This window comes from Haemaphysalis longicornis, unplaced genomic scaffold (assembly GCF_048455015.1).
Source record: "Haemaphysalis longicornis isolate Haplotype H1 unplaced genomic scaffold, Haemaphysalis longicornis Haplotype H1 scaffold_6, whole genome shotgun sequence".
In the NCBI taxonomy this organism is placed as follows: domain Eukaryota; kingdom Metazoa; phylum Arthropoda; class Arachnida; order Ixodida; family Ixodidae; genus Haemaphysalis; species Haemaphysalis longicornis.
Window position 1 is genome coordinate 111,473,368 of NW_027526407.1, and position 120,332 is coordinate 111,593,699.

Sequence of the window (120,332 nt, forward strand, 5' to 3'; positions counted from 1 at the left end):
TTGTGTCGTGTAAAGGAGCCAGATTAAAACAGCACTAAGCAAAAGTACGTAACCTAACCCGGAGTCCTTTAATGCTTTTACAAAGCAATGAAGGTCTCTAGATACAGTATAATGCTTCGGGGTAAACTCTCCGGCATTTGTCCGTCGCTGTGGGTCCATCGTGTTGTGTGCGCCGTCAGTATCACGGCTCATGCGTGGTCAAGCACATACCTGAAAAACAAAAAGCTTTTGCTATTTGGCTTCCGAAGCGGGAATCGTTACAACGCGGCCAGGGGCTTAGCTGATGACAGGTGCTAATTGTAGGCGTTGTATTCAGGTTTTCATAATCGCTTGCAGATTTTGCCGCAAGCGGAAACAGCAACACCATTTCCGGTGGCGCTTATGCTCACGCGGGAGGGACAAACAAAAAATTGCAACGCCCACACCTCGACGACTCGAAATATGTAGCAGGGCGATAATAGACAAATACTTTCGTATGCCCACACCGCCCCGCGGACATAACCCTGGAGCGTGGGCGGGGGAGAAGGGGGAAAGGTTCGAACATCCCTGGATTTTTTTTCCAAGCAGCGCGTCAGCGAGCGACGCTCAGTGTTTCCTTCAGCGGGACTCTGCCTTCCCACAAGCCGCAACGCCCATTACAAAAAAAAAAAAAAAAAAAAAAAATTACGGCCCTGCACGGCACCAGCTAATGTTCGTTATTTCTTTTAACCCTTTCAGCACTCGATGTTTTATTTCGAACAAAAGGTATTTCTGTGAGTATTTTTTTTTCTAACATTTGGACCATACGAGCTGACAGACAAAATACTGACCTTGTGCAGCAAGTAATTAGCCAGTTACATGCGTGACATGTAATTAAAGGTTTCTTTTCAGGGAGAAAATTCTTTGTTGCTTGTTTTCTTACGTTTTAAAAAGCGCTGAACCCACGTACAAAAAATTAAACTTGTAGTGCAAGTATTTTTAAAAAAAGACTTACAGCCATGTCATAAAACTAGGACTTCGGTCCTTCGGGTCACCCCGACGTCAGTATGATCCTCATGCAACTCCTTCCTCCTCCTAGCCCTTAGCTCAAGAAAAAAATGAAACGAATAATTGTGACATCTATCGCAAGAGGCATTATTGAAGAATTATTTCCCAGAAAACTAGCTGTTTTGGTTTCGTTCTGGGTGGACTAGGAGATTTTTTCTTAAAGTTGAAAGTTCAAAGTTTATTGCGACAACATCGACAGGAATGACTAGTACAGCTGTCAAAGGTAATTTTCGGTAATGTAAAAAAAAAAAAAAACGAAAAAAACCCCCACCAGGTCTGAAAGGGTTAATGCGAAAGCAACAAATGGCCCATTACGTGAAAATGCAGCATTTCCCATCGGCGCTAAACATGGTTCTAAAAACAGCGCACAGAAGAAAACAACCTAAAAGTAAAAATACGAAAATCGGCTGAATTCGGCATACGAACCCGGGCAAAGGCGAGCGCAACACACGTCCTTGCACCATAGCCGACAATTTTTTAAAATGAGATCCTGAGTTAAAAACGCGAACTATATACATGAATTGAGGCCTACAGAAGTAATCGGAGCAAGCTAACTACAAAAGTAGCAAAGCACATTTAAGGGCCAAACGTGTGTGCATAGAGAAGCGTGTTTCCACACGCGTTTTCCCTCTCCCGTAAGCGGTCAGGCAGCGGTCAGGAACACGCACAAAGGCTACAGGAGGGTTCTGCAGAAAGAAAAAAATAGCAATGGCTTAGCTCGGCTATGCCAGGATATACGTAGCGTGAGCTAAGGTTCAGCTGGTTATTCTTAGCTTTCCTGGTTGTCTAGGATTAGCTGATTATCATGCTTACTGCTGCTAAAACGATTTCAAATCCAATCCAATCCAATCCAATCCAGTCCAGTCCAGTCCAGTCCAGTCCAGTCCAGTCCAGTCCAGTCCAGTCCAGTCACTGCTCTTTTCGCATGCGCAGCACGGCTCTCCAGGAGCCACGCGAAACGGCTATCAAGCGGCTCCGGCACACCGTCAGTCTTGGCTACTGCGCAACGGAGGCGCACAGCTGGGCACGCGCCGGCGCCAGTGCGTCTGCCGTGGCTATGACGTCACTCTTTTGGAATGCGCAGACCGGTCAATGTGCAGACCCAATTCTCTACACACCCGTACTCCAATTGGATTAAATTTCCAATCCAATCCAATTTAATCCAATACAGTCTAATTTAATCTTATCCAATCCAATCCAATCCAATGCTCCTCGCGCTTGCGCAGCACGGCCCTTCAAGGTCCACGCGAAACTGCTCAACCTCGGCCAGTGTAGCTTACGCTACAAAAACGCTTGCGGAAACGCGTCTCCCTACGCAGACGTGTTTGGTCCTTTATGCTAATATAAAATATGTAGGGTTGTTTGTTTTCGGGTTTTATATTTTTTAGAAATCGAGGGGTAAAAATCGGGGGCTATTTTTTAAACTGATAAACAGGGAGAAATCTGTTTTTTTTGGTAAACCCATCCCTTAATTACGGTTTTTTCGGGTTAAATATTCGGGTGCACTAAGTGATAGAATCAGTTTACTTTAGAAAGTATCACAAGCTTCTTAACTCTAACGCGCTAAAATTGGCGTTTGTTAGAAGCTGCTAACCTGTGGAACATCGGGGTTTTAGCTTTCCGAAATTTGGTATGAATCAGTGATGGCGACAATAAAGACCATTCAGAACTGCTAAGAAGTGAAATATTTCATTAAAAAAAAAAAAGCTGGTCATCGATGTTTTACACATCTTCGTTTATGCACATTATCATCTGCATGCGCAATATGTCAGTCCCCATAGGAGACCTACCTGTCCGGTCGCTCAACGTATCTCAGCTAGGAGAAAGTTCTCTCGACTCTCGACATCACAGCGTCCATTAGCTAGGCACAACAATGTCCGTTGCAGTATTTGCCAGCATGGGGTAGCGATCGCCAGAGTCATGCCAATACTCAAAGAGTTCGAAAGCTGTGTTTGTGGGGCTCGCTTCCAGCAAGTTCTGGTTGAGAAGGGCGGAGCCACGGTTGTGACGGTGGCGCCTTTGCAAGGGTCCATTCGGGAAGAAATCTGGCTTAACGCGATTCCTCTGAAACACGTTCGGGGTGTAAGAGTCGGGTAAAATCAGGTTTGACCCGAAAACGGACAACCCTAAAAATATGTGCGGCCTACAAGGAACAAGAATGATGGAACGGGAAGACGAAGAGGTCGTCCGAGGGGCGGACATCAAGAAGAGGAAGAAGAGGCTGAAAAGAAATGAAGATAACCGGAATGTTGTTTGCACACTTCGTGAGCTCGACGTTACAAATGACTACAGGGGATGTCTCATAATTAACTCAGAGTGTCTTCCCAATCCCACCAGTGGGCGTATAATATCCATACGGGAGTAACCATACCTTACGTGCTCGAATGAACTGTGTAAGTGCTGTGAACAAAAGTTATTTCAACCATTTACCCCTACCCTTGTTCGCATATCCTACCTCCTTGCTAGAATAAACTCATCCATCCACTCATTCGTTTTAAAGGGGCAATTTCATTACGTCCCGTGCGGAATACTGTCTCAGGAGAATGATCGCATTCGCTAAAGTTTTGATTTGATTTGATTGTGGGGTTTAACGCGCCGACGCAACGCAGGCGATGAGGCGCGCCGTAGTGGAGGGCTCCGGATTAATTTTGACCACCTGGGGATCTTTAACGTGCGCCGAAATCTCGTACACACGGGCGTTTTTGCTTTTCGCCTCCATCAGAAAAGCGGCCGCCGCGGCCGGGAATCGAACCCGCGACCTTGTGCTCAGCAGCGCAACGCCTTAGCCACTGAGCCACCGCGGCGGGTGCACTCGCTAAAGTTGTCTTCACTACAAAGCACAGGCGCGTTGCTAGAAAGACAACCACCCACGGACACTAAAAGCGGTATTGTTTGTGATCATGAAGGCATTAAGGCGTTTGTTAGGGGGGTTTAACGCTCCGAAGCTACACTTGAGCCTTGAGGCGCGCTGTAGTGAATGGCTCCGGATTAATTTTGACCACCTGGGGATCTTTAACGTGCACCGAAATCTTGAACACACGGGCGTTTTCGCTTTGCGCCTCCATCAGAAAAGCAAGCGGCCACCGAGGCCGGGATCGAAACCGCGGATAGGCGTTGGGGCACACAATGATGTAATGCAATAGCTAATGTTAGTAATGCAATAGGAAAATAGGTTTCCTCACAAGACGCAACCTTTTGTCCTTCAATCATCTTTTCGCGGGCACCAGTGTTTTGTTCGTCCAGACGTGAGCGCCGTGCTCCGAGTATCTTATATATGATATCGCAAGGACGCGAACATTAAACACAGGGACCGAAGACACGCATGCATCGTTTGGATACCGATAACTCCTAGGGGCGTATTTCCACTGCACAAAGTTCGATGACATAGAAAGGGCAATAAACTCGGCAGCTGGGTGGCTCAGTTGGCGAGGCTTTGCTAGAGCTGCGGAAAGAAAAAAGCGGGGGTTCAATTCCCGAAAAACGGTATTAATGCGGGCTTGTTGGTACATACTAAAAGTTCGACAACAACGCCAAGACGGGACGAAGACAAGGCGAGACGAGACTGGGTGCCCGTCCGGCCACGGCGTCGTCTTTTTGTACAAAAGCGGTGCGGCTAACAGCGTTCAACTTCAAGGACGTACATTTACAGTCAGCAATAAAGAAAAAAAAAAGCAATAAAAAAGCTGAGAATTTTAGTCCAAATGACGAGAACTATAGATGACGAGAGTTAAAAATTTATGAGCGAGAAATGTTGTCATTTCCTGAAAGGGGAGTAATCTTACGGTAACATGTGTTCAGAAGGGGCCTTCTTCGATGCATACTGCAATGATTTTAACCAATAAGCACGTTGAAATGTTGTGAAACAAATCAAGTTGAGAAAAACATGTGCCCCGGGTGGGATCCTGCAGCCCACAAACCTCGGATTACACGTCCAGCTCCCGTGGTGGCTATGATGGCGGTATTCCCCTTCAGTTTCTGAGTTTCTGTGCATTTATGCGCGGGTGAGTGTATGCACCATCAGCGCTTGCTCGCTATAAATCCTCTCTCTCTCTCTCTCTCTCTCTCTCTCTCTCTCTCTCTGGACGCTTGTTGTTTGGGCGGCGCTAGCTACCACCCAATCTGACGCGTAATCCGCACGTTGAAGTCTTCAATCATACTCCTGGCGCATGTTCTGCACTTCATTTAACATTTAAAAATCCTTATCTTGAAATTAAAGACGTTGTTTCGCTCGAAAGAATAACTTTGATAATTGCTTACAATTGGCTGAGCTACTGGGGGGTTACTGGAATTACTTGGAATAATTAGTAGTGCGGGTACGGCGAGTAGTCTGTTGGCATGCATGCGCGTGTGTTTGTGCGTGCGTGCCTACTTGCTCCTCTTCTTACGCCTAACGGCTGTTGTTATGGCGTATTTGAGGAGCACGAGATTGTGATGAAAGGGCAGCAAACCAGCCATGCCTTTGAAACCGGGACTAGTAAGGCCATGATAGAGTGCTTCGCAGTGGCAGAGAACGAGAGGCTGCTTCCAAGCTCGGATTGTTTATCACCCACACACGGTTAGAGGCAGACAGGTGTATACATGATGAATCATTCGACGTGCCGCCAGGAGTGAAAGTTTTGTGAAGTATTCGCGTTGACATTTTGGGCCACTCATCAGAAAACACCGTGGAGCACCGCGGAGTCTGTTGAAACGACCCAGAATACAAGAACTGGGTCCATTTATATCCCAAGAATAACGCGCATATAGTTTAAGGTACTGCGAACACCAGTACCTTGATAGACCGATAGACCATACTGAAGTCACAGAAAGCTCTGAAAATACAAAAGCGAGGCTTGTTACCGTCTCGGTATCAGAAAGCTTGCGTGCCCTGTTGCGAAATTATCCCCTCAAGAAATCCGACGACACCTTTATTTTGTTTCATTCAGGCTCAAATAAATATTCCACTAAAACAACAACAATTGGACGGATATTGTCGCGTGCTATAAACACGCAGTTGCTGGGCCGGAGTACTCGAAGGTGACGACCAGGTCACTAGAAGCAGCCGGAGCCTTTTTGGGAGAGCTCGAGCACACGGTTCCATGCGCGAGCGCCAGAGCTCTGAATGATGATGATGAGAGAGCACGCGCACTCAACCACTTTTTCGTCCTCACAGTCGTATCAATATGTCCCTCAGCGCACAGAGAGAGAGAGAGAGAATAAACGTTTATTTAAATCAACAGGGGGGGATTGTACTGAAGCTTGAAGGAGGCGTCCTCAGTACAGGATGCCTTGAGCGCGGGCAGCATCGACAGCCCTTTGAGCCAGCCGAAGCTGGTCGTCCAGGCTGGTGCTCGCCAAGGCGCTCTCCCAAAGCTCGACAGTGGAAAGTTGCAGGTTGGGAGGAATCAGTGGAGATTGGTCACATCCTCCGACCATATGGCGTAGCGTTCCGGGTTCTCCGCAAAATCGGCAAAGCGGGGGGGGGGCCGCAGCGTCAGTAGAGAGTTTTAGAATACCGTGCGTACTTCTTTATTAAACGGGCTCATGAACTGAAACCCTTCCCGTTCCACCGAGGTATAACGGGTAAATTACACAGTACATTGAAAATGGATGTTCGGATTTAAAATTTAAAAAAAAAATGTAAAAAGGTAATTAAACAAGATAATCACGCAGAAAATGACTCACTACAGAACGCAGTTAAATACAAAATATCTAAAAGTTATTATCGCGTTTTTGCCGCTGACTTTGTTTCTGCGTGTGTGTGAAATTGTGACAAAATATTTGAGGGTTAGTATTGTTGAATATTGGCGTTAATTAGTATTCTCATTTCTTCTAAAATTTTTGATGTTTTTGTAAGTTTTATTAGCTCTGGTTTCATTCTTACGAGATAAGCGTGACAGCTTGCGTACCGGTGTCAGGCTGGGCATGTGCGCATTGGTTCCGGTATAGGGTGGCTTAGTTTTGCTGACGGGCGGCGCCCGCCTCGCCGTGACGGCGCATGCGTTCCGGTGAGGGCTGGCCTCCTCGCCGTTACCACGCGCGCATGCGCACTCGGGTCCTGGTACTCACGGTACGCGCGGCGAGAGAACACTCTCTAATAGTGGAGAGTTACAGCAGAGCTGCAGTGAACTAGAATAGTTCACGATAGTAGAGCGGAGAGCCGGTCCCGGTACGGTCCCCGGTACGCAACCGGTACAACTGCGTGTGCGCAGCTGCAAAAAACTCGTACTGGGTACCACACCGGTACCGCTGGAGGCTGGTGCGCCGCATGGTCGGGCAGCGTCGCTGACGGCGGTATCGTGGCACATACCTTATTTACTCGCATAATGATCGCACTCACGTAATGACCGCACCCCTTAAGTTTGTCGTCAAAGTTCGATTTTTTTTTATTTCCGGAGCAATGAACGCACCCTGAACTAGCTGCAGTAATATGTCGCACGTGTGCCAAGTCTAACTGATGATGGTCGTGCGTACCGCTGTTTACTTCCCTTTCAAAGCGGACATGGCTACGTTATTGCGGCAGTTTTGCCGATATTATAGCGATATCGGCAAGTCTCCGATATTGGCGATATTAGCGATATCGGCAAGCACGCGTTCAATATTGATGAGGAAGAAACTCTCACTAAATGCAGATAATACACTCATAATACAAGAAACAAACGCGCTCAGGTTGCTACTTCGGCAGCCATGTCTGTTTTGATGTTCCACACTGTGACAGCGGCAGCCACTTGTTGGTCGAACTGTTGTCACCTCGCAGCAAACTCGTTCCGGCGCGTTCCGTAATTCATAAAAACACTACATTTTGAGTCACTTTGCAACGTGGCTGGCGGGGATCCGTGGAGTTTTTATTACGTTTTTATTGATTATGTTTATTATGTTCATGAGACCTATCATAAAAAAATTTGACCCACAACTTGCTTGCGTTTTCTGTGCTCAAAAATTTTTCGCGAAAAATTTACCCCGCGTAATGAACGCACCCTTCAAATTTGCCTCATTTTTTTTCTTTTAAAAATTGCGACCATTACGCGAGTAAATACGGTACTGCCGCAGCGGTGTTCTCTGTTTGCTGCGGCGACTAGTGAGTGCTGCGCTGCTGGGATTGGTGGGGCGCGTGCTGCGACCTGCGCGTGCCCAGACGTTGCGTAGCGACGTGCCACTTTCCTTTGTGTTTTGATTCAATTCTGACTCTTGCAAAATTCAGCCATGCCGCGTTTTCTGTGCGCTGCCTTTGGGGGTCGGCCGCTTCCTTGCTAGATGAGCCATTTTATGCTGGCGCATTAGAATGAATATACTCCCGAATTTCGTCACACAAGCATCCTTTTAAAGCGACCGCTTTCTTGGTGGGACCGACAGCGTCTCGTCGAATAGCAAATAAGATAAGATAAGATCTGATAAGCTCTGATAAGATCTCTGGACACCGGGCTTACATTGTGCCAAAACGGCTACTTGATAAATCGTAAATAAGGAACGGTTCGAGGTAAGAGAATACGCCCGTCGACAATGAAGAAAAGGTACAATACTACAATACAGTGTATACCTTTATCTTATAAACTACGTATCTTACAAACCACATCTAAATCGTTTGTACAAACCACATCTAAATCGTATGCATCTACTTAGCATGCGAAATAGCGTCGCATGCCGGGTTCGTTCTTTTTGCCAACTTCATTGATCAATCCAACTTAGTCCTCCTAAACGACCCCCAGACCCCCACTCGCCAAGGTACAAGCACAGCCAGAGACACTACCCCCGATCTTTCACTGCTGGCTGGCTCGCTAGATGTGGCATGGACAAACACAAATGTAAGCCTCGGCTCCGATCACAATATAATCAAACTCACTGTGCGGGGGAACTCCTTCAGGGCCAAGACAGGGACAGTCAAGATAATCAACTGGGACAAGTTCAGAGAAGACCAACTCAAAACATCATTCCCAGAGAGGCAAACCTACGAGCAGTGGGCCGTGGAACAAGTAGAGCACATGAAAAAGCATACCCAATCTATTGTCACGACGCACCAGACTCCCTGTGTAGACGCCCGTCTACTCCACCTGTGGGAAGCGAGGCGATGTCTCACAAAAAGATGGAAAAGACAGAGACATAACCGCAAACTCCGCAAAAAAATCAACGAAATCAACAAGGCGGCAGCGGAATACGCCTCCACTCTGTGCAGAGATAACTGGCTCCAGCTGTGCGACGGCCTCCAAGGCACTCTGTCCACTAAGAGAACATGGCAGCTACTGAGGCATCTAATCGATCCACTCACGAGTAAGGGCGAGATCAACCGCAGCATGGTTCGCACGCTTAACAACTACGGAGGCGACACCGAGAAGCTAACGCAGGACCTCCGAGACAGGTACCTCAAAACGGAACCTGGAGAAGAACTCCGACCCTATTCTGGCAAGCCCAACGAAGAGCTCGATCGACCTATTTTCCTCCATGAACTCCGTGCAGCAATAGCCGAGAGCAGGAAGTCCAGTGCCCCGGGACCGGATGCCATCACCTACAGACTACTAAATAACCTTGGAGACGACTCCTTAATAAATCTGTTGGAACATCTCAACACTGTTTGGGAGACGGGACAGCTCCCCGCTCAATGGAAAACGGCCGAGATAAGATTCATACCCAAACCTGGAAAATCTCCCCACATAGATAATTTAAGGCCAATATCCCTGACCTCCTGTGTTGGAAAAGTCATGGAGCGGATTGTGCTCGGCCGCCTTCAGAAACATTTGGACGACACAGAGCAAATGCCCACGACAATGTTTGGGTTCCGAAAACATCTAGGAACCCAGGACGTACTCCTTCAACTCAAGGAGGAGGTACTCAAGCAAGCTACGCGCCACTCCCCCCGGGCCATCCTGGCCCTCGATCTCAAGGGCGCGTTTGACAACGTGACTCACGCAAGTATATTGAGGAACCTCAATGCTACGGACTGCGGAACGCGGACGTATGAGTACATCCGCAACTTCCTCTCGGACCGCACTGCCGCACTCAGGATAGGAGATGCCACATCCGACCCGATAAAGCTAGGAGCTAGAGGCACGCCCCAGGGATCTGTGCTGTCACCGTTGTTATTTAATGTTGCCTTGCTTGACCTCCCCAGAAGACTCGACGCCATAGATAACCTTGGGCATGCTCTCTATGCTGACGATATCACCGTCTGGACGGGAACCGGGTCCCTCGGCGATATTCAGGACACACTCCAGAGGGCAACGGACGTCATAAATCAATATGCCAAGGCTTGTGGCCTCCAGTGTGCGCCACAAAAGTCCGAGCTCCTTGTTGTCCGCCCGAAAGCCAAGAAGAACATCAAGGAAGACATCCAAGTCCAACTAGAGGGACATGCGATAATTCCTAGTCCCAGCATTAAAATCCTAGGAGTTCACCTACAAGCAGACACCAAGAGTGACATCTCCCTAAAAAAACTGAAGCAAACTACCGATCAAATAATGCACATGATTAGGAGGGTGTCAACAAGGAAGAGAGGAATGAAAGAGGCGGATACCCTGCGTTTGGTCGAGGCATTCGTCATTTCAAGGATAACCTACATCACGCCGTACCTCTTACTAAACAAAAGCGACATAAATCTCCTCAATATACTCATACAGAAGTCAGTCAAGCATGCCATAGGACTACCCATGAGCGCGTCCACAGACAAGCTGCTCAGGATGGGCATACACAACACCGCAGAAGAATTGATCATCTATCGCAGAAGAAGGTCATCTATCAAGTCAAAAGGCCAGACTCAGCCGAACTAAAGATGGACGAAAAATCCTCCTCAACATAGGGTGGGCGGCCCTCGACGCGATCCCGCAGGTACAGATACCAACCTCCTGGCGCCAGTCTTTAATTATTCACCCACTGCCAAGAAACATGCACCCCACCCATCACGAGGCGAGAAGAGCAGCGAGAGCTCGAGCGCTCAACACGAGCTTTGGAAAAGACCCCGGAGTCGTATACACGGACGCCTCCCGTTGTAGAGGCAAGCCATACGCAACAATAGTGGTATCGACCAAGAACAGTCTCCTGGTAAGCGCAACAGTCAAGACCACGGACATCACTGAAGCGGAGGAGATGGCAATTGCTCTGGCCCTCACACAGACGCCGGCACAAACAATTGTCACCGACTCGCAGCAAGCATATCGGAACTACCAATCAGGATGGGTGTCACCAGTTACCCTTAGATTGCTGCAGAACAAAATAGCAAATAGAAAAATCAAATTGGTGTGGACGCCTGCTCACGCCTCCATGGAGGGTAACGAGTTTGCCCACCAACAAGCCTGCGCACTCACACCCCAGGCTACGGAGGAAGGCGTGGAGTACTGCCCGCTTATCACTTTCAGAGAAGTCACGCAGCACTACCGGCTAGAAAGACAGACACTCCCTCCACCTCATCCTAGCCTCTCTAAGGAGCAGCAGACAGTCTTTCGCCTCATTCAATCTGGATCCTTCCCCCACCCAACAAGGCTACACCTCATGTTCCCGGAACAGTACTCGGCCGAATGCAAATTTTGTAAAAAACCAGGATCACTCCGCCACATAATTGGGGAGTGCGACTTCAGCTCAGAAAATCCACCCCTCCTCCATCCCCCCACCCCCTCTTTTAGAGAGCAATGGGAGATTTTGATGTCCAGCTCCTCACTCGCGACCCAGCTAGCGCTGGTCGACCGGGCGCAGGCGGCCATGACATCATATGGGCTCCAGTGAATAAGGAACCACTCCCAATTTAGACGCTCAATAAATGTATTCTCTCTCTCTCTCTCTTCGTTCTTCGTTTGCGATTTAGGTCTTTGAAGCGTTAACGATGGATTGGACGCACTTTCGACGACGTTGGACGCACTTTTACCGAAGGTTTCGACGCACTTTTGACGCAGTTTCGATGTGAGAAAGAATTCGCGCTCCTCTTAGCCTTTTTTAGTTTTTAAGAGCGCTTTCTTAAGAGCATATTTTAAATCGTTTACAAAGATGATAATTTGCACAATTTCTGCTTTTACGTTGCTCAGATAGATAAGAGCATATTTTAAATCGTTTCCAAAGATGATAATTTGCACAATTTCTGCTTTTACGTTGCTCAGATAGATAAGAGCATATTTTAAATCGTTTACAAAGATGATAATTTGCACAATTTCTGCTTTTACGTTGCTCAGATAGATAAGAGCATATTTTAAATCGTTTTCAAAGATGATAATTTGCACAATTTCTGCTTTTACCTTGCTCAGATAGATAAGAGCATATTTTAAATCGTTTTCAAAGATGATAATTTGCATAATGTCTGCTTTTACGTTGCTCAGATAGATAAGAGCATATTTTAAATCGTTTTCAAAGATGATAATTTGCACAATTTCTGCTTTTACGTTGCTCAGATAGATAAGAGCATATTTTAAATCGTTTTCAAAGATGATAATTTGCATAATGTCTGCTTTTACGTTGCTCAGATAGATAAGAGCATATTTTAAATCGTTTTCAAAGATGATAATTTGCACAATTTCTGCTTTTACGTTGCTCAGATAGATAAGAGCATATTTTAAATCGTTTCCAAAGATGATAATTTGCACAATTTCTGCTTTTACGTTGCTCAGATAGATAAGAGCATATTTTAAATCGTTTACAAAGATGATAATTTGCACAATTTCTGCTTTTACGTTGCTCAGATAGATAAGAGCATATTTTAAATCGTTTTCAAAGATGATAATTTGCACAATTTCTGCTTTTACGTTGCTCAGATAGATAAGAGCTGATTTTAAATCGTTTACAAAGATGATAATTTGCACAATGTCTGCATTTACGCTGCTCAGATAGATAACTTTAGTAGTTCTTCGTAGCAAGTAGTGCTTATAAAAACGTGAGAATAATTAGTCGTAAAGGTACTGTCCTGGAAAGCCGAACATGTGAGGGTGTCTTTACGGTCTGAGCAAAGAACGGGAGTGCTACCGCAGTCGGGATTCGTCACGTAATGCTATACGTCGCTAAAAGGTGAAAGAAACAAATGAGAAAGAGATGGGTGAATCCTTGCGTTATTTGTTGATCGCCATCCCTTCAACTAAATAGTCTGGCCCCTCTGTCTGCTGCGTATGTATCTTTTCTTTAGTTCAATAGAGTTTAAACTTCAAAATCACGCGAAGCGCATTTCTGTCGACAGACGGACGTCAAGAAAGCTAATCAATGTGGAATCTTTGCATTTAATAAAGAATAGTCTGCGTGACGCGTCTCTTCACAGGTGTAAAATCACAACAGGAATACTGCAAAACCCAACAAGAATGTCTGTCGTACGACAAAAACTTCCTTGCAACAACAGAGGTCCTGTTGTAACGACAAAGTCATCTGTTGTTACGACAAAGCCATCTCTTGTTGCGACACACATTTGTGTCGTACCGACAAAATCAATATTCTCAACGACAAACATTCCTGCAGTCACAGCAGAACTGCCTTTTACTACTCTTCACAATGGGCAGTATCAAACCATGTGCAACTACTGATGGAACACCAGGATCACGACAAGACAGGAATTTGGTACGACTGAACCTTAGAATTAGGACAGATACGAACGACACACGAGAGAACGCCGGAATCACGACACGAAAAAAATACAAGACGACAGTACGACCGGCGAAAATGCGTCAAACTACAGAATTTTTTTGCCGTCTTTTTCGACTGTGCACGCTATGTACTTGATCCAGCTTAATGACCAACGCCGCTGGATAAGCCCTGCACTTTGCATGGAACCAATGCGGGGGACAACGTGACGGATGTACGTGCACCGAGCGACTTGTCATTGTGATGTCACATTCGTGTCAGAGCCTCTACACCGGGAACATTCCACAGTCATAATCAGAGGCTCGCTTACACAATGGCTACACCTATAGACAGTTCCAGTCGAACTGAAAGAGAGTCGATGCATGCATCGCCCGCGTCGTGTCTCTTAACCGTACTGAACGCAAAGCAAGTTTCGAGGGTACCATTTCGGCGTTCGCATTCAGGCATCTTGGTTTAGGTGGAGCAGCCACACCCGAACGCTAATTGCTGCTGTAGTTCTTAGCAAATACCTGCGTGAATACATGCTTAAAACTACGTTTACAGCACGCATTAGTTTAGTTGAAATAATGACGGTTAACGCACCCGCGTGACGGTGACTTAACACCGGTATGATGCGCGCGTTAACGCTTCACTGCTAGCTACGTATTGATTCCACTCAGAACGCAGGGAAATTGTGGCTCTAATAGAGCAGTCACCAGTGCGTCTGTACGCTTGACATGCATACCGGACGTGACCAGAAACAAACGGTACGCATTGCGTAAAAAATCGCTACTGAGTGCGCCGTTGAAGTGCATCTACTAGTTCGCGTGTTCCAACGGGTCTAATGCCCTGTCTCTTGTACAGCCATGACCAAAGATTACGGACCAGGAAAATGGCAATTTTAGCTTATTTATTTTCCAGTAGCAGCCCAAAAACTGCGTTATGCATGTGAAATGTCTTATAATTACTAGAGTATTGCAAAAGTACCACACATAATATCGCGGACTGCCGTGCCACGGAGAAACAGCCCAAAATTGTTGCTTGCGTCGTCCGTGAACTTTTGCTCTTGACGGTACATATGCAACGAATGCTGGCGGTAGCGACACTTTAACGAGACAATCGCGGCTCGCAGGCTGTCACGTTTCGCCGCCCACATGCGGTGAGGTAACCTGATTCTCGCTATAGCGCCTAGATGATACCAGTATATTCTAGGCACTATACTCTGGCTAGAGGGCTACTGACGTGCTTCTCGAAAATTGCGATTGCAGGCGATATTTCCAAGAATATCACAAGATGATTCCAAAAACACCAATTTTATCGCACAATTTCGACAGTTAGGCGCGATAACAAGCAAATGACAAAACTGGTGGGGCCGCCCAATAAATTCCGTGCGTAGCACCAGTGACATCACCGATACGGGCCCTCGCGACTGGCCCTTCCTAGAAAGAAAAAAAACAGATGTGCGAGCTCACAGTATAGTGTAGGAGGTCCCTGAATCTCTGCTGTTTTGCTTTGCTTGGACGCTGGAACGCGCTTAACACACAAATTGACGCTTCGCCACGTTTTGAAAATGATGTCGTTCCTGGTGTCATTTCCACCAAAATGGCTGGAAACGTAAAATTTTTGTCGTTATTTATAATTTAGTTTGTTGAAAACAATATGCTGTGCTGCCGGATGTGAGTCGGGCTAGTTACAAAAGACTGGTTGTTCAAACTAAATAATAAAAAGAGAGAGATGTACTTTCCCATAAGTATTCTTTTTCGAGCGTTGACTACCAACACAGGCCGTCAAATGAGCGAGTAGGGAAAGACGTGCGCCGGTGGAATCGCGTGTGTGAAAAGCGAAGTGACGAGCGGCGTTGATGTTCTTTACTGACTAGTTTCATTCGCTTCTTCATTGGTTAGTCTCGTAATTATTCCCCATGCAATATATTCTGCGTAATTATCCTTCATAGAGCACGGGATGTAAAACCCACTTTAAGCAATGCTTGGAGGAGGAAGAACTGAGTATACAGAGAAAATAAAACTTTATTTAGTTGCCGCATGAGAAATCAGCGTTAGTTTGTCATTCGAAGGAGCCAACGGAAAAAGAAGATTATATGTAATTAGGGCTGGGTGATTGATCAATTAACTTTCGGAAATGCCTCACTGTGTTGTTGCCTTTAGTCTACGTAATAATGTACCCCTCCGAAGGCTGCCAGTTTCTATGGGTAGAAACAACATTGGCGTCCAACACTGTGTTCAACACTAAGGAATATATGCTTGGTTTGGTGTTCTAAGAGTATGTTTCGCGCGAAGCCTTTTCATTCCTCTCTTTTTGTGGGCACCGTAAGAGCCGCCATTTTGGTAGGTTCCATGTGAGGAAATGCAAAAGCTGTAAGCTTTTGCGAAAACGATGTATCCTCCTTCGATTCTCCTCCTGCATTCTCCTCCTGCAACAAACACATTTCGCTCGTCGCATGTGGCTGATGGCTATGCTGTCGGGAATGGCATGGAAAACGCAATGTATGTTGCCAATGGTCTAATAACATTTCTATCTACACCTTCAAGATCCCAATGCATGGATGCCTAGTCTTCCATACCATAAAATTTTATGTATTTTATGTATCAGTCTTGCAGCTCCTTCAAATTTTTTTCATAATGTGCCACCGCGTGGGTTAAACCAAGTGTGAAGAAGAAGCTGAAGGTTTTCACACGAAGGTTGAAGCTGAAGGTCTTTTTAAGCTGTGAAGAACAATCTTTTTCCGTGAATTCATCTTTCGTAGGTCGCATTTTTTAAGGTTCAACTTATAAGGAAGTGGGGACCATGAAAGTGGCGGTAGAAAATGCGTAGAAGAAAGTGTCTCTGGGATGCGGCTCTGAAGCCGCCCATCGTCCGCCAACAGCGGGCGACTGCTCTTGTTGGAACTCCGTTCACGCTCCGCCGACACAAGGTCACCAGCAGCATTTATCAGCAACCGGGTCTGATCAGCGTAGCTTGAGCTTTCCTCGACCGCCGCTCCGCTGTGCTCCGTGGCGTTTCCTCATTTCTAAACTTAAACCTCGCGCGCACCGTTGCGTCGTAACAGGCAACTACGTACGCCATCGGCCGCCCCCCAACAGCGACGATCATTTTCGGCACCGAGAATTGCCGTCTGAACTCTCGCTTTTTCCCGCTGAAGAAGCCATCGAAAGCGAAGCGAAGTCCTCGACGTGCTCTCGGGTTTTTCCCCGTTGCAGAAGACGCGCTCGCGTCGTCTGCTCTGGAGCAGACGAACTCGCGCGCGTACGTGCCCTTGACGTCACTTCCGGCCGCCCCGGGGGTTGGCGCGTAGCGTGACGTCACGACCCCATTTCGCGCCGGTCTCCTCCTCGAAAAGGACAACGGGGCGAGGAGGTTCGCGAAGGAGCGTCCCGTTCGACATGGCTTCTCGGTTCATGTCGCGTCCGGCGCCTCGTTCGGAAACATCGTCGCCTGCGCTCCGCAGCAGACGACAACAGCAGCAGTGAGCAAGCAGCAGACGACGAGGTACTTGTGAACGAACGCAGACGATTCCGACCGATCGTCTGCTCGCGGAGACTCGAAGCAGACGACACACTCCTCTTGCGCCATGACGCTGACCGAGGCGCTCTGCGTGCTCCTAGAGTTCGTGCTCCTCAACGTGCAGTGCCTGTGGATCGCGTTCCGGGAGGTGGTTCATTGGCCGACGCCGGTGAAATCTGTGGACGGCAAGGTCGTTCTGATCACAGGATCCGGCCATGGCGTCGGTCGGGAGCTGGCGCTACGCTTCGCCCGGCTAGGAGCGCGGCTCGTCCTGGTCGACATTGACAAGGTGAGAAAGAAATGTATTCGGCCGACCGACCCAGACCCGGTTCCTTTTTCAAGAGGGGAAAACAACAAAAAAAGAGCCAGGAAGAGGCGTGTGAAGACGCATGCGCGAACGTTTCGCGTCACTGGTGTGGTTCGCCTCGCTGCGCGTGGTTGCGCTCGCGTGTTTTTTCTTGTTGTTTACAATCACCTGTATAAGTATTTTATATAAGTACACTCAGGTGATGGCCATCGTTGTAACGAAGCTTTGATGTTGTTGCCGTTTGTAGACTAACGTGAGGAGGCTGGGTGAGCAGGGCGGTAAATCTAGGAAGAGAGTCGTCTGCTAGCAACGTTGTTCGCATAACGGTATCATGAAACGAACGTACAGCGGCAGCGATGTAACGCAAAGGGTCAGCGCTGACCTCTCACCATCTCCTCTACCTCCTCCCAAAATACCTACGTCATAGAAGCTAAGTAACTGAAAATTTCACTAATGCAACGGAAGTAAAAAAAAAAAAAAAACCCGTGCAAGACAAGTGCAACAAAAACCATTCGTGCAGTGCCGAACACAGCTTAACAAAATGTAAGCAGTTATCACAGTGTTCGAAAAGCCAACAAGGAAGAAATGATTGGTGGAAAAGGCGGCTGATGTTGTACGGCCAAATATTGTGGTAATATAATTAAAAAAGAAACAAAACAAGGCAGGAACACGCCAGAACGAGCTTAACACGTAAAACACATATCCTGGCATAAATGCGCATTTAAAAGATAAAATGGAGCGATTACCTCTAAAATTCGGTGTGCAACGAAGGGACTCGACTAACTAAAAACAGAAGCGGCTGAAAATATTTTCGGGAGACCTTCGCAGTGGACATTTTTCATTGAAGCTTTCTCTCTCTCACACACAAACAGGCTGATGATGATGACGATGATGATGATGATGATGATGATGATGATGATGCGGATTTCAAGCTGCAACCAGTGTGCTGCCTCTCAAGTACCCAACCTGTTGGCAAGGCCGCAGGTTAACACAAAGTGCAGTCGCCAAAGGCAGAGTAGATTACACGAAAAGCGCTGCTTCGTAGCTTTCAGGTGACTCTCAGATTTTCACCGGCCTCGCAGAACTCAACTGATTGTAAGGAAACCTATGAGGCAGTGTATGGCGACGCCGGCTGGGCCTCTGTTCAAACCCCTGGGAACACGAAGAAAAATATCTTTTGAGGAGATGCTTACAAACTGGGATGTCAATAAATGGGCAAGTAGAGTGCACAGGTATCGTTAGACTAAGAACGTGGACACTCACCAGGACAAGACAGCTGACGGCAAAGTATACAAAACCAGGGGAGCAAACGGCCTATCTGAGGCAGTGAAAAGGAAAATTGAGGAAGCGAATACCTTTAGGTGGGCGGAAAGGACGGAAACAAAAGTCATTGGGAGCCTATAAAGCGGGCGAACGGAAGATGGCGAAATGAAATTTTTACGATAATGCTAAACCGACGGCATTCCTCCTTCAGGTATACGTCTGAACCTGCTGGTACTGGACAAGGGCATATGTGATCAAATAATGGCCACGTAATGAGGCTTGTGTATTCCGCGGAGAAAGTCACGGAAACAATCGATCACTTAGTAATGGAATGCAGTGTGTCTATCCAGCACGAAATGAAGGGAAAGTACGCCTTTTTGACGCACTGGGTTTCACCGTTGAGCGAAGCATTAACTGGCCTGCACTGAACATTACCAATAGGCTACTAGAGTACTGGCACAGAAAAAAAAAAGCAGGGAATGGGCGATCAAGGGCCTTCACAGGATAGTTAGCCTCAGCACGTAATAGCAATCATAGTTTGAAAAAAAAATAGGCAGCAAAGTAGGTAATACCCCTGTCACACAGCAAACCTAATGTCATTCAAACTGAATGACATTAGCTGTAAATGACATTCGGCTCGGCCGTGCGGGTCTACACGGCGGAACAAATGTCATTTGATTGTGATAGCAGTGATGATTAGCGAGCTCGCAAAACCGCAAAATTACATTTCAAGTGCATTTAAAATGTTTTCACGCGTACTATTTTTTAAAAACGTAACAAAGAAATATTTGTAAAATAAAAACCAAAAAAAAACCCCACCGATTTAGGTGACATCAGTAGACATCACAAGCTGAGACAAGTCTGCAAAAAATCCGGATTAGGGTAGCGCGCTCATTGGGGACGAGTTTTTCTTTTGTTTAGTACTTGTTTGTCTTTCTTTATTTGAACAACAATAGAAAGAAGAAAATATAAGTTTACTGACAGTTTTTAGAAACAGTATTCTTTGGTTTGTTACTGAATTTTCCTGTAGGGATGCGCTACTGCTGTCGAGGCTACTCATTTGGCCACTAACTGAGGTCTAACTGAAGTTCGGGACTTCAGTTAGCCGCTAAATGTCATTCGCCTCAAATGTCATTCGGTATTCTCGTGTAGCACCGAACTAATGACATTTAGAGCGAATGACATTTGCTGTAAATGTCATTAGATCTGCCGTGTGACAGGGGTAGCGTTACGGCAGCGTTCAACCGACTCCCTGACGATATTTTTAGTATAAATTCAAGATACAACCTAAATAGTTCTTGAAAAATAAACACCAGGTACCTTTATGTACACTTCGAATGCCTGGACATTTTGTTCTCCTATTTTGCTCTTCATTTGCCATGTATTTTCTTAGTTTCATCGGTTTCTGCAACTGTCAGGCTCTCCCATTCAAGCCATACGTCGCTTCGGCAGTTCAAACTGTTTGTCCTGTTGCAATAACGAACTAAACGATCTCATCATCATCATCAGGTAGCATTTGCCATCGCAGCAATTCTAAGGGGAAGCCTTTAGTCATCATCGTCGTCGTCGTGGTTCGACAGTGCCAAAGAAAACAGCCCGAGCATTATAACTTGCCTGTTAAGTAGACTGGCACTGACCTGAAGTTGATGATCCAAACTGCTTCGCATTGCTTTGGCGGGTTGTTTGAAATGGTTCTACATGAACTCTGTTTCGAGCGGAAGTTTTCGGGCCAACGTGAACGTTTCCGTGAGGCAGTCATTTCGTTCGAGTTCGACATCGAAGGGCTACATAGATTTTCTTGGGGAAACGGTTATTTCGTTTCGCACTTGACAAACCGTCACCGCACAAACCTTGCTTCCCATCAAGATCTCAGCGCGTACATCTACAGCCATAGAAAAATGAAACTCGATCACAAAAAATATGAATTAGAACACACAAATGGCGTGATTTTTTTTCATGGAAGTCAAATCAACGCGTGGCCTAATTACAGCCACAAAGTTGAAAAATGTGGCTTTCGAGCAGTCATGGACACGTTACTGGTAAAAAGTATACAGTTACAGTTACCTGAACCAAAAGTAACCCTGTTACAGTTACAGTTAAAGTTTCCAAAAGTAACTTGTTACAGTTAGACTTATTGTGAAAAAGTAACGTCGTTACTTTTCCGTTACTGCGTGTAACTCTAAGTATGTGGGTAGTTAAAATTGCGCGAGGTAAAATCCCCTACGAAGGGTACGTAAAAGGGGGCGAACTCAAGCCCAACACAAACCATCGTTGTGCACGCCTTATTTTGTTGCACCAACTGTTGTATTGATGAACGCCTCGGGGAATTGATTTCAAAACTCTTTGTAGCTTAGGTTGAGTTGTTTCTCAAAGTTAGCATCCGAGAGGTTCTCTCTTTTCGGGGGTCCATTTTTCAGTTTCTTTCTTTTTCTTGTTTCTGCTGCACTCAAGACGAATCGAAAGTTAAAAAAGATCACTTTTAGGACCTACGTCCGACCTCGGTTTTTTGCAGGCAAGATAATCGTCTTGGCAGGTGTGTTGTGGAAAGATGAAAGATAGTCAGGATGAGGGAAAGAAGAAAGTCTAAATAAATTTAAAGTACGAACTGTACGTCGGCCTTTAACGAGTGCTGAACTGGTTTAACTGGTGGAAATTTTTTATATAAAGAACGGAAGTAACTAACGGTATTTCGAGTTGCAGTTACTGCGTAGAAAGTAACAGTGTTACAGTTACAAGTTACCGCAAAACGCGTTACTAGTAACTAGTTACTGCCCAAGACTGCTTTCGAGATATACCAGTAGCACGCCATTATTGGGATTCCATGAACAGTAGTTTTTTTAATTTTGCGTGTTCTGGCTGATATTTTCGAGTTCGCACTTCATTATTCCATGCCTGTGCCTACGTTTTAAGCTAGCGCTCGCAGGCGGTGAACGCTTCAGTGCATGATCACAATACATGTGAGGACGGCTTTGAAATTCTTGCATGCTGTGGGGCTTTCAATACATGGACGTGGGAGATGTAGGAAGCTTCCTGAGTTGCATGAAAAATATCCGATAGGAGCATGCCCGCGCGGTTTAAGCCGGACAACCAAAGCTGAAGACATCTGTCGTAGAGAATCTCAGCTTTTACACGGAATGTGCCCAATATCTTGACTTGACACTACCTTAAACCATTCGAAGAAATACCGGCCACCTTTACTTCCTTTTCCAAACAAATTATCTTCTGTGGGAAACTGCGAGAATTTCATTACGTGAGACCGAACACGAAACAGTGACGAGTGACGCTTATCTACATGCAGTGACACTGAACTACACGAACTGCACTGAACAGTGTTTCGGTGTTTCCGAAATCAAGCAAGCGGATTTTGTTCAGAACGTCGATTGTCATTTGCACGTCGTTCAGGACGTTCAGAGCACAACTCGAAACATTTCAGGAAAACTGCCGCGAGTGCTGTAATTAGTCTGTGTGAAACAAAATTAAAGCGAAGCTGTGGCGACGCTTCCATGCGTGCATGTATACGGAATAATTACGGGGTCGGTGTTCCAGCGTCAGAAGTTTATCTAGAATTTCGATTTTTTTTTATGTGGTTGTCAAAATCCTTTTGCAAGGGTGGTGCTTGGAGGCTGTGGAGGGGTTCTGTGTAAATTCCAGGGCAGGTGCTCGTGGTTGTGGAATATTTTTGGGGGGTGGCGAAGTCCTTCTGGGGGTTGGGGGAGGGGAGGGGTGTTAGTGGGTGTGTATAAATACCTGTTCCAGCACCCTGACCAGTGGCCAGGTAGCGTGTAACACTTTACATAGCTAGGACAGCGATGGAACGCACGGAGCCAAATATTTCAATCCAAGAGGGCGCATCATATGTCCAAATATCCTCGTAATTCTTCAGTCGATGAGCCTATTGCAATGCGTGCCAACCTTGGGGTGAAAATACGTCTCAGCGGGTTCCCCATTCGAACCTCATTGTTCTTCGTCCGCATCTACAAAAGCTACATTTGTCTATGTACTTTCCGCATCAGCGCGCGTTTTGCGCAGTAATCTGGTCCCAGAAGAGGGAACGAGGCAGTGGCATGACGCGCTTTATTCCGAACTCCATCCCCCCACCACTCCTTCAAGGAAACATTGTCTTAATCGCTTCCTATATGGCCCAAGACCACGAACTCATGCACGCTCGTCTCTTGTCCTTCATTGCGTCGCACGAGGGAAAGGGCAGTGTTATGCGCCCCTGATTTAACCCTAAGGGGAGGGATTCGTTAATGAAACAAAAGTGGAGTTAGGGAGCGGTAAGTTTTTGCCCTTCCCACAGAACGAGTGGTTGGTTGATATTGACGATTATCAAACTCAATTACTGCCACCGATCGCCGCGTTATTGTGTCCGAGCTCAAGCTAGGAGAAGTACACGGGTACCGAAAGTAGAAGCACAGGATTTGAATTGGTATAGACATTCTCCGTTACGAGGAAGGGTTACTATAGAAATGAACCATATGTGCATAGATGGCGAGTCATTCTTTCTAGGTGCTACATATGTCTGACGTATACATCCCAGAGCGGTACCGGGATATTTGAGCATTTGGGAGGCTTGCAAGGGATCGGAAGAGATTGGATGGCGTGACGTTTCAGCAAGCATTTCAATAAAGAAACAAACACGTCACGTACATTGCTCTTCATCGTCGGTCCAGAGGTTTATCCGGAATTTCGATTTGGGGGGAAGGCGGGGGGGGGGGGGCGGTTGGCGTCGAAATCCTCCGGGAGGGGGCTGTTGGGGGGGGGGGGGCGTTTAAATCCTTCTGGGGTATGTTAGAGGGGGTTGGGGGGTGCGTATAACTCCCTTCATCGGTCTTTAGTGCCTGTTGCAATAAAATCGACTACTGAGCACACAAGACACACAAAAGCTACAAAATAACCCAAACCTGCTCAACTTCATTTCGAAGGTGGGCATCAAAGAATACTCGAAACTGATCACTTCACCCTCCTTACTTACATTGTGAACTAATTTAAAATTACAAGGATTGCATTTGTTAAGAAGAAGAAAATCCCGTCGTGGTCGACCACGCTTAGCGGCTTCAAGTCTACGAAGCGGCATTCCTGACAAGCCAACGTCTACTTTCGGGCAAAACGAATGCGCAAAGCAATCATCGACCTTGAACATCGCCGCTACGTTTTTATTACTTAGCTCGTGTCGAGAATTCGTCGCGTGTGTTTCCTTAACCGCATTCGATGTGTACATTGAGAAGCGACGTTACGCAATTGCTGCATGGATTGTGGGGTATTTTACCGGGGGACGCTTACGTATACGTGCGTCGTTTGGAAATAGCCTTTGTTTGCATACGTGATACTGCCGAGTTACGCACGAAAGCGACGTCAGTCGATAGATTCAGCGCACGTACTAGAATCACTTGAAGGCAGATAGGAACGGTCCCAAAAACAAAAGTCGGGAAAAAAAGAAAATATTCTTGCGCGTTATTGCTAAATGAAATGTTTTCTTAATTCGTACTTTGTGTAGTTCCGTTCACTCTCGCCTTCTCAATAAGGAAAGTGGGGCAGTTTTCTGCTCACAGTGGACGCAGCAGCGGGCAGATTTGCATTCGTTAAATGCCATTCGCGTTTGAGCATTTTTTTTTTTGCACGGCTGTTTTCTTTTTTCGCCGTCATCTATAGGCATTCGCTGGGTTGCATAAATTAGTTGGCAGACGAGCGCGTGAGGTGTTTCCGAAGGCAGCCCAGTTGTGGTGGTAATTTTGACTGCTTTAGAAAATGGCTGCCAAGTGCCCCTTGGCAGGCGGAGGCACGTTATGGCTTCGAAACTGTCTCTGACATTTATATTGTTTTACATTGGTCTTCGTGGCGGAACCGAAGACAACAACGGCAGTGGAAAAATAGTTATTTTGACGACATACTCTTGGAGCGTTGAAGAGGACTACAGCAGTGGTTATAATTACTGGTTAGCAGTTAGCTTCTCAGTCAGCATTGAATGTCGACGAAGACATGGATAACGTTACCGATGATTGTTTAGTGTCTACCTACCAACTGACCTTCACCTATGCAATCCGCATTATCAGGGTGTAACTTCGGTAGCCCTAAAGTCGACGCCCATCTTCAATCTGCAGTTATCTCGGGACTATCCAGGTCTATGGACAACAAAACATCAGGCCAGCACGTTCACTGGGGGGCGGCGGTGCTGAGATAATTCAAGATGTTGTGACCGCTATACAGTCGAATCCACTTATAACGATACCGCTTATAACGATATATCGGATATAACGATGGACAACGATTGCACCGACCAATTTTGTATGCTTTCTATGGTAAAATAACCCGCTTATTACGATGCTCCCGAGCCGCGATATCGGATATAGCGATTGAATCCGCTTACCGCGCGCGCCGAAAATGCGAGCTGCCGCCGGCGCTGGCGCCGGCTTTTCGGCGCCGACAGCACGCGACGCGCCTTGCATCCCGTCCACCCCTCAGAAAACGAGTCGACTGCGCCAAGCGAGAGGAGGAGCAGCTTTTCTTCCCGACTCCCCTCCCGGAGCCGCTGCTTTGGCCTCATCCGCGCGTCCGGCCGAACCAACGTTCGGCTGGTTCGGCCAGTTCGGCCAGGCCTCTCAAGCTTGGACGTTCCCTGTCTTCCCTATAGGCGGCGTAAAAATCGACGCCCCACGTGACCAACCTAAAGCGCTGTTTTCGACCATCAAGCCCACCAGACGGCGCAGGCAAAATGTTACTTTTGGTATAGAATACAAAATATTCATTCCGTGACTCAAAGAGCCCACACAGTTCGCTTACAATGTGTTATTTAAAAATACTATTAACAAGTTCCGCATCAAACATCCGTTGAGCAAAAATGTACGCAACTTTTTACGAACAGCCGACTGGTGCACCACCTCGTTTCTGAATTCGCAACCACAAAGCCGCCAATTCAAATTGAAACCGCTGCAACGGCCGACCGTTTCAATGTGCGCGGAGCACCGGTTTCGTGACTGTTATTGCTGTTATGTGCTTTTGCGTCCATCAGTTGTTGAGAGGACTGGCAAAACACGGGAATTGAGTGCTTGTGGAGTGACAAATGTGGGAAATTCCGCATCGGAAGGCAGCTGTCGAGGCCAGAATATTCGATTCTTCCAACAGAAGGTGAGTGTTATGCACTCCGCTAGAAAGACGGTGCAAAGGAAACCGTTGTCGCCGTCAATACTTCATTTGTGCCCTTCGTTCGAAATCTTAGCGCAAGTGAACGAGTTGTTATGGCAAAAAAAAAAAATGTTGTCACGAAAGCGACGTACAATTGCAGCGATCGAAATGAAATGATGTCCTGGCCTCTGTAAACTTGCGGATGTCAATAAACGATTTGTTCTCACTTGCTGCTCACTGTGGTCTGTGCCAGTCGAGGCCATCTGGTCACCTGGCGTAACATCACTTCACTAGCGCGGCGCAAGTAAACACGCGACCAGCGTGCCAGCCAGGAGCCAGCAGGAGCAGCCACGGCCGGACTCGACGCCCCTTTCGCGCGCGGGAGGAGGAGAGTCGAGTCCGGCCGTGGAGCAGCGAGCCGGCGGCCGCCGTGCGAGGGCAGCCATGTTATTAAGGAGCTCAAGCGGCCTGTGCAAAAAGCATCCGCCATGTTTACAAAGCCGTGTTTACAGCGCCATCAAGCGGGCGTACTGGGTAGTTCACGACGCCGCCACTACGCTTTTTCTGGCACTACAGGCAAAGCTAGACCTTTGCTTCTCTAAAATCCTCCCTGTTCTGTGGTTCGGCTTGCACTGCTCGCAGCTCGGAAGTTTCCCTCGCCTTTTCTGCGCGCCGAACTGAGTGCTTTTTTTTCTCCGCATCTGCCTTCGTTCAACGTTTCACCAGTTTCACTGCGGAGTCGGACTGAACGTTCGGACGCCATGGCCAATTCACCTGCGGCGCTTCCTTCGCAAAGTTGCGCGCCGTCGCAGCAGAAAAGAAAGCACACGGCAATCACTCTAGAAGTGAAGAAGATAATTTTGAAAGACCACGCAAATGGCCAAAAAGTGTCCGCCCTCGTGGCCAAGTACGGGCTCTCACAATCAACCGTCTCCACAATCATCCGTTTTCGAGAGCAATTAGATGCTCTCGAAGAAGATGTGCGTCAGCTTCGCGTGAAGCAGTCAAAGCTGACTGACTATGGCTTTTCTGCAAACGAGTAGTTGCACTACCTCACTTGCATGCTAATAAAATGTTTTGATCTCTCTTGTGGCTTTTTTTTTTCTCGACCCGCTTATAACGATTATCGGTTATAACGATGGGATTTTCTTGGCACTTGGATATCGTTATAAGTGGACTAGACTGTACTCGGGGAATGCTTTCTCGGAAAGCCGAAAGAATCGTTGACATCGCTTCGGACACTTGACCCGGACCGCGCGGATAACGAAACGACGCTTGGCTTTCGTAGCACAGTACATACGCTGGCTGATAAGATTATGTGCACTCGACATCATCGCAAGGCGCATTGGAAACATCGTACGAACACATACCGCCTGATGCCGAGTTTTCTGCGTAACTTCAGCTGTGATTTAATGGTAGGAAGGTTAGATTTCCGCGAAACACATTGATGATCATTCATGGTCATTGGGGGTTTGTTTCTTGAGTGTTTTTTCTAGCTTTTGCGTAATAATATATGTTTAGCCGAAACCAATTAACTTCGAAAAATATTATTTTCTTATTTAATAATTTTTAATTATAATGAATAAGAAATACAGTAAACCTCCGTTACAAGGAAAGCAATTTATTCAAACGGTTTCGTGTTTCCCATAGCAGTGTGTTGAGAACAAATCATGATCACTTTTAACAGAGTATCGCTGATAACGTAGTCAATTTTCTCTACGGAGCACCTCGTTATAACGACTGTTTGCTCTATGTCCGACGCAAGATTGCATCACGACGCAAGTCTGGCATCAAGTAAGAAAGAATCGCAGCGTTCGTGCGTACGTCACAGATTCCGGGCCGTAATTGTCATTATAATGACCTGCAGTCAGAATAATAAGTGGGTTTTCAATTTCGCTCATATCGAGGTACAGCTGTGTGTGAGCAGATACTACGGTATTGTAACGTACGATGCGGCCTTTGGACAGCGGTATTTTGATCGCCGTTGCGAATGGAGAGGCAATATTAGCGGTATTATTGCGAAAGAAACAACTGAACCCCTTCCTCGCCGCGAATCACGTGACTCCACTTCAAGCCTACAAGTTGACGGGTCAGGCGGGCCCGGCATCATAAGCCCTTAGCAGGGCCTCACGAGCGATACCGGCTATGAAAATCCTCCACCAAAGGCCGCCCTGAACGCAAGATCCGTCTGGTTCAGGCACGTGCACATTCATGTGATGTCGTGGCCCACGCGACAGCCTGAGAACGACAGGGTACCGTGGGAGTACTGGTTTCGGCCTGCTCATCCCCTAGTCCCATATCGGGACTTCACACTCCACTTGAAGATGGGCAACGCTGCCCTGCTACGCACCCGTCACTCACCAACGACCAGGAGCATAAACTTACGATTTTGTAAATGAAGGGGCGAATGAGCGACTGAGCGAGTTGGCGTTGTTTCGTGCGTACTCGAGCTAACTCGCGCTACTCTTGCAAACGAACACTTTCGCCCAACATGAACGTGTCAAGCTCACCGTCTATGGCTCCACTTGCCAGCACTTACTGACAGCGAGTGGCCACAAAGCAATGTTCTTTATTTCACATAAATATGTGGAGTCAGATTCGCTCCTTTTGAACACAGCGTTGCGTAGCGACCTCACACGAGGGATATTTCTTTCACACTAACTTATTCATTCTTTCAGTTCAACCGGCTTTGTTCAATTAACTGATACTTCATACATAGTCGAGCCAGGATGTATCGACATTAAAGGGTATTGGCAGGTAGAGTGACATAGTTTTAAGTGCAGGGCACTTTATGGGCTCACCTTGTCGTCTTAGCTCGCTAACGGTCGATGCGACTGCCGGAATCAGGCGGCGCAGCGAGATAACGGACCCAAGTAGAGGCTTCTGTACCGGGGTCAGGGAGTCAGGCTGAGGTTTCGAAAACCACGCGGTTTAAATAGTCATAAGCATTCGAAACTCGCGAACCGCTGGCCCTTGTCATACACCTCCCCATCGTTTAGCGCAAAGAAAACTGCAAATACATTACAGGCAAAATCTGTCGATATAACCGGGAGCCCACGCGTTCCTTTAGATGGGAACGCTCGTTGGGTTTGTTGTTACGATAGTAAGCGAAACGATGCGGCCGCGCAAGAAAGAAATGGCGCATTCGAAATGACGCAGAAAGGCTCCAGCCGCGCAAGAAAAGAATGGCGCATTCGAAATGACGCAGAAAGGCTCCAGCCGCGCAAGAAAGAAATGGCGCGTTCAAAATGCCGCAGAAAGGCTCCAGCCGCGCAAGAAAGAAATGGTGCATTCGAAATGCAGCAGAAAGGCTCCAGCCGCGCAAGAAAAAAATTACGCGTTCTAAATGACGCAAAACAGCTCCAGCATATGAAATTAAAGCAAGTGCCAAAAGAACAGAACTCCCGCTGGCGCAGTTTCAGGCAGGGGGTGCGCGAGCATTGCGAAGGCGGGAAATTTGAAATGCAGCAGTGAGCGGATAACGGCGGTGCAGCCCATTATGGCGAATCACTGCTCTGCACTTCCGACAGCTTTCACATTGAGTGGAACGGCTTTAATTTTTTTTTGTAGTGGAAACGCACTTGACGGCTCGCTGAAGGTGCCTTTCCCGCGCTGTGCTCGGGAGGTTCCAGTTACCTAAGCCGCCGGATGTGCGACGTGTGACTTATCGTGTTCCAGGCCTGCGGCGCCGTGCCATCGGGGACCGGGGGGGCTTCACCATTTCTCTTCGCTTAACAAAGGCACTTGATTTCCAGCAACCGATCGTTGTGTACGGTGTTCTCTTCGCTCGATCGTCAGCCGACGAGGCAGTTTTGATTGTGATGTTTGATATGATTGTGGTTGTTATACTAGGCTAGCATTCAGACGTCTTTGTAGCATGCTGTAGGTAGCAACGTGTTCATGCGCGCTGTGTACTTTCACTCGTTATGTGTTACCCCTCCTTCATGGGACCGCATGCTGACTTGCAGTATGAATGAATGAATGAATGAATGAATGAATGAATGAATGAATGAATGATTGATTGATTGATTGATTGATTGATTGATTGATTGTAGGATTTAACGTGCCGACGCATCGCAGGCGATGAGGCGCGCCGTAGTGGAGGGCTCCGGATTAATTTCAACCACCTGGGGATCTTTAACGTGCGCCGAAATCTCGTACACACGGGCGTTTTTGCTTTTCGCCTCCATCAGAAAAGCGACCGCCGCGGCAGGGAATCGAACCCGCGACCTCGTGCTCAGCAGCGCAACGCCATACCCAGAATGAATGACTGAATGAACGAATGAATGAATTATATGTTCATAAGTTCATTCCAAGCATGTCGTAGAAGACATTCGTAATAAAGAAACAAGTGCGCGCTCTTATTTCTCTTTTTGTTGCCCAATTCATGACCCATACATAGACTATGTGGTTGTTCACGACCAATCACGCTGCTGCATGCGCGTTCAATTGTCCTCCTTAGTAAGCTGCAGTAGTGTGAACACTGACCAGCCGTTCGATAGATCGCTTTTCGAAACAGCGAACGTTTGGCGATTGGAGTTGTCTCTCTTTCCAAGCTTCCGACAACACCCTGCGTCGACCTTCGCCTGTTGCCTGCGTCGCAGGCGCGTACAGCAGCAAGGAGGCAGTGGAGGTGGAAAAGGAAACACGAGAAGAGAGCGGAAGGCCGGGCTGTTGTCCGACCAAGAATGGTCAGGCGGGGGCGTTTGGGGTCAACATACGGCCACGACGGTTCGGCGGACGCCGCTTTGTGATGCTAATCACCGCTCTCTAAACGGGCGGGTTTTAAAACGACACCAGCGATTAGCAGGGACGGGCGGGGAAGATGTTTGCATCGGGTCAGAACACGTGTCTCCTGGTCGCCGCCGCCGGAGTTCTGCGCACGGCAGCGGAAACGGTGGATTGTGTCGCCGTCCGTTAAGGGAAGGTGACGGCCCGGAACGGTTGAGGGCCGATCGTGTCGCGGAGGACGAGAGCGTTCGCTTCCTATTCTCCGCGAGAGGGTCGCCGGACACCGCGAGGATACAATCGGCGGAAGAAGAAGAAATGTGATCTGGGGCGGTATTCTCGAGTTTTGTCCCTTTTGCGTCCCTCTCAAAAGTGTCCCTTTTGGCGAGACCTGATTGTCTGAAAGCAAACAACCGAAAATGACGTAACGCAAGCGCGGCAAACCTACTGTCAACGTCTACTGCTTAGCCGGAAGTACGTCACGATGAAAGGGACGCAAAAGGGACGTTTTTGAAAGGGACAGTTACGAGAATACCGCCCCTGATTGCAGGGTTTTACGCGCCGACGCAGCGCAGGCGATCAGGAGCGCCGTAGTGGAGGACTCCAGGTTAATTTCGACCACCTGGGGACCTTAAACGTGCTCCGGATTCTCGTACACACGGGCGTGTTTGCTTTTCGCCTACATCGGAAAAAAGAAGAAATCAAAATAGAATGAAGGACAGAACGGCGGGAAAAGGAAAGGGAGAGCAGCAGTAAGCCTCTTTAAAATTGCCAGCTTTAAAAAAATGAGGCACAGGACTTCATTCGGCATCGCCTCTTGGCACACTAGCGCAGGTCGAGTGCGTGGAACAAATGCACGCACGGTCATTTCAACGAAAGGGAAGTTGCGCTGATTTTTAACACCGGAGCTGTTCCAGAGCTGGGCTTGGCGACACTCTGTTTTGATATCATGTCACGCTCCCTCCGGGCAGGTTTCTCCGCCCCGAAAACAACCGGTGTTCACTGTAGAAAAAAATCATAAAAAAATAAAGGAGAGCCTAGGGCCTCTATATTACGAGCAAAGCCCCTTAAGGGCTGGGGCTGTTGCGTCTGCTGTCGTCGTCGTCGTCGTCTCATGTAGTCACGGTACTAAACCACCGGGAAACTCTTTTAGTACGTCTCGCGCTAGGACGTAACGGGTACTAAAAAAACACCGGGACACTCGCTCACGCCTCGCGCTGGAGCGCGTAGAGAGTTTTGTGCTTTAAAGGTAAACTTTTATAGCAAAGCTGTATACCTATACCCCGCAAACGCTTTCATCTCCGTTGGCAAAAACGCCAAGGCACCAATAATACACTTGTACACTGCATGCTTCACCCCTTCCCAGGTTTCACGTTAGTGGAGATGGCCCAAGATTTTTTATGCATAAGACGGATGATATTGCCCCTGGACAAATGTCTTTTGAGCAATTCATTTGTGTTCAGATCTGAAGGTGAGTGTAATGAGATCGATGTAAGCTTGGTTCTTGTAAGGTGGCTTTTCCACATCACCTGTTGCGCAGTGAAGCATGGCCCTCTACGGAGGGAATATGATTGCAGAAAATGGCTCCAACTCTTGTGTTATCTAAAGTATCCCAAAACAAATTACACGAAAATTAGCTTCTTAGACGACTCTAACAATGTGCCTAGTTTTATTAACTTGTTATAAGTAGTTCACAGTGAAATTGTATACGTGGCAGAATTTCTTGCTGCTGTCAGTACATGGCCATTTGCCGAGGGAGTATGGGTACAGAAAACGACTGTGACTGTTCTTTTTACCAGAACTGTCCAGCAATAAATAACGTGACAATTACCCGCTAAAACGACTCTAACATTACGCACGAGAAAACGACGAGGCTAAACAGAATCTTCGTAAAGACAATCACCAGATTGGCTGTTTGGGCAGATTTTAAACTGGGTGGAATTCGGTTTAACTTTTAATGGGCGTTGAACCTCTGTTGGCCGCAGTGTGTAGTACTTCCCGATGCCTCCCGTTTCTTCATAGAGGTGTGTGCATAGATGTGTATACATTTCCGTATAGATTTTTGTATCATTTCTTGTATAAATTGTGCGTTGAGGCTTTAGGACCCCTTATTTATTTAGGTGTTTCAATATAGCTAAGCAAATAAAGAACAACCCCGCTCTTACGTTCCCCAGTGCTGCGTTTTCCCGGCTGCTGCGTTGTTTCTGTCTAGTCCCGGCGCAGCTCACATAGAGTCCCATGTATTAAAATCCTCGCTGTTACGTCGTGGCTCAGAGTACGTTCCCGGATCATTCGACGCAATCTGGCACTCCTAACCCGCCTGGGAACCATGCGCGGACCGCCATTTTGAAGGTTGACGAGCCTTGGCCAGGCTTGGCTACAGAACTGACTGCATGAAGCCGCACGCGGGTGCGATTCATCACCACTAGATGGACCTATGTTACTTTATGCTATCACTATCATCACTGCGCTTACAACGGAAGTTTCACTTCGGAATGCCGTAAGTGCGTGTTTGCCATAAAGCACCACTATAGTGCCTAGAATATACTCCAGTATATTCTAGGCACTATAGCACCACCGCAAGAATAGGCTCCGTGCGCTGGTGTTTCGAGCGCGACCGCCGCGCCACCGAACAGCGGCGCCGTCAAACACTCTTAATAAAAAAGGTCGTAAAAAGGTAGTAACGGCCGTATTTACTAACTCCTTACGAACCTTACTACCCCGCGGTTTTGTACGTAGGCTCTGGCACTAACAACTGTATGGTTAGTAAATTAACTGAGTGTAGGAAGTAGTATGACTAGATTAAGGTCGTGCTTATGACTAGGTTGTGCATGGCCAGTTAGTAAACGCATGTAGCTCAGAAAAGTGCTATCGCTGGGACTTTACTAGTTGGGGTAGTGGTGCTTACTGCCTGCTTCGGTTAGTCATTCTGACAAGTGCTACATTTACTACCTCCAGTTACTAAGTACCTAGTGTATACTGGGACAAGTAACTTGTTAGTATTCCATTAGTGAATGCTCCGACCTTTTTTTTAAGAGTGAAAATCGGATGTTGGTCAGCCCGCGGAGGAGTGGCTGTACGGGGCATAGATTCCGCAGTCGTTGTGAAAACGTCGAGCTAGTAGAGCGTATTTCGGTGTATTGTTAGGTCTAAGGCTCCCGCAACATTTTTAAAAAAGGTCGCAAGCATGCTGCCGTAAAAATAGTTTATCTCAGTTCTCTTGAAATGAAGCGGAAAGGCGACATCGATGAATCCGCGCAGTGCGACGCGCAATGTAAACAACGCCGATCGACTTCTGGCCATAAACGTTCGTTTTTGCTGTCTGTGTGAATGCGGTTTATACTCGGGGATCTTGTTTCTGTGCACGCCCGCCATCAGTTTGAGGGGGACCTGCGGCAGCCGGTGCCCGGCGAAACTTGCATAGGCAACGCGCACTTCGTCGGGCACAAAAACAGCGTTCCAGCATACACCCCCGCAATCTTCCTTGCATGCTACGGAATATGAGTTGAAGTAAGGGATGACACGAAGCTGCAGCAGGGATTTCACAGGAAACATGCGCGTCAATCATCTCGAAGGAGTGAAATCTGTCGTTTTTTTCTTTTTTGACAAGGCCTACCCCGGCATTTTAGTGTTACGAGTTGCGTACGCTTTAGCAATCTGTATGGTTTATTCCTCTTCTGTATTACTGTGCTCATCGCTGCTTACCCCTTCCGACGTGTACACGCGGAGATTCTGCCCGTGCGGCTTCGGCAGCTACTTTGACGTAGATATCGCGGCCGACTCCGTATACGATCGACTGACATTTCGTTGTCTCAAACAGAGGGAACACTGGCGTTAAACTTGATACCGGTGCTAAGATTGGGCAGTAGCAGCCCGGTGCTCACAGTCATGAGTTGACGAACATAGCAACTGCATCAGCATGTTTACACGAGCCGTGGCAACCGGCCTTGCGCATGCAGCTTGCCCCGCCTACTTCGCGTAGATTCAATGAATTCTTGATAAAGGGCAGTGATGCCCGAGTGGCGTGTTTAAAAAAGCAGACACAGCCGTTCACTGTACCCGCATTAAACTAAAAGTCGTAGCTCAGGGCCCAATCCCATTGCTGGAAACATCTGACGGCTCCGTTGCGCTCGCAAAGTCCTCCCGCACGTAGTAAACATCGTTTGCGGCGTGTTGCTGTTGACCACGTTTTGCTATTTTCTTAAAAAAAGAAAACGTGCCAATATTCCTATCTCTCTTAAACCGTTAAAACGTGCGCGCTGGTTGAGCATTGGTTCATAGCAGCGTAGCACGTGCAGTAGGGGAAGCGCGGTAGCGATGTCAACAACATCCGATCAATGCCTCTTTAGTTGTTGAGGCGCCGGTGCCCGCGCTTTCATTGCTCTCGTCGTCACCGTGCGCTTCAAGCTTTGAGAGCACCGTTGAACTTGCAACCGCGAACTTTGTCGTGCCTTGATGGCGTCGCGAAGACGGGGGGAGGCATTTGCCCTTCACGAAAAACCTTGACGTACTAAGTGCAGCAAACAAGCAGCCAGCGCGGAAGAGAGTCGACATGGCTAGAGACCTTGCATTGCCACCCGTGGTGTTTACCAGCGGTCGCAAAAAACGGCAATCCTACATTCTCCAGTTTTTTTAAGGTTCGAAAGCCAATGTTGCAGAAATACATGGTTGCAAGTCAAAGCTACACTATTTCCCTTCATTTTCGAAGGTTTCCTCACTGCTGTGTTTTCCTGGTTCTTACGTTTTCTTTTCCCGGTCCGGCGAAAAGCGCATGAATGGGGCTCCACTGTATATGTTAGTTTAGTCGCTTTGTTTAACGGCGCACGATTCTCTATAGTAAACATACTGGATGGCGCAAAATTATTTCGTCTGTCCAAATTAAGCGTTTCCGAGGCGTGTATCGCGAAAGCAACTTTGTACCTGCTCGGGAAATACCACGTGTGCGCGCGCTAGCGCTGCATACTAAATTGGGTATGTCGCCACGAGAAACCGTGTGACAACAGCTCAGAGGCGCGCCGTGGAGTTACAGCGAATCGGATGTGTCATTTGTTTTTACTATGTTTATAGCGAAGTTACGAATGCTTAACAGCACAAGTAAAACGTGTCGGCAGTGTTGACGTCGCCAGCAGCCATCCGTATGTGTGGTTACGTCGGCGAGTGAGTGGCACAGTAGCGGCCGTGAGGGCAAAAATCGCCCCAAGCGGTTAAGCCTTGGCACGCGGCACGACTGTTTATCCTGCGTACTCAATCACCTTGGTACGTGGTGCGTCATCGAAGCGCTTGCTTGATTTTTTATAGTTAGTGTGCAGAACTATTTTTACAACATTCCGGAATTGTTGAAAAATGTTCGAAACTTCGTTCAAAACTTCGAAATGTTCGAAATGTTCGAAATCGCACTGCCTTGGCTGTGCGCAGTGCGATTGGTTCGCCTAGAAGAATAGGAGACTATAACGGCGTGCTATTATTGAATTTGGAATACCCGCCAACCTACACTACACTTTTTTTCTTGCAAACGTTGCTTACATACCAGCACATGAACAACCATCAAGAAGCACCGAGTGCGCTCTCATAAGCACTGCCCGGCTAGCTCAGTCGGTAGAGCATGAGACTCTTAATCTCAGGGTCGTGGGTTCGAGCCCCACGTTGGGCGTCATTTTTTTTAACTTTTTTTCCCCGGTGTGTGTGATTCGGGATTTCTCTAGACATGTCGAATGTTTTACAATTCCCGAAGGAGATGAAAAATCTTGAGTTTGAGCGCGACTTTGGGCGTTTGTTTTTGCTTTTTTTTCGGTGCGTGTTATTCTTGATTTCCCGAGACATCTCGAATATTTTACAATTCGTGAAGGAGATGGCATGACAAGAGAGGCAAGTCCTAGCTCTGCGACATGGTCGTACTCAATGTAGCTGTGCACAGAACTCGCGGCCTTTACAATGAAAATCGCCCATGATGATGCAGGGCCTCAAATTTAAGGGGAACGCAGCACAACTCAAGGGTTTGTTTCATTTTGAGTGACAATAAAATGTGATAGGGAACCTAGAGGAGAGAGAGAGAGAGAGAGAGAGAGAGAGAGAGAGAGAGAGAGAGAGAGAGAGAGAGAGAGAGAGAGAGAGAGAGAGAGAGAGAGAGAGAGAGAGAGAGAGGGAGGGAGGGAGATGGCTGGCTGGATGGATGGATGGATGGATGGAAAGAAAAAAAGAGAGAAAGTAGGAAGAAATATAGAGAGAATAGCACTAGCCTTTTTCCTCTAATGAAACAAACTCCCGTACATAGCCTTATGCCCGTTCGTGTCATGCTGCTCTTGAACATGTAAGACTGAGCGTATTAATTACGAAAGTTTGCTGTAGGCTTGATGAGCTTGTCTCTCAGTGCTTTGAGCATGTGATCGCTCGTCTTGCTGCTCCAGGCTCAAGGCTCACAGAGAGGTAGAAAAAGGAAGATTAGCCGTCAGGCACAGATGCTTCACCCGCCATCTTAGACCAATGAATCGTGCCATTGTATATATGTGGAAATACGAACTCCCGAGAGCCTTACAGCGATCACAGATGGGAACGAGAGAGGGTTCTGCATCGGAACAGAGTTTTCGGGTTTGGATAACACCGTACGTAGCTAGCTCTCAAAAAGAAAACGAAAGCAATATACACGTTTGCGTCATGTGAGAGACTGCCACGCCTGAATACCAAGGGCGCGAATTTTTTCGGCATACTTCGGACAACTGGGATGCATTGCGAGGAAAACAGATAAAAAGATGGCGACTCGCCAACCAGTTACCTGGACTCTTTTGTGTGATTGACGGCCGCAAAAAAAAAAAAAAAAAAAAAAAAAGCTGCCAATAAACACAATTGTGCAATTGTACTGCTGTTCCTCTTCTGATTCCTCATACCGGTTGAACGCTAGCATACTGTCAGCATGCTCATTACTCTGGTTCTGGTATTTAACTGATGACGTCACCGCTGACGTTACGCAGCAGGGATTTTGAAAACTCACAATAGCAGTGATTTTTGTTTGTTTGCATGTGTATGTATGTGTGTGCGTGCGTGTCAGTTGCCGCGTTTACATATGAATGCGACAAGTGGCGCGTCGCATCGCGTCGCATCAGCTTTCTAGCGCATCGCGTCGATGTAAACGGGGCTGATGCCCTAGGAGAGCACGTCGCATTAATGCGCCAGACAGGGGTGGATTGAGACGCGTAAGTCGACTTTCGAAGGGCATGTAAACGTGAGCGCATCGCATTGCGAATTATATCGACAACAACAGTACGAAATGCAAGCGAAGCTTTGCATGTAAAAACAACTCAATAGGGTGTGAGGCGCCAAACAATGCTAGTCGAAAAAAAAAAAAACGCGAACCAGCCGCGCCAAGCACCGCAAGCGCCAGAAACGCTGCTTTGATTTCGATGTGCGACACCGTAGCCCCGGATACATGGACCTGACGAGGGAGGGTCGAGTCGACTGGCGGGTTCAGCTACCTGAGCTCCATTCAAAGAGTCGAGGCGAGGGGGCCGGAGGATTGCCGGAGAAGGAGCTACCGTATTTTTACGATTCTAGCGCGCACCTTCTTTGGCTAAAAGTGAGCCTTAAAATTTCTGTGCGCGTTACAATCCGCGGTCTCAAAACTGAATGAGGTTTTAAATCGGCCAGCAACATTGCCATAGGCACGAGGTCCTCCCAAACTCTAACTCAATCCAATAAAAAAATCCGTCAATATCACGTGAGTGAATTTCGGCGCACTCATTCCTGAATGACATACCTTGGTCAGCGGTTGCACATTTTTCTACTATTGCAATTAGCCCGTCACACATAGAATTATGAAGGTCAAGACACTTGAAATCGCAAACAGCTTCAATTTTTCCCACTATAGTTTTATTCCCTGCAAGAGCTGGATAAGCAAGTTTACGAAGCGCAATTTATTTTTGGCTGCCACAGTTGCACGCGCAAAATAACATCTGCTTCTTCTAGGTAAGTAGTGTAATTTATTTTACACCTGCGTGGTAAAGCCGACGTCCAATTATTTTTTCGGATTTTCCTGCGCGAACCTACCCGCGCGGTACAATCGGTGGCGCGTTATAATCGTGCAAATACGGTATTCAGCTCCCCACGGCCCATCGACTCAGCCCGACGAGCGCGTCAACCCACCCCCTGCCTGCGAGTCGAACGGACCCGCCACGGCCGCTTTTCGACTCACCGCGTCCGCTTATACATGAGTGCGTCGAGTCCAAAGAACCTGTTTATTTCAACTCAACGCGCCCTCGTCGGGTCAATGTAAATGGGCCTCGTATGGCGCCGCCATCGCACCCGGGGCAATGAGATACATGTAAACGCGGCTAGTGTGCGTGTACGGGTGTGAAAACAACAACCTTCGCGGCCGGTATACGGAGCTGATCGAGCTATAAAATTGCGATTATAACTCCTTTTGAACAGCAAGACTATGTGCGTTGTTCTTGTGGCTCCTTTAAGCGCAAAACTACCAATTAAGTCCCACGGCGTCAGGCACCCGTACGGCGTACGTATGTAGGACGTGTTTGTTCTATTCCGTCGGTTGTTTTCAGTTCATGCTTGCCTCGGCGCAACAATGTATATTAAATGATGTAGAGGACCACGGAATAGCCGCTGGCTGACTGTGTACAGTGGCTAAGTTCTGCATTTTAACCGCTCTCTGCCAAATACTGCTTTCTAAACGTTTGCTGGCGGTTAATTTTGTGATATTGCTCACAACTAGCCATCGTACGTCAAAAAACGCGCTCCGCAAAATCTCTTATTGTTGATGGTGGTCTCTAGCAACAGCAACAACATCCATGGCCAAGTGCATATGAGGATGTGTTTATATAAGGTGAGAACATGCAAAAGGCATTTGTATATGTGCTCTCAATTATCGTTTGACAGACCCATTCTATATTTTTTTCGTGTTGGGAATCAAATGTAGGACATGCTAAAAACATGAAGAACATTCCGTCTTCCTCGGGTTAAATAAAAAAAGAAAAAAAAATTCTATTGGTGTTCAAAGGAAGGGGAGATATCGTGGAGCATTGGACAAATATTTCCCCGCCAGGTTCTTCTCATATCTACGCTATCTTCACGGATCATAGCGAGAGAATCTTGAAAGACCGCAACCTAAAAAAAAAAGAACAACTAAAAAGAAAACCAAAAACAAAACCTGTTTTTCTGTGTAGACCGATAGTAGATCCCGATTACGGCCATGCAATCATGGCGCCCGGCTAGCTCAGTCGGTAGAGCATGAGACTCTTAATCTCAGGGTCGTGGGTTCGAGCCCCACGTTGGGCGTGTTTTTTTTTTTTACTTTTGTACTGCTTTTACCTGTTTCTCTTAAATGCAATGTACGACCTGCAAGGTATGCGATATGGTGTTAGAACAAAGACCGTCTGATGAGTACCTAGAAAGCGCGCTTGTACGGGCGCGGCCACGAGGTAACACAGAGCGCTCCGAAGGGCGCCGCGGGAATCTTGCGGCGCATGCGCAATCACTGCCGGAGGCGGAGATGGCTTCGCGCCGCTTGCGCAGCATGCACGGTGTAATATGCTAGTTTCGAGTGGAACATCGCGTGATATAAGACCAAGGTGTCTGAAGGATTTCTTTGGGTATATAGGTCAGGCAGAAATGTGGTTCGGCCCCATAAATTAGGAGGTGCGGGAATGCAAAAAAGAACTTTGCTTCAATATAAGTACGCTAGTGCTCCAGTTTGGTGACGCCCACGTGCGCCACTTTTTTTATCTCTATCGCACGTCGTCCCGGCTGGGTCATAATTATTGGTCCACCGTCTTAATTTAAGTCGACATTTGCGAAAATATTGAGCAGACATCCTGTTCAACATACGTGGATGGCCAGTGAAGTTGAGGGGTAACTAGGTGCTCGTTCTATACTCCCTGTCTGCTTCCGGTTCGTGATAAAACTGCGGCTGAGCTGCCGGCCGGCAGTGTCCACGTGATCGGCGGGTGATTGTGCACGTGTTCGCGGCGTGGCCTCGAAGCTTTCGCGTTGCAGATGTTCACGTCGACTTATCCTTGCAGTCCAATGGGAGGCAGACGAGCAGTGGGAGGGGGCGCTGGGTAGCTCGGATCCAGGGATCCAAATCTCCCAGGTGAACCGAGGCCCCGCTGTCGCCGTCCGGTTCATGCCACCGACCACCCCGCCCTCTTAACTGCCTTGTACAATAAAGTTTCTCTCTCTCTCTCTCTCTCTCTCTCTCTCTCTCTCTCTCTCTCTCTCTCTCTCTCTCTCTCTCTCTCTCTCTCTCTCTCTCTCTCTCTCTCTCTCCTTTGACCCTGAATGTCGCGTTCGCTCGCTTGTTCAGTAGTGTTTTTCTGCTATTCGGCGACACGTGAGCTCCGATCGACGAAAGGCTAATGGCGTCGCTATAAAAGAAAGAAAAAAGCAAAACTAATTTCACCCAGTGTGAATTCTCCTGAAACAACAAAACTGTGGGTTGTCTTTACGGAGATTTAGTTTAGCTTCCGCTTCTTTTTTGTGCGTAATGTTAGAGTCCTCTTGGCGGCTAATTTTCCCGTCATTTGTTTCCGGATAGTAAAGGTAAAGGAAGTCACAGCTGCTTTCTGCAACCGTACTTCCCTCCGTACACGGTCATTCATGTACAGCAGACCGTAATTGTGTAACGTTTAGAACTTCACTGTGAACTAGTTACAAGTAAATGACACTCGCTATAATGGTAGAGTCGCATTTGAGGCCATTTGCCGTATAATTAGTTTCAGGATATTGTCGATAACACAAGAGTTAGAGCCTTTTTGTGTAGTCCTGCTCCCTCCCTAGATTGCCATGCTTCACTGCGCAACAGGCAATGTGAAAAAGCCAACCTACAAAGCGCAAGCTTACATCGATCTTCTTAACGTCGGCTCCACCTCTAAACAAAAATGCTTTGCCGGGAAGACATTTTTTAAGAGGCAATATAAGCCGTCTTATATGAGAATTTGAGGGCATGCCCTTTTTATGTTTTTTTTTCTGAACGTTTTCTATACTGGGAACCGGTTTTTGCGGCGCGAGAAACCTTTAAACAGCTCCGCTCTTAAAAGGTGTGAGAGTGTTGAGAACTGGGCCGGGTGGTGTGTATTTATAGGGATACAACAGCACGAACTAATACGACATAATAAACAAGGCGACAACACAGCGCTCGTGTTGTAGTCTTGTTCACTGTGTCTTCAGTGGAGGTCTACTTCATCATCATCATCATCATCATCATCATCACCACCACCACCATCATCATCATCATCATCATCATCATCATAACCGCCGCCACCATTATCATCATCATCATCATCATCATCATAACCACCACCATCGTCATCACCACCAGTCTATCTACGGCCACTGCAGGGCAAAGGCCTCTCCCACATATCTCCAATTACCCCTGTCCTGTGCTAACTGCGACCAATTTGTCCCCGCAAACTCCTTGATGTCATCTGCCCATCTAACTTTCTGCCGCCCTCTGCCCTGCTTGCCCTCTCTAGGGATCCACTCTGTTGCCCTTGGGTTAATGGATACTCCAATTAACCCAAGGTCTACTTATGTTCGGGTAAATGCCGCGGGCACCCTCGTCGCGTGGAATGCTACGCATGGCTTGCTTGTCAAGTGCCCGCAGATGCAGCCCGAGTGACACATTCAGCGCCAGCGTCCACCACAGTTCAACGCCGTGCGTAACGCGCCAAGCTAGAATTGAAGTGTGCCACTTACACACCCATACAAATAAATATAACGAATGTCGGATTTATCATTTTTGACGGCGCCGAACTACTCCAGGGAAACTACGTAGCTTTTTTCAATCGAATCTGTATTATAAGAGAAGTCCTGGACTGAATGGGCACATAAAACACCAAGATCTGTTTCTGGAGAGAGCTTCAGGCCCGCTGGCGTCGAGCCAATGAAGGCGTCGAGGAAGCGCGACGCGGAACAACCGCCAGCGCGTTTAGCCGAACATTCACAATGTCGCGAAGAAAGAAGGGTCGTCCGATCAGGTGGCCTTGGCCAGGAAGGTCTTGGGCGGGACAAAAATAGACAAACGGTGTTGGCAATAGAGGTCTGAACAGGTAGGTATGCAGGCGGCAGAGTTGGTCGAAGAGGGAGAAGGGGCCTGTGTATATTTGAAACTTGGCTCGCGAAGTGGCTGCTGCATCTCGTCTCCTGGGCGCCAGTTGTCGCGTGGAAAGGGGAGGTGTACGATAAGATAAGCGTATTTGGAGGGTGTTTAAAAACGATGGCCAAGGTTCTGTGTGCGCGTATAATCAACTGAAACGATTAAAGGCCGTTGTGGCTGTTTATTACGTCGAATAAGGCTGTACCGGCTGGGTATCGGCGGACAGAGAATGCAGATGGTCAGGCGACATGCACAAATAATCGAAAAAGCGACACAAACGCGCGGCAGTTTAGCAGCAGAGACCAAGGCGAGGGCTCCAAGGTCGCTGAACCCCGGACGATTGAGGCTGTGAGCACCGATGACTGTCACTGCTTGGAACACATCGAAATGAGGTACCGAAATGGCGGTTTTAGGCTGTCGTTGTGGTAGACATATGGAATTTCTAAATAAGTTATCCGCTAGGGTTCCAAGAAGAGCATAGTGTTCCATGAGGAGAAAAGCAGGGCGCCGCGGTGTCCAACAATGCACATTTGAGTAACGCAACTCTGTTCCGTACGCATGTCTGTGCCAGACACATTGTGGTAGACTGCTACTGTGCTGGTGGATCAACCGGATGACAACACGAAGTATACAGTGTACAATCACTCGATTTGCATGTTACCGGTCAGCAGAGACGATGGGAGTTTGACTTCCTAAACTGCTTCACGCACGCGCGCACAGCATAAAATATTCTTTGTTCAAATACTTTCCTTTTAACGGTGTAAGTCAAGAGCTTTTGTTTACCATAAACCGGAGTAAGAAAAAAACAACAACAACCAAAAAGCGGCTTAGCATACACCATGGTGTAGCGGGGAATTTCCAGTTATTATATATTGACATAAATTTAAAGTTCTAAATTTCAGAATGACAGATTTTGCCAAGTGTTAAGCAATTAAATAAAACGAAGAAAATGTTATAACTGCCACCCGCGTACTTACTGCTCAGAATTGACGTCAACCAGTGGCTGTACAGTACAGGTAAACCTAGATCTAACGAACCCCTATGTAATGAATTCCTGTATTTAACGAAGTTTTTCAATTCCTCATTGCTGCCCCCATGTGTTTAAAGGAGCCATGAAGAGAAAATACAACTTCGTGTTTGTTTTGAAAGAACTAGGATTCAGTATCTCACTCAGCTCCATTACAGCCCCAAAAGATGTTTCATTAACGAAAAAAAGCGTATTTAAAAACTTTCAAATTTTGCGCCACAGTGACGTGTTATGAGCAAGAATGACCTCGTACGGGCCAACAATAAAACATAATTTTCAGTGCGTTAACTGCACGTTAGCATTCAAGTGATGCGGTCAAATGGAACCAGAGGCCCCATTACAGCCGTCCAGTCATGTGTCGTCGCGACAGGTCAGTTAAGCGGCCGCCAATCGCACAAACAAGGTTCCGTGACGTCATAGAAAAGTTGCGGGAAATTGGCTAAGGGGTCGCGACTGCTTCACACGTTTTCTTTAATATCTCCGTTATTTGTTCGGAGATTGCGATGATATTGGTATCATTGTTATCGGCACTAAGCAGGCTTTCTAATAAACCCAACTTGTATTTTGTCTTCATGGCTCCTTTAAGACCTCTACGCAAGGAAACGCCGCGGTGGTCAACCCTGATGTAACGAAGTCGGTGAGCTGATCGGTCATTGTTTTTTGCACATTTACTTAAAAATCGACCGGAGAAATGAACTGATTTAATAAATACTAGCTCTAGAGTAAGGAACCAACAGCAATGAAAACGTTTCGAATCGCCTAAACACGAAATTCGCCATGATGATGATGGTGATGAACAAAGGGGCTAGCACCATCCCGTGGCTAACGTAGCAGTCACTTCTGGTTCTGCTTGTGTACCGTGACACCACGCCAGCTAGCAAGAGTAACTACCCATAATATTGTTTTTTCGCCCCCAGCGCAAACTACCGTGCGTTTCCACGTGTGAGTGTGGTGTCGGCTCCGGACTTAGGTTTCCTGTCGGCGTGTAGTCGTGCGTCTCCACTTCTGTCTGTGGTATCGGTTCATCGGTGATGAATGCTGCTGCTAAAAAACAAAAAAAAATTGTATCTTTTCAAGAAAAGCGCACAATTTCAAATGCCGTCTGCGCTGGCGAGAAAGAAGGATGTTGCCGTCTGGCATAGCGCCCTCTCAACAATATTGAGTGCGGTAAAGAGCATCATGTTCGCAAAAAGGCACCCTTTCAGCATAACTTTGGTTCTTCTAAGGCGTCAAGGCACCGAAAAGTGTCAAAAGGTAAAAGTCACACTTAAGTTACGTTCGTTAACACCGGAGTAAGTGACCTGGCTTCTTTGGAGTGCCGTGTAGTGTCTGAGCTCGTGCGAAAGCACCAGGCGTAACTCACGCAGTTTTTCACCGTGAAATGAACCCAGGAAGGGTGGGTTCACCTTCGCCGATTTCTCGCATTTTAGCTCCGTTTCAGCTTCGTTCCCTCGAGCCTTCACTCGAAACCTGCATGTAACATTTTGTCGACTTCGTTACATCCAGGTTTAACTGTATACAATACACGAAATATTAATTCGACACGATGTTAAATTGATATGAAATTTATGAAGTGCTTTCAAACCGACTACCGGATTGATGCTTTTACAAAGTAAACCAGCGGCAAAGATTCATGCACCTGCTGGCACGCCGCCTTCTCGTTTTTAAATTATAGACACGCTGGTAGCCCGGCAAACTGCCCGGCAGGTTGGATTGCCGGCAAGAAAGAAAAAAAAACCTCCTCGCCCATAGACTATTGACGGCTATTAATGCAAAAGAAAAAACCCGCCCGCATCTTCCCACGGGGGGAACTCGAGTAAATGCGTCGCAGAGTGATGGGGGTATCGCGTGAATGTTGCGTAATTGGGTATGGTTTGGGAATGCTTAATTGTTATTTCGTCGTTATTATTCTTATTTATTGAATGAAGGAGAAGCGAAGGCAAGGAGTGTAAAGTTAAAGTCTATCTTTATTGCTTGGTGCCGTCAAGCAAAGCGTCAAGTCAAGCGAAACCCAAGCAAAGACGCCCTTGACTGAATTCCGAACGCGCGCTCCGCCGCTTATATACACACCGCCCGCGTTCGAGGGAGAGGAGTACGGGGGAGAGACGCGCATGCGCACACTTCCGTACACAAGCGCGCGAACTTTCCACGCACCCACCACGCCGTTATCACGTGCACATGCCCTGCCGCCGTTACTGTTGAGCGCGACGCAGCGCACGGGTAGCTACGACGCATGCGCGCACAGACGCGCTCCCCCCGCACCGCCGCAGCTGTTGTTGAGAGCGACGGAGCGCACGGGGTACATGCGCTCCTCCCGCACTGCCGCACCTGTTGTTGAGAGCGAGGAGGGTACGGGGGAGAGACGCGCACCTGCGCCTCGACGCGACGCGCATGTGCAGTGAGCGTGTGGACGGCGCCGACAACATCGACGAGTGACATCGCGAGCCTAAGAAATGCTCCGCATTTAAAAGAAGCGTCAGATACGGTGTACAAAAAGGGCGCCTCGATTTACGCGCGTCCGTCTAAAACGTGAATTCGCCCTATTCTGCGATTCTTGGGACACGCGGCCCGCCGGACATGCATTCGGGCCGCCGCGCGGGGACAACGCAGAACAGGCGCTGATTTTACGCGCGATACAGGGGGCAATCTCGTCACGGTAAATACATCGTCAACGCCGGGGTTGCTCTTGGCCGTTTTCCAGGTCTCCCAGACGCAGCTTAGCCAACGACTGGGCAAACAACAAGGCGGATTGGTGCAGCTGAGGAATCTTGAAATGTCGTGCAGCGTTTTATAACAAAGATGCGTGGCTTCTTTGCGCTTAATTCCAGAAAGCTCGAGTACATCAGTGGTCGGGTATTAGCAAAGCCTTTTCAAGCGGAGGCATGTCTTATATACGTATGTTTTTAGACAGTCCTGAATACTAAAATTGTGAGCCCAGTGACTGTGTTGGTCATGTCCGTAATGTGAAACAGCTATTCTCAGTTACCAGCAAAATCTACATACCACACGGCTCCTACTCGAGCACCCCATTTGTTTAAAAACAAACAAACACAAACAAACAAACAAACAAACAAACAAAATAACAAACAAACAAACAAACAAAAAACGCACTGAGATCCACATCCGTGCTACACGGGAAGTGCCCGGAAGAATCGTGCTACTCTTCTTTAACGCACCATTAGCAGGATCCAGCAAATTTAGTACCACGTCAAATTCGTTCCGGTAAACTAACTTAATATATTACTGGTAAATGCCTCGCTACTAATTTTTGCGAATAAAAATTTCCCTCTTCTATTTCAAGCTTGTCAACAAAAAGCATTGAACGTTCGGAAAGGAGTGCACGTCGCCCGATGACACGCCACATCTTCGAATGTTAAAATTTTGTGGCGTTTAACGTGTCCAAGCAACACTTGGGCTACGAGACGCGCCGTATAGTGGAGGGCTCCGGATTAGTTTAGACCACCTGGGGAACTTTAAGGTGCGCTGAAATCTCGACACGCGGGCGTTTTTGCTTTCCGCCTCCATCGGAAAAGCAGCCGCCTCCGCGAGGGTTCCATGCAGATGCCCTCGACATCGCGCATTGCGTAGGTAATCCCCTGCTGACCACAACTCAATGCAAGTTCATCAAACGTGGCATAGGCACGCACAAAAATAGCAGCATTCGCACAGTGTAGCTGTTTCCCAGTCTGCGCGGCCGACCAGACTGTACGCACATGAGTGATTTCTCGTGGGCCCACTTCAGCGATGCGCCTAATGCAACGCGTACATTTGTAGTTCTTCACCCGTGGCGTCTACTTCAGCTTACTGCTGCGAAGGTAACAATGGCGAGCTTCCTCTTTCCGCAGCGCTGTCAATCAATCAATCAATCAATCAATCAATCAATCAATCAATCAATCAATCAATCAATCAATCAATCAATCAATCAATCAATCAATCAATCAATCAATCAATCAATCAATCAATCAATCAATCAATCAATTCAAACCGTACAAAAAAGCGATTTTTTCTTGCACTCTAAGAAGTCCCGGCAGGTCACATTCGCTACAACGATCCAGAAGGACCAAGCGAAGTGACCAGGCGGGAAAATTCGGAAGCTAAACATTCCATTTGACTAAAACATGGCTTCTATGCGGGAATAGCGTAATGCAGTTCACCATGCAAGCCTTGAGACGCTTCGAAGAAGCCTCCAGCTTGCATACAAATGGTGGAAGGTGACTTTGTAGAACGCCTTAATATTTTTATGCCGCTAGTCGTCAAAGGTTGCCGTACGAATGGTTACACCCGACGGCTGCCATCTCCCTGAACCGTTGCAAAACCGTTGCTTAAACGTGACACTGCACCTTTTTCTTGATTAGCAGTTCATTCAGGAATATTACAACAAATAGTCACAATATCATAGTAATTTACTATGAACTACCGTATATCATCTAATAATAAAGTTATATCCCAAGAAGGTATCGAAGTGTTTTTGGATGTTAATCTTTGACGTGCTTGCCCAACCGCTATGTTGTATTGTTTACCTTTTCCTGTATTTTGCTGTTTGTTTACCTAATGCCTCGACACAGCCATTCCATCTTGAGTGCAGTACTTTCTGTTCTTCAGCTTTTAACGGAGGACTTGCTGGGTTTCTGTCGCTACTTCCATTCTTTATACTTTAGGTTAGTTTTGGCAGCGAAGCGTTTTTTATCTCCACGTTTGCCTTTCGGTGCCTGTGTTCTAATATGTCTTAGTCGCTTGCTTTTATCCTGCGTGTTATCTTCGCGCTTGGCTTTTGGTTTCTGTGTTCGTATATCTCTTAATGGCTTGCTTTTGTCCTGCGTTGGAGGAGATTTTTCTGTGCGAAACCAAATTGTGCCCTGGAGCACTTGCCCTGCACACTACTTTTTCTCTCGAAGTTCAAGCGTTGGGTGTGAGTCCTCATTTGCCGCGAAGATACAAGCTTTTACGCAGACATTTCTTTGACCTTTTCGCCGGGTCACAAGCTTCTTGCCGTATGACCAAGAAACGGTAAGGTCTCACAAGCCAGTGGCCACTGAGCTAATACCAAGCGAATTGCATGCGGCAATTTCACCGTTTACATCTAGTTTAAAGTTGCATCTAGATAAAGGTGATTTTAAATAATTGTTTATAGAATAAATCATGTTAATTATAGAATAAACCAGGCAAGAAACCAATACCTCAGCTTTCCCTACGCAACTGCCGTTTATTTCAGCGCTGGTAGAGCTGCACTTGGCGTTAGTACTAACATGGTAGAGAGATCAACCACACTGCTCCCGCATTCATTTTGTAAAATGAGTCCAAGGCAATTTTACAGAAGTATCACTGGCAGAAGCGCCGCTCTAAACGCACCGACAGCTCGCCGCTTTTTGTGCTCGACAGACCACGGCCTTCACAGTCTGCTTACTCTTTCGCGCTTCGCAAAGTCGGCGCCGGGTCAGTCAACAACGGACCACCGACCGACAGGCGGTCTATATTTTCCCACTGGAAAGAAATCCTGCATCATAACCAGGGGCGTTCATTGCTATCCAGACGGGTCTAAAATAGTCTGCCAAAGCCCGCGCATCGCGCTCGAGAGCTGTGCAGGCTTGTCTCTTGTCCTCGCGGCTATTTCCGCGTATTCCCCAGAAACTTGACCTTTGGTGCCCGAGGGACGTTTGAATCCGAACGCTCACGCGCGTCTGAGCGCAAATCGAGCACGTTCGACAAACTTTTCCTCCTGGAACAGACGTACGAGCGAGCGGCTCCTTTTCAAGAGTACAAGATAACCGACGACGTGGACCTTACTGTCGTCTGCGAGTCCTCAAGGGTCGCACGCGAGGAGCACGGCGCTCACGGATAGCTGCAGACGACGAAACAGACACCGTCGTCTGCTTCTCCAAGGCTTCAAACGGATGGGGGAAGAGAAGGCGGTCTTGACGACACCAGCGAAACGGTGCCACGGGGTCGCCGGCGCGTATGAGAGCCGTGCACTTTCACTGGTTGCAGGCGCACGCAGCGCTCACGAAGTTCGTTGACCCCTTCCGCTGCGAGACGGGCCCCTTACGGCTCGTTTGCAAGCTCTGACTGAGAGGGGGCTGGGAGCCGTATGTTAGTAACCTTGACAGTGACCGTTACGTGCCCGCTTCGTGACGCGTCAGCTGGAGCGTGTGATTGCGCGCCGACGATTCATGCGTGAGCGCGTGGCTTGTCGTCGTTTAGTTTCACCAGCAGGGACTTCTCCGTCTGGAGTGAAATGAGCGCGCGTCTTCTCCCGTACTTGTCGCAGGAAACGGGGCGAGTGGGGCACGTCTTGTGAGAGCAGCGGCAGCGACCGAAGCCGTTTATGGTGTAGTTTAAGTGGCGTCACAGCTACACTGTGTTTTTTTTCCCACCAACGCGCGTGCGAGCCACTTGACGTTTTTCGGCATTCAGTTGTCGTACTTTTGGATTGTCTTGGCTTGACGTTGTTCTTAACCGTTCGCCTTAGCTCCTGGAAAAATGCACAATGAGAGAGAGATAGAGATAGAGAGAGAGTTCAGAGAGAGAGAGAGAGTTCCGAGAGAGAGAGAGAGAGAGAGAGAGAGAGAGAGAGAGAGAGAGAGAGAGAGAGAGAGAGAGAGAGAGTAGATTTTATTGCGCTTTAGAGGTTTCATGATGGAATGTAACAACGCAATAAACGACGAGGGACACAGAAGAAAATTCACAAGACGGGCACTTGCTATGCCTTCAGTGTGGGCATTGAAGACCTCTTCTATTCTTTTCCTCATGATAGCCTCATGCAGGCAGTAAAAACCTGCATTACTGAGAATAATGATGAACAGGCCTTCCGATCCAAAAGCGGTATTTCCATTGAAGCTTTTTTGGAGCTACTTGGCCTCTACCTGCGATCCACTTTCACAGGTTAGCAACACAGACATTGGGAGGAGCGTGGCACCGGTTTTGCGCGAAAACTTTCTGAGTTTGGTTGGGAATAAAATTGAAAGTTGTCTGCCCGGACTTCAGAAAAAGATATTTAGATATGTGGACCATTTTTTTTTATTTTCATGGACGTGGCAGATTACAGCAAGAAACTCGCTGAGGTTCTAAAAGTTTTTAAGGCGAATGGTTCCGGGCTGAACTTCACGGTTGAAGTTCCCAAGGAGCATTGCCTACAATACCTTGACCTCAGCTTAAGGTTTAAGGAGGATCATGTATGTTTTGGGTACAGTCCCACATCATCGAAGCCACCCCTAGACCAGAGATCCGCCCATTTCAAGAGTGTTAAGAACGGCACAATGATGAACACGCTCCGGTCAGCTTTAACAAAGCCGTGCGGGCATGAGATTGGGGTCAGCTTTGCAGCGCAGGTTAATAGGCTTAAAGCAGCCGGGTGCCACGAGAATGCTGTTGCGCAAATCTGTGAAAGGCCAATGAAATTTCTCAAACGCAAACTGGACCATGAGCAAAAACAAGACAAAAAAAGGAGAAAGCAGTCAATCCATACGTGCACCGCTTATCACATGGTTTAAAGAATGTAGCAGGAAGATACGGGGTAAATGTCGCATTATCAGCCCCACTCAGGCTTAGCCGTGTTTGCCCGGACATGCAGAGAAACAGAGATAACAAACCGAGAAAATCAAAAAGAGGCTGCAGCATCAATCACGATGATAAGTTTGTGCCCTGTCGTACGGGTGTTGTGTACCGGTTGCACCTCGATTGCGGAAAAGTGTATATTAGGCAATCGGGTGGATGTGTCAACACGCGCTTGCGGGAACATTTGAATAACCTAACAAAGGACACCTATTCCCACTTATCAGCGCACTGTCGAGGATGTGGCTGCAAGCGGTGTTTTGATGAATGCGACATTTTGTTAACGCGTAAAGACCAGCTGACACGAGAAGTTGTTGAAGCTTATCGTATCAATAAGAGGCGAACGGGATATGTAAGCCAGCCTTCTCTGACGCTGTACGAGGAGGAAAAAGCTTTTTTGGATGCCAGTTATCTCTGTGAGCGGTTATCAGTCCTTTACGCGGTTTTATCAGAGGTTTCGAATTTTGTTTGTTTTCACCACATCAGATTGTACGTGTCGGTTACAAATTTGTGTTCCTTTCCAATAAAATAGTAGTTGCGAGTCAGCGCCCGTCTTGTGAATTTTCTTCTGTGTCCCTAGTCGTTTATTGCGCTGTTACATTCCATCATGAATACGTGCCAACTCACCCACTTTACATTTTGTTTGTAGGGGGCTTCTATAGTCCAGCTGTCCTTCATTGCTCATGGTCCGTTCAGGTCTGTTTACCAGAGCATAGAGGAAAGAATGCACGAGAGTAATTTGAGGCCAGGTGTGCGCTACTCACCACTTCGGCCATTGCTTGCAAAAGGGTGTTTCTTGACACAGACGCACGTATGCGAGTGGCGGCATATTCGGCTACAGAAGACAGCTAACTTACTCCAGTAATCATTTTTGTTGGTGTTATGTTGATAGGTAAACAGAAATGGCAGCTTAAAACAATCCGTACGATGGGCTAGTGGAACCACTTCATGATGAATACTTGTAAAAAAGAGATGCTCGAAGTGATGGTTACGGAATGAAATGCAGACGGTGCCATGTCTGCGTTTCGTTGCTATATTCGTCTTTTCTCACAGCTTTTAATGGGTGCCATTAGTGCTGACAGCGTACTGCCCGGTGATGCATTATGAAGCAGTTTAAGCCACTGGCACGGTTATGATCGAGAAGGATGGAATTCCCCGGACATTTTATTGGTTGTGTAACGTGACCTAAGGGGTATTGAATTGGGCATTACCCAAATTACAGAAACCACTGGAATGTAATCTTGTCACTGGTAGCAGATGGCGTTGTTATAAGTGAGCTCATAGCTTCAGAATGTCGTCAGTCGCCAACATGGCTTCTATAGGTCCTGTGGCTTCTACTATATGGCAATGCGCGGCTAGTTGCGAGGCCTAGTTTATTGATGTATCTGCACGAAGGAACATGTTTAAACAATTCGTCTGTTTGAATGATAAAATCCGCACACTGCTACCGTCGAGAGCAGTGCGTTTTGCCAAATGCCTACAGACAGCTGTAGGTGAAGGTACGCCAAGGCTCACACGAAATGACCGTAACAGACATCTGTAATTATTCACGGTTTATTTTACTTCAGGACTCTGTTGGACCCGCTGAACATTTTCTCCTGCTTATAACGTTAGATATAGCAGCAGAAACCAAGCCATGACTGGCACTAACTTCCAGTTGCCTCTCGACATAATAAACAAAGGCAGCACCATGGCTGCCCTTCTGCCTTCGACAACATACAATACCATTTGAGGATTCCTTGGTCCACGGTCAAAAACTTTTGTGAGAGATAAGAACAGACATATTCATTGTTTACATAACTACGTACCAGGGGCATGTGATAAAAATTTTGGTGATCGTCCGCAGCAAACGCAGGTCGAATATAGCGTCGACGAAGCTCGCCAGAGCACATTTACTATACCACTCGCTCTGTGTGAGAACAGAAGCTTTCTTTCTTTCTTTCTTTTTTTTTGGGAGGGGGGGGTTGTTTCGCCCATGATCACCTGCCCTTGAGACGTTAACGTTACAATTACGTGATCGTTATCTCTCGAAAGCCGTTCGATGGGGGTACCCGAGTCTTCGGCATTCAGGGGCGCAATACACGTAGGAAGATGCGGCACTTGTTACGAAGCTCCACCTCCGTGTGGTAGCCAACCCGTTCCGCTTACTATTTTCGGTTTCCCGCGCGGCCGACCCGACGACTCCCTCCCACTCGTCCCAACTGCCGTAAGCACTGTACAGAGCGCCACGCGTATACGCGGCCTTTCTTTGTACGAGCCGCGTTATCGCCATCGAGGGAGGCCCGATCTAAGTGGGTCGTGCGTCCAGCGTGCACGTGACTCCCGAGTGAGAGTGCTTCCTCCTTCCTCCTGCTGCATAGGCCTAAAGGCCCGCGCTTTCTTTCATGGCCACCCCTCCAGCCATTCCACCAGACTGCCGCGTTCCTTTAAGCGGCCTTTGTTGTTTTGTCTTCCTGTTTCTTTCTCCTGTGTTGGTCTCCTTGCACTCGAAATTTGCCTTTGTTATTTTAGTTGTGATTTAGTTATTCGAATACCTACAGGGCCCAATTTTGGACATTAAAGTAGCGGGTTGCAAAAACATAAAACATGACACAGGGGATGGAAACATTCATTAAAGAAAGCAATCAATTGAAAGACTGAAGGCATTCAGTATTTACGGGGTCCTACGAACACGAGTGAAACAAGTCCGACACGAAAAGAAACGGGAACACAAAAAAAGACATTCCTTAAAACACAAAAAAATTGGGATCAAGCATTTTAGAATGACGGTTGCGGTGTGGACACAATATGTAGAGTGTTTCATCAATCTGTAGGTTTTTTAGAAGAAAGAATTTTATTGGCACTTATTCAACATCGGCATTCGCCAACTTTAAAGGAGTGCTGACACGAAACTTCAAAGCTGATATATATATATATATATATATATATATATATATATATATATATATATATATATATATATATATATATATATATATATATATATATATATATATATATATATATATATATATATATATAGCGCATTAGAATAACAAATGAGGGGCTCGTTGAATAAAGACAGAAATAAGGGTTGGCAGTCCAGACAACCTAGGAAAGCAGAGGGGAACCACACCCACGGGCCATTACATACTCCAAATCGCAGGCCATACACCCCTCAAAACATCTATCCACTACCGCTCAAGCTATTCCACGCAACATCCGAGCTCTCATCCACATCAAACCGCTTCCCCGTCACATGCACCCCGTATTCCATGCCAACTGCCGAGCAGCTCGTGCAAGTCATCATGCAAAACTACACCCCCCTGACAAACACACCATGTACGTAGATGCAGCCAAATACCCACATAAACCGGCCTATGCCCTCGCGGTTACCGGACCTGACATCAACGTCCCGACACACACTGCCACCATCTCCACCTCATGTGCAACTACGGCGGAGGAAGCGGCCATTGCCCTTGCGCTCTCCCAGAGCCCCACCCCAATCACCGTCCTATCAGACGCGCAGCAGGCCATCCGGCACTTCTACAAAGGCTGTATATCCCCCGTAGCCCTCACAATTCTTCTCCAAAGCCCCCCGACCGACCCCGTGCAAATAGTGTGGACCCCGGCCCACACCGGCATAGGTGCTAACGAGGCAGCGAATGCACACGCTCGAGCTCTTACTTCCCGGGCCGCTGTTTCTCGTACACCTACACACGGGCCTCCCGAGACCGAGACCTCCGAGTCTCTCCTCAGTTGCAAGGAAATTACCCTTCATTACCGCCTCCTCCGCCCTACTCTCCCACCCCCACAGCCACATCTATCCCTCGAGGCTGCCCACAAGTGGCGGATACTACAAACGCACACGTTCCCTCATCGTACTCAACTAGTACATATGCATCCGCATAATTCCACACGCCCCACTGCCCCAAGTGCGGTCAGCTGGATACTCTGTATCACTCTCTTTGCGAATGTCCTGCTGACCCATACTCCCCCATCCCCTCCTCATCCCACTGGGAGCAGGCCCTGGGCAGCTCCGAGGAGTCCAGCCAAGTGCTGGTCACCTCCCGAGCTCTGGCGGTCGCGGCGGACCTCTGGTCTTCCGCCACCCTCCCTCGGTAACCCGGTTTTTTAAATAAAGTTTTGTTCACTCTCTCTCAGGAGCGACTTCCTGTCATAGCGGCCGCCTCGGTGTTCGTTTTGTCGAAAAAGAAACTGGCGCAAATAAACTAGGCCGAAATAATTGATTGATTGTAGGGTTTAACGCGCCGACGCAACGCAGGCGATGAGGCGCGCCGTAGTAGAGGGCTCCGGATTAATTTTGACCCCCTGCGGATCTTTGACGTGCTCCGAAATCTCGTACACACGGGCGTTTTTGCTTTCTGCCTCCATCAGAAAAGTGGCTGCCGCGGCCGGGAATCGAACCCGCGTCCTCGTGCTCAGCAGCGCAACGCCTTAGCCACTGAGCCACCGCAGCGGGTAACTAGGATGAAATAATTATTTACGCTGCCACCGACCGTTTAATGGCCCATTCTATGATTAGTTGGCTAGTAGGCACCCATAACAGCGAAAAAAAAAAACATTACGAAAATTCGTGTCAGTACACGACTGACACGAATTGGATCCCGTGTCAGTACAAGGATCCCATCTGGATCCCGTGTCAGTACAGGGATACACGGGAGGATACTCTATTGGGATGTTTAATGTACTGTCGGGAGAAAAAGTCAGGATTCCACGCGAGCAGCTTCTGAAAAGCAGCGCGTCTCCTTCACATGAGTGTGGGGCCTCTGAACTCTAACACTGTTTAAACTGTACATTTTAATTGTGCACCTGTTCGTTTTCTTGTCCAAGCAGAAGCGCACTTTTTTCCCGCACTTTTTCGCGCACTTTTTTCCCCACTTTTTTCTTGTGTTTGTTTCTCCACTGTGCATCCTTCCTCTCTCTAAAGCTCTAATTGCTGATTTTTTCCCGTTGCTTCTGTCGGTAGTGTTTCTCCCGTTAATTTTAAATACTGACCTTTTTGTCTTTTTCTGGTACAGCTGGCCGCCTTGCCAGTGTCAGATTAGTGTGCATTTGTGTTGAATGGAGGTGACCGAATGTTTCTACTTCGAATATTTCTCCAGTAGTGCTTGCTATGAATTCGAATGACAACAGAGTTTTACCGTTCGAGCTATACTAAGTTTAAAAGGGATAGAGCAATGAAAGTTGGCTCTGCCGCACAACACTCACTTCAGTGCAATGCAGGCCGCGTGGCGTGCATGGGTTGGTTTTTCTGTATGACACCGAAGCTGTGCAGAAAAACCGAACACGTGCAAGCCTTGCGCAAAACAAGTGTATGTTAGCCGAAGTGGAAAATGTATAAGCCAATAAGAAGTTCCTTCTCAATGTAGTGGTACGAGAGAAGAATCAAGAAAATACTTTTTGGTTTGCAGTAATGTCATGTCATACACTGGCATACCTAGCCACTTTTCAATGACTGAAGGGGCCAGTCAAATATAACTGAACTCAAAGCATGTTGAAAAACTCGGAATTTTTCATGGCAATGTGGGTTAAATTTTTGCTCTACTCGTTTGCCACCTTGTCTTATTCTCTTATGTTAAATTTTTGGTGTCATTTTTGTATCAAGCACTAGTACACGAACGCTGAGATGTGTTTTGTCCTGACTGCCAAAGTTGCCTCGCTTTTGGTAGCAACGTTTTAGAATACGTACAACAAATATATTGTTATCTATAAATATTCGATTCGAAATACTTTATGGCAATATGTGGCATATTATTCTTTTGCTGTTTTGCCACCTCGTCTTAATTTTTTATGTTGACTTTTTATTGCCATTTTTGTATCAAGCACTCACACACGAACACTGAGATGTGTTGTATTTTGAGTGCCTAAGTTGCGGCGATTTTTTGGTAGCAAGCTTTTTGAATACCTAAACACACTAAAGCAAATATATTGGTATCCGGAAATACTCCGTGTGAAGTTAGTTCTTGCAGTTCGTATTCGGTTTCTTGTACCGAATTTTAGGACACCTTTATTGTATACCACTAGAGTGTGGTCCTACTTATCACGTCTTAATTATGTCTAGACAAGAGCATTGTCGGCGGAATCCTTGGGATTTCTTGGTGGCTTTTTAGAGGGTACAGACGGTGTAGTGATGCGTTATGCGCACACAGGCGCGCTTACACGCACAATCCACGAAGTACAGGTGAGAAAACGAGGTTTTGTTTAGCTCGGGGCGGAGAGGTTCACCATCAGAAACAAATAACGATAAAAGAACGAAGACGTTCACGGTTGGCTTGAAGCAGATTTTCTGCAGCTGCATGCGCGCTGCAGTAACAAACACAGTCAGTGATCACGCCGGCGCTCGCGCGTCACGTGTGCCCGGACGTGTACGCCAGTGACGTGTGTAGTGTGTGCGGGTAACATCGCGCAACTCTGGCCCACATCCTGTGGGACTGTGCAGTGCACCCCGTGGAAGCTGCCGACCTCTACGGCCGGCTGCCGGACCCCCATAACGAGTGCCGTATATTCGACGGACCTGGCCGCACAAACTCTAGCCGTCCAGCAGCTCGAGGCTGCTCTCGCCAGGCAGAAGCGGAGCGAGTCGCAGACGGGGGGGAAAGGGACGAACTCCCGAGCACCTTTCGCGCACCGCTCACGCCGACGCCGGCGGGGCCTATCCCGAAGACGTCGTGAACGTGGGTGGGATGTGGAGGCTCTGCGCATCCCGACCTCCCACTCCCTGCTGGCCATAAATAAAGTCTCTCTCTCTCACTCTCTAGTAAAAAGACATGAAACAGAAGGCCAACCTTTTTCAAAGAAAGAGGGCTCTGAGATATTTGAACGCTTTTCTAAAGAGATTTATAGGCGTAGTTTAAGCCCTGTGGGCAGAGATCTGTCTCATTTAAACCGGGTGGTGTACGAGTGGGTTGTAAGAGCGGCAATGGCTCGTACTTGACGTGTGTTGAGACGATCGAGCTTTGTGACTTTTGATTTGAGTGTGCTGTTGGGGGAAGGGGGGGGGGGGGTCCTGCTCGTAATGCGGTGATGAAAATGGTTACTTAAGCAACAGTTTTAAATCTGGCACGTAACAGTTTCATGATGCCTTGGTATTGTGCTGCAAAAAGAAAAGTAACCTGGTGGAGTACACCTCGATGCATTAGAGTGGACGTGACCATGTATGCGCAATCACAGTTTGGCTATTTGTAATTATGTACCATTTTTCTGCGAGGTATAGTTCGAAATGATTACGTCTCCTTTGAAGGTTTTGATTTGAATCTGTAATTATGTCACCTTTTTCTCGAAGTATCGTTCTAAATGATCCCGTTTTATCTGAAGATTGAGATTTGACTAATGATGTGTCATTTTCCTGCAAAGTGTATAGTTCCAAATGATCACGTATTTTCTAAATACTGAAATTCTAATCTCACTGTCTCTGTTCATTGTCTAGATGCATAAGTTAATGCGAAGCGGGCTGGCCAGAATAACAGTACAATTTAATCACACGTGTGACACCAGTAAAAGTCGCCGTTTTGATTTATGGTCGGAACATCACATTTTCCGATTAAAAATGGCTCAGGTTCAACTTTTTAAAACGTAAATACCGTGTACGAAATCAAAGACTATGCACATAGTTTTGTGACAGTTTGCTTTTACTCGAGATTTCGCACCCTGCCATCTAGCTGCATCTACTGCATCATTGGACTTATGCTTTCACTAGCACTGAAGGGCACGCACAGGCTGCCGAGCCAGTGCGCCGTTGATGGTGAGACTGAGGGACCAAGCGCCGGCGAAGCAACCTTTAAACCCTTGCCTAGTTACGCGGTTCTCTTGCTCGAAATCGCATGCCCATGCGGTCGAGCCAGTGCAGAGCGATCCAGCGAAGGCGAAGCAGCCGTTTCACCATCGCCTAGTAACGTTGTACAGCAGCGGCAAGGCTTAGCGCTTGCATCCCTGCGGCTGAAGGTCATTGCGACGCGATGAATGACATTGAAAGATGTAGCGTAGTAGAGCGTTTGCTCTAAAACAAAAACAGCTGTGGTCTAACCTAGGAATATTTAGGGGCGAAGTCCCTTAGGGGCTGGGGCTGGTGGCGTCTCCTGTCGTCGTCGTCGTTCGTCTCATGTAGTGACGGTACTAAGACACCGGTAAACCTGTTCACGCCTCGTGCTAGAACGTGACGCGTACTAAAAAACACCCGGAGACTCGTTTACGCCTCACGCTGGAGAACTTCGTAACGCGCACAGAAAAAAAAACAAAAACACCAGAACACTCATTTACGCCTCGCGCTAGAGAACTTCGTGCTTCAAAGACAAGAGAGTTTTACAGCAAAGCTGTATACCTCTATCCCCCCCCCCCAACGATTTCATCTCCGTTGGCAAAAACGTCAAGGCGCCGAGGATACTTATACACTGCATGCTTCGCCACTCCCCAGGTTTCACGTTAGTGAAGATGACCCTGGAGTGTTAGTCCTCGCATGTGTGACGTTGATCCCAATGATCTGTTCGTGTTCGCGGGTCTTGTGTCGAGCCTAACCTTTCGTTACGCCCACGCGTGCCCACCGCAGGAGAACAACGAGTTCGTGGCGAACGAGGTGAAGCAGGAGATCGGCAGCGCGCCGCACTCGTACCAGTGCGACGTGTCGGACGAGAAGCAGGTGCGGCAGCTGGCGCGCAGGGTGGCCGACGAGGTGGGGCCCGTCGCGGTGCTGGTCAACAACGCCGCCGTCACCCAGTGCCAGCCGCTGCTCACGCTCAAGCCCGACCAGATACGGCGCACCCTGGACGTCAACCTGCTCTCCCACTTCTGGGTATGCACGCTGTGCACTCCTTTAATCCCACATGATTCACCGTTCCTTTCGGCAATAACACTTACTGACTCCATATTCAGACTAGTTGGTCGAAAATAGCCCGCCTACTTTATGCAAAAGCATGAGATAACCCTTCGATGCCCAAAACTTTAGTTTGTTGCTTAGGAATGTGCAAATGTTTATGATCTAAAAGAACCTCCCACATCACAAATATGAAGTAGGAAAAAAATTTGGTTCATTAGTACGGACACTGGGACCCACTGGGCACTGAGAAACACTTGGCACTGGCTGCTTTGATATCAGTTGAACAAGAATGCTACATTGATTAGCACGACTTATGCTCCAAGTGCAGACAATAACGTAAACTTTGCATTGGTATAATTTGTATTAAAAACGTAATCGCACAATTTCGCTTACCTGTCACTAGCCCATTGAGCCCCCGGGCTCGATGCGAGTTGCCACGCATAAACAAGACTTTTTTTAGCACACAGGAGTACGTGCTGCCATCTCTTTTTTTTATTTTTGAAGGCCCGGCAACCTTTGTCTGCCAACAGGTGGTTTTATATATCGAAACTAAACCGTCCGAGAGAAAAAAAAATAGTTTGAGTTGTTACTCCTGAGCAGCATTGGGAATCAAAGGGTTTTAACTCTCTAGGTTGCAAGTACAGCGTCCCTGGCACATTGACGGCACAGAAAATGGCCGGTAGATGGCACATGAATTGACCAACAGCTCAAAGAATACAAGACAGGGTCATTGAGTTGAAAAGAAAGCTGGGTAAATTTGAGTCTCCGTAGGAATCGAAACATGGACTTCGAGAATGGGGGATTGGCACACCGCCGGTGCCACCTTATTACGGTGGGTCAACAGCTGTCTAAAGGGGGACGTTGTGAATGCGTTCTGGCTTTCGGCGTAAAAAATGTCTGTTTGAGGCATTTTTTGAGAGGCCTGCGGGAGTAATTGGAGTGTTGTAATGACTGAAGTAGCCGTTAGGGGAGGGCCAAGCAAGTTCCCGCTAAATGTCTTCTTTGCTTGGCGATTCCAACACGGCTTGGTGCTGAGTAATCGTAACCGAGACGAGGAGAAAAAGACTGCGAAACATATGTAAAAACACGGCTGTAAGGAATGGGCTCAAAGAAGAGGGCACAGCATTCTAATCTTCATTTAGTCCCCTCGACAGCCTTGAAATTAACTTCCTCTGTGATACCCTTAAATTCTAGGGCTTCCGGAAGCCGAATATTCTCTTCATGTAGATTTGGATGGATATCCTCACATTCTAACACTATGTGCCGCATAGTTTCTGTTTCTTTTCCGCAGACCACGCATACCCCATCACTTTGTGAATACTTCCCCACAAAACTCTTAGTTCGCAGGCAACCTGCTCTAGCCTCAAAAAAGCAAAGCACTGCCCTGGGAATTATCGTAGAAATTTTCCTTTTTGATGTTCAATTTCTCAGCCCTGTACATCTCTAACGACGTTTTAGCTTTCATTTTTTCCCTCCTTTTATTCGTTTCAATCTGCCTTGCCTCTTTTTTGGTTATACAACCAACGCCATCTGATGTCCAAGCGTGCAGACTGTGATTCCGTGAAGTTCACCTAGCTGTGTTCCTATTAGCCGCAGGTCAGCCCCTGTACGCCTCACAAGCGGAATTCGCGGAGGATGCTCGACCGCTCCAAGCATTTCGCACTTTGCCGCAGCAACAAAAAAGGCCGCTTTGCCGCACGAGCAGCGCCGCATTTGCGAATTCGCAGGGGGAATCGCGCCGTGTGGAATGGTATTCTATTTTATAACTTGACACCAGCTGACAATTCAGTTCGATAAATTTCGCTAAGCTTCATTTTACCAACTAAAAATGAACCGAAATGTGCCAATTAAAGGTGGTTTGTACTCTATTTTGCGTTGCCCTGATATGAGCGCACAGCATCCACGTTTATTTTGTTGTTTCAAGGAAGCAACTGACGAATTTCGAATCAAAGGCCATAAAGGTAGTGTCACCTATTGACGTTTTTCGTTGCGAAATAGTGTCACAGTTCTACTGGAGAGCACTCTTTTCTCTTTCGTCGAGGTCTCTTTCCATTCGGAAGCCAAAATGTGCACGCTGTTGGGCATGCGAATATAGTGGCCACTTGCGTGGCGGGGATTCTGGGTTGTATTGAAGTGGTTTAGCCATGGTTTATAAGTTCTCAGGCATCGTCTGATCATGTTTTGGTATTGAGAATGGTGCCCATTATTAAATATCCTATTCAAGATGCATATCAAAGTGGTGAGACGTATTAGCTTGAGGATCAAAAAACGTTTCGAATAGGGTGTATTCACAGGGCTTTGGACCGCGCGCGCCACGACGCCATACGTGCGTTTGCAACCGGTCGCGCAGGCAGCACGGTTAACGACGCGAAACGTGGTTTGCGGCGTGGTGTTGGCAAGAACGTTCGGTTGGATGGTGTTTCTTCTGCGTTATTATTGGGTTTGCGAATGCCTTGTCGTAACGACTAGCTAGCATTGTTTTCGCTTCCAAATTCCGGACTGCGCTGTCCACGTCTCCTACAACCGCATACGCAGAGCAGGCCGGACGACGAAAGCAAGCGCGCCGGGTATTTTTTTAGATGCGAAGCAGCTTATGGTCGCGCCTGTTCCCTTCACCGTTGTGCGGCGTCCACACCCCCACTGCGCATGCGCATCCTCCTCCTCCTCCTCTCCTCTTCTTGCCTCATCTCCTCTCCTCTCCGAAGCTCCTCTCCTCTCCGGGATTGCGCAATGAATGGAAACACCTGCGGCTCTGCGCGTGATAATGCGAAGCAGCTTAGGGTTAGAGATGCGATGGTAGCCGCTGCATACTCCGCTGGGGGCGCCACTGTAGCTCCGCGGTATAAATGACAACCAATGGGAACTTGAGTCGACCCCATGGCTGCTTCGGATACTACTCAGGGTTCCCCTACGGGAAGATGGTGAAATTTTTTTTCTTTTGCTCTGCGCGGAGCCAGGCGCAGAGCCGAGCAAAGACCGCTAATGTCAATGTAGGCCATCCCCAACCTTAGAAGCGTCCAGTAAGTTTGCGTAGCCGTTACGGCATCTAAGAACCCAACACATCTGTCTAGACTTTGCTTCACGGCACATACCCGCTCACAACACCACCAAAAAATTCAAAGCACCGATGCAAACACGGCAAAAACAACGGGAGGCTGCGTAGTCCAATGCACCGGCTCATTTCACTAAAGAGGGGAGCGCCGAGTCGTGGCGCCACCCGTCCAGCTGCCCGGTCCCTATAGAATGCGACTTTGGGGAAGACCACGTGCTACTAGATCACTAAAGCTTGACTTTGGTCTAGTGGGGCACGCACGACACCTTAGGAAACAACGAGAAAAACTCGGACACAGAGAGGGCAAACAGACACGTTACCAGGTTTCGATGCGATTCCAAACCGCGTTGCCCGGCTAGCTCAGTCGGTAGAGCATGAGACTCTTAATCTCAGGGTCGTGGGTTCGAGCCCCACGTTGGGCGCTGTTTTTTCTTATTACTGCTCCACTTTTACCTGCTTTGATAAAAAGTCATGTGAATATCTGTGAGGTACGCGAGAAGATTGCTGGACGAAATAGCGTATAGATAACTAAATAACAGCGTCCTGTCTGTTCGCCCTCTCCGTGTTCGAGTTTTTCGCGCTGTTTCCTAAGGTGCCATAATAGATCGCACATACAAGGATGTTCACTTTCAATACCTCGCGCATTAGAACGCCTGGCGCTGCGAAGACACGCGGAGCCTCGGGAGTTTTCGCTAGCGGGCATAAAAAATGCACAGAACGTTAGCCATATGAGCTTTGCTTAAAAATGTTCGAATCTTCCTTGGGCTGACTAAGAACAGCACGGGACACGGCAACGATTCCCAAGGAGATAACAGAGGCATTGAAAAATTATTTTCCCGCCAGATTCTTTATAATCGAGGCTATCTGCATAGGGCTTAGTCAAGGTATCTGAAAAAATCGCAGCGAAAAGATAACTAACGAAAGAGCTGTGGTCCTCCACTGTTGACCGATACCAAGTTTTGATACGCTTCCCGACTGCGTCACCCGGCTAGCTCAATCGGTAGAGCATGTGACTCTTAATCTCAGGGTCGTGGATTCGAGCCCCACCTTGGGCGTTGTTTTTTAAGTGCAGAGCACTTTAGGCGCTCGCCTTGTCGTCGTAGTCGATTCGCGGCCGCGGTGGCCGCGCTTCTGATGGAGGCGAAAAGCAACAACGCCCGGGTGTATGAGATTTCGGCGCACGTTAAAGATCCTCAGGTGGTTAAAAGAAAATCCGGAGCCCTTCACTACGGTGCGCCTCATCGCCTGCGTTGCGTCGGCGCGTTAAACGCTACAACCAACCAACCTTGTCGTCGTAGCTCGCACGCTGGACCCAAGTAGAGCAACAGGGTGTTCCGTTGTAGCGCTGTCGTCGTGGCGTACCCCAGAGGCTTCGAAAGCCAAGCGGTTTATATAGTCATAAGCGTTCGAAACTCGTGAACCGCTGGCGCATCTCATAGATCTCCCCTTTGTTTAGCGCAAAGAAAACTGTAGGTACATTTAGGCAAAATATACGTAATTAACCGGCAGTGCACGCATTTATTTAGTTAGGAACGCTGGTTGAGTTGGTTTTTACGATATTAAGGGAAAAAGCGGCCGCGCAAGAAAAAAATGGCGGGTTCGAAATGACGCAGAAAAGCTCCAGCCGCGCAAGAAAGAAATTACACGTTCGAAATGACGCAAGACAGCTCCAGCATGCGAAATTAAAGCAAGTACAAAAAGAACAGAACTCCCGCTGGCGCAGTTTCAGGCAGGGGACGCGCGAGCACTGCAAAGGCGGGAAATCTGAATTGCCTGGGGTGGTAGCAGTGAGCAGATAACGGTGCTATTGGCCATTATGGCGAATCACTGCTCTGCACTTGCGACAGCTTTCACATTGAGTGGAACGGCTTTAATTCTTTGTTACTGCTCCACTGTCACCTGCTTTGATAAAAAGTCAGGCGAATACCTCTGAGGCACGCGATACGATTGCAGGATGAAATCGCGTATAGATAACTGCCTACAGAAAGCATAGATTTCGCAAGTATGCCGGCTCTCCATGCTAGGGTCAAGTGGAACGCCGCGTGATATACGTTAGATATCTCTAGAACACTTATTCTGATGTAGGGTCTGCCAAAAATGCCGTTTGCCCCCATACTCCAGGGCTATGTGAAAGTAAAAAAAAACACAATAAAAAAAAACCACCCTTCAAGGATACTTAACCGGCATTCCTCCCCTGCCACGAGCGGTGAGGTATTTCTCAACAAGCTCCTAGCAAACGCCGCCTACACCCTGCACATAATCCGAAAATGGCTCTCACCCAACCTGCCCCTCAAATGTACATTTTGCAATGCCCTCACGTATATCGACCTCAACCATCTCTTTCGAGATTGCTCCTTCTTCTCGCAACATCGCTCAGACATCATCACATCTTTCCACGCGCCCGCAAGCACTCCAGAAGACTATTACACTATTGAGAAACCACTGCTGCACAAAATAGGGCTGTTTGCCGTCAAAAGTGGCCTAGCACGGGCAGTGTAGCCGGGTTGACTCGGGTCCCGGCAGGCTGCCACGTCCCTGTAAAAGACACAGCATTCCCCTCCCCTACTCCCCTTCCTCTTCCCTAAACCGGCATTTGGTTGATTGATTGATTGATTGTGGGGTTTAACGCACCGACGCAACGCAGGCGATGAGGCGCGCCGTAGTGGAGGGCTCCGGATAAATTTTGACCACCTGGGGATCTTTATCGTGCGCCGAAATCTCGTACACACGGGCGTTTTTGCTTTTCGCCTCCATCAGAAAAGCGGCCGCCGCAGCCGGGAATCGAACCCGCGACCTCTAAACCGGCATTTGGACCTCCTTACCAATAAAGGTGCTACTACTACTACTCACCTTTTTGTAATTACGTAGTTCACAGTGACGTTCTGAATAGTGCGAGATTCCCGTCTGGTGCCACCAATGCAGCTGGGCTGGTCTTCCGTCTTCACAGAACCGGAAGGCCTCTAAATGTTTTTGATACATCCCCGAATCGGCCGTCTCGCACAGAACACAGCACAGTAGTGTTTGCTCGTCGCACATTCACACTTACAAATTTTTGAAGCTTAAAGGTGAAATGTTTCCACGAAAGCTTGAATGCTTCATTGCGTCGCTTTATAGGTTTCCACGACAGCTTGCATACGTCATAGCGTCGATTTCCACGTTTATACAAAAGCTTGCATACTTCATAGAGTCGCTTTCCATGTTTCCACGAAAATAAGCTTGCATACTTCATAACGTAGCTTCATCCTGGCCACTGCGCACGTTGTTTCCACCGATGTTTGTGACAGCCGCCACAGCCACGCGACCAATGTTTCAGATAAATGTCCTAAATCTTCAGTCTTGTGCAGGACGGACGCCGGTCTTTCATTGCGATCTTGGTAACTGGGGGTTCTAGTCGGCCACATTAAATGATTCGGAGTTTTGCCAAAACTAACGTTAGAACCAATTTCATCGCAGTGGGGCACGCAGTAGGGGCTATATTAAAATTGATCGCATACCGATTTACATTAGCATGCAGCACTCTTGGTACTGAAAAGTGTGCTGAGCCGAGCAAGTACCCTCCAACTTTTCCCAGTGTTTCTGTGTTCAAAGTAACACAAAAACACTATTTTCACTCAGGAGGAATAACTACAACGGGACGGAGTGCTCCTCCTTGTTGTCCTACTCCTGGTTGTCATCCTCCTGGTTGTTCCTCCGGGTTTTCATTGTTTCTTCGCGCTTCGTTTCACCATGAACCCTTAGCAACTCGCCCAGCTTTCTTTGTTACTATTTTCACTCTTGTTCGTTGCATGGAAGTTTCCCGACTTTGCACAGAGCCTCGGAGAACACTCCCCCACTCCCTTAGGCCCCCAAAAATAACTTTTAGGCAATCCTGCGTTCAATCGACAGGGCTTAGAAGAATCCCCGAAGGTGGAGTAAGTTTCTATGAGTGAAAATTTGACATCCACGTGAAATGCAGCCGTACGGGCACTGAAAATGTTATGCAGCTTTCTCTGAAACTTCGCGGTTGAAGAAAAATTCGTCCTGGTCCGGGATACTGTGGTCGTTTTTTCATCACCGCTCACCCCTAGTGAAGGTGCGAGACGTGCAATATATGGCACTTTGTGGAACGTTGCCGGAATGGGACAGGAAACACTGTTACAGTCGGCATTTTTTGCGACGAAAATGTCCGAAGAGGCACAGGTCTATTCGACTCCTTCCTTTTGGCGGTGACAATAATTTTTCCTGTTTTTCATTGCAGATGATCCAGGAGTTCCTGCCTGGAATGCTTGCCCAGAAGGAAGGCCACATCGTTGCAATATCATCAATTGCCGGATACTTGGGAACAGGGTACCTAACAGATTACTGGTGAGTGTGAGTAATATACGCAATGACCGTACCGTTGACTGGCACCGTAAAAGTTTCGGGATTGCACTGCCTGAGACGTACCACACGTTCAGAAGGAATTTTTGTCTCCAAAAAGTTTCCGAACATTGCTTGCACTTGGTAAAAGGGAAGCTAAAAATAAGTACATGTCTGGCAAGATACGATCCTTTTTAACGTATAAGCTATGGATATTTGCAGTTAAAAAATAAAGGACGCTCCCACTAACGCATAAGACTTGAAGGTGGTGAAGCTGTACGCAACCTTAGCTACTTTTACGACATTTTAAGTCCACGATTTCAGGCGATTTTCTTCTTCGCTGCTGCAATCATAGAGTTTCATACTAATATATACTAGAGGTAAATCTGGCGCCACTGTCTAGGGGAGCCGCGCTTCAGCGAGCGTGCCGTCATGTACCGGGCAGGCACGTTCCACTTGTCCTTGGCATGGCTCCTAAATAGGCTGAAAAGTTGCCTCTGGCTAAAAAAAAGCAACAATATTACTGCGGAAAATTAATCGAATTTGTTCTGTTATTATAAAATAAAGCTCCCGAAAGATTTATTTGTCAGGGATTATTTAGAAGCTTCCTGGAAGATTAACGAAAAAAAATGTTACCCCTTTTGGCTTCAAGACGAAAAAGAAGCCATGTAGCTAACCAAGCCAAGGAGGCGAGGAACGTCGCTAGCGCGCAATGGCGCCGCCCACGGCGGCCTGCGAATGCAGCGCCAGATTTCCCTCTAGTATATATTAGTATGAAACTCTATGGCTGCAATGACCTTTACTCCATCATCGTTGCTATAAGTGTGAGCTTCATTTATTTTTTAGAACTCATAATCATTGGATATCACCTTGGAGGGGCATGCGCTATGACGTGTCTTTCTTTTTCTGAGCATGAGTTGCCACGATTACTGCGAACGCTGGAGTTTTTTGGTCAATCTTGCCAAATCTTCTGAAGTGGGTATGCTTGACTTGCACACGTGCGCCGGGGACGCTGGGCGGTCGCCGAGAGACACGCGCTCACGGACGCTGGGTGTTTTCTTGGTATTTGTAACTGCGGACACGAAAAATTACATTTGCTAAACAGCTTCGCTGTTAAAAACCGAGGTACGCCTGTCTTATTGCAGTTTTTGTTTTAGCTAACACCACTTGCCAGGACAGCTTTAACTACATTGTTAGACAAAGCACTGGGAGCAAAACGTACTGCCAGTAAAGTATGGCACATTTCGGAATTCCCTAAAGTGCTTGTCTTGTAGTGACGATGCTACACCACTGATTGGCTCACTGGTGACTACAGTATAGCGTTGTGCATAAAATGCCAGTCACTGGATGCAAAATGAAAATGTAAGCGTTTTGAACACGACAGTGTTTTATTCCGTGCTTCAGGAAGATTTCATATACGTCATATCCGTCACGGAAGCGACGCCAGTACAACGAATCAAGCGGTCTGTAAAGGGTGCACCCCTGCACACAGGGTCTTTTTGCGGGGAAGCAACCTTTTGTATTAAAGAGCACGTTAAACTTCGGGTTGTTCATTGTCGGGTTGTATATTTTGACATGAAAGGGTTTTATGCCGGGGTACACCAAGATTTCACTTACGTCATATCCGTCACAAAAATGACGCCAGTACACCTTTGCCGAAGCGACACGCCAGCAGGACGTCGCTCGCGAAGCACACCCACAAGACAGCCACCAACCCGCAAAACATGCTCAGCTGCAGATTTCACTGCACATTTCACTTTCGTGTTTTACAGATTCCTATGACAGAGGAATCAACCACAGTTTTATAAGACTTTTTTTGTGTGCTGAAAAAGTTTTTCAGTAACCCTTGTTTTGTGCGGAACATTTTCACTTTTAGGTTTCCTTAGCTGCGCTGAGAGAAAGGTAAAAAAAAAGGTCACAGAAATCATTGTTGCCCGGCATAAGCTTTCCGAGCTATCTTTGGTGTAGTTAGAAAGAAAAGCATTCAGTGATATTTTTATCAAAGAATGGTATGCATACCAGTGAGCAACAAAAAATTTGTCTGTGCGTCCGCATGTATGTAAAAGGAATTTCTCCATTTCCTGTTCCCTTTTAGGTACCCTATGCTGTCGCGCTGTGACATGAGCCAAACAGCATTGCATAGTACTCATGTGTGTTGCTGCTGCACGGATTTCCCACGTCTACTGCTTATGCATACAGTATACACCCTTTTGAGGAAGACTGCATCAATGTCATCAGAATATGCGTCTTGCCAGTGTTTCTTTCAGAAATAAACTATCGTGTAATTTTTTGAAGGGTGTAGCTCTTCATTGTGAATTAGTATAGATTAAATAAGGTACTCTACTCAAAGGTTGCTGGAACGCTGACTCAGAGAAGTCAGCTTTTCATAAGTCAATAAAGTATGGCTGCAAGTCGAACATGCGAAAAGAATGGAAAAAAAGGCAATGAATAAAAATTGGATATTTATTGCAATGAGTGCGAGCGCACGCCGCTGTTTTATGAATGCCCTTTTGTGTTTTGGGGCGCTGATCATCGCACGCGGGATATTGTTGAGGCAGCTGAAATGCCGAAATGCAGAACTAGGACAGTGATTGCGTCAGCATGACCTCCATATCTCCGACCACGAAGGGGCTGGCCTTATTTATTTATTTATTTATTGATATGATTTATTCATTCACACAATACCTACAGCCCCTGAGGCATTACAGAGGCCGTATAATACACTGTGGGTGTTTTTCTTATACTGCCGGCATTTCTTTCTATATATATATATATATATATATATGTCTTGCTAGGAAAATAAATGTCGCTTCAAAGTTAGCGCCTGTCCTCGTCCACCACGTTCTTTGAAATATTTGCGCTTAACTGTGGTGGCGTTTACAAGTTCCCACATTTTTACCTGTTACTTTGTTGTGCATGCATGTCCTTGGCAAACTAGCCGTCTGCTTCAAACCGTTGCAGCGCTTCCAAGTTCGCAGTACGGGGCCTGATGTGTGCGCTGGAGGAGGAACTCTATCAGCTGGGTCTTTTGGACAAGATCAAGCTCACCACGGTTTCCCCAATGGCCATTGACACCGGCATGTTCAAGGAGCCGAAGTCGAGGTGCGTGCAGGATGGTAGCAGGACGCTTTCTAGCACTGCCTTGTCGTCATTAGCCAAGCTGTACTGTACCATCAGGGAAGAATTATGAAATGAGTTCTCCTACTTCAAACACCTTAAAGGTGCCATGCTGAAAAAAATAAAGTTTGTTGTATTCGAAAAGTTTCATGTTTTGTAGCGCCGGCAGCGCTTGTCCGGAAGAAAACAATGCTTTATTCAGGGCGAAATTAATCAATTTAGGTTAAAATTTTCATTCTCCCGCCAAATCGTGTGTTTTAACGACGTCTGCAATGACACCGTAAGAACGGGCCTTCAAGCTAAACTTGGCGTGAAGCGGAGACTTGTTTACAGTCAGTCAACCTAGATGGTGCCACCATACCGCAGCGGGCTGTTTTCTGCCTTTGCTTTGTTTTTGATCGTGTTTGTACGTGGATTGTATTTGTTCAGGGGGAAAGTAATCGTGTCGTGAAACATGGTGCTCGATCGACAAATATGGTCCCGTAAGACGCCGTCGCTTGCGTCAATCGGCCAGTGTCGTCTGAGACAACCCCAAAGAGACGCAGTTCTGTGCAGCTAAACAAGCATAGTGCGCGCAGTACCAACAGCAGTACGCATCAGTACTTCTATGTTTACATGTGCTTTTGTAACGTCCATTGTTTATCCCACCATTCTGACTGTTATAAAATGAATGTGCCCTAAATTTAAGCGCAAATAGCTCGTTCGGCAAGCTTATACCCTCTGCCTAATTTGCGTTTGCTTTTGCCGGCCTCAGCCAATCGCGCAGCTGGGCGCGTATGACATCATAGGTTCTGTTGCAGGAAATGAGCTAGTGGGTCGCATGGCAATTCCTTTTTTTCCTAATTATATAGCTTATTTGAGTGAAGTTTACGTTAAGAATGGTGTCAGGATGATTCTAACGAGGCGATCTTTCGAATGCACCAAACTTGTGTTTTGTCTGCATGGCCCCTTTAAGCAGAATGCAGAGTTGCGTAGCGTATTCAAATACACTGCACATCTCTCAAGGGATAGCTGTCGGTCTACACCTGACAGTCATCAGCGGGTAAAAAAAATCTGTGCGCGACCAAAGTGCGCTGAGAAATGAGAGATAGACTGATAAACGAAGTTCAATTAAAAGAAAAAAAAAGTGATATACAGAGAGATAGCTTTACTTTGGGCAGGATGACTATAAGTCAAGTGGGGAAAGTGGGAATAGAAGGTAGGGTGTTTGTGGCATGGGAGACTTGATTGTGGACAGTTCTAACAAAGACATGTGGGACCCTTGAGTAGGCGGGATAGGCCGTGTGGGGTCAAGAGAGTAAACTCAGGACTCTAAACTGCGCACGAAAGCAGAATCGTTTGAAAAAGTGTCGCTGATTAGGTGCCTTGAAGGAGATAATTAGTCTGATACAACAACCGCTACTGTGTATTCGAGACAATAGATACGTTGAGCTTTCGTTCTGCCGCGTATTTGCTGCTATCAGCGATAAAAAGTACCATCCATATCTGTGTTGTACGTTAGCGGATAAAAAAAACGCTTGTTACCAAGTGATAACTGCACAGTCCTCGCCGCAGGCATACTTTCTACGAATTTAGATGAAAAAGTGTTTTATGCAACCCCCTCTTAGTGCCAAAGCCAGTCACAACACTTGGCTGAAAGGGTTGAGATCGTCGAATGAAAAGTTTACTGTGGGACTACTTATTTACGCATGTTTACAGTCGTGTGGTCGGCACAGTCGCATACTAAAGAACATATAGAATGCTTCGCTGATTGTGAAATATTGGTTATATACATCAGGAATAAAAAATGTGTTCGAAGGGTCAGTGAAGTACCTTTGATGCTCTGCCAGTAAAAAAAGCATGGCAGATAATCTCCTTTTTCTGGCATCACTCTGCCTCATGTTCACGTGAGAGTAACGAATCCTCACTCTAGTAATAGAGCACAAAATCGCTTTGGCGCCCTATGTCCTGCATTGCTGGGGTAGGAGGGACACGAATTAGGCGTGGGATGGAAGGCACTGAGCGCTTGGATAAGAATCAAGCGTAGATAACTATTCGCGTTGAGAGAATTCGTCGCCAGCCTTCTGCTTAGGCAGGCGATGATCTGGAGTCCTCGGTTAGCTGATCTTGGGCGCACCTAGCGGGCAAGCCAATTGTCATAGTACCTACATGACGTGAGATGGTATTGAGGCTTTGGTAAATAGCTTTAGAATGACTGTTTCTCCTGATGAATTTAACATTAAGCAGGAGAAACTTTCCAGGCGCTACAATAACTAAAATTTGACACGTCTTTAAAGCTAAGCTCCGCATTCTCGGGATCCTACGCAGATAGCCTAGAGATTTGCAAATTGTTATGGCTTTACGTGAATACTGTGGTCGGTTAGAATTCTATCGACGATTACTTGTGACGTTCTGTCACCCATATTTGAGCAGCCATATTTTCTTGACTTAAGAAGTACCGCATACTGCGCAAGTACCGCGGCTGGGCGCATATTCGCAAGCTGTGGTTTGCGAGGCAGGTAGCATTGGTTCTAAAAAGTATTAAAGCCCTGGATTTGCTCGACTCATCGCTTCGCATGACTCCTCCGAAAGCAACTCTGACCTAGTGGACGTATATGTTGGGCGCAGGTTCCCGTGGTTTGCGCCCATCCTGCAAGCAAAAGCTGTGGCGGACAGGACCTTGGACGCCATTCTACGGGAAGAGATCGAAGTGGTCATTCCTCACAGGCTTCTCTTTCTTCACAGGTTAATCTCGTAAGTTTGCGCCGGTTTTTAAACAGGTACCGTTTCTGTGTGCTGGTTTGACTATGACCTCTATATACCCGGCCCACATCAGATGCAGCAAACAGCCATGAGGTCAGGTGGCCGAGTTGGGTGGAGGGAACAACTATAATTATGGAAATGGAATATTGTTTCTTTTCTCGCTCACCGGCGGCCTCTGCATTCGGTCTGTACAAAAGCTACTACCTCGTAAATTTTAACTTTGCATAAATTCTTAACTATCTGAACCGCTGGCTACACAATAACTAGTAAATTGGTTGGCCACAAACTTGGTTACCCATTTACGTGTAGGTTATATTGTAGATGACGACCTGCAACACTCCACCAGAGACGATAAGAAAATGGTATTATCCAAAAAACGCCCCAACCCCAATGTGCCTGTTGTCATCGCCCACTATCACAGCCGATCTCAACCATCTCATCTGGCACTGCGTTAAATTTCCTCGCTTCCGTACACTCGCTCCTCCTTACCACGACACCACAACTAACATTCGCCCCACATCACAGTCACACATTACCATCTGGGACATTATCATTTATTCCACGAAAAGCGTTCTAGTACAGACAAAGTATCCGTGGTCTACATGATTTATAAATCATGCCTTTTCAGGACGACCTCCATGCGGACTGGACCCTCCATTCCCTTCTTCCCTCTCTCTCTCAGCCGGTCATAAGCCTTTACTTCCATTACAGCATGCAACAACAACTTTTAGGCAAGTGAACGTGACATCACCGTTATTGAACGATGTCTAGGTGTCTTGTCGTTTGCTCAAAACTAGGAATGGAAGGCGAAGTTAGCTTCTTATTGCACTTAGGGAGTGGTATTTTGTGCATGCCAGTTCGGTAGTCATAGAGGAGTGCCTCGCATTACGTCTGAAGTGAGCTCGTTCTTTTGTTATTCAGGAAATCTTGTCTTTATTTTTGTGCACTTGTGTACTGCAGTTCTTGGGCACGCCGCGCTTGAAAGTGCCTCACAGCTGTCGATACTATTTAACTAGCCATCTCTTGCAACTTCTGATCTAGTAATGGCGAGATCATATGAAACTAGTTACTGAGTTTTTAAAGCAGGTGCACTTGGCGAACAGAGGAGAACAGTTACGGAGCGCACCTGGCTAAACAGTCTCTTTTTATTTTTACCCTAACGGTCGAATCTCTACCGCTCATGGGCAGTTAACTGTTCTCATGCCTGGATGAAAACCCCGCTGAAGTAGGCGAGAGTATTTAATAATTTAGTGTATTAAAATATTTTTAGGGAATCGTCGTCTGCTAGGAAACCTGCGTAGCAATCGATTACTTGTCTTGGAAGCTGGGTTGTAGGACTATATTTCCACAAGTAGGTTGTGAAACAAACTGCCATGCGACATTGACAAATGGTTTGAGGTTCTCGTCCCGCAAAATGGGGACCACTTGTTTTTCCGCTAACCACTCTTGGGTCTTAAAACTTTCCTACGTACACTGTCTTTGACACACAGCAAGACACGTAATCAAACAGGTTTGGTCTGCATGCACTAAATGTTTTCGCTAGTATACATAAATAAGAACTAAATGTACCCATTCTGGTGAAATATGCTTAATTCTGATGCGCCAGAACCTAGGTTCACCCCTTGGAACACACTCCTGGTGTAAAGAGAATTTGATAAATGCTACTCCGTTAGTTGCGGGCGTACGGACCTTAACTCGCTTGCCATTATGTGAAAAAGAACGGCTGAGGTGGGTCGAAGTACAGCAGGGTTCTCCGTCCCTTATCGCTGCACAGATCACGATCGAGTTTATCGCACCTGCGTCAGAGTAAGCGCACAACAGCAAATCTAGACGAAGCTAGCTTTGGTGGCATTAGGTTCAGAAAAGCCAACGCAAGGGAATGCAGGTTGCTGCAATTTCCCAGAATCTACATCTGTTTCGGTATTTTGAGTGTATCCTTCAAGAATTATGAAAGCAATCTGCTGATGAAAAAGGCGTTAAGATGGCCTTAAAGTACATCAAGAAAAAGACGGCCAGTGTGAGGAGGCTGTTTCACTATCGTTGTATGCAAACACATTAATCTTTCTACTGCAAGTGCCAGAGGTCGGTCACTTCCTTATCAAGGGCGTATTCTTTTGTCGAGGTTCCTCTAATTTATATTGCTACTCTAAACAACAAAGCTTCTGGTTAAGGGAGACTAACCTGTTAACATTCCTACGGGGATGGCTACTTCATGACATAGGGAATTAAGAACCATCGTGCACCAATACTTCTCTACGTTCACAACGGCCTAGTTTGTTTATCTTAGAGATATGTCACTTCTGCACTGAAATAAAAAATAATACTCTTGCTGCTGGTGATGGTGATGATTACTAGTGATATCCCCTTTGCAGCGGGGTGATGACGTGTTATCTCACTAAAAAAATAATATACCTAGGTTTTATACTCTTTGTTTATAACTAGCGCTGCTCTCAGGACAGGCACAAAAAACGTATTAGGCACAAAATACTTATTTTTTCTGTTACAGGTGGTAGCTGTTGTAGGCAATATTCCTCTCTCTGCTTTTGGTCCACCCTCATTCTAATCTTCTTTTCGTCGCCTCTACAGCCTTGAAGTTAACTCCCTCTGCCGCTACCCTTAACGGGGCCCGGAAACACTCACCATCGACTATCGACTACTAGGAATGTATTTTGGGGTAAAGTCCCAGCAATCTCCTCCCGCAAGAATCATGAAAATCCGTTCACTATCACCGGAACTACGCGCGATGAGAAATTGCGCATAATCTTACCCTCTCAACTCGACAATGCGACGGAAGCTGCGTGCTCTCTCCGGGAGAGGGGAGCGGCTCGCAGCGTTCTTTCACGCGGCCTTCGATATATCACAGGCCGGGCAGTTTTCTCCTTTTCTCCGCAACCTCGAGGGGTCTATTTCCGGTCTGGTGGCACAAAAAAGCAGGCATGGCTACCTGCTCGCAAGCTGGTGCTCGAGCTCGTTGAGCGTCATTGAAGCAATAAACGTTTCTTGTCGAGTGGTCTAGTTGAAAGGAAAGTATTGAGCTCGTCACTCAATCTGCGCGCACTCAAAACACAAAATAAACGGCGAAACTGTGCGTACAGGTTCAGGCATAGAAGAAGTTCGTACATGGCGCCTACGACGGCGGATCGTCACAGGAAATGCGAGAAATAAGCCGCGAAGTTGACCAGTGACATCCAATGAACAGCCATGGCCTCAATTACGTCGTTTAGGCCATGCCAGGGGTGCATAATGAGGAGAACTAAAGAGAGCGCGCTTGGTTTTTTCCGCGTCTTTCACAGCGATTTACGCGCTCACCGCTTCATGTGCACGTGTGATATTTGGCTCAGGTATTCCTGGCAGTGTAAGCTAAACGCCGCGCAGGTTTATTTGCACTGCTCAAAGAGTGTTGCAGGGTCCCTGGAAGCAGAGTATTTAACTCATGTAGATTTGGATGGATACCCTCGCATTCTAACACTGTGTGCCGCATAGTTTCTGTTTGGCTTACGCAGACCACGCATACCCCATTATTTTGTGCTAGCTCTCTAAACAGCTAGCGCCATCAAGTGAAAACTGGATAAACCGAATTACGTTTCTGTTTTATTTTTGATCTCAGTGAAGAAGTGATACATTTCTAAAAGAAGCAAACTAGGCCGTTGGGAACATTTCTATGATTTTGCAAAACTTTTCATATCGGTGCACGGTGCTTTTTAAGCCGTTTGTCATAACGCAGTGTCTAGACTGCCGTCCGATGGTACTCTAGGTGATCGTTGCAAGCATGGCTAGAGTGCCGTCCGACGACATTCGATATTTAACACTAGGCTAGCCCCACCCAAAGAGTCTGTCGTTCTAGTGTAGAGGATCCGTCTTACCTTATTGACCCCCGAGTCGGTGGTTCGACACCGGCTCTTGCCGCGGTTGTTTTTTTTTCATTATTTATTTGAAGTGTAATTTTTGTGCCTTAGGTTAGTTTTGGTGTTTTAAATGATTTCTTTGTGTGCGTTAGTTTAGCTTATGTTATGTTTAGGTTAGGTTGCCTAGCTTTATGTTATCTAGAGCGATGTACTGCCAGACGCGGCAATTTTGTAATAAAACGCCGGTGGACGTCGATATAGCGGAGTGCCTATAAAACCGTCGGACGGCACTCTAGAAACAGCGTTGTCATAAATTAGGAAGTCCCGTAGGGATGTGATCAGGTGTGTCCCCCTTAACCATCACAGTGGGTATGTTTCCTTTCTCAGTGTCAAATAGGGGTTCTTTCCCGGGGAGTGTTTCCCTGAAGCTCGATTCGAAGTTTAACCCTCTCCTCGGGCTTACCTTTCGCAGTTTGTTCCCGCCAAAGGCGACGAAGTTGATGCAGCGGTTCATGGGATGCACCGTCGCGCCTCACAGCGCGAGCCCCGCCTCGTCAAACGTTGCAGCCCCGTCACCCTTCGGATGAGACCGTCACGTCTCCCACCATGCTCGCACTCCCTGCGAGTAATGGGGGAAGCCGTCGGACATATCTCATTGTTTTGTTTGATGATTGTTTGTTTGCTTGTTTTGGCACTTGGAACTACGGCAAACCGACCTCGCCCAGCATTTCCGTTGTGGAAAAACTCGCGCGTGAAGTGGGACTGTGTTTGCCAGGCTAGTATGCATTTTTAGAAATTTTGTTAAAACTCAAGAGAGGGTCGGGGAGGATACTGGACTTTGGTGCACAATGCAAGAGCTCAGGGTTGTCCAGTGCGTTTACCACAAGAGGACGCGAACCGCGTACCGATAACAGTTACCTCCCTGGAGCCTAAAACGAGCACTTCACGCTTTGGGATGAGCATTCCGTTACGATCGTTTGGAACGAAAATCGAGTGCCATCGCCCAATGAAATTTGTCGCTGGCACCGAGGAAGCTTTCCCGAAAAACATTTTACACATTTTGAAGTCGCTCCTCTTGGCAGCAACCATTTTATTATTGGACTTTGCTAGCTGTGTTATAATGGCTACAGTCTGCGAATGACCTAACTGCGTATGTCAGACAGTTCAGAAAATGGTCGAATGTATTCTCGTTTAATGCTTTAAATGGATTTAAGTTAGTGGTCAATGTTTACATTTGGATAGAGAACATCGATGTTTGCCTTGGAGGCATTAGATTCTACGGCCTTTTGCTAGATATCCCACAGGGCCCTTTTATGCGTATAGACCACTTCGTTTAGTGTGTTGTGGACGCGTGGACAGATTTTGGGGAGGAATTGCCTATGAATGCTTGTGTCTTATAAACAAAGCGAAATTGTTTTCCTGCGAAGTATCGATTTCATGCCCCCTCAATTGATACAGATTCTAGGAACAAAGGTTGTGAATAGGCCGTTAGGTCTAAACGATTGCGCAATAATGAGCGCTAGTGGTGGTTAAACTGCCAGCACACATCAGCAACTTATTTGGTGTCAATCAGTGTATAACACACGCCACAGAGAAAAACATGCCTTCATTAATTCCGCCTGACAACAACGAATAGGTTAAGAAAACACAAGGATATTTTCGACTATAGATTTCGGAATCCTCTCAGGTTTCGCTGTATTTAATGCTCTGGTGAGACATTACTTACGGCGTCGGCAGCGCTTGCAATGTTTCGAGTGAATGTCATCGTTGAGGAAATTTATTCATGTTGTTTTTATCTTGCTTTAGTTGTGGCCCCACGAAGCGTGTCTGCTGTAAATAATTTTGCTAATACTGGGTGTGTTTGCAGTGTTGTATTCATTTTAAATGCACACTTTACGAAAAAAGAATTCCCGAGTTACTGCCTTGAAATTGAATTCGGGGAATATATGGCGGAGTGTAGCTTCCTCGCACGTTTCGTACTAGTCGTCAGGACGCCCGTGATGGCCGGTTATGTTTAAATTTATAATTTTTTGAAACAATGACGAAATGGATGCAGCTTAATGCGCCGTAGTTGGTTTTAGGATGAACGAGACAAAAGCCATTTTCAAGAAAACGTTTTTCGGGCTCAAGAAAAGCGAAATAAAATGCGAAAATAAAAATATCCTCGTTTGTGTCTGTTTTTCGAGCACATCGATACGCACCCAAGTTCAATAGAGAGCTGTGTCAGCTGGCAGAAAAGCATTGTTTGCAATGAAGGTGCGATGGTAAGTATGGCAAGTGCGAGACTTCCATTGTGAATCTTAGGTGAAAAGGTCACAAGATGCTATAAAACGACGTCCCAATACATGCCAAAGCTTAGCGCTCAAAACTCCCAGGCGAGAAGTTGACGCGTGCCGCAAAAGAAAAGAGAAAACTGCCGCTCGAAAAGAGTTGTGTACCGGCACGCATGCCTTCTCGCGCACAGGCACGCGCAATCGTACAAACACGCGCACACGCGCACACATACAGGTTTACCCACTTAAGAGAGAGGGAGAGAAATAAACGTTTATTTGCTGAAAATACTAGCCAGGACTTGATCCTTGCCGGTCCGAGGTGGTAGGTCTCCTCAGTCCAGGAAACCTCTGGCAGTGGCTGCCGTCTTCGCCCGGTTCACCAGATTCTTCTGGTTCTCCGGATCTTCGCAGACGAGCAGTGCCTCCCACTTTTCAGCGATGTCGTGGTCACCGGTGGTATGGGCGCTTGCAATATCTTGTGGTGCGGCAGTCAGAGTTGTTGAGGATGCTCGGCTATCCACAGGTGCGTCTGGACGGCGGTCTTCGGTGTCGGGTATGTCGCAGTAAGGGCAGAGATATGAAAATTGCTTGGGGTAGATGCGGTTCATGATTATTCCGTGTGTGTACGTGTTTGTTTGGAGCCGACGAAAGATTACGCTCTCCTCCTTGGTGAAGAACAAAAATTTTAAAGGAGAAAATACTAGCTTTGTAGAAAATTTCGGATACAGTAAAAGCTCGTTAGTTCGAACTCGGTTAATGCGAACTTCCGGTTAATTCGAACTCACGCCCTGGTCTTGGCACAGCCCTGCATATTTCAATGGGCGGAAAACTCCCGATAATTCGAACGCGTCGGTATCCAGAATGGTTCATTCGAACTACGATCCCCTGGTTTCCATCGCTCCTCGCAAAAGTCAGCCCAGAGAGCCCAGAGTGATTACAATGTGTTGCAAATCCAAACTAAACCAAATTTACGAGAGATGCAACACAACAAAACAGAAAAGCAACAGAGTGGCGCGCGCTACGCTCCTGGAACAGCTTATTTTACATTTACAAAGGGTGCCGCGTCACCGGCGCCAGTGCACCGGCGCATGTCATTATTATTTATGAAACATTATTTACTAAATCACCTGTCACAAACGTGTAGTTGCGCCCAATTCGGGATAACGAGTCCAAAGGTGGCGCGATTCTTGTTCTGCCGACGCAGTGTGGCGCGATTTCCGTTCATTTTAGCGCCCGCCCGCTGATTCGAACTCCGCTTAATTCGATGAATGTTTTGGTCCCCTTCGAGTTCGAATTAACGAGCTGTTACTGTATTGCCTTGTCTGTAATGCGCTCTGGTTAATTCGTAAATGAGCTAAACGGAAATAATGGGCGTTTTACGCAGCGAAAATATAGCATCGGGACTTACTACGATTGGAAGTGTTCGAACAAGGCCCCCCGCGGTGGCTCAGTGGCTAAGGCGTTCTGCTGCTGAGCACGAGGTCGCCGGTTCGATTCCCGGCCGAGGCGGCCGCTTTTCTGATGGAGGCGAAAAGCAAGAACGCCCGTGTGTTCGAGATTTCGGCGCACGTTAAAGATACCCAGGTGGTCAAAATTAATCCGGAGCCCTCCACTATGGTGCGCCTCATCGCCTGCGTTGCGTCAGCGCGTTAAACCCTAATATCAATCAATCAATCAATCAATCAATCAATCAATCAATCAATCAATCAATCAATCAATCAAGTGTTCGAAGAAGTACTGTATTTAGTATTATCCACCAGCTGTTTAAATAGACTTGGTAAATTCAATCAACCAACTGTTGTAGCGCACCTTCCTAAGATAGCTACTTTGATTTGATTGATTGTAGGGTTGAACGCGCCGACACCACGCAGGCGATGAGGCGCACCATAGTGGAGGGCTCCGGATTAATTTTGACCACCTGGGTATCTTTAACGCGCGCCGAAATCTCGAACACACGGGCGTTCTTGCTTTTCGCCTCCATCAGAAAAGCGGCCGCCGTGGCCGGGAATCGAACCGGCGACCTTGTGCTCAGCAGTGGGATAGCTACTTTCGTGATAGCTACTCTACACTATGCGGCCATGACACCTCATGCGTGCGCGTACATTTTCGAGTTTGCTCGATTGTTTTGTCCAGGTATATTTACCGTTTGTTCCGCGTTTCTAGATTCCTACGCCTGGGAACTTGGTAAAAACTTTCCTGTTGCCTAATCTGATCACTAAAAAGAAGTTTTAAGGACGCCGCACTATCCTGTTTTATTTGTTAGCAGTGGAGAACTTTTTCTCGCAGACAAATGGTGTGGCTCCGCAGTCCAGGAGCTCAGGTGACCATCTTTCAGTCTCCTGGGAGAGCAGAGCTACCGCTCAATGAATCACCTGGCTCAACTCAATTATGCACTTACAGGCGCTATTTTCCTCAAAACAAGTTTTCGAATGCAGAGAAAGTTTCCAATTCCTAGCAACACATCAGCTCTGACTTCATTTGTGACGCATAATCAGTGCGTCAACTATACATTCTAGCATCAAAATAGGGCTGCTGAATACCAGCAAAAGCACGAACTTAATTTTGCAAAACAGCTTTTTTCGCGGCTGCTTTCTTGACAAAGGAAACAGAGTTTTAGTCTTGTGGGAACGGTCGTCTGCATGGGCACTTGCATTTTCGCACAACCAGCACGCTCCTGTGCCATTCAGTTATTTTTAAATGCGAAAAGTCTATATCTCCCAAACTAGTCCCTGTGACGTCACAAGGACAGCGCGTGAAAGTGGCTGGTGAGTAGCCCCTCTACTATGTCATAACTCGAAAGCCTTAAAGGGGCAATGTATAGAAAATACAAGTTTGATTCATTGGAAAGATTGCCTCGTTAGAACCACACTGATACCACTTTTAACGCACACTTCGCTCAAATAACCTACATAATTAGAAAAAAGATTTCACTTTCTCTCCTGGCTCACCAACCATACCTTGCCGCCACACTGCCGCGCTCTGACGCAGTTCTTTCTGGCTCTGACGCGCCTCTATGACGCACGAGACATTGCCCAGTACGGCGCCGCGTACGCGAACCACAGCGACAGCGCTCACCGTGCAACCGGAATCTGGTGGGCGGAGCATGCGCGTCGAGTGCTAAAAATCGATTTTGTAGAATTTAAATTTGGCGCCCTTGGAAGACCGCCTCATAGTCTCTACAATAGCAGAAAGAGGGCGCCAGGAGTCCGCTAGAAGTAGGAGTTCCTGTATAAACATCCCCCTCGCGAGGGGCACGATCAAACGAAGAGCATTTCCGGGGGCGCACGACGTTAAGTAGTTTGCGTTACGTTAATGTTGTTGCACTTGTGGCAACTGCTGACGAGAGAGCGCTCGTCAGCAGTAATTTGAATGAGTCAACGATATAAGGCGCGTTAGTAGCGTCCCATTCTGTGTCGGCTTTGTGGCGCAGTGGGTAGAGCACCATGTACATTGCGTTCCGCCCGCAGGGTCGAGGGATCGAAACCTGGCGCCGGATAATATTTTCTTTTTTATATAGTAAGGAAAACGACGGTGCGGACTACGGACGTCAACGCGGGTGACATCGTGAGTTACTGAAATGCTCTGCATTTAAAAAGGGAATGGCCATGCGACCCACTAGCTCACTTCCCGCAACAGAACCTATGATAGCATATGCCCAGCAGTGCGATTGGCTGAGGCCTGCAAAAGAAAACACAAATTAGGTACGGCTTATGAGTGCGCAGTGCGCAGTCGACCTGTTCGGACGTGCTTTTCTGGTGCTCCGACAACAGCGTGTTTCTGCAGTGAAGGACAGCGAAACGGCAGAGACAGCGGAGGACAGCCGAAGCTGAGTATTTACCTGAACGGTTTCTTTCTCGTTGTGTCGGGGTTTCAGCCGAGATGGCGCGTAGAAAGCTGGTACAGTGTAGTAGCTGTCCGCGGCACGTAGACGCAGAGGAGTTTCAGCGGGATGGCGGCGAGTCAGACGAAGGGGCAGGTACGTGTCGGTTATGCGTAGTGGTGTCGCGGCTAGAACGCGTAGAAGCGGATAACTCGGGGTTAGCTAAGCGGGTTGCAGAACTGGAGGCAGCGCTAAGTAACGAACGCGATGAACGGAGGGCCGTTGAGGGAAAGTTAGAAGCAGCTGAGAGGAAGCTAGAAAGGAGCGTCATTTCGCCAACAAATGACGACCACCTCGGCCCACGCAGCGAAGCGGAGGCATGCGCCGAGGTGACACCGGGGGTGGAAGCAACAATAGGCAACAGCTACTCCCACGTGCTGCGAAATAGGACAGCAAAACCAGCCGATAACCCGGGTACCAGTAAAGAGCGGCACGTGGCAGATGATAGCGTGGTAATCATTGCGGGTGACTCTAACATGAAGAGGAGCGGCGCTGCCATAGTGGAAAGGGTAAAGGGGGATAAGCGTGTGAAGGTGGGGTGTTTCCCAGGTCAAACGATGCAGACGGTGATGACTGAAGCGAAGGGGCAGCTGGCCTTGTCTAGTAAAGCTAGAAACCTTGTGGTGATTGCCGCGGGGCTTAACGATGTTCTAAAGGGAGAGGAGGGTAAACTTGGCCAGGAGATAGCGAAGGGGGTAAAGGACCTGCGGGCGACGGCCCCAAATGTGAGCATTGCTGTCTGCACCGTGCCGGAGGTGATGAAGCAGGGCGTGCACACCGAACGGGTAGTACTCGCTGCTAACAGCGAGATCGTGAGGTGCGGCAGGGAACTTGGGCTTGAAGTGATAGACGTGAACAGGGTAGTGGGCAGCATCGGACATAGGCAAGCTTTTCAGTGGGACGGGATTCACTTCAGCCCCAGGCTAGGAAACGAGGTGGGGTGGCGCTTAGGTGGGAGAGCGGTAGCTTTTTTAGGGGGCCCCGCGCAGCTAAGGAAGGCAAACTAGGAGACAAAGGGGAAGCAAGAGACACATGCACACTCAACGCGGGGAGGCAGCCAGGCCTACAGCTAAACGGAGAACCTACGGACGTAACTGAGAGCGTTGACAGAAGCCATTTAAGTGGAAACAATGGAGCAAACAACTCTGTAAACGACAAAAACAGACCCCGTAAGCGGAGAGGGAAAAACAAATGCAATAAATATTTAATCAGCTACATAAATATGCAGGGAGGCAGAAAGCCAGATAAGTGGGTGGAAATTCAAAAGCAACTTGAACGAGAAGGAATAGACGTGTACGCTTTAGCCGAGACGCACCTCCGGGACCTAGAAGCCCCACCTATCATAGACAATTATGTCTGGGAAGGTTGCAACAGGACCACAGGAATGAAGAAAGGGGGAGGTGTTGGCATGCTCATTAAACAAGGGACCGACTGGCAGAGAGTGCATGAAAGTTGTAAAGAGCATCTATGGGTTAGAGGCACCATAGAGGGGAAAAATACATGGTTAGGAGTGGTGTATCTGTGGACCGGAAGTAGTGCTAAGGAAGAAAATGAGGAAATGGTAAACTGTTTGAGAAGAGATATAAACGAGTTCAAAGATTCGGGCGAAATAATCATAGTTGGAGATATGAATGCCCATATAGAAGGTTTGGATGGATACACAGACCACAACGGTTCTCTAGTCATAGATCTATGCCAGGAAAACCGGCTTGTAATAGTAAACACGGAAAGCAAGTGTGACGGACAAATAACGTGGGAAAGCGGTAACAGGCAGTCCAGCATAGACTACGGTTTAGTATCCGAGACAGTATACGGAAGGCTGCGGGAAATGAGGATAGATGAAAATGGAACAGACAGCTTAGGAAGCGACCACAAGCGGTTTAGCTTGCACTTTGGAGGCGCAACCCGGACAAATGCAGAAATAGGTACAATAGGAGGAAATAATTTGAATAATGAGCAGTTAAAGATCATCGCTGATAGATTGGAAGATGAAATCAATAAATACCCAGGCAAAAATTGGGATTACGATGAAATAATTGCGTTCATAAAGGGTAAGATTAATGAAGAAAAGGAACGAAACCGATGGAAAGGGAAGAGAAAGCCGAGAAGCTGGTGGAATAAGGAAATAAAAGAGGCTATCGACCAGCGAAGAAAGGCGTCCAGAGAACATAGAGAAGCAAAAAGAACTAGTATGGAACCGGAGGTAGTGAAGGAAAAGTGGGATGTCTATCGTGGGAAAAAACTAGAAGTGCAGAAAATGGTGCAAGCGAAGATCAAGCAGAAAAGCGAACAATGGATGGCAGAAATACGGAAGAAGGACAAAAGCGCATCCAAGAAGTTTTGGAACCATGTAAAATCACTAAGCTCAAAAAACGATAACCATCAAAAATTCCTGATTGATGAGGAGGGGGAACATTTAGAAGGAGAGCACGCGTTGGCGCATATTCATCGAGTGATTAGTGAGAAGTTTAGGATAATAGTGGTAGGGAAACCTGCACCGATAACATCAGCGCCACAAAAGGCTGCGGAAAGGGAAATAAGTTTGAGCAACCTTGATTGGAAAAAAGCAGAGCAAAAGGTTTCCCCTCAGACAGCAGTGGGCCCGGACGGAATACCAATGCAACTGATAAACCTACTTGGACCTAAAAGTAAGGAATCGTTTATGAGGGCAATAGATAAGGTAATAGAAACCAAACAAGTACCAGAGGACTGGTTAGAAAGTAGGATGAATTTAATATATAAAGGCAGAGGAGACAAAGCCAGTATTGAGTCATACAGACCACTCACAGTAACGTCAGTGGTGTATAGATTCGTAATGCAGGCGATAAAATCAGAAATTCAAGCATGGATGGAAGAAAATGAAATACTTGGGGAACTGCAGAATGGATTTAGACAAGACAGGCGACTGGATGACAATCTGTTCGTGATAACGCAATGCATTGAAATTGCGAAAGCACAGAATAGACCACTATGGATTACGTTCTTAGACATTAAAGGGGCATATGACAACGTAAACAGAGAACGGCTGTGGAGAATGTTGAAACTCCAGGGATTAGATGACGAGTTAGTACAGTTCCTTATGGCAATCTATAAAGACAATAGAGTGCACCTTACTTGGGAAGGACAGAAATGCGCCCGGCAGGTCAACATCCATCGGGGACTGAAACAGGGATGCCCTTTGAGCCCAATACTGTTCATGCTTTACATGGCAGGGTTAGAAAAGAAACTGGAAGAAAGTCAAGTAGGGTTTAGCCTAACCCATATGCTGCAAGGCGAAGTGGTACAACAGCATATTCCGGGAATGTTATACGCAGACGACATTGTTCTTTTAGCTGATAACCAAACCGATATGCAGCGGCTAATAAATATTTGCGGCCAGGAAGCCACTGACCTCGGGTTAAATTTCGGTGCAGAAAAATCAGGAATAATGGTTTTCAATGACGCTACCACCGACGTAGTGTCTATCCAGCAAGGCGAATTACCTAGAGTCAAGGAATATAAATATTTGGGAGTGTGGATAAACGAAGGGGATAGCTACTTAAGTACTCACGAGGAGCAACTTCAGGTTAAGGGAAAGCGAAACGCAGCTATAATGAAGCATAGAGCTCTGTGGGGGTATAACAAATATGAAGTAGTAAGAGGAATGTGGAAAGGAGTAATGGTTCCGGGTCTCACGTTTGCGAATGCTGTACTCTGCTTAAAATCAGACGTTCTATCACGCCTTGAAGTAAACCAGAGAACGGTAGGACGTCTGGCCTTAGGCGCGCATGGAAAAACAACTAACGAAGCAGTTCAGGGAGATATGGGCTGGGCGTCGTTTGAAGTTAGAGAAGCTCAGAGTAAAATATGCTTTGAGATGAGGTTGAGGGCAATGGATCAACGAAGGTGGGCAGCTAAGGTTTTTAGGTACCTATACTTGAAAAGCGTGGACACGCAGTGGTTAAGAAAGACTAGAAGGCTAACGATGAAATACGGAAAGAACAGTGGGGAATCCAAAACAGCCAAGGTAACCAAAAAAGAGGCAAGGCAGATTGAAACGAATAAATGGAGGGAAAAAATGGAAGCCAAAACGTCGTTAGAGATGTACAGGGCTGAGAAGATGAACATCAGAAAGGAAAATTTCTACGATAATTCCCAGGGCAGTGCTTTGCTTTTTGAGGCTAGAGCAGGTTGCCTGCGAACTAAGAGTTTTGTGGGGAAGTATTCACAAAATGATGGGGTATGCGTGGTCTGCGGAAAAGAAACAGAAACTATGCGGCACATCGTGCTAGAATGTGAGGGTATCCATCCAAATCTACATGAAGGGAATATTGGGCTGTCAGAAGCCCTAGGATTTAAAGGTATCACAGAGGAAGTTAACTTCAAGGCTGTCGAGGGGACGAAAAGAAGATTAGAATGCTGGTGGACGAAAAGCAGAGAGGGGAATATTGCCTAGGACAGTTACCACTTGTAACAGAAAAAAAAAAGTAGTTTGTGCCTAATAAGCTTTTTGTGCCTGCCCTAAGCAGCGCTAGTATTGAACCAAAAGTGCAAAACATAGGTATATTAGTCTTTTTTGGTAAGATGACATGTCATCACCCCGATACAAAGGGGAAACCAATAGAAATCATCATCAGCTTGGCGAACGAGCTATTTGCGCTTAAATGTAATGCATATTCCTTTTACAGCAATAAGAATGGAGGAGTAAACAATGAGAGTTACGAAAATACACGTAAACAAAGAAGTGCCGATGCGCACGGGTGTTGGTACTGGGCGCACTATGCTTGTTTTAGCTGCACAGCAGTCCGCCGCTTTGGAGTTGTCTTACACGACACTGGCCGATTGGCGTGTCGTGTAAGACCACGGCTAAGTGCTCGAGTAGCACGCTTTTCGTGGCTTAGATAGGGAATCGATTACAGCTATCTTTAAAAGCGAAACTTCAGTGTCCTCACTGATGTCGTTGTACGCCAATACACCCTTCAGGAAAGCCAACTTTCTCCGAGGAAGGTGATCAATGATCGTGGGTGTAGTGAAAGAAAAAAACGCTTCCCGAGGGCGGAATAGAACCTGGGTGCGGCGCGTTATGAAGCCGGCGTCTCTCCGATTGCTCCATTTAGATATGTTCGAAACGGTTTGGAAAACTCGGACGACAACCAAAGAATACGTCACGAGAAGAATGGCGTTGCTCTGCGTGCCGTAAGGCTGTTAGCCACAAGAAGTGGGGCCTAACTTCCCAGTCTGAGGTTAAGGACGTTAGGTCTAACGTCACATATCGGGGGTTTAACAGCTCACACCGACACCCACTCAAAACAATTGCTCACGGAACGCCAAGCAGCAGAACCGATTCGCTCCACGCACCCCGAAGCCAAGCCAAGCAGCAGTACCGATTTGCTCCGCGCACCCCAAAGCCAGACGTTAGACCCACGGAGTGCACACCGGACAGTTGCTGTGGGTATTCTAGGAAAGTGATGCGTACATCAGGGTAGCACATACTCGCAGTGCGGAATTGACCGACCAAATAATTCATCACGAGAAAGCTTCGCGTTCAACCAACGTCGTCGTTAGACGGAGGTGCATGATTTTTGTAGCGTAAGCTACATTGGCCGAGGGTGAGCAGTTTCGCGTGGACCCTGAAGGGCCGAGCTGCGCAAGCGCGAGGAGCATAGGATTGGATTGGATTGGATTAAATTGGATTGTATTGGATTGGATTGGAAATCCAGTCCAATCGGAGTACGGCCCCGAGCGCGAACACAGTCGGCCCCTGGCGGCGGCGGGACGAACCGCTCCTAGTGTGGATGGCGCTCCCGCGTCGTCTGCTTTTTGACGTTGCGTGCAGCGCAAGACGCGTGCTGCACACGACAAAACAACCAATATGTGTGCTCGTTTGGCAGTAAGCAATGACATAGTTACCTCTGCTTGCGCATTTCCTCTAGAAACGCAATAATCAGCGGCCATTGCGGGTTAATGCTCTGGTTTAATTCCACGAAACATCTTCGCCCTGGTCACCGCTTGGGTGTGAAACTTGTTATAAACATTGCTTCCACACATTGCACTTTTCTTATTGTTGAGTGCAGTCGTCTGCCGTTTCGGGAACGTCGAAGGGTGCTTTTTGAAGGTGGCGTGGTGATTATTCAAAGGATAAAAGTTTAGTACGCGAAACGGGTAAGAAGCGACAAGACCTGTGCATACGCGTGCAAATTCCACACCCTTGTAAAATTGCGCTGTGTCCTTATAGAAAGAAGAAAAAACAAAAACATTTACACTGCACACGACCCGTGCGCTATCGCCCATACATTACCGGACACGTATTTTACACCCGCAAGCGCCTGCGTGATCGTGTCCTTCCCGTACCTTTTCTAAAATAAATACCATTTTTGGACAGTCGTTGAGTCTTTGTTTATATTGAGGAGGAGGAATAAACATTTATTCAACTGTATCTAATTGCTAATTTTACGTATTATTTAAAATACGTTTCTATGGATGCCCAAGAGTATTTAGGGGGGATTTTTCGGTAAAATTAGGCAGTTGTGAATTTTCGTCTGTCATGTGGCATTTCGTGCGTCATTTTCATATATATCATTTTCAATTCCGACATGAATCACCTTGTCCAGAAACGTGTCTCACTCAGCACAACCAAATGCCTAATATGGTCACGTCTTAACCTCTTAAGGTGGACCTAAGTTTAAAGAAAGAGGAGAAAACGCGTAATATAATGCACGTTGTTGCCCACATGTGTGAGGGGTGTGTGCCATGGCTCGCTGTTTTTTTTTTTAATTTTTTCCCACAATGCTTGCTTTCAACACAATTTTGAAAAAGGCTAGCCACAACTCCTGGACAATCCTGGACCAAAGGGGGGTTAATCAGTTTTGAAAATACGTACTGCTTTTTCACCGGAAAGAACACGACGCCTAGTCTAGTTTCGATTGTAAGTAATACTGATAACCATAGTTTGGCTTTTCGTGTTACATGCGTTCTCTTCTCGCTGCTCTTGCAACGTTGGCAGGACCCCCCCCCCCCCTTCCCGAAAGAAAAAACTAAATGCACAGAATTTCATTTTTTAACCAATCCTCAAGAATTAAATGCCAAGACAAAGGCGATATCCAGTTTACAAAACATGGTAGTTACCGGGAACCTGTTGCGCTGATTCGCAACGAGAAATAAAAATGAAATGCTTTACTACATCTGCAACAGCGCAACTTCATTTATTGCCATCTTTAGGGTTCGTAAGCGACCTTATACGCAAGAATGCAAACACATCTCGCTGTTGCAGGCACCTGTTAGATTTTAAAAGTAACGCAAATGGTCAACAGAGCAGCCGTAACAGAAAATTTGTGCTTACTGTGAGGTCCCAGAAGCTTGGTTTGCACACTGTAAACCTGCTTGTCACTTTGCGAAAACCAAGCTAAACATGAGATGTTGATTGTACTGCGTGCGTTGACAATTCAATTCGCAAGTTCACTTGCGACGAAAGCCGTAAATAAGTGATCCGAAACCAATATTCATCAAACCTTCCTTCAGAGTCATTAAATTTTTTTAAAAGACCCATTAGAGCGGTTACATTTATATCTCTGCGCTGATCAAAATTCAGTAATTTTATGTTGCCTTTTGAACACACAAAAAAACATCGTAAACTCTTAGAAAGAATTTGGGGGCAGTTAAGTAGTGTTACCATCTAAGAGCATCCCAGAAATGCAAGAATGCGTCATGCTACCAGTGAAAGCGATTGAGATTACCGCTGTAAACTGAATTTCAGAGATCGAGGCTCCCTGATTTGTTTCTATTTATGCTTTTATTGAAGGCTCAAAGCCATAGTCTGGAAAGATCGAGCTTGCTACGAGCCACAACCCGCCGCGGTGGCTCAGTGGCTAAGGCGTTGCGCTGCTGAGCACGAGGTCGCGGGTTCGATTCCCGGCCGCGGCGGCCGCTTTTCTGATGGAGGCGAAAAGCAAAAACGCCCGTGTGTACGAGATTTCGGCGCACGATAAAGATCCCCAGGTGGTCAAAATTAATCCGGAGCCCTCCACTACGGCGCGCCTCATCGCCTGCGTTGCGTCGGCGCGTTAAACCCTACAAAATCAATCAATGCTACGAGCCACAGCGTACAAGTTCATGGTCACAATCACGGCCATTCTGAGATTCCCGATGAGTCGTCGCTTTTTTTGGCGTAGTAATGAAAACTGACTGCCGTTTCCATGCATTGAACGTTGAGGAACCGAACTACAGCATACCACTCTTGTTTGCACCTTTCGTTAGCACATACGGCGGGAAAAAAAATTCACAGCATATCCACGGGGTGAATGATGATGAGTGGGCGAAGCTCCTGAGGGGAAATCATCGGTAAAACCGTGACTCTTCAGTGAAAGTTCGCCCACTACATCTGTGTCCGAACGTAACGTCTAGAAAGTCTCGCTTAAACCGCGCGTCGGCACCTTGGGGCTGAGCTCGCCTGATGCGTTTTGCAGACGCCTCACGAGCTCTCACTGCATCGGGGTCTGCCTGCCGATACGCGCGCTTTCTCGCCGCTTCCCGTTCTCTGACGTTTTGGAGATCCTCTTCGCGCCGCAGCCGTGCCGCTTCGCGTACGGCAGGGTCCTCGCGCCGTTGCCGTGACGCTTGGGCCTCTCGTTCTCGAACGCTGGGATCTTGGCGGCGTCGTCGCGCAGCCAGACGATACGCTTCGGCCTCCCGCTCTCGTACGGCAGGATCTTGGCGGCTGCGTCGCGCAGCTTCACGGAGCGCTTCTGCCTCGCGGGCTCGCACATCTGCAGCCTTATCCATCGGGCGACTCCGAGCGCGCGCCAACAGCGAACGGATTTTATTACAACGCTCCCCGCCATCTAGTAAACAATCCAAGAACTAAACTAGAGGTAGCCACGCCATCTAGTAAACAATCCAAGCGCATGTTTTCGATGATGATGATGATGATGATGATTCCTATTGGTTTCCCCTTTGAATCGGGGTGATGACATGTCATCTGACCAAAAAGGACTAATATAACCATGTTTTACAAGTACCGCCATCTAGTAAACAATCCAAGAACTAAACTAGAGGTAGCCACGCCATCTAGTAAACAATCCAAGAACTAAACTAGACGTGGCTACATACATACGTCGAGGATGGATAGACCCACGCCTTAAGGAGCTTCGCCCCTAAAAGGCACGAAGCGCGCCCACAGTGTGCATTCTTACGGGCCGCTCAGCGGAGCATCCACACTAGCAGCGCGACGCTGTCGCCACCTACATGTCGAGCTCGCGGCGAATATGATTGGGTCACGGCCTCCGCGATCGGCTTCCGGCGGCGCGCCGTTGCTCGGCGCGCCGCCAACAGCCGATCGCGGAGGCCGTGATTGGGTCTGCACATTCGCCGGTCTGCGCATTCCAGAGGAGTGACGTCATAGCCGCGGCAGACGCACTGGCGCTGGCGCGTGCCCAGCTGTGCGCCTCCGTTGCGCAGTGGCGAAATCTGACGCTGCGCCGGAGCCGCTTGATAGCCGTTTTGCGTGGCTCCTGGAGAGTCGTGCTGCGCATGCGCGAGGAGCAGTGATTGGACTGGACTGGAGTGGACTGGACCAGACTGTATTGGATTGGACTGGACTGGACTAGGCAGCACTGGATAGGATTGAACTGGATTGCTGAACCTTAGCTCACGCTACGTATATCCTGGCATAGCCGAGCTAAGCCACTGCTAATTCTTTTTTTATTTTCCGTCACATCTTTCAGTAGGTTGGCCAAACATGCAGACACATTGAGGAGAAACAGCGCCGCATCACAAGTTTGTTTCGGGCGCACGGCAATCTTGCCAGACAAGTGAGCGGTCGCAGCCGGCGGAGATATGAACTTACGGTTAAACGAAATAAACTGCTCCATGCTAGTGCCGTCGATCATGCAGCGGCTAGAGTTTAGTACGAACTCTGTCCAACCCGCGCTCCACTCGATCAGCGCGCACATCGCGACGGCGACGAAGCGGGAGCAGCGCGAGCTGGCAGCGCGTGCACGGCGTTCGGGCCAGGGTCGTCGGCGGGGACACCAGCGGTCGCAGCCCGGGGACGTCTGCCTGGTCGTGGGCCCTCGCCGCTTACCACCGCAGCCGCCATGGACCACCCGACCGACTCGTCCAGTGGCAGTTCCGAGGTCGCACCGGCCTCGTCGGAGGCCACGCCGTGAGTTGTTCCGTCGCCCTCGCAATCGCGCCACGCTGTTACGTGTTCCGAGTGGCCGACGCTGGGGCTGTGGAGATTGCACTCGAGGCGAGGTTTTGGGTTCATTATCAGTCGCGACGACCGCACTTTGTAGGGGCAGCTTGTACTGGGCACTTGTCGGTTGGGCCTTGACCGGGTTGCGAAATATGGATCGACGGCCCTCTCCCCAATTACCCGCACCATCCTGACCTACATCATTCCACGGTTAGATTGTAGCAGTGTTCATTCTACTCCCTGTGACGTCATGTGGGGTGGCCAGAAACGATTGTATATGTTATTGATTGGCGACCGCCACTGGTTAAAAGAAGTGTATTTCGCTTCGCTGATACTTTGGGTACGGACATTAAAGCTCGTGGCAAGGAATGCGCTCTGCTTGACGCTACAGTCCAGTCTAAATACGGTGTCGTAGTGTGTTACGTAATTACGTGTGGAAGGGGGGGGGGGGAGCGTTGCGTGCGGTTATGTCTCTCCAAACAGCTTCGCAGGGAAGTGCAAGGCGTTTATGGAAACGTGCGTCGTTACTTGTACTTACACAAAGCACCTATGAAGACTTAGCAGCCGCTAGCCGTTCTTATCTTAGCCTATTTATGTACAGTCATGGACAAATGAAACAAGATCACGAACATATAAACAAGAACACACAAATGGAGCATATCTATACATGCAAATCCAATTCGTGCAAGTTCGGAAATAAAGCTTTCCCAATATACCAATAGCGTACCATTATTAAACATTAACGAACGGTATTTTTCGATTTTTATTGTTCTGGTTCACATTTCTGCATTCGCATTTCATTTGTTCATGATTGTACGCTGTGGTACGAAGGATCACATCTCCAATTGTTGGCATATTTCGTCTGATTCCTACACCCCAGGGTACCCAATCTTATTCTGGAGGCGGGATGCTGTTTGGGCTTAAGGGAGACATCCTAATACGGTTGCACCTGTCAAGTAAGGCTTTTGGTAACTGATGGTGTTATGCCTACCATGCCAAGAAGGGCTTAAAACTTAAGGCTTCATAATAGCTTATAGCGGAGACGAAGCATGAAATATTGTTTATTTCATTCGGCAAGAACCAACTCAGCTGCGTGAACTTGGTGTTATAAAATTGTAACACAATCATCCACGTTCGGAGAGTGAACTCTCTGCCTCTTATGTGCGTTTCGTTGAGGTTGCCTCTATTTTAAAGAAATCGTTGTTTCGAGCAGGGCTTGACTGATGTTTCCGCTCAAATTTAATTTCACGAGACCGGATTGACTTGAATAGATTAAACACCTCGATTCACCGACTAAAAGAAATGCCATATTGCCCAGAACCCCCAGTAAAGCGCTGTTTTGTATTGTTTCCAGAAATAAATGTACATGCCTTGTGCTAACAATAAAAAAGCGTGGGATACGTTCAGCGTACAATGAAACTCCAGAAAGTCCGAAGTGGAATTGTTGAATAAATGTTTAAGTGGCTGTGCTTTAGAACAGCCCCTTAAAGTCGGCTTCATTACTGGACACACGTGCATTTCTGGGAACGCATTTCCCCTGGCGCAATATAGGAAATCGGGTACTAAAGTACGAAGTTTCTAAGGCCTTTTAAGAAATAGCTGAATAAGACTCCGTGTACCCCCATCAGGCGCTGTATAACGATCCCTTTTAAAGTCTGCTTCACTGCCGCATACAAACGGTATTGTGAGAAAATATTTTTGCTGGGGCAATACAGTACGTTAGAGAGTTGGGGGAGTTGGTAAGGGTACATGGTGAAACGAAGCGCGAAAAGAAAATGACAACTGGGAGGAACACACAACTGGACGGAGTAGGTCTTCTTTGAAAATGTGAAGGTTCTAAGGCCTTCAGAAATACCTTCAGCAAACACTACTTGCCCCTGTGAGGCGCTATACAGCAGGCCAGTGTAGTGTCGGCGATAGTTTTATACTAATATATACCAGAGGAAAATCTGGCGCCCCTGTAAGGCGAGCCGCGCTCAGCGAGCGTTCCTTCATGCACCGAGAGGCACGTCCCACTTGTCCTTGGCATGGCTTATGAGCATGCTGGAAAGTTGGCTCTGGATGCGAAAAGGCAACAATATTACTGCAGGAGAATAAACAAATTTGTTTTTGCAATAAAATTGCAGCTCCAAACAAAATTTTTTTCAGTGATTAATTAGAAGCCTCCTGCAAGATGAACAAGAAAAAAGTGTTACCATTTTCTTGCTGATTTCGGCTTCGACACAAAAAAGAATCCATTTGGCTAACCAAACCAAGTAGGCGAGGAACGCCGCTAGGTGCAATGGCGGTGCCCACGACAGCCCGCGACTGCAGCGTCAGATTTCCCTCTAGTGTACTATTATGAGCAATATGAAAGGGAACACAGGAACGCGTGGCAAACAGCCTCGAAACAGACTCGGAGCGATACGCGGATGGCGCTGTGAAAATGAAAGGGAGAAGGAGGGCGCTCTTCCACTAACTGTTGGCACTCCCACCACGATGAGATTTCTACAAAGCAGCAGCTTACGTCATTTCGCCGATAATATGGTATCGTCCGACAGCCGATAAGACGCACAGCGGGAATGGGAACAGTTGTTAGAACAGCGTCCCCCTTTCCACTTTGTTTCCGACGGCGGCCGCTGCGTATCACGCATATCTGGGTCTGAGGGTGTTTTCTATGCGTTCCCGTGTTCCCTTTCATATTGCTCATAATAGTACATTAGCAAGAAACTATGGGGTCGGCTTTGCGGCTGTGCAAAAGTGTATACCTAGGAAAAGTGGCCGCGTATCGGCTCCTCTCGTCGCAAATGTCGACGAAAGACGATGAACGACTGGCTCCCCTGCTGAGTACCTCCCTTCCCTTTCCAGTTCACCTCTCATGGTGTTCCCCACCGGTGTCGTTTCTCACAACATAACACGCTTGAGGTTTGCTCAAGTCAAGTTAAATTTACCGCGTTCCACGGATTCAAGTCGGTTGCCTCGATGCCAGTGCTGCCGTACGGCGGACACGCGCCTGAATCGAGCACCCTACTAGAACGTTTATAGAACCACGTTCCTCTCCTCCACGACCATTCCAAGCGGAACGTGGAACCTATCTAGTGGAACCTTTCGTTGCGTTTGCCATTTAATTTTTTAATTCTTGCCTGGAGCTATGGTAGCGCTGGTAACAGCAGGCGAATATTTTCTGCCGTTGATGTAGTATTTCATTTGATATCGCAAAAAACAAGCATCCATAATTTTTTAATAAAGGAACACTGCAAATAACACTTAAGTACTGATTTTTTGCCTCACATTTGCGTAATGTTTTGTTCGTGTTCAACAATGTGGACAAGTATGAAGATTGCCACTGGACTTAGACGTTTAGATTTGGCTGTGGGTGTATAAGACTATTGCGCAGATTCAGTTTCATTTTGGCAGGGTGGCTGAATCGAGTTGCGTACAGACAGGCCGACATACAGACAAAAATTTCTGCTTTTAAGTAGTCCAAGAGAGACTACCATCTTTAAGTTGCTGGCAAATTCAGCAAGTCTGATGTCAAAGTGTGACGGCCTAAAGGCATGTTATCAAATACCTTCATTACGCCCCACATACCCCCCTGAAGAACTATAGCCGACTTCACTACTGTACGCATGTGCATTGCAGAGAAGTAAGTTTTAGGTCGGATTTAAGGAGTCTGATATAAATGCACAAACGACCCGGGGCCTTTTATTTGTCGTTATTGTTATTCGCCGTTCTATATGCGGCGAAAGCAAAACAAACCAAGCTTTGCATTTGAAGAAACACACTTCCTTCTTGAGCTAACATAAAACTTGTGCGCGGAACACACATTCCTAAAAGCCGAGTGAAAAAAAATGGCAGTGGCTTAGCTCGGCTATGCCAGGATATACGTAGCGTGAGCTAAGGTTCAGCTGGTTATCCTTAGGTTTCCTGTTTGTCTGGGATCAGCTTATTATCAAGCTCACTGCTGCTAAAACGATTTCCAATCCAAGCCAATCCAATCCAGTCCAGTCCAGTCCAGTCGCGGCGGCGGCTGCTCCGGTGCGCCAGCTGTGCGCCGTGAGACGCCACTGCTCCTCGCGCATGCGCAGCATGGCTCTCCAGGAGGCACGCGAAAGTGCTCAACCTCGGCCAGTGTAGCTTGCGCTACAAAAAAGTAAACAGTTAGACCTAAAGGGGCCAAACTAGCCAGTTGTCTTTGCATACATTAGCCGCTGAATCTGCAGATGCAATAAGCAACTTCTCTGTGCAGCTCTAGTACAGTGGACGGCCGACTAATGATTTCAGCCCCTTCACCTGGGATATTAAGACTTAAAACTATTGCGTACTGCGTTTACATAACCATCACTATTACCCTGGTGAGAGTAACGCAGCGCGTAACTGGCGATGTTCGCTTGCTTGATTTTCGTTATTGTTTATAAGCGCGAGAATCGCAGATTCCTGTGGGGGGTGCTCGAACGTTTCATTCAAACCGGTGTTATCCACACCAGCTGGTCGTTGCAAATGATCACAAAGTAAAGGCTAGGAGAAACGAAACAAAAAAGAAAAAGAAAAAGAAAAACCAACGCATTGGACAAGACTATCGGAATTTCTTCCCGTAGAATAAACTCTAAACGCGAAGTGGTTGGCGAGTGTCGTCTGCTCCGCCGTTGTGTGTGATGGCTCTCTGTAGATGACATGGCGCTAATTTAGGCCTCGTCACGTGGTTTCTTGCAGCGAGCCGACGCCCTTGATGTCGCGGGTGAAAAACCTGTGGGGTCCGCCTGGCTCAGCCGCTGTGGTGGAGGCACCCACGACGTCGCCCAGCTACCTCGCCCGGAATGCACCCGGCGGCACCGACGAAGAGTCCATGTAAGTTGACGCTTGATGTGGTAGGATAGATAAGCAGAAAGGGAGGAGGTGACGGGGTTTACGCGGGAAGCTCAGTCTTTTAGCTGCGCTCCCACACTTCTCAGCTATTTCGACCCGACTATTAACTCTCTTAGTATAGGCCACGTTCCTGCGGCTGTTATGAATAATCGTATAGAGAGGAAAATAAAGAGCTGCATAGAGATTAATAGACGTACGGAAGGACGGACGGATGGACGGACGCACATACATACATACATACATACATACATACATACACACACATACATACATACATACATACACACACACATACATACATACATACATACATACATACATACATACATACATACATACATACACACACATACATACATACATACATACACACACACACACATACACACACACATACATACATACATACATACATACATACATACATACATACACACACATACACACATACATACATACATACATACATACATACATACATACATACATAAATACATGTATGCATACATACATGCAGACAGACAGACAGACAGACAGACTGATAGGTAGTTAGCACGGTCGATTTTGGAATCGAAACAGTATGGAGCGTAACACTACACGAAGGCGAAGGACGAACATGAAGCAAGCAGAAGTACTTTTTACAGCGGTAATGTATATGGTTAGGTTCCCGTAAAACCTTCGCGTTCGTGGGCGAAAATTCTACGCACTATGCTTGAAAAAGCAGGCATTGTTCTCGGGTTGTGTACATCTTGACAGTTTTTGACACTCGTCAGCGTTCCGTGCGCTCCACGATTATAGAAAAAAAGAAGGCTGTTCGGTTCCCGGCCGCAGCGGCAGCTTTTCTGATGGAGGCGAAAAGCAAAAATGCCCGTGTGTACGAGATTTCGGCGCACGTTAAAGATCCCCAGGAGGTCAAAATTAATCTGGAGCCGTCCACCACGGCGCGCCTCATCGCCTGCGTTGCGTCGGTGCGTTAAAGCCTACAATCAACCAATCAAGGAAAAAAATGTCTTGTATTCAGCGAGCCTTTGCAGCAGTGCTGCGAAAGCATAGTTGACTAGTGTGGCGTACGCGTTGTGATGGGAAGGGCACGCGCTGTTTGAAATTTTAATGTGCAGCGTGCGTAAGCAATGCTGGGAACAGAGGTGGGAATAAAAGAAGTGCCGGAGTGCAATGACAAAGAAAAACGCCGGAGAGCGTGATAGAGAGGATGGGCGTAAGTAGGAAGCCAGGCTGGATGAAGTATATCGCGAAGCAGACATGGCGGAGACAGGGAAGTAGCGTGTTGCCAAAACTGAAAAAAATTTAAGGAGCGTACGCGAAAGTTAAGAGATTCTTTCAAGGTGGACAATAGGGATTTTATTTTGGAGTGTGTTATTGATTCTCCCATTCGTATTGCGCACACGGGTACGGGCAGACACGTCTGAATGTACGCGACGTCACGGCTCCCAGCCGACATGTCCTGTTTCAGTAGAAACCCGTGTCGCCAACTTGAAAAGATTGAATAACCGTATACAACTCCGGAACAATGCATAACTTCTCCTGATTTTTTTAGGAGTAGCTGGAGATTGCGTCGGTGATGAACAGCTGGAATACAGAGAATACCGCAAAAAGAGGTACACCCGCTTAAAATTTCCTTAAAAAATGATCTGGCGTTTCAGGAAGGCTCCTCGTGCACAGGTTTTTCACTTGAAAGAATCTACAAATGGGTGCAGAGAACAGCAGAAGAGCTAAGGAGAATCGCATTGGCTGAAAAATCGGGAACTCGGGAAATGCCGGGAAGAGCTTGAACGCCGAGAAAATACTGAACTTTTAGAGATGGGAGCTTCTTCAGGGAAATTATTTTGAGAGGAATAATTATCCAACACTTTTTCACTTGCTTCTATTTCGCACTGTGGTTTTATTGTTCCAAATATTTACGATTTAGAATATTTATTATACTGAATGATACTGAGAGATTGGTTTGCCTCAAGACAAACCAACTTTGGTGGCTTCACTGCAGGGTTGATATTTGTTGGCTTTTTGCATGGCACAGAGGCTACGGAAGAAAGCTTCGAGGGCTTAGTGAATGAATGAATGAATGAATGAATGAATGAATGAATGAATTCTGGAAGGAGAGGGCTCTTTGAAAAGTTTTGTTTCAGAGAGAGAGAGAGAAACAAACTTCAATAACTTAAGGACTTGACTACGGGTCCTAGTGGTCGTTTTCAATCGTTTGCTCTCGAACAGATTGCGCTAGACTCCGACGTAATAACAGGAGGGAGGGGACACCTCTTCCACGCAGCCCTTCCAAATTGGGAGGGTGTTATACCTACGAGATTTAACGGTACGGAGCTTATATTTTGCATGCACGCGAATTTCGCTTGTGAGCCTCGTCACATTGATGTGGGCAGGAGTGGAAGACGATAGCGAAAACGTAGAAATAATCAGAACACGAACAAATAAAAAATATAGCGAGCGCCTATGCGGTGAGACAAAGAGCAAGCAATGAGACCACTACTCGGAGAGCAGAGGTTGGACAGGGCTAGTTTGCGCAGAAATCGAGAGAACAGAATGGACCTAAATTTTAAAGGAGAAACAAGACAATGGAGCTGGAGTATTATGAATTGTCTTTTGCTGCATGATGATTGTGAACGCCTGAATTCAGTTTTTTCCTCAAGGTTTTTCGAACGGACAAGGAGGGGCAGCGTCGAGGTTCTGAGGAGGAGTTGCTTGTTGCTGCTTGCAACCTTAGGAGCTCTCGTCACTCTTTCATCTTTTTTGTTGTGTTCTTTCACACCTTTCCGAGACTGCGCTTCGCAATTATCCTCAATGCCCTACTTTTCCTAGGATTGTTGTGCGTAGTGGGTTAAGATGAGGACGATGATGATGCATTGCTACGAGCGTATGTTCAAAATTTTGCTTTGAACAATTCATCCACATTTCTATAACAAAAAAAAAGAATTAAAACAAGTTCGGTGAGGGCGAGAGGAAGCAAGGGCTGAGAGATTCGCCGGTTGCTCGTCGCCATAATCGAGTTGGTAGGCCTTTATTTGAGGACTCTCGGGTAACGAACAGAGAGGGTCTGCGTTCTTTGTACTTTGCTTTCGATACAAACTGGAAAGACTTGACTCTCAAGTATTGTTGGCCAAGGATGTCATGGCTCATTTGCTTGATTTGGTGTACACCCCTTGAAAAGCTAAAGTATGTGAAGTGCGCCCTTCGTTGTACGTATAGTCATGGACAAATCAAATGCAGACACGAAAATATGAACCGGAACACACAAACAGCGAAACTTCTCTCCACGCAAGTCAAATTTTCGCATAGCTCTGTAACAGCAACAAAATTTTGGAAAATGACTTTTAAATATCACCACGCCCTTAAAGATGCTCTCATATTTTGTGAGTTATGGTTAATATTTTCATGTTCACATTTTATTTGTCCATGATTGTACAGGTACCGTCAATAATAATTCGAACGTGGTCTTGAAACGTGGTCTCGTAAATTTACAGGGATTTCTTCTTACGGAAACTGCCTAGCTGCATTTTTATGCATTTAAAGAAGTCCTCCGTAATAGAAGAAGCTTCGTGTAAACTGGTAATGGCTGTAATTAGGCCAACAAGAGAAATATTTTGTTATATTCACAAGCCCTTGTTTCAATTACTCATGACGGCACCTGTACGTGCTCTCCCCATAGCTTGCTGCTCGTTACAGCAATTGGCAACCTGAAATAAGACAACCTCATGAAATCGCTTCACGTTACCGTGTTACTTTAAGGCTCATACCAACTCTCTACCTTTGTTTGAAGTAAGCTAGTTACACCTAATACCTATCAGCCTGTCAACGGCAGCATCACACAGTTGTGCGACAGCCCAGGTGCTCACACGTGGCTCAGTTATCACCATGAATTTCTTCTTCACCTACGCCTTCTTGAAACTTTGCCCGCCTCCACCACACCATCATTATCCTCATCATCTTTGCCTTTGCCCACTGCAGTGAAAAGACCTCTTCCATAGATCTCGATTTATGCTGGGCCTGTGTTAACTGAGACCAATTTATCCCCGCAAACTTCTTGATCTCCTCTGCCCACGTAAATTTCTGCCACCCCCTGCCAGGCTTGCCTTCTCTGGAGATTCCCTCTGTTACCCTTAATGACCAATGGTCATCTTGCCTTTGCATTACATGCCATGTACACACCCATTTCGTCTGCTTAATTTCTACTAATATATGCTTAACGACGTTTGTTCGCTGACCCACACGGTTTTCTTCCATTGGTCGCCGAGTCGTCTTCAATTTAAGTTGGACCCGCCGCGGTGGCTCAGTGGCTAAGGCGTAGCGCTGCTGAGCACGAGGTCGCGGGTTCGATTCCCAGCCGCGGCGGCCCCTTTTCTGACGGAGGCGAAAAGCAAAAACGCCCGTGTGTTCGAGATTTCGGCGCACATTAAAGATCTCCAGGTGGTCAAAATTACCTGGAGCTTTCCACTACGGCGCACCTCATCGCCCGCGTTGCGTCGGCGCGTTAATCCCTACAATAAATTTTGTCAGGATACAATAAATGGTGTCAGGATGATTCTAACGAGGCGATCTTTCGAATGCACCAAACTTGTGTTTTGTCTGCATGGCCCCTTTAAGCAGAATGCAGAGTTGCGTAGCGTATTCAAATACACTGCACATCTCTCAAGGGATAGCTGTCGGTCTACACCTGACAGTCATCAGCGGGTAAAAAAAATCTGTGCGCGACCAAAGTGCGCTGAGAAATGAGAGATAGACTGATAAACGAAGTTCAATTAAAAGAAAAAAAATGTGATATACAGAGAGATAGCTTTACTTTGGGCAGGATGACTATAAGTCAAGTGGGGAAAGTGGGAATAGAAGGTAGGGTGTTTGTGGCATGGGAGACTTGATTGTGGACAGTTCTAACAAAGACATGTGGGACCCTTGAGTAGGCGGGATAGGCCGTGTGGGGTCAAGAGAGTAAACTCAGGACTCTAAACTGCGCACGAAAGCAGAATCGTTTGAAAAAGTGTCGCTGATTAGGTGCCTTGAAGGAGATAATTAGTCTGATACAACAACCGCTACTGTGTATTCGAGACAATAGATACGTTGAGCTTTCGTTCTGCCGCGTATTTGCTGCTATCAGCGATAAAAAGTACCATCCATATCTGTGTTGTACGTTAGCGGATAAAAAAAACGCTTGTTACCAAGTGATAACTGCACAGTCCTCGCCGCAGGCATACTTTCTACGAATTTAGATGAAAAAGTGTTTTATGCAACCCCCTCTTAGTGCCAAAGCCAGTCACAACACTTGGCTGAAAGGGTTGAGATCGTCGAATGAAAAGTTTACTGTGGGACTACTTATTTACGCATGTTTACAGTCGTGTGGTCGGCACAGTCGCATACTAAAGAACATATAGAATGCTTCGCTGATTGTGAAATATTGGTTATATACATCAGGAATAAAAAATGTGTTCGAAGGGTCAGTGAAGTACCTTTGATGCTCTGCCAGTAAAAAAAGCATGGCAGATAATCTCCTTTTTCTGGCATCACTCTGCCTCATGTTCACGTGAGAGTAACGAATCCTCACTCTAGTAATAGAGCACAAAATCGCTTTGGCGCCCTATGTCCTGCATTGCTGGGGTAGGAGGGACACGAATTAGGCGTGGGATGGAAGGCACTGAGCGCTTGGATAAGAATCAAGCGTAGATAACTATTCGCGTTGAGAGAATTCGTCGCCAGCCTTCTGCTTAGGCAGGCGATGATCTGGAGTCCTCGGTTAGCTGATCTTGGGCGCACCTAGCGGGCAAGCCAATTGTCATAGTACCTACATGACGTGAGATGGTATTGAGGCTTTGGTAAATAGCTTTAGAATGACTGTTTCTCCTGATGAATTTAACATTAAGCAGGAGAAACTTTCCAGGCGCTACAATAACTAAAATTTGACACGTCTTTAAAGCTAAGCTCCGCATTCTCGGGATCCTACGCAGATAGCCTAGAGATTTGCAAATTGTTATGGCTTTACGTGAATACTGTGGTCGGTTAGAATTCTATCGACGATTACTTGTGACGTTCTGTCACCCATATTTGAGCAGCCATATTTTCTTGACTTAAGAAGTACCGCATACTGCGCAAGTACCGCGGCTGGGCGCATATTCGCAAGCTGTGGTTTGCGAGGCAGGTAGCATTGGTTCTAAAAAGTATTAAAGCCCTGGATTTGCTCGACTCATCGCTTCGCATGACTCCTCCGAAAGCAACTCTGACCTAGTGGACGTATATGTTGGGCGCAGGTTCCCGTGGTTTGCGCCCATCCTGCAAGCAAAAGCTGTGGCGGACAGGACCTTGGACGCCATTCTACGGGAAGAGATCGAAGTGGTCATTCCTCACAGGCTTCTCTTTCTTCACAGGTTAATCTCGTAAGTTTGCGCCGGTTTTTAAACAGGTACCGTTTCTGTGTGCTGGTTTGACTATGACCTCTATATACCCGGCCCACATCAGATGCAGCAAACAGCCATGAGGTCAGGTGGCCGAGTTGGGTGGAGGGAACAACTATAATTATGGAAATGGAATATTGTTTCTTTTCTCGCTCACCGGCGGCCTCTGCATTCGGTCTGTACAAAAGCTACTACCTCGTAAATTTTAACTTTGCATAAATTCTTAACTATCTGAACCGCTGGCTACACAATAACTAGTAAATTGGTTGGCCACAAACTTGGTTACCCATTTACGTGTAGGTTATATTGTAGATGACGACCTGCAACACTCCACCAGAGACGATAAGAAAATGGTATTATCCAAAAAACGCCCCAACCCCAATGTGCCTGTTGTCATCGCCCACTATCACAGCCGATCTCAACCATCTCATCTGGCACTGCGTTAAATTTCCTCGCTTCCGTACACTCGCTCCTCCTTACCACGACACCACAACTAACATTCGCCCCACATCACAGTCACACATTACCATCTGGGACATTATCATTTATTCCACGAAAAGCGTTCTAGTACAGACAAAGTATCCGTGGTCTACATGATTTATAAATCATGCCTTTTCAGGACGACCTCCATGCGGACTGGACCCTCCATTCCCTTCTTCCCTCTCTCTCTCAGCCGGTCATAAGCCTTTACTTCCATTACAGCATGCAACAACAACTTTTAGGCAAGTGAACGTGACATCACCGTTATTGAACGATGTCTAGGTGTCTTGTCGTTTGCTCAAAACTAGGAATGGAAGGCGAAGTTAGCTTCTTATTGCACTTAGGGAGTGGTATTTTGTGCATGCCAGTTCGGTAGTCATAGAGGAGTGCCTCGCATTACGTCTGAAGTGAGCTCGTTCTTTTGTTATTCAGGAAATCTTGTCTTTATTTTTGTGCACTTGTGTACTGCAGTTCTTGGGCACGCCGCGCTTGAAAGTGCCTCACAGCTGTCGATACTATTTAACTAGCCATCTCTTGCAACTTCTGATCTAGTAATGGCGAGATCATATGAAACTAGTTACTGAGTTTTTAAAGCAGGTGCACTTGGCGAACAGAGGAGAACAGTTACGGAGCGCACCTGGCTAAACAGTCTCTTTTTATTTTTACCCTAACGGTCGAATCTCTACCGCTCATGGGCAGTTAACTGTTCTCATGCCTGGATGAAAACCCCGCTGAAGTAGGCGAGAGTATTTAATAATTTAGTGTATTAAAATATTTTTAGGGAATCGTCGTCTGCTAGGAAACCTGCGTAGCAATCGATTACTTGTCTTGGAAGCTGGGTTGTAGGACTATATTTCCACAAGTAGGTTGTGAAACAAACTGCCATGCGACATTGACAAATGGTTTGAGGTTCTCGTCCCGCAAAATGGGGACCACTTGTTTTTCCGCTAACCACTCTTGGGTCTTAAAACTTTCCTACGTACACTGTCTTTGACACACAGCAAGACACGTAATCAAACAGGTTTGGTCTGCATGCACTAAATGTTTTCGCTAGTATACATAAATAAGAACTAAATGTACCCATTCTGGTGAAATATGCTTAATTCTGATGCGCCAGAACCTAGGTTCACCCCTTGGAACACACTCCTGGTGTAAAGAGAATTTGATAAATGCTACTCCGTTAGTTGCGGGCGTACGGACCTTAACTCGCTTGCCATTATGTGAAAAAGAACGGCTGAGGTGGGTCGAAGTACAGCAGGGTTCTCCGTCCCTTATCGCTGCACAGATCACGATCGAGTTTATCGCACCTGCGTCAGAGTAAGCGCACAACAGCAAATCTAGACGAAGCTAGCTTTGGTGGCATTAGGTTCAGAAAAGCCAACGCAAGGGAATGCAGGTTGCTGCAATTTCCCAGAATCTACATCTGTTTCGGTATTTTGAGTGTATCCTTCAAGAATTATGAAAGCAATCTGCTGATGAAAAAGGCGTTAAGATGGCCTTAAAGTACATCAAGAAAAAGACGGCCAGTGTGAGGAGGCTGTTTCACTATCGTTGTATGCAAACACATTAATCTTTCTACTGCAAGTGCCAGAGGTCGGTCACTTCCTTATCAAGGGCGTATTCTTTTGTCGAGGTTCCTCTAATTTATATTGCTACTCTAAACAACAAAGCTTCTGGCTAAGGGAGACTAACCTGTTAACATTCCTACGGGGATGGCTACTTCATGACATAGGGAATTAAGAACCATCGTGCACCAATACTTCTCTACGTTCACAACGGCCTAGTTTGTTTATCTTAGAGATATGTCACTTCTGCACTGAAATAAAAAATAATACTCTTGCTGCTGGTGATGGTGATGATTACTAGTGATATCCCCTTTGCAGCGGGGTGATGACGTGTTATCTCACTAAAAAAATAATATACCTAGGTTTTATACTCTTTGTTTATAACTAGCGCTGCTCTCAGGACAGGCACAAAAAACGTATTAGGCACAAAATACTTATTTTTTCTGTTACAGGTGGTAGCTGTTGTAGGCAATATTCCTCTCTCTGCTTTTGGTCCACCCTCATTCTAATCTTCTTTTCGTCGCCTCTACAGCCTTGAAGTTAACTCCCTCTGCCGCTACCCTTAACGGGGCCCGGAAACACTCACCATCGACTATCGACTACTAGGAATGTATTTTGGGGTAAAGTCCCAGCAATCTCCTCCCGCAAGAATCATGAAAATCCGTTCACTATCACCGGAACTACGCGCGATGAGAAATTGCGCATAATCTTACCCTCTCAACTCGACAATGCGACGGAAGCTGCGTGCTCTCTCCGGGAGAGGGGAGCGGCTCGCAGCGTTCTTTCACGCGGCCTTCGATATATCACAGGCCGGGCAGTTTTCTCCTTTTCTCCGCAACCTCGAGGGGTCTATTTCCGGTCTGGTGGCACAAAAAAGCAGGCATGGCTACCTGCTCGCAAGCTGGTGCTCGAGCTCGTTGAGCGTCATTGAAGCAATAAACGTTTCTTGTCGAGTGGTCTAGTTGAAAGGAAAGTATTGAGCTCGTCACTCAATCTGCGCGCACTCAAAACACAAAATAAACGGCGAAACTGTGCGTGCAGGTTCAGGCATAGAAGAGGTTCGTACATGGCGCCTACGACGGCGGATCGTCACAGGAAATGCGAGAAATAAGCCGCGAAGTTGACCAGTGACATCCAATGAACAGCCATGGCCTCAATTACGTCGTTTAGGCCATGCCAGGGGTGCATAATGAGGAGAACTAAAGAGAGCGCGCTTGGTTTTTTCCGCGTCTTTCACAGCGATTTACGCGCTCACCGCTTCATGTGCACGTGTGATATTTGGCTCAGGTATTCCTGGCAGTGTAAGCTAAACGCCGCGCAGGTTTATTTGCACTGCTCAAAGAGTGTTGCAGGGTCCCTGGAAGCAGAGTATTTAACTCATGTAGATTGATGATGATGATTTTGGGTTTAATGGCGCAAGGCCAACAAAGGCAAAGAGCGCCATGACAATGATGAAAGAGATGATAAAGATTTGTAAAGGAGGCACTAGTTTAAAAAATTTTGCTCAGGGGGTTGGTGTATAGGGCCATAATTAAAGCATAGTGAGTATACTAAGATAAATGGTGTATAGGTTCATATTAAAACAGTGAGTGCAAGCACCTAAGGTGTGAAGTCTCAGGTTCCACCACTGTTTTAAAACACATAATGAACACAGGTGAGGTTATGGTCTATATGATATGTATTTTAAAAAGTCTACATCTGCTAGGTAACTAAAAACTTTTTTGTATGGGAACATTGGATGGTCTGATAAAAATAGTGAAGGGTGCAAGGGAATGTTATATGTGTAAGCTTCATTAAAATGACGTTTCCTTTCAATGATGCACATGTCACACTCAATAAGCATATGAAGGACAGAAAGCTGACCCCCACATCGATGGCACTGTGGCTTGTTTGCGTCTGTTAAAAGGTATGAGTGTGTGATGTGTGTGTGGCCAATTCTAAGTCTGCATAAGGCCACTTCTATTGATCTAGCATGTTTCTCAGAGGGAGGTTTTTCAATTTTAGGTTTAATGACATGTAATTTGTTGCTTATTTCTTTATCCCACTGTTGTTGCCAGTGTTCTCGCAGCTTCCTTCTCACATAAGGTTTGAGGTCTTCATATGGAACCAGCTTAATATCTATGCTTTCACGAAGGGCAGCAGCTGCTGCACTTTGGTCAGCGGCTTCATTTCCAGCAATGCCACAGTGGCCCGGAACCCAGCACACTGTGACAGCAAGCTTGAGACTATAAGCCAAGTACAGAGCTCTTAGAACAGCATTAAAAGTTGGGTTTTTACTAGCCTTCAGAGATGAAAGCTTTGTAACAACACTCAGTGAGTCTGTGTATATAACTGAGCTCTTAATTTTGTTTTGGAGAATGTGGTTCAAAGCTAGCAGGATACCATATGCCTCTGCAGTAAATATACTAGTGTTCGTGTTCATTGTTTTGGACAAAGTGAATATGGGGCCAATTGCAGCACAAGACACCGCTGCAGAAGTCTTCGAGGCATCTGTGTAGAATTCAGCTGCCTTGTATTTGTCCCTGAGTGACAGAAAGTGCTGAGTAATAACAAAGTTTGGCACATTTTTCTTTTGCAGTTCTCTGAAAGACATGTCACACTGAATTGGGCAAATGTCCCACGGAGCAACCAACTCATTAATGGAGGTGCAGTAAACTTCAGCAAGAGGAACTTGTAGGTCCTTTGAGAGGCGTGACACTGCCAAAGGGCAGGGTGGTGCTATGGATGGTCGATTTTCAAAAAGTTTATTATTAGTGTTATTTTTCATAATTGCGTTCAAAGGGTGTTCCTTCATAGAAGTAATCTTTGCAGCATACATCAGAGCTGTGTAAGTGCGCTGGTATTCCAAACACCACTGATTAGATTCAACGTGAAGGGATGGAATGGGGCTTGTTCGATATGCACCTGTTGCCAAGCGAAGCCCCAAGTTGTATACTGGGTCCAACATTTTCAGTGCTGTTGTGGTTGCAGACTGGTATACAATGCATCCATAGTCAATTCTTGACCTTACTAGGCTATTTAGAAGTGAAAGCAGACACTTTGTGTCCGTTCCCCATGACTGATGCGATAGTACCTTTAAAATGTTCATCGTTTTCAGGCATTTCATTTTTAGTAATTTAATATGCGGTATAAATGTGAGTTTGTGGTCAAGTAAAATACCCAGAAACTTGTGTTCATTTTTTACTGGTATGGGCTGACCTTGTAATGTAATACAAGGAGGGGGATAGACACCACGCCGCCTGGAAAATACCACAACAGCACTTTTATCAGCATTAAACATAAACCCGTTCTTGTCAGCCCATGTAACCAGTCTGTTGACACTTAACTGGATTTGGCGTTCACATATCGATAAATTACAGGACTTAAAACTAACTTGAATGTCATCAACATAAGTGGAGTATGAGACAGTTCGTGGGAGAACATTTTTTAGTGAACTCATTTTAACAAGAAAAAGTGCGCAGCTCAGTACTCCCCCCTGCGGTACACCATTTTCTTGAACAAAGGTTCTAGACAGCACATTACCCACACGAACACGAAATGTGCGATCAGAGAGATAGTCCTTAATAACGTTGAGCATATTACCAGTAAGGCCAAATGACTGCAAATCTAGCAATATACCGTATCGCCATGTTCTATCATACGCCTTCTCCATGTCAAAGAACACAGAGAAGCAGTGTTGCTTATGGATGAAGGCGTCTTTCACATATGATTCAAATGCAACCAGGCTATCTGTAGTTGACCTTCCAGACCTGAAGCCTGTCTGATTTTTGTCTAACAAACCAGTAAACTCGAGCAAGTACAATAGTCGCCGATTTATCATTTTTTCGAGCAGCTTACATAAACAACTCGTCAAGGCGATGGGTCTGTAACTCGCAGCAAGACAGGATTCTTTTCCTTCTTTTAGAAGCGGTACAACGATAGCCTCTTTCCATGTTCTTGGAAAACGACCTGTTTGCCATATTTTGTTAAAGAGAGAGAGTATTGCATGCAGGGTTTCACTGTGTAGGTGTTTGATCATGTCATAGCTGATTCGGTCAGCTCCAGGGGCTGACGCACCACATGTCGAGAGTGCACTCATCAATTCAAGCATGGTAAATGGAGCATTATATCCCTCGTTCGAGCGTTGGTTCACACGAAGGGGCTGACGCTCTGCTGCCTTCTTATGCTGTAAAAATGTTTGTGTATAATGTGAAGAACTGAATACATGTTCAAAGTGTTTCCCAAGAGCATCTGCTTGATCTTTTACTGAGTTACCCACACTACTTACTAGGGGAATAGGATGACTCTTGTATCCTTTTAGCTTCTTTATTCTAGTCCAGACTTTCCTACAATCCGTATAAGAATTTATAGATGATATAAACCTGGTCCAACTTTCGTTTTTTGCCATACGTCGCGTACGCTTCCCTTTAGCTTTTGCCTGCTTAAACTTGAGAAGGTTGTCGGCCGTGGGATAGCGGCGTAAAAGTGCCCATGCCTTGTTCTGTTCAGACCGTGCACGCGCGCAGTCCTCATTCCACCATGGTCTGGGTTTTGGGAGAGTTTTAAAAGTAGTCTCTGGAATGCTTTTCTGAGCAGAGTCAAGAATGTGGGCTGTAATCAGTGAACTTGCTGCTTCAACATCTAAATGGCATATTGTTGTAGGGGGTAGCCTGGAAAGTTCTTTGTATGTTTTCCAGTCAGCTGCTTGTAATTTAAATGTTCGAAGTGGTTCTGTGCCTTGAGAGTCATTGTTTACAGCAGTTAGTTTTGCAGGAAAATGATCACTGCCATACGGGTTGTTAAATACACTCCATTCAAGCATAGGCAGTAAGATTGCAGAGCCAATTGCAAGGTCTATTGCTGAGTATGTGTGGTGTGTGGAATTGTAATATGTGGGGCGTTTCTTATTAAAGATGCAACATCCGGATGTCGTGAGAAACCTTTCAATGAGCCGCCCTCGAGCATCGGCTCGCACAGATCCCCAGGTGGGGTTGTGAGCATTAAAATCACCGGTTATGATGTAAGGTTCAGGTAGTTCATTGATTAGGTTTTCAAATTCGACGTTGGAAAGGCGATAGTCGGGTGAAATGTATAGAGAGCAAACTGTCACTAGTTTGCCAAAAACTATGGCTCTGACAGCTACAGCTTCGAGTGACGTCTGTAGCTGGAGGTACTGACAAGCCACAGATTTTTGGAGTACTATTGCCACACCACCAGACGGCTGGATGCAATTTTGTCTGTCCTTACGGTAAACAATGTACTGTGTTAGGAAGTTTGTCTGTGATGGGCGCAGGTGTGTTTCTTGGAGACACAGTATTTGTGGTTTGTGATTGGTGAGGATGTCATAAATATCGTCTAGATTTCTTAACAACCCCCTACAATTCCAGTACATAACACTTTCAGCAGCCATGAGAATGAGCAAAAGAGAAAAAAGGATCATGTTCTGGATCATGTTTTTTTCCCCTCTTTTTAGCAGGCCGTGTTTCGGGGCCCTTCTGAGCAGGTTCACTTAGGTTTTGGGGTCATTTCCAGGGGCAGCGACTTTACTGGCCTTTGGTTTGGTCGGTTTGCCACGACCTGTGGCACCGCGGCGCTCCTGTGATGCCTCAGGAGGAGACGTACTTGGAGAGACATCCATGGCCTCAACCGCGGTTTCTGAAGTTGAAAGAGTGTCAGAACCAGACTTTGTGCTAGAGGCCGTGGCCGCAGCACTGGGCACAGCTGGAACAGCAGTAGCCACAGGAGCAGTCTTCTGCTGTTGCACAGGTGCCTGAGGCGAGGCCAGGTCAACATCGCTGACCTGGACAGGAGTCGTGCTGGCGGCCTTTCGCCCAGCACTAGGTCGGAGTGCAGCAGCAGAAGCCACGGTAGCGACTTTCTGCTGCTGAGTGGGGGGCTGCGACGGGACCAGGTCAGCCTCGCTGTACTGGGTGCCCGCATCTACCAGACGACGCCCCACCCCCCGGCGAGCTGCGTCTGCGTAACTTTTGCCCGATAGCAAGGCATGCTTCAGGCGTGCTTGTGGGAACGTTAGGTTCTCAGTGACTTTCAGTTGGATTATTTCTTTTTCTTTTTTGAATGATGGACATGCGCGTGAGAAGGCAGAGTGTGGTCCACTGCAGTTTGGGCATTTCACTTGTTGCTTGTTATAATCGTCACTGGTGTGGTCAGTGCTTGCGCAGTGAGCACAGATGGATCGGCCACGGCACGACAGAGTTCCATGGCCATACTTCTGGCACTTGAAACACCTTCGCGGATTAGGTATGTATGGACGCACTGGACAGGAAATAAATGCAGCATGGACCGATTCGGGAAGTGTTGGACGGTTGAAAGTCAAAACAATGTGTTTAGTTCGGATTTCCTCCCCTGCGCGACGTATAGTTATCCTCCGCACAGCTGTTACGCCTTGGTCTTTGAACCCTTCGAGGAGATCGTCTTCATTCTCATGCAGTAGTTCTCGTTCAGAGATGACGCCTTGGGTTGTGTTTAGGCTACGATGTGGCGTGACCGTCACTTTTAGTTGAGCCAGGGTGTCCTGTTTCAGGAGGTTTTCACTTTGGTTTTTTCTTTGTACTTCTACCAGCAGGTCACCTGAGGCAAGTTTTTTTGCATGGTAGTCTTTCCCAACGATGTTCTCGAGGCATTTTGCAATGAGGAACACCGATTTTTTTGCTAGGGGTGCATTTTCTTCAGAGTGTACCACAAGGTATTTGTTAAAGGTTTCGACAGGTGGAGCTGCTCTGATGCTAAGTACTTCGGTGCGGCCCCTTTTCAGGGACCGATCAGTTTTTCTTGGGATGGAAAAAGAAGCCATAAATACATGGTGTACATTCGGTAGCAAGGCCGGCCGCCCACCACCGAGCCCAACAAGGGAACGTGACTTAACACGCTAGCCGTACCTTGCCACTATAATCCTATGCTCGGGATCAAGGGTGACGTCTTTGCACAGGATTAACCCTCGCCGCCTGGAAAAACTTAGAAATAAGGAAGAAATGAGATGACAGGACAGTGTTAGGAAAGGAAATAGGAAAGAGAGAGAGCTGAGAGGAGGACAGGAAAAGGCGACTGGCTGATTCCCCCCGGGCGGGTCAGACCGGGGGCACCGTCTGCGAGAAGCAGGGGCCGAAGTGGCGTGTTGCCGCTGCTGGGGGGCCGCAAAGGTCCAAAACAACCCCAACTTTGGCTCAGCCACCAGGTTCCCCTTTTCCCCGGACACGGCAAAGCCACGCACAGCCGGGACGTGGGTGGGTCCAACCCACATGTGCTCGGGTCCGTGGTGTTGCAAGACACCAAGTGCCTACGGCAGTAGGCACCCCTGCGGAGCTCGGGACCGTGGTGGCGCTACTCACCAAAACACCTTGAGTACACAAGGTGCCCCCTGCGGGGTAACTCATGTAGATTTGGATGGATACCCTCGCATTCTAACACTGTGTGCCGCATAGTTTCTGTTTGGCTTACGCAGACCACGCATACCCCATTATTTTGTGCTAGCTCTCTAAACAGCTAGCGCCATCAAGTGAAAACTGGATAAACCGAATTACGTTTCTGTTTTATTTTTGATCTCAGTGAAGAAGTGATACATTTCTAAAAGAAGCAAACTAGGCCGTTGGGAACATTTCTATGATTTTGCAAAACTTTTCATATCGGTGCACGGTGCTTTTTAAGCCGTTTGTCATAACGCAGTGTCTAGACTGCCGTCCGATGGTACTCTAGGTGATCGTTGCAAGCATGGCTAGAGTGCCGTCCGACGACATTCGATATTTAACACTAGGCTAGCCCCACCCAAAGAGTCTGTCGTTCTAGTGTAGAGGATCCGTCTTACCTTATTGACCCCCGAGTCGGTGGTTCGACACCGGCTCTTGCCGCGGTTGTTTTTTTTTCATTATTTATTTGAAGTGTAATTTTTGTGCCTTAGGTTAGTTTTGGTGTTTTAAATGATTTCTTTGTGTGCGTTAGTTTAGCTTATGTTATGTTTAGGTTAGGTTGCCTAGCTTTATGTTATCTAGAGCGATGTACTGCCAGACGCGGCAATTTTGTAATAAAACGCCGGTGGACGTCGATATAGCGGAGTGCCTATAAAACCGTCGGACGGCACTCTAGAAACAGCGTTGTCATAAATTAGGAAGTCCCGTAGGGATGTGATCAGGTGTGTCCCCCTTAACCATCACTGTGGGTATGTTTCCTTTCTCAGTGTCAAATAGGGGTTCTTTCCCGGGGAGTGTTTCCCTGAAGCTCGATTCGAAGTTTAACCCTCTCCTCGGGCTTACCTTTCGCAGTTTGTTCCCGCCAAAGGCGACGAAGTTGATGCAGCGGTTCATGGGATGCACCGTCGCGCCTCACAGCGCGAGCCCCGCCTCGTCAAACGTTGCAGCCCCGTCACCCTTCGGATGAGACCGTCACGTCTCCCACCATGCTCGCACTCCCTGCGAGTAATGGGGGAAGCCGTCGGACATATCTCATTGTTTTGTTTGATGATTGTTTGTTTGCTTGTTTTGGCACTTGGAACTACGGCAAACCGACCTCGCCCAGCATTTCCGTTGTGGAAAAACTCGCGCGTGAAGTGGGACTGTGTTTGCCAGGCTAGTATGCATTTTTAGAAATTTTGTTAAAACTCAAGAGAGGGTCGGGGAGGATACTGGACTTTGGTGCACAATGCAAGAGCTCAGGGTTGTCCAGTGCGTTTACCACAAGAGGACGCGAACCGCGTACCGATAACAGTTACCTCCCTGGAGCCTAAAACGAGCACTTCACGCTTTGGGATGAGCATTCCGTTACGATCGTTTGGAACGAAAATCGAGTGCCATCGCCCAATGAAATTTGTCGCTGGCACCGAGGAAGCTTTCCCGAAAAACATTTTACACATTTTGAAGTCGCTCCTCTTGGCAGCAACCATTTTATTATTGGACTTTGCTAGCTGTGTTATAATGGCTACAGTCTGCGAATGACCTAACTGCGTATGTCAGACAGTTCAGAAAATGGTCGAATGTATTCTCGTTTAATGCTTTAAATGGATTTAAGTTAGTGGTCAATGTTTACATTTGGATAGAGAACATCGATGTTTGCCTTGGAGGCATTAGATTCTACGGCCTTTTGCTAGATATCCCACAGGGCCCTTTTATGCGTATAGACCACTTCGTTTAGTGTGTTGTGGACGCGTGGACAGATTTTGGGGAGGAATTGCCTATGAATGCTTGTGTCTTATAAACAAAGCGAAATTGTTTTCCTGCGAAGTATCGATTTCATGCCCCCTCAATTGATACAGATTCTAGGAACAAAGGTTGTGAATAGGCCGTTAGGTCTAAACGATTGCGCAATAATGAGCGCTAGTGGTGGTTAAACTGCCAGCACACATCAGCAACTTATTTGGTGTCAATCAGTGTATAACACACGCCACAGAGAAAAACATGCCTTCATTAATTCCGCCTGACAACAACGAATAGGTTAAGAAAACACAAGGATATTTTCGACTATAGATTTCGGAATCCTCTCAGGTTTCGCTGTATTTAATGCTCTGGTGAGACATTACTTACGGCGTCGGCAGCGCTTGCAATGTTTCGAGTGAATGTCATCGTTGAGGAAATTTATTCATGTTGTTTTTATCTTGCTTTAGTTGTGGCCCCACGAAGCGTGTCTGCTGTAAATAATTTTGCTAATACTGGGTGTGTTTGCAGTGTTGTATTCATTTTAAATGCACACTTTACGAAAAAAGAATTCCCGAGTTACTGCCTTGAAATTGAATTCGGGGAATATATGGCGGAGTGTAGCTTCCTCGCACGTTTCGTACTAGTCGTCAGGACGCCCGTGATGGCCGGTTATGTTTAAATTTATAATTTTTTGAAACAATGACGAAATGGATGCAGCTTAATGCGCCGTAGTTGGTTTTAGGATGAACGAGACAAAAGCCATTTTCAAGAAAACGTTTTTCGGGCTCAAGAAAAGCGAAATAAAATGCGAAAATAAAAATATCCTCGTTTGTGTCTGTTTTTCGAGCACATCGATACGCACCCAAGTTCAATAGAGAGCTGTGTCAGCTGGCAGAAAAGCATTGTTTGCAATGAAGGTGCGATGGTAAGTATGGCAAGTGCGAGACTTCCATTGTGAATCTTAGGTGAAAAGGTCACAAGATGCTATAAAACGACGTCCCAATACATGCCAAAGCTTAGCGCTCAAAACTCCCAGGCGAGAAGTTGACGCGTGCCGCAAAAGAAAAGAGAAAACTGCCGCTCGAAAAGAGTTGTGTACCGGCACGCATGCCTTCTCGCGCACAGGCACGCGCAATCGTACAAACACGCGCACACGCGCACACATACAGGTTTACCCACTTAAGAGAGAGGGAGAGAAATAAACGTTTATTTGCTGAAAATACTAGCCAGGACTTGATCCTTGCCGGTCCGAGGTGGTAGGTCTCCTCAGTCCAGGAAACCTCTGGCAGTGGCTGCCGTCTTCGCCCGGTTCACCAGATTCTTCTGGTTCTCCGGATCTTCGCAGACGAGCAGTGCCTCCCACTTTTCAGCGATGTCGTGGTCACCGGTGGTATGGGCGCTTGCAATATCTTGTGGTGCGGCAGTCAGAGTTGTTGAGGATGCTCGGCTATCCACAGGTGCGTCTGGACGGCGGTCTTCGGTGTCGGGTATGTCGCAGTAAGGGCAGAGATATGAAAATTGCTTGGGGTAGATGCGGTTCATGATTATTCCGTGTGTGTACGTGTTTGTTTGGAGCCGACGAAAGATTACGCTCTCCTCCTTGGTGAAGAACAAAAATTTTAAAGGAGAAAATACTAGCTTTGTAGAAAATTTCGGATACAGTAAAAGCTCGTTAGTTCGAACTCGGTTAATGCGAACTTCCGGTTAATTCGAACTCACGCCCTGGTCTTGGCACAGCCCTGCATATTTCAATGGGCGGAAAACTCCCGATAATTCGAACGCGTCGGTATCCAGAATGGTTCATTCGAACTACGATCCCCTGGTTTCCATCGCTCCTCGCAAAAGTCAGCCCAGAGAGCCCAGAGTGATTACAATGTGTTGCAAATCCAAACTAAACCAAATTTACGAGAGATGCAACACAACAAAACAGAAAAGCAACAGAGTGGCGCGCGCTACGCTCCTGGAACAGCTTATTTTACATTTACAAAGGGTGCCGCGTCACCGGCGCCAGTGCACCGGCGCATGTCATTATTATTTATGAAACATTATTTACTAAATCACCTGTCACAAACGTGTAGTTGCGCCCAATTCGGGATAACGAGTCCAAAGGTGGCGCGATTCTTGTTCTGCCGACGCAGTGTGGCGCGATTTCCGTTCATTTTAGCGCCCGCCCGCTGATTCGAACTCCGCTTAATTCGATGAATGTTTTGGTCCCCTTCGAGTTCGAATTAACGAGCTGTTACTGTATTGCCTTGTCTGTAATGCGCTCTGGTTAATTCGTAAATGAGCTAAACGGAAATAATGGGCGTTTTACGCAGCGAAAATATAGCATCGGGACTTACTACGATTGGAAGTGTTCGAACAAGGCCCCCCGCGGTGGCTCAGTGGCTAAGGCGTTCTGCTGCTGAGCACGAGGTCGCCGGTTCGATTCCCGGCCGAGGCGGCCGCTTTTCTGATGGAGGCGAAAAGCAAGAACGCCCGTGTGTTCGAGATTTCGGCGCACGTTAAAGATACCCAGGTGGTCAAAATTAATCCGGAGCCCTCCACTATGGTGCGCCTCATCGCCTGCGTTGCGTCAGCGCGTTAAACCCTAATATCAATCAATCAATCAATCAATCAATCAATCAATCAATCAATCAATCAATCAATCAATCAATCAATCAAGTGTTCGAAGAAGTACTGTATTTAGTATTATCCACCAGCTGTTTAAATAGACTTGGTAAATTCAATCAACCAACTGTTGTAGCGCACCTTCCTAAGATAGCTACTTTGATTTGATTGATTGTAGGGTTGAACGCGCCGACACCACGCAGGCGATGAGGCGCACCATAGTGGAGGGCTCCGGATTAATTTTGACCACCTGGGTATCTTTAACGCGCGCCGAAATCTCGAACACACGGGCGTTCTTGCTTTTCGCCTCCATCAGAAAAGCGGCCGCCGTGGCCGGGAATCGAACCGGCGACCTTGTGCTCAGCAGTGGGATAGCTACTTTCGTGATAGCTACTCTACACTATGCGGCCATGACACCTCATGCGTGCGCGTACATTTTCGAGTTTGCTCGATTGTTTTGTCCAGGTATATTTACCGTTTGTTCCGCGTTTCTAGATTCCTACGCCTGGGAACTTGGTAAAAACTTTCCTGTTGCCTAATCTGATCACTAAAAAGAAGTTTTAAGGACGCCGCACTATCCTGTTTTATTTGTTAGCAGTGGAGAACTTTTTCTCGCAGACAAATGGTGTGGCTCCGCAGTCCAGGAGCTCAGGTGACCATCTTTCAGTCTCCTGGGAGAGCAGAGCTACCGCTCAATGAATCACCTGGCTCAACTCAATTATGCACTTACAGGCGCTATTTTCCTCAAAACAAGTTTTCGAATGCAGAGAAAGTTTCCAATTCCTAGCAACACATCAGCTCTGACTTCATTTGTGACGCATAATCAGTGCGTCAACTATACATTCTAGCATCAAAATAGGGCTGCCGAATACCAGCAAAAGCACGAACTTAATTTTGCAAAACAGCTTTTTTCGCGGCTGCTTTCTTGACAAAGGAAACAGAGTTTTAGTCTTGTGGGAACGGTCGTCTGCATGGGCACTTGCATTTTCGCACAACCAGCACGCTCCTGTGCCATTCAGTTATTTTTAAATGCGAAAAGTCTATATCTCCCAAACTAGTCCCTGTGACGTCACAAGGACAGCGCGTGAAAGTGGCTGGTGAGTAGCCCCTCTACTATGTCATAACTCGAAAGCCTTAAAGGGGCAATGTATAGAAAATACAAGTTTGATTCATTGGAAAGATTGCCTCGTTAGAACCACACTGATACCACTTTTAACGCACACTTCGCTCAAATAACCTACATAATTAGAAAAAAGATTTCACTTTCTCTCCTGGCTCACCAACCATACCTTGCCGCCACACTGCCGCGCTCTGACGCAGTTCTTTCTGGCTCTGACGCGCCTCTATGACGCACGAGACATTGCCCAGTACGGCGCCGCGTACGCGAACCACAGCGACAGCGCTCACCGTGCAACCGGAATCTGGTGGGCGGAGCATGCGCGTCGAGTGCTAAAAATCGATTTTGTAGAATTTAAATTTGGCGCCCTTGGAAGACCGCCTCATAGTCTCTACAATAGCAGAAAGAGGGCGCCAGGAGTCCGCTAGAAGTAGGAGTTCCTGTATAAACATCCCCCTCGCGAGGGGCACGATCAAACGAAGAGCATTTCCGGGGGCGCACGACGTTAAGTAGTTTGCGTTACGTTAATGTTGTTGCACTTGTGGCAACTGCTGACGAGAGAGCGCTCGTCAGCAGTAATTTGAATGAGTCAACGATATAAGGCGCGTTAGTAGCGTCCCATTCTGTGTCGGCTTTGTGGCGCAGTGGGTAGAGCACCATGTACATTGCGTTCCGCCCGCAGGGTCGAGGGATCGAAACCTGGCGCCGGATAATATTTTCTTTTTTATATAGTAAGGAAAACGACGGTGCGGACTACGGACGTCAACGCGGGTGACATCGTGAGTTACTGAAATGCTCTGCATTTAAAAAGGGAATGGCCATGC

General features: G+C 47.1%; 1 protein-coding gene and 4 non-coding genes across 6 annotated transcripts; all 5 read left to right on the forward strand.

Moving 5' to 3' along the window:
* The first annotated feature begins 16,760 nt into the window (after window positions 1–16,760).
* Window positions 16,761–79,424, forward strand: LOC144141120 (short-chain dehydrogenase/reductase family 16C member 6-like). Of its 2 annotated transcripts, XM_077672646.1 has the most exons (7): window positions 16,761–17,329; window positions 59,678–59,920; window positions 67,234–67,340; window positions 70,296–70,436; window positions 73,059–73,184; window positions 73,822–73,924; window positions 77,511–79,424. In XM_077672646.1, exons 1-6 carry the CDS (start codon window positions 17,108–17,110, stop codon window positions 73,883–73,885), a joined length of 903 nt encoding a protein of 300 aa, XP_077528772.1. In that variant the 5' UTR covers window positions 16,761–17,107; the 3' UTR covers window positions 73,886–73,924; window positions 77,511–79,424. The 2 variants fall into 2 exon arrangements, with proteins under 2 accessions (XP_077528772.1, XP_077528771.1); XM_077672645.1 differs by lacking the exon at window positions 73,822–73,924 and having other exon boundaries at window positions 16,842–17,329; window positions 77,511–79,421.
* Trnak-cuu (transfer RNA lysine (anticodon CUU)) lies at window positions 36,038–36,110 on the forward strand. Its single transcript has one exon. It is a non-coding gene; the product is annotated as a tRNA-Lys (tRNA).
* Trnak-cuu (transfer RNA lysine (anticodon CUU)) lies at window positions 39,667–39,739 on the forward strand. The gene has a single exon. It is a non-coding gene; the product is annotated as a tRNA-Lys (tRNA).
* On the forward strand, window positions 63,346–63,418 carry Trnak-cuu (transfer RNA lysine (anticodon CUU)). The gene has a single exon. It is a non-coding gene; the product is annotated as a tRNA-Lys (tRNA).
* Trnak-cuu (transfer RNA lysine (anticodon CUU)) lies at window positions 63,979–64,051 on the forward strand. Its single transcript has one exon. It is a non-coding gene; the product is annotated as a tRNA-Lys (tRNA).
* Window positions 79,425–120,332: the final 40,908 nt, after the last annotated feature.

Coding starts and splice junctions, on each gene's coding strand:
- LOC144141120 (XM_077672645.1), top strand. CDS start 17,108: ATGACGCTGACCGAGGCGCTCTGCGTGCTCCTAGAGTTCGTGCTCCTC. Junction 17,330..59,677: donor TCCTGGTCGACATTGACAAG/GTGAGAAAGAAA, acceptor TGCCCACCGCAG/GAGAACAACGAGTTCGTGGC. Junction 73,185..77,510: donor TTTCTTCACAGGTTAATCTC/GTAAGTTTGCGC, acceptor TACCTTTCGCAG/TTTGTTCCCGCCAAAGGCGA.